Genomic DNA, 144,179 nt, shown 5'->3' with positions numbered 1-144,179 from the left:
CATGGGTGTCTCCAGCTGAGCAGAGATTTTGACAGACCACGTTTATCTGCTTGCAGTCGGTAGCAATGGGTACTAAACACCAAAACGCCTTAACCCTCCCATGCAAGAGTTTTATATATCATGATGGATCATTCACGAAAAGGGATGGTACTGCTACAATCGAACCGTACACACAATGCTTTAGCGTTTTTGTTTCATGAACCGAAAGATAAAGATAGAATACACCGCCATTCAGACCTTTTTACCCTAGGATGGATGGTGCCGAAAACACACATGAATGCATATGCAGGGACTCCAAGGCCCTGCTGTAATTTAAAATTTTCCTCTTTTCATATAATCATTCTTTGGAGTTAAATTTATTTCTGTCAAATTTATTGTCATATTGGAAGATTCCTAAGATTTAGTAACAGGATCTGGTGGGCCTGATTAACATTTTATTAATTTTTTTAAAAAACTATAAGAGTGAATTTTTATTAGTTACACCCATTTACTTACGACATATACAAATAATTTCATTAACTCACTTATAAGTTGCAGTTTACATTTTATAACATTTATTACAACCAATTTCTTCAATTAAAACATACTCATTATTCACAATATTATGTATATAGGCAATATTTTGACAAAAAGTTATGATTCATTGTTCACAAAAAATTGCATTTTTCTTAGTTTTCAACATGTGACAAACAAGAAGCACGAAGAACACTACTATGTTCCTTACAAATGTTGGATACACACTTAATGCATGTCATAGCACTTTTCCTGTGTTTATTATATGGACAATAATTGCATCTTCTTCTTTTTCCAGAAATTGGTAGTTGGTTTGGCAATATGACATCTTTTTGAACACCACATCTTTGCATGGCATCAACGATTTTCTTTGGGAGATTAGGGATCTGAATACGAAGTTCCATTAGTAGTCTTACCATTTCCTCTGCTAAATCTCTTAGGAACAAACGCCTTTTATAACTTCTTCCACTATAGTGTGTCAGATGTTGGGCGGAAAAAAAAAATTTCACGGTTCATTGCTGCGACATCCATCATATTCATCCATAATGAATATGGCCATCTTCTTGTTTGTCTCTTGCAAGTGTAATAACGAATTTTCTGGTCCATTTGATCTACTCCAACCTTCGTAGAGTTATAGAACTTTATTACATCTGGTTTCTTTTTTGCATGAGTTTCATCAATATTTCTGTCATGATGCATTGCGCTAATGAGAACTACAGACTTTTTCTTATTGGGAACATAACTCAACATTGTAATGTCACCTCTAAATGCAAACAAAGAGGAATGAATCGCTCTTGAGGCAGATGGTTTCATCTGATTAGGAATTTCTGGTTTATTTTGCTTGATTGTTCCCACCACTTTAATTTGCTTCTGAAGCATCTCTTCTGCCAGCTGCACACTAGTAAAGAAGTTGTCAACAGTAATATTTTTTGATGATCCGTCAATGCTTTTAGCAAGATCTTTCACCACATTTAATCCAAAATTTTTCTGAATAGTTTCATGGGGCTTCCTTCCCGTGTAAACAATTCCATTTAAAGCATGTGCAGATGTAGCATCACATAACCAAAATATTTTTATGCCACACATGGCTGGTTTAGAGGGCATATACTAGGTGAAGCTGCATCTTCCACGGAATGGGACTAGCTGTTCATCAACTGTGAGCAAATCATTGGGAATCAGTCTATTTCTACACTTGTCAAGAAATAGTTCACATATATAGCGAACAGCTGCAAGTTTGTCATCTGCAGATCGAGCTACTCGGGTATGCCTGTCATCAAATCTAATCATTCTCCTTATATTCTCGAATCTATTTACTGACATGATGGCCTTATGTGTAGGATTTGCCTTTTCATCCAAGAATAATTCTCTAAAAGGGACATCCCAGCTCTTCTCAAGACCAGAAAGTAGTAAAAGACCAAGAAAATCCACCATTTCAGGAAGCGAAACGTTTTGCCACGTTTTACCACGTAAAGCAGCCACTCTTCTGCCTTCAATTTTTGTGCAGTTGATGATTTCCTCTAGTATTTCCTTGGAGATGAAATAGTTCCAGGCATCCTTAGGTTTACAGATTTTCAAACTACGGGCTGGACCAGGTGCCTTCTTTACGATATTATGGACAGGTGCACGAAACGTTGCAGGAGGATCTAATTTCCAAAACGTTCCATTCCGACTAATGTATGTTTGGTCTTCTATACCTTTTTGTGGTGGTTCATTTCAGACTCTGATGAAGTAATATTATTGGAAGGAGTGTCATCTGCCTCAGTATTCACATCTGCAGGTTAACTGGCTGATTCTTTACTACTTGCATCTTCAAAAATATCTCCTTCCTCGCAAGAATCATCTTCTTCAAACCACTGAGCCACAACACTTACAAAATTAGCTGCATTTGCACGTGCTGACTCTCTTGCTTTGCGTGTCGAAGCCAAAGCAAAAGGCGTGTCTCTCGAACAGCAGCTTGTGCAACACTAAACGAGTCATACTCGTAACAATATGGGCCTTGCAGCAACAAACAAACTACAGTAACAATGAGGCTGACAAGAGCAGCACAGGATAACAATACTATGCAATAATAAAACATTTGATAGCAAAAAGATCAATAATACAGCGACATCGCCAATATGTGAAAGTAGTGTGTATTATTTTTTAGTTATACTATTACTACTACTGCTGATGGCACTCCTGTTGCCGGAAATACCACTACAGTTATTGTTGAATTAATAACTGCTCCCAAACATATGTTGAAGACAATATAGGCTAAAGAACATTTATAAATGTGTGAGGGCTTCTGAAGCCCTGCTTATGCATTCACAGTGTATTGGTAAACGTATTGAATTACACAAAAAAAACTTAAAAAGGTATCTCGTTCAGACTTAATAGGAGGAATGTCACAGTGTTAATGAAAGAGTACTGGAAAGCAGTTGGAAATCAAACAAAAAATTACAGAATTTTTTTAAAAAAAGGAAGACATACAAGGGCCTCGGAGGCCCTGTATATGCATCCTAGGGTTAAAGGCTTCAAATGCTGATAATCTGATACAGTGATGTGTGGAACTTTCCATATTATTTTATTGACAGTGAACTCGTTCTCCTCTTGAACTCCTTGAATGTATGAGTTTTTATCTGTTGAACTCTGTTCCAGAATAAGTTCCTGCTTAGCATTCATAACAATTCTCTGCATGTCCTCAAAGTATCCCAAAGGTGTAAACGCAGTAACTCTTTTGTATTCTTCCACTGTTCTATCCACTGGCTCGTCTATGAATCATCCAGAATTTTCTAAATCGTGACTCAAGAGGAGACATACGCTTTAAAAATCGATGGTACGCCTAAATTGCATTTGTGACCATTCTCGATCCCACTAAGTTCATATTATATCTCACGAAACAAAAACGCTAAATGTATGGCTCGATGCCACTGTAGCAGTAGCATCCCTGTTGTGAATGGTCCATCATGATATTTAAAACTCTTGCAAGGGAGGGTTAAAGTGTTTTGGTGTTGAATGACAATCCTAATTTCATCGTTCTTGCTAAATGTGGTTGATGTGCAAGGTTTATGTGAGAAGTATTCCTGGTGTATAATTGACCTGTTGAAATCCGCTGGGCTAGTTATATTGAACGACGTCATTGCGTGGCTTCAGACTCACTCATTTAAGAAACTCATAGTTTGTATTTTGCATGTGCTATTATCTTGCTGTTCTGTTGTGAAATGCTGCACTGCACGTTGTGCACTATGGGTTTACACCTTACGCCCATCCTGCCTCTGTTGACAATATCGGGCTGCTGCGATTCCTGACAGGTTGAAACTCTCTGCTGACGCTTCCGCTCCAGCAAGTAAAAGGTCGTCAATCCTGCCTCCAACAGGTTCTGGTTGGTTAAAGGTTGCCACCGATTCTGGGTCTCTGCATCTTCGTGGTCACTACTCATTCCGTTTTAGTCGAAACTGTACAATGATTTCCTCATTGCGGAAATCGACAAATTGACAATCCTGGTCCATAATACACAGCTCCAGATACTCCAAAGCCTGAACTGTTATTGGGATGTAAATAGTGCTGGTAGGGGTCTCAACGATTTTATACGCTGTTCCTGCTGATGGGAACAATCCATAAATTGTTGAGATAAGAGTTTGTTGCAATGTCACACTCTACACGGATTGTACTGAGAGGGAGTATATCCTCCAATGGGTAGCATCTGTAGAATTTATTAGGATCCTTCACCGAAACCAATCTTTTTGTGAAACCTAATAGCCATCGTATTCATCCTTTCTGGTTGAAGTCAATCATTTCACTCGTCTTTATTTCAGATTTAAGTATATTGATGTTTGCACACAGTGTGTAACGGTACTTTGACTACCGCGCCTCCGCGAATACGAAGATATGATTTACGATCGCCCATGCAGAAGAGCGCTGCGCCAGCGACCGATTTTTATAAATAATTTTGATCTTTTTTTTTTTACTTTTGCGTATGTGTTTGTTTTTAATAACCAATTCATTACTCTCTTGTCTTCATATGAAAGACGTGTATTTTTCGGTGCTGTGTTAAAAATGCTTTTAAGTGGAAATTAAAACTATATTACGAAACGAAGTTATTTCAGTAGTGATTCGAAATGGTTATCGCCAAATTTATAAATTAATCCTGACAGTGACAACTTAAAGAAATTTTCAACAGATGGAGAACAATGAAAACAGGTCATCCTACAAGAAAATTAAGAAGACAGCCACGAAGACTATATTATAATTAATACTACGTTTCTAACAGACTTATAAGGTAAATTTCAACTTATTTCTGACGCTATTTCCTTACAGTCGCTTTTTGTAGTGTTGCCAACCTGGTCTGCCATGCACGCTCAAATTACAGCACTATATCAATCAATAATACGAAGTCCGCCTTATCCGTAACTTATTCCATCAAAGTTAAAAACCCAATCAGATTTTCTATTTTATATTTTCATGGCAGAACCCCGAGGAAAGGAAACACTACAATTGGCGTCCTGGTGACAGGACTTACTATCTCTGGATTTGATACAAGTGCAATTATTATTAATTTTGGACATTTTATCTAATTTTAATCACTTACTAGCATCAGAAAATGAATTTGGACTAATTCTCATTCATTTCAATTGTAATGTTATGTGCATGAAATTTACAACAATATTGTTTGCCCTGTTATTAATTCATGTTAATTTTAATTTTCATGCTGACGAAATTAAGTTGTTAAAAAAAGGAGAACGATAACATTCCATAAAATAATTTGCACGGACGTGGAAGAAAAATTTTGGATTGAAAACTGTATATCTGACGCTATATTTGCAACATAAGACTGAAGAAAAAAAAATTGTGAGTACAGAAATTTACATTTTTTAAAGTTTCAAGCAGCCATCTGTACTTCCTTTATTCCGATCCATTTATTTAGAAATTATTTTTCCAAATTTTAGTTAAAATTGATTTACTATTATTGCAAATTTTAAGTGAAGAGCATATTCACAGTCATTTATTTGTGAGAGGGAAATTTCAGTACCAGTTTAATAATTCAATTTCCAATTAAAAATCATATAGAAATATCCATTTCCACAAGAGAAATTTCAGATTTCAACATATCATATTATAAAATATTTTTTTTGCCATTGGAATATTTTATTTGCAATTAATTACGAAAATCGCAAGATGGACGCTGGACGCGTAGAAATTGTTTCCGTGGACGAGCTTAGTGGAAGTGACACATTGCAAAACATGTCCGACAGTCAAATGAATATTTAACTTAATAGTGAGGATGTTAAAGACATAATATTACAGGATCGATTAAGACAACAACCCCTATATTTAAACAGATATACAGGCGAATGGAGAGTGAGTACTACGTGACAAAACGCGACACTGACAACGTCAACTTCAGAACCAGACATCAATCAGACACGAAAAAATGACGAAACTAAGACACAGGACTCTGACATGCTCAACCAGATTCTGAAGTTAGTTGGTGACTAAAACAAAAAACTTGACACTTTAGACAAAAGATTTGACGCTTTAGACGAGAAAAATGACAATTTAAAACGTGACATTGGGAAATTTGACACTGAATTCGATGAACTGACATGGGACATAAAACACAATTTTGAAAAACAATCGAGACAAATTGCCGACTTAACAGAAACCACCAGTAGTCTTGGAAGGAAATTTACTGACTTATCAGACAAGGTTACGAGACAAGAAAAGGTATTTGTGGAATTCAGTGGCGAGACAAAAACTGACTTACGACGATGTAATGAGAAATTGTTAACAGTAGTTTTTGAACAACAGAAAACCAGTACCCAAGTTGATGAATTACGACAGTCACACAATTCCGTAAAAGCAAACCAAGAACACTTAGACCTGACGATTACAGACCTTTCAGACAGATTAAACGATGTAACATTGGAGCAGAAATCCTTACAGGAAAAGTTAGAAAAACTTGAAGAAAGAGCAGATGTAGCATCTTTAAAGAATGACACAACTCGAGCAGAAACACTTTTACATGAATGCAAATTATGTGATGATTATTTAGATGAGAAGTTTGAGACAAAGACACAGATCATTTCAGATAAGACAAAGGAACAAGTAAAGGGAGAAACAGATAATACTCAGAAAGAGGTACGTAAACTTATAGAAAATGTAATACCAAGTTTGTCAGTGATACCAAAACCCATAACAGGCAACCAAAACACAAATGAGAATCCGAATAACGCTATGCCCAGCACACAGCCGAAAATAGAATTACCAATGCGAGATACAAATCCTAATGAACCATTTTCAATGCTACCAAAAGATCAAAATTACTATCAGACATCACCACATACTATGCACAGTTTGACACAAAATGCAGGACCCATAATACCATCGGGAGTAGCTGATGAAACATTAGTACGACATGGATACTTTCAGACATTTTCATGTGATGAGAAAGACAAAGTCCATCCGATTGTTTTCATCCGCTCTTTTGACGGTATTTTCCCAGGACATTGGTTAGAAGCTGATAAAATTCGATATGTTACAAATTTGTTACGTGGAAGAGCAGCTATGTGGGGAGCAGCAATGAAAAGACGATGTTTAACATTTGAACAGTTTGAACAAGCATTTCTTGAGGAATTCTGGTCGATCACAGAACAGCAAAGTTTAAAACGAGATGTATACAATCCAGAAATTCACAACCCGAAGAAAGAGGCTTTACGTCAATACTTTGAATGCTATCTAGACAAAACATTATATTGGACAAAACCAGCAGATTTACCAGACCTAATTAGAACATTTAAAAGCCACTTACCATTTCTTTACCGTGATAAATTAATAGGAGTGTCCGAGGACAACATAAAGAATTTTTTCAGTTATGTTGATGAGATAGATGTTGTTTACAGAGATGAGATCAGGAATTTCAATCAATTGTATCCGATCCATCCAAGCAATTCACGTACGCAACACAGAAATGACAAAGGCTATTGGAATCCGCCTCCGACACCACAACAAAACACTCAAAGAAACAATTCGCACTACACTGGGACAAATCCATTCAATATTAGGAAAAACAACTCGCAGCATTGGCAAGGAAACAGTAATTATTACTATAATGGTCATCCGAACAGTAATTACAATCAGAAAAATAACAGTTTTATTCAAAATAACAACAACAGAAGAAGGAACCGAAATCATAGAGATCAAAGAAGAGAGGATAACAGGTACCATCCAGGATATTTTCAGAGAAACAACATACAACAAGATCCAAACATTTATTGCAGGAATAACAGTAATGACAATACCAGTTACAGTCATGGGCGAAATAATGCATGGGGAAATCACAATGGACCACCGCCACGACACATGCAATACCGCAACCCACAATTCCTACCTAACGGAACTCCCAATGCGACGCGAGGTAATGTCAACAACCAAACAGCTGATACTTGGGTGACGCGCGACAGAAATGTTAATATTATTGAGTTGGGCAATGAACCCAACCCGCAGCAACAGCCGAATTTGCCGGAAAACGAAAGACGACCGAGCTAAGCGCTCGAGTTACGGTCGATAGGGAGCAGAGCGCAACGGAACCGACGATTTGTTTTCTCCAATATGATGACAGTAAGAAAATAAAAAAAGAATTATATCAGGATGTAGATTTTAATAGTACCAGTAAAACAAAGAAGATTATTCAGGCTATAACACGAGTTATGATTGGTAGTTATGAAGTGGAAGTAATGTTAGATACAGGAGCAGAAGCAAGTGTCAGTTCAATGTCTTTATATAATGAACTCAAACAAATAATGAACATACAAACATTGGCAGTACACAATTGTCACATTATAAGTGCCACCGGTAACAAATCAAAGAACGTGAAATTTCAAGCTGTCATTAACTTCACATTTTCAAATATACCACTGAATTACAGTTTTCTGGTAGTAGACAAATTGGTTATGCATTGCATATTAGGAATTGACTTTTTGAATGAATATCAAGCAATCATAGATTTAGGAAAAGGGAAATGTCATTTAACCATAAACCAACAACAACTGACAATAGAGTTAACACAGGTGTATCCACCAGCAACAAACATATGTGATTTAACTTTTAATGAAGCTGTATCTCAGGGAATTAAATCTAATGATTTATCTGAGAAATGCACAGATTCTGAATATCTGACGAAGGAACAACAACTTGAATTACTTGAAGATTTGCAACAGTTTGCTGAGGTATTTGTGGAGTGACCTGGAATTATTAGAGGCTGTACTTATGAGATGGATGTTAAACCACACAAAACATACTGTAGAACATATTATAATATTCCTTGGTCAAAGAAACCCGTAGTTTTAAAAGAGATTGAAAGAATGCAAGGATGGTGGTGTAAGGTTAGTGCTGGATGCACGAGAAATTAACAAAGTCATAATCCCAATCAACACACGACCTATAAACTTGGAAGAACAACTTTTAAAATTTCATAATGTACAGTATTTAACCAATATCGACCTCCACTCATCGATTTGGCAGGTGAACCTTCATAAAAAACAGCCGTAAATACATTGCATATCTATGTGAGGGATGTAGCTATCAATTGTGTGTTCTACCCTTTGGTCTACGAGTGAGTGCTGGAGTATTTATTGAAGCCTTACATGCTGTTCTTGGACCACAATTGTTATCACAAATCACAGTTTATGTTGATGACATTGTCATTGCCACCACTACTTGGGAAGAACATGTTAATCTTTTGAAGCAACTTCTGACTAAATTTTCTGACACAGGTGTCACTATCAATTTATCAAAAACGAAATTAGGGAGGAGAGAAATCAAATTCCTTGATCATATCATATCAACTGAAGGCTTTTATCCAGACTCAAGAAAAATTGATGCAATTAAGAATTTTCCATCCCCACAGAATAGTAAACAACTCAAAGGCTTTCTTGGTCTATCTTCGTTCTTCAGGAAATTTGTACCCTACCACCTTCTTAACAGTCCACATCTTCTATCTTTACTCAAAAGAAATAATATTTGTAAATGGACAGAGTTCTGTCAGACAGATTTTGAAACGATTAAGAATGATTTAGTAAATGCACTGTTGTTATGTCATCCTGACATGACGTCAAACTTTTCCCCAGTAACAGATGCAAGTTCCTATGGGCTCGGAGCATTTTTATTCCAAATTCATGTAGAAAATGAACAAACAGTCATCAAACCTATCAGTTTTGCTAGCGGCTTGCTCACTGAAGTTATGATCACGGATAATGCAACATATTGTACCAGTTTAAAATGGAAGAGTTTTATTGATAACATAATGTTAAACATATTTTAATTTCAAGATTTCACACGGCTGGAAACCCATTAGAAAGAACATTTGGAGAATTTGGACAGTTTAGGAGAACACACACCAGAGAAGCACACAAAATGGGTAGAATACTTAGCACCATTTGAACAAATAGTGAACAATTTAACTCACATTTCTACTGGATACACACCAACCGAATTAATTATTGATAAAACAGAAAGAAATGTATGGATAGACCCTCTACCTAAATTCACAGCAACAACAAATCCTGGTACTTTAGAAGAAAAGGTAAGGCAAGCTTACACAACATTATGTGACAAAGCTAAGGAAAGAGAGCAGAAATATGACAGAGGTGTCAGGAAAGCACAAACATTTCAAGTTGATGAGTTAGTTTTACTAAGAACACATCCCAAACCCACAAACCTGAAACATTTAAACAGGAAATGGCAGGTCTTATAGTCTGGACCATACCGAATTGCAAATATTCCACACCCTATCTGTTATTCATTAGAATATCCATTAACACATAAACCCAGAGGTCTACATCCACACAGACATTTGAAAAAGTACTTACAGCAAAATGTTAGCTAATGAGAAGAAGATATGATATAAAGTTATGATGAGCCTACATTGAAGTTATACAGATACTTACAATCTAATAAATGCAGGTAAGTCTAGAAAGCCATGTGACCCATCCAATAGCTAATTAGATATTTGGTTATAAGAGGAGTTCCTATTGAGGCATATACACAGTAGAGGAGGCAGAGAACTGAACAGAATTATTTTATTTAGGAGGCATGTGATAATAGTAATGTTAATATGAGTGATGTGGGTGACTGAATGTAATGCATGAATGTAATTTTAGTTTAATAAGAGGATAAATAGTAATATGGAGAGAGGTAAATGGAATATAAGATGAGAAAAGGGTATTATTATTATCGTTGAAGTAAAAATCTAAGTGATGATGAATAAGAGGAAAATAATGCTGAGGAATAAGTATATGTGAAGAATGAATAATGGATAGGTGAGAATGTTATGAGTAATTGAGAATATGTTGAGAGGAGAGAAACCAGATTTGAACGCTATATCACATGTACTCATGGAATACAGAATGAAAGTAGTGGAAAGGGCATTATTTATTGAAAGATTGGTATGCCTGAGATAATAACTTACGTGATGTCTTATATATTCTTATAACTAAAGGTGAAAGTATAGATTTATGTGGAAAGAATTATTTACAGCAGTTACTGTTGAAACTATACCAGAAGATTTAAATCTATAACACTTTAACACTAATCTAATGGGAACTTGTAATGAAATTTTTGGAGTTATGTAGGCTTGGCTCTTCAGATTGCAAGAATTATTTAAGAGAACATATTTAGCAGTCATCTAATGGCATAATTAAAGCTCATCTACTGTACTGCACCATTAAATAGAAAGGAGAATAGGGAGAAAACAAAACCTCAGTCCTCTGTTGCGGCTCACACTCTCATCCCTCCCTTTAAAAAAAATTATACATGTTGATGAAATATTTAACATTATATAATTTGTGATTATCTGATGGTATGGAGAGACACACACACATATTTATTTATGAATAGAATTTTACAGGTACCACAAGGTAAATACAAAATGGATATACAGCATGGAACGCAGTGGCAATTATCTGACAAGAACTAAGAAGATTTATTTATTTACTATTTACTATATATATATATATATATATATATATATATATATATATATATATATATATACTTACCACACTGATGTACATACTTGTAGGATCCTAAGATATTTAGAGGGGCACCACTCTTAGAAACGGTAATAGAGGGGTACCACTCTTAGAATCAGCAATAGTGGGGATACCACGCTCAGAAACGGTATTAGGTATAGGAAATTTTACATTATATTAAGTTAACATGTATTTTGTCTATCATATTTTATTTTGTGTAGTCCACTGTAGGAGATGACTTTACTAGTATTTATGAAGTAGTTAGCAACCATCCCATGAACCTATCCTCCTACAGAGGGCTGTCTTGAGGCTTGAAATATGTGTAAATTTTATTCCAGGACGCAAGATGAATTTTAAGTTGAATATTCTAGCGAGTTGCCACAGTTATTTTAAAATGTTGCAAGTGTAACAAAAGTGAAAGGAACAAAAAAAGGAAATAAAGGAACAAGAATGAGCTAACTAATAAAATAAATAAAATGTATATTTCAATCTGATTGTAATGTAATTCACATGTCAGCACAATGATATTGAATGTAACATAAAAATTTACTATATTTTTCATTTAATTCTGTATATGTACTATATGACAACAAAGTAAATATCTCATGTAATGATTAATTGTAAATATTTGTATATTCATGTACTTATTACATCAAGAAATGTATTTTAAGGACATGTTAATGAACTGCAAAGGACTTGTGCATGTAGCACATGATTCATATAAATGGAACTGAAAATGCAAAGAAGAAACCAACGTGATAGAAGACTGGTCAAGAAATATTTACGTAGTGTCAATATGCCTTGAAGTGTATGGTGTAGTGGAAGCCGGCAGGTCTTCAGGTTGGTGTAAAGGACAAGCTCATCACCTGTCGTAGGCAGTGAGGTGCTTCCTGTGCCCTCACTGACCATATATACCCCGGTGGACGCCACCAAAATTCGACTGCTGGAGATCACAATTTCGTGTTGACACAATGAACAAGCTTTGGATTTTCTTCAAGTCACACGCAAGAGATCCAGGCAGTATACACACACTGAGAAGCTGATACTAAGTTTAAAGACATTAGAGCAATATAATAGAAACATTTATTGTTCGAATTATTTCCACCGTAAACACGAATCATGTGAACTGAATTCAAACGCTGTGCTAAAGCCCGGTCCACACGCAACAATCTGTCTGCGCAGACATCGGCGCAGATGTCTGTACATGCAAAAGATGGCTTCAAATGTGGTGTGTTCACACGACACAAACCCCAATCTACTACTCGCCCGCCATCTGTCGGTGTAGAAATGAAATATCAGTGGCAAGCGACTACGCTCCCCGTAAACGTCAAAATTTAATTCAGTTATTTTGAAACATAGAAATGGAGGAAGTTCTGTTGTGGTCTGTGTTCGCAACTTGTGTTGCAAAAAACATTCAGACCAACCGCAGGAAACAGAGAAAGCGGTCAAAATGGTGCAGACAGTGGCTGCTAAAGCGAAAGCAGTTTTCTCACGTAAATTTACTGCGAGAGTTGCAGGGCGAACCAGTTTTGTTTTACACACCTCGTGTTCTATTTCCTCGCACATTGACACTCCAATTTCATCTTCAATTGTACTCCTGCTTGGTCTTGACGTTTCTTGATCACTAAGAAAGTCAAGCAGATTAAAATACCATAACGTTGGCTGGTATACTAGATCTACTCCTACACCAGATCTTCTAGATTTCTGAACTTTGGATAACTCTTTTCAATAAACAATTCGCCGACAGACTTAATTTACTTGACTTGGCTTCATGAACTCATCCTTCAGGAAAGCGTAAATAGCTTCACATGTGTTGGGTATTATTTCACTCAATGCTTGTTTCGACATTGCAGATGAAAATTCCAAATCCATGTAGCTCCTTCCTGTTGCTAGGAATCTTAATGTCACCGCCAGCCGTTCATGAGGAGAAATTGCCCTTCTCATACAAGTATTTTTTCTCATAATATGAGGGGTTACAAGCTTTAAGAGATAATTATAAGTTTCGACATCCATTCGCAAATAATTACGCCAGTTCGAAACGAAATTATTTTTTATTACCGTTTGTCTGCTTGCCGAGGCGTCAATTGCCCGCAATTTTTCGATTAGAGCATCGTATGCTGCTGTCTTTTTGTCTCGGTCACTATATTCTTTACTTTTAATCTTCCACAAACATGGGTGGTTTCTGTATATTTCAATGAATTCACTTACAAACTCTCGAGAACATTGACGAGTATCAGCCATTTTAATGCTCTGTGCGCACAAATACAAACACTAGACTGAGCAAACAGCTGTTTCGCGCCAGATTTGCGGCGATGTCCTGTCCACACGCTCCAACTTGTCTGCGAAGATGAGATTTGAACCCACCGATTTGGGAGGTTTCGCTCAAACCTCCAACTCCAACTTCCAGTTTTGCACACACCTCAGGTTGGTGCAAATCTTCTGTCAAGACGCAACGATCTATCTGCACAGATGTGTTGTTCGCAGACATTTGCACAGACAGATCGTTGCGTGTGGACCAGCCTTAAGGCAACGATAATACGCCGCAGTTCAAAGACATTAATGTTACGACTCCTAAAGAAGATACACACCAAAAAGACTGAATACAAAGAATGATATGCAAAGAGCATTGTGCTCAGAAATATTTTTTGTAATATGTAAAATTCTTGTTTTCTCATAAATATATATATATATATATATATATATATATATATATATATATATATGTATGTAAATTTTCTATACTGCCATGCTCGCTTGAGAAGTGTGTCAGTAGAGGAGGCATTGTAACGGTACTTTGACTACCGCGCCTCTGCGAATACAAAGATATGATATTTACGGTCGCGCATGCAGAAGAGCGCCGCGCCAGCGACCGATTTTTATAAATAATTTTGATCTTTTCTTTTTTACATTTGCGTAGGTGTTTGTTTTTAACAACTAATTGATTACTCTCTTGTCTTCATATGAAAGACGTGTATTTTTCGGTGCTGTGTTAAAAATGCTTTTAAGTGGAAATTAAAACTATATTACGAAACGAAGTTATTTCGACAGTGATTCGATATGGTTATCGCCAAATTTATAAATTAATCCTGACAGTGACAACTTAAAGAAATTTTCAACAGATGGAGAACAATGAAAACAGGTCATCCTACAAGAAAATTAAGAAGACAGCCACGAAGACTATATTATAATTAATACTACGTTTCTAACAGACTTATAAGGTAAATTTCAACTTATTTCTAACGCTATTTCCCTACAATCGCTTTTTGTAGTGTTGCCAACCCGGTCTGCCATGCACGCTCAAATTACAGCACTATATCAATCAATAATACGAAGTCCGCCTTATCCGTAACTTATTCCATCAAAATTCAAAACCCAATCAGATTTTCTATTTTATATTTTCATGGCAGAACCCCGAGGAAAGGGAACACTAAAAGTGGAATCCCTTTTCCAGACCGATTTAATACTTCGTTTAAATAGTCAGTATCAGACGTACCAGGTCCTATTCCTACAATTTCTTTTCCACCATTAATTTCCAGATGATGTTTATTGTTAGTCTCTATGACATTCGGAATGGTGTTGGAAGTCTCCAGTTCAATCAGCGCAACATTCCACTCCCCATTGCGTTAATCAGTCGGTGGGAAGTAACTCTAGCCTAATACCGACGATCGTTGTTTTAAAGTCAGAATATACGACATTGCATCTCAGCCTCAACTGACAGGTAGATGCTTAATGTATCTTCTTATATACATGCTTCTTTGTAAACGTTAGGAGGTACATGATGCATAGATGTCCGAATAAGTAGGTATTAAAGTTTTGGTAGCGATAAAAATTGTGCAAGACACGTTTTCTGTCGGTAAAGTATCATTGTAACTCTTCTGGCGACTGCAGGAGTCCAAATGAATCGAAATCGTGAGCGTTATTTGTACTTTTCTTAACATACGCCAGCAACATCTACATACACAATTCCACATTCTTCGGATTTCTACGTAGTATTCAGTAATGTATCACGCATAAACACGCCATGGAATCTTGGAATACTGATTTTTTTCCTGGCAAATTTGAGCAGATCTGAATTTTGTATGCGATCTATCTGGCGAACAGCTAATAGGCCTTTTTTAATTTATGAAGACACCTAGTCCGTTCTTGTATGGCTTTAGGTATAACCGTTTTCCAACAGCTGTTGCTTGCACCATGTGTTTACGTCCTCTTGCTTCCTCTAGCTGCTGCCAGAAGTTCTGTGCATTCTTCACTTTTCTTGTAATTTTCACAGCGCGTGAACTCATCGCTGAGAGACCTTCGAGGACAGGAATGAGGAATGGGATAATTCCACATGATGTCTTGGGTACCAGTAAAACCTAGGTGCTTTAACTGGTCCTTTATGCTTCAGAGCACTTTTAGCTGCATTCATCGCTGTCAGGACACAGTTTTTTTTAAAAACACCCCTGCCCTGGCTCCTTTCTCTTCAATGTTATCTTCTTCTTCTTTTTCTTCACTGAACGATGTACAGCTTTCATAACTTGCTTGAAATACACACTCAAGCCCAACTTAATTTTACCATGTATGGTTTTATCGAGTACAAATGTTGCAATGCGCTGTCCTATCCCACTATCCTTTCTCACACACATTGCCTTGCTTTATCAGCCAAAATTAGAATTGCACCGTGACGTCCTCGGAGATCTTTATGTTTTGCATATGCAATGTCGTGTTCCAAACTCGACTCGTCAAGCAGGTCAATCTCCTTATCACCACGAGCCAAACTTTTTTGAGATTTGTACCAGATCCACAGTAATTATACCCCAGAATGTGCAATTCGACGGGAAGTTTGCCGAGAATACACTGCCTCCTATAATGCGTCTCCTATCATGCATGTTATGCTTTGCTGGTTGCAGCCTGTGCACACCATTACGTAAGAAGGTTATCTGAAAACTAAGGGTACGAGGCATGTAGCTTGAGCATGCAATCTCCGTTAGGGAAGTTGATACCACTGCCGTGTGTCGAGAAGCCAGCGGGAGGAACGAGCATTCCCAACAATCAGTAACTCGTCGATTAGTGTTAGAAATGAGCGTTCTCATTCCGGCTCACGCCAAGTGCGAAGTTCGCGCTGTAATTCTGAGCTCTTATGCACCTTCTGGGTGTAAAAGCATCCTGAAATTTCAGTGCCGTTGCTATCCATGACGATATAAGTTCTAGGATTTGTTCTCCGCACTTTGTAAACTGTGAATATCGCATCCGACCAGTTTTGGAGGTATGGCTTCTCAAATGCTGTCTTGTGTTTCGAGATATACCAAATCACCTAAATTAAATTTCTGTTCAGGTGGTTCCAGCAGTTTTATACGATAGTACATCGTATCCACGAGTCCATTATCACAAACATCGATTGGTCTCATTTCATTGTACCATGTGTGGTTCGATTACAGTGTGCAATTATTTTTGAGATAATATCTGTCCATTTGTATACGCCACGAAGACTAAAATGCATCCACATTTGACGTTTTATTGTTCTGTTCAGGTTTTCCGCAATATTCGCCTTCAGGTTAATGAATGTTGAGCCGTGATGTATTTCATACTGGTGCATCACGGTCTTGAAATACCTATTGTAAAACTCCCCACCATAATCAGTTAGGATGTTTCCAGGCATTGATTCATCCTTGTCTGCAACAAATGCTCAAACACATCTGTAACATTTCTCCCTGTTTTTGTTTTAACAGTAATGCCCAGCGAATTTGGAGTAGGTGTCAATAACACCAGTCTGCATGGTATCAGATGACAGGAAACTAATAGGCTATGTGATACTACATCAACTATTTATGCTCAATCCAAGTATGTTTTCAGTATTTTCCTATCATGTACATTTTTATTGCAATTCGACTTCGAATATATACTGCTGTGCCAGTAAGTTATGCATATTGTTGGAGGGAAATTTCTCAATATGGCCCTGTCTACCTTTAGGTTGTTGATGCTAGTTGTTATTGTGTGACCTTAAATGTGTTGTTTATCTCACAGGTTTGTGTTACTAGTGCTATATCGTGATTATTCCGTAGATTTAACACAGAATTAATAAAACAGTTCGCCCATTGCTTATAGTTACACCAGTGCTAATGCACAAGTGTGTGAATAACCCAAATGCTTCCTGTCATATTTGTGGAAATTAAACAGTGCCTAAGCAGAGAATGGTTGTAACAGATTTTGTGAAAAAAGCTTATCAGATACTTGTTTTAAAATGAAACTTTGGTGGCACGGACAGTGGATGGGCGCCAAAGAGAGTTCGCAGCTACTGTGTTGAGAGTTTAACATTGCAAAGAATAGGAAAGAAAACATGTATGACATTTGTGATTACAGTTGTTTGGAGGGAGCATAAAATCATCTTAAAGACTGTTACTTCTGTTTAGTTAATATTCAGGGATGCAATTAAAAGAAAGAGAGCAAGGCAGTAAATTCTGTATCTAAATACTGATTCGGCCATTAGGCCTCTTGCAGATGAACATGATCTGATCACACCTTTTCCTCTAGCTGTTTTACAGAACGTGGCATACATAATATGATGATGATGGTGGTGGTGAAAAAGAAATTGATGCAATTACCAAAGACGATAGTAATGTCTACAAGTCGAAATCTGACTCTACTCCACGACTGTTCTCTTAGAGTGAACTTAATGATCTCACACGAGATTGGAATTTGTCTAAGAAATTTGTAGAACTGCTTGGCTCCCAGTCAAAAAGTAAGAATCTTCTGTAGACAGGAACACATTACTTATGGTACAGACACAGAGAGAAAGAACTAGGTCCTTTATTCTCACAGAACAGTCCTTGGTTTACTACAATAATAAAAAGAGTTAATGCACTTCTGTGGCATTTAACATGATCCTATTCAGTGGAGACACATTCTAGGCTCATCGATGAAGAGCCTGAAAGGTGTGTTAATGCCAGAATGAGGAACACAAATGGCTTATCTGCGGTGACTTGAAAGCTACTGGAATACTATTAGGGCAACAAGCTGGCTTCATAAAAATTTCTTGCTGTCTATGCAAATAGGATAGTCGGGCAAGGCAGAGACATTGGAGTTGAGCCCGAGCGGAAAAACTTTGTGCATGGAACTAAAAATATCCTACACAACCTGCTCCTGTGTCCGAAAAAAATCTTGATTCCACCACTACGCACAGAACTGAGTTTGATTAAGCAATTTTTAAGGGCTCTACCACAGGATGGACCCTGCTTCAAGTACCTTTCCAGGCAGTTTCCCTTCATCACACAAAACAGATAGAAAGCTGGAGTATTTGTTGAACTCCAGATAAAGAAACTCTTGAAGGTTGAAGATTTTGATAAGAGAGTGAAGAAGAGAGAAAAAGATGTATGGACTCCCTTCCGGTCAGTTACTGAGAACATTCTAGGGAATAACAAAGGTCGTAATTACAGGACCTTTGTTGGCGAAATGTTGCAAAATTTCAAGAAGATGGTTTGTAAGACGAAAGTGACAGTCCGCTTTCTACACTCGATCGACTATTTTTCAGAAAATTTGGGACGTTATAGTGAATATTAGGGTAAACGTTTTCACCAAGATATTGAAGAGGTGGAGGAGTGGTATCAGGGGAACTACTTTTGGATGTTGAAGAGGGACTGCAAGAAAATCAAAGAAGAGAAACTTCAAAAATTAATGGAACACTTCCGGCTTCTTGTTTTTACACATGGTAGTTGCGAAATAAATTAGTGGAGTTCTGGAGAATAGTTTTTAAATCTGTTTTGATTGTGTGAAATGGTGTTTGAATATATTTGTGGACTCAGGAGTTAAAATAGTCAAAATATTACTTCTTATTTTGTGTAAAAACGACATTGTGATAGACAAAAACGGATATTAGTTCTAGAAACAGAATAAAAACTGATACAAGAACACCTGCTTTCAACAAATCAGCAGGCAAAAAGTTTTAAAATGCTGACTAGTGTAACCATTAAAATATATTTGAATCCCTTATTCTCATATGAATATTCTCTCATGTCCATAAGGTCAGCCTTCCATATGTCATCGAAACCTTTCATCATAACATTCCTGCAAGGGTATGTTTTGCGTACTGGTTTGTGCAATTCTCGAACTACTGTCTCCATAGGCAGTCGATAATATCTCTTTCTCTAAGCTCTGAAATTACTGAGATGACCTCACTCGAGTGAGTGGCATCGCCTGCAGCAGCTAACGGCATGATCAGCTGTAGTCAATCTCATTGGGGCCATTGTACTACACATACTGAGGAGGGGGTTGGGTTGGGTTGTTTAGGGGAAGAGACCGAACAGTGAGGTCATCGGTCTCATTGGATTAGGGAAGGATGGGAAGGAAGTCGGCCGTGCCCTTTCAAAGGAACCATCGCGGCATTTGCCTAGGGCGATATAGGGAAATCACGAAAAACCTAAATCAGGATGGCCGGACGCGGGATTGAACCGTCTTCCTCCCGAATGCGAGTCCAGTGTGCTAACCACTGCACCACCTCGCTCGGTACTGAGGAGGCTGATTACTGACTCTTTTATGCTGAAAGTCAATGCCATAATCACTGCTATACCGACTGTCTAATGATAATGGTTTTATAATGTCTCTGTATCTCGCACTGCATTCGTTTCCTGCTTTCCTGTGTACGCTGCTCAATTGCAGTATTTCATATCTCCAGATCTTTGGGTGGAAATAGTAGTTTTTGAAGGTTTTAGGAAAATGTTCAGTAGACCTGGTGGTCTTTGAAAGTCCCTATCCCCTCCCTATGCGTACTGTTTTTCATTTAAAGTTACAGGCTCCATGCAGGCTGGTTTTTCATCACTGACACAGAATTACTTGTCTATCGTAGCGTCGCTGTGATGGGCAATGAAACCGATAGTAGCATCATTTTAGTCATTGTGTAATTCTGCTGAGAGTTCATTGAGATTCAGTACCTGGGACACATGTTTCTCGCAGTGTCCACTCTCAGTCTAAACATCATAACCTCGGCAACCGTAACTTCTCTCAAACAGCCTCCTGTGCAGCAATGATCTTATGCTTAGTTGAGATCTTGCTATATACTAAGTGGGCTGCTTCACAGGCTGCACATTATATATATTTCACTTAACCTTTACAGTTAAGTCATGTACTTTCTTATTAATTCCATCAACTTTTACAGCTAAGTCGTCTACTCTGTTTCTCAGGATGATGTGGGTGTATGTCTCTAATTCGTCAATCAGTCTCAGAAGGGTCTGGGCCTACATCTCTCGCTCATTAACTTTATAGTTGAGGGACTGAAACTTTCCAGCTATGTACAACTCATCTAAAGTTGTTAGATTTCTGTTCTGTCGAAAATGAAACATCAACAGTCTTATCACCATGTGTACAACATGTTCTGCATGCCCATAATTTGGAGTCAAAATATGTGTGTATGAACAGTATGTTTGGTGGGGTCAGGAGACGAGGTAAAGGAAACTATTTGAGTAAAAGAACTAAGTCTGAAAACGTCTCTTGTAGGGATGGTTGCAAGGCACATATAATTCACAACAGCCTAGAAATGGCAGTAGGCAAGCTATCAATCGATCTGGAAAACATTGTGTATAAAATTGTATTTTCATATATACAGTGTTAGAGTGAAACAATTAAAGCAAATCTGTGAATTTGTGAATGTTGAATATCAGAAAGTACTGCGTTTGAGCAGCATGAAGTGGTTACCATTAATGCTTGCACTTGAAAGGATAGTGAAATTATATCTCGCTTTAAAATCATTTTTCCCGTCAGAATAAGGGTGCCCTGCTGCTTTGCATTTATTTTGCAATAACGATGAAACTAAATCATGGTTATCCTCTGTGCACATTCCTCTAAATATCTTTCAAAGAAGAATTCTGGAAATTGAAAGGCAGAATTTTTGTGTTGCAGAAGCGTTAGGTTGCTATGAGTTAACAAAAACAAAGCTAAAAAATAGGAGCGATAGTAATTTTTTGAGTGTCCAAGTTAAATTGATGTTGCTGAAATTGTATGAGCGTGACTGACCAGCTCAAAATAGCTTTTATTCATTTGTATATATGTTCTACAGTGTAGCATATGGCTATCTAGTTTCAAGAAGTCAGAAACTGCCACATGACACCGACTTTGGTTGATTTGCATTGAAATCAAAACAAAAATGGTCAGATGTGGAGGCCAGCACTTCAATAAACTCAAGGCAAAGGCAATGTAATTCTGGACTAATTGCTTTTGTTGGATGAATTTTGTATGGCTAAAACAATTATATTAAAAAAATTATGTGAATGAAATACTAACAATGTAGTATTACAGGATAGGTGGGCGGAAATTTTCAAAGCAACAACAATCCTCCATAAGGTTATAGAATTTATCTTTTGCCTTCCTGGCTCAAATGCACCTATAGAACGAGTTTCTATCAAAAATTTTTAAGTGTTGGTCATTTGAAAAGACCAAATTTTGGAATATATAGTTGCAAATTCTTTAATGCTACAATATAATTTCACTTTCCCATGCATGAAAATGTATGACAGATTGTTGAGTTTCAGAAATATTTGTGAAAATATTCGATTCAGCGCAAAATATGTAAATAAGCAAACATGGATGACTGGATGAGGTTTGTTGTATGCATGAAAGATTTGTGAGAAATGATAAACTGTTTTTAATTTGATGTTCTTCCTTTGAATTACTTTGTGCCAGTTTTATATAAATAATAATGGCTTTTTATTATCTTTGAAATGCAATTTTCTTACATGAATATCGATGGCAAAAGTCATTGTCATCATCATCATAACATTCCAGTCATGAAAAATCATTACTGATCCTTTTCTGTTCCAGTTAAACAGGATTCATAAGTCGTTTTAGTGGATGTCCAGGTCGTCTGTGTGCCCGAGGGTGATACTGGAGAATGTCTGTAGGTGTCCCTTAGTGTCCCTTACATTAAAAAAATATGTGGTAGCCTTATTGCACACGTAAACAAAATTAATTTAAAAGCTCATGTGATAAGTTTGTAACTGAAGATAAATCACACCTTGTTTCACTAGCGTTTCCTTTCGTAAAAGATTTTATTTTGTCGGTTAGATTAGTTCTTGTTAAAAGAAAATAAAAAATACCTTGACATCTATATTTATGTGCTGCTCCATGACTCTGCTGTCAATATCTTTATTCTTGGCTTGTATGTAATTTCTGTGTTTTTTTCAGTAAATGTGTTTTTTTCGTATACAGGGTGTAATTACAAAGCTAATAAAATGTTTTCTTGCCTTTAAAATAATATTTTTCATCAGGTTATGGGCCCAGTACACGTGTAAAGGCAAACAACATAGTTTAATTAAAACAATATTTAAAATGAGCGTATGTCTGTAAAGAAACATGACTGCTAGCGGCGATTATAAGGTCAGCATTGATAAGCTTGAAGGACCTGACGACTGGGCCAAATGGAAATGGCATATTTCTATGGTGCTGCGTTCATATGGACTAAAAGATATTATTAACGGTACACGTGAACGTGTAGAGTTGCCGCAAGATGCGACAAGTGCACAAAAAGAAGCGTATGTGGAATGGCACAAGGACGACGAAAAGGCAGCGAGTCTTCTAGCAAGTGCGCTAAGTAAACCTGTTGCAGAACTCGTCTTAACGTGCAAGAATGTTAAAGAAATCTGGGACAAATTACGCGCCCGATTTGAACGTAGCAGTACTCGGCGTTTGAATATGTTGATTGAAACATTTTTCCGTGTTAAACGTGATGAAACGGAAGATATTAGTGCACATGTGGCCAAACTGGAAAAGTTATTTGTGGACCTGAACGATGAATTAGCAAAACATGAAGAAAATACGCTATCTGAAAGAATCTTAAATGGTCGAATTTTGTCTACACTGGGAAAAGACTACGACAATTTTAAGGATCTCTGGGATACGATACCGACAGAAAAGCAAAGCTTGAATTTATTGATTGAAAAACTCTGTACTATTGAACTGCGTGAACAAGACATTAATGGAAGTGTAGCTTTTGTCGTTTCTAAAACAAGAAAACGGCAAACAAGTAATCAGCAAGTAAAGATGACGAAGTCACAATTAAAACAGAAGTTTCCGTGTAATATATGCAAACAATTAGGTCATTGGGCAGCAGAGTGTCCACAGAACACTCGTGGCAGCAATTAAAGAAAAGAGAAGAAGCGAGAAAGTGAACACGCTGCATTTACTTCATATGCTATGGGTGTGTGTACCAGTAATCACAGTGAACCAAATAAATGGTATTGCGACAGTGGCACTACAAATCATATCACTCCCAACAAACAGTATTTTGTTTTGTATAGTGAATTTGATGTTCCTCAAGTCATTTCATTGGGAAAACAAGATGTCAAAATGTGCGCGTACGGTCAAGGAATAGTTTGCATCCAAATTCGACGAAACAATAAATGGTACAATGCTAGAATGGACAATGTTTTGTACGTCCCTGATGCAAGTGTTAATCTGTTCTCTGTGAGAGCCATTGCCTACAGTACTAATTTTAGTTATAACAATGTCTGTGTTCGAAAACAAGTCAGTGGCAATATTGCTATGGCAGTTTATGTGAAAAATTGACTTTATGTGTTGAACATGCGTGTTGTTAGAAATGCAAAAATGAATCGTATGAGCTTGATGACTTATCCGAAACATTGCAAGTGTACCATCAAAGGTTTGATCATCAAAATAAACAACATGTGAAGAATATTTTAAAAGGAATGAACATTAATGTGGAAGACGCCAAGAGTGAATTTTGTGACGGCTGTGCGGTTGGAAAGATGCATAGGCTCCCATTCAAAACACAAACAATACGCTCTACCAGTACTGGTGAATTAATCCACGCAGATGTCAATGGACCAATGAGCACGAAATCTTTTGGAGGCAAAAATTATTATATATGTTTCAAAGACGATTTTAGTAAATTTCGTCGAATTTTCTTTTTAAGACACAAAAGTGAAGTGTGTATTGTGCTTAAGCAGTTTTTAAATGAAGCACAAACTAATGGACATGTTGTCAAACAATTTAGATGTGATGGTGGCAAAGAATTTAACAATAAGAATGTCAGTGAACTGCTTGCAGACAGGGGAATAGAGCTACTGATTCCTCCGCCTTACACTCCTGAACAAAATGGTGTGGCTGAACGGGAAAATAGGACCATTGTTGAAGCTGCCCGGTCAATGCTAAATCCGAGTAAATTACCTAAAGGGTTGTGGGCAGAGGCATGTAACACAGCAGTCTACCTAATAAATCGTACTGAAAAATCTTCAGTTGAAAATAGAACCCCTTATGAGCTATGGTTTAATCGACCAGTAGGATGACTTGATCATCTCAGAATTTTGGCACAGGCTGCTATGTTCACATTAACAAACAATTGCGTTCCAAGTTTGATGATAAGGCAGTTTTCGGACAACTTGTTGGATATGTTAATGATAAAGATGGGTTTAGAGTTTGGATTCCATATAAAAGGAAAGTGGTGTTGAGTCACGATGTGAAATTTAAGTCAGAAATTGTTTGTGATTTACATAGTGATCATGTTGAATATAGTGATCATGTTGAAACTGAAGTCCCTCAGAAAGAATTTAATGATCCGAATTCATCTAAAGATGACCAATACAAATCTCCTAGGCTGATCACTTCTGGAGGAAGCCAAACTCAAGAAAAAATTGGCACTCTCGATTCTAGAGAAAGTCAAGAGTCGAGTGAATCTGATAAAAATAAAGAATTAACAGATTTCTAAAAGCAGAAGCTGCTGAATCTTCTAATGAAGAGAAACAGAAGAATAAAAGACAACGAAGGAAACCAACCTGGATGGAAAGTGGTGAATTTTGTATGGCAACAAAAGTTGATGCACTTGAATACAAAGATCCAAACTCGTGAAATCTTCTCGGGTGATCAGCCGAGTAAAGGCGTCGTCTTCTCGCAACGTTTCGAAGGGTTTCGTACCCATCATCTTCAAGCGAAGTCAGGTGATGCTGAGGGAATTAGATTAGGAAATGAGACACTTAAAGTAGTAAAGGAGTTTCGCTCTTTGGGGAGCAAAATAACTGATGATGGTCGAAGTAGAGAAGATATAAAATGTAGACTGGTAATGGCGAGGAAAGCGTTTCTGAAGAAGAGAAATTTGTTAACATCGAGTACAGATTTAAGTGTCAGGAAGTCGTTTCTGAAAGTATTTGTATGGAGTATAGCCATGTATGGAAGTGAAACATGGACGATAAATATTTTGGACAAGAAGAGAATAGAAGCTTTCGAAATGTGGTGCTACAGAAGAATGCGGAAGATTAGAAGGGTAGATCGCATTACTAATGAGGAGGTATTGAATAGAACTGGGGAGGAGTTTGTGGCACACTTCACTTCGCTTGAAGATGATGGGTACGAAACCCTTCGAAACGTTGCGAGAAGACGACGCCTTTACTCGGCTGATCACCCGAGAAGATTTCACGAATGGAATACGCCGAGAAAGTCTCAAATCACATTTAAGATCCAAACTGTTTTTCAGAAATATTGCAGTCCAACGAGAAGGAAGAATGGATGCAAGCTATTAGTGAAGTACTTCAATCACTAAAGGAAAACAATACCTGGGTGCTGGTTGACCATCCGAAGAATGCCGAAGTATTGCAAAACCGCTGGGTTCTACAGCGAAAGGTCGCAGTCAATGGAGGTACTCGCTTTAAAGCCAGATTGTTTGCAAAAGGCTGTATTCAGAAAGCAGGAATTGATTATGACGACGCCTTTAGCCCTGTGGCACGTTATGACACCATACGAACTCTGTTGGCTGTAGCTGCTTCAAACAAAATGCTGCTAGAACAATTCGATGTAAAGACAGCTTTTTTGAATGGAATACTTGTAGATGAAGTATATACGGAACAAGCAGAAGGTTTCGAAGATGTACAGGCCGAGTTGTTGTTGTTGTGGTCTTCAGTCCTGAGACTGGTTTGATGCAGCTCTCCATGCTACCCTATTCTGTGCAAGTTTCTTCATCTCCCAGTACCTACTGCAACCTACATCCTTCTGAGTCTGCTTAGAGTATTCATCTCTTGGTCTCCCTCTACGATTTTTACCCTCCACGCTGCCCTCCAATGCTAAATTTGTGATCCCTTGATGCCTCAGAACACATCCTACCAACCGGTCCCTTTTTCTCGTCAAATTGTGCCACAAACTCCTCCCCAGTTCTATTCAATACCTCCTCATTAGTAATGCGAACTACCCTTCTAATCTTCAGCATTCTTCTGTAGCACCACATTTCGAAAGCTTCTATTCTCTTCTTGTCCAAACTATTTATCGTCCATGTTTCACTTCCATACATGGCTATACTCCATACAAATACTTTCAGAAACGACTTCCTGACACTTAAATCTGTACTCGATGTTAACAAATTTCTCTTCTTCAGAAACGCTTTCCTCGCCATTACCAGTCTACATTTTACATCTTCTCTACTTCGACCATCATCAGTTATTTTGCTCCCCAAAGAGCGAAACTCCTTTACTACTTTAAGTGTCTCATTTCCTAATCTAATTCCCTCAGCATCACCTGACTTAATTCGACCACATTCCATTATCCTCGTTTTGCTTTTGTTGATGTTCATCTTATATCCTCCTTTCAAGACACTGTCCATTCCGTTCAACTGCTCTTCCAAGTCCTTTGCTGTCTTTGACAGAATTACAATGTCATCGGCGAACCTCAAAGTTTGTATTTCTTCTTCATGGATTTTAATACCTACTCCGAATTTTTCTTTTGTTTCCTTTACTGCTTGCTCAATATACAGATTGAATAACATTGGGGAGAGGCTACAACCCTGTCTCACTCCCTTCCCAACCACTGCTTCCCTTTCATGCCATTCGACTCTTATAACTGCCATCTGGTTTCTGTAGAAATTGCAAATAGCCTTTTGCTCTCTGTATTTTACCCTTACCACCTTTAGAATTTGAAAGAGAGTATTCCAGTCAACATTGTCAATGCTTTCTCTAAGTCTACAAATGCTAGAAACGTAGGTTTGCCTCTCCTTAATCTTTCTTCTAAGATAAGTCGTAAGGTCAGTATTGCCTCACATGTTCCAATATTTCTACGGAATCGAAACTGATCTTCCCCGAGGTTGGCTTCTACCAGTTTTTCCATTCGTCTATGTTTCTTAAAAAAAAGTCTTTATGGGTTGAAGCAAGCGCCACGTCGCTGGAACTAACGTTTTGTTGACTTCATGAAGAAAGCTGGTTTCTCAAACAGTGATGCAGACCCATGCCTATTTTATCGTAGACAAAATGGAAATAGCCTTTATGTGGCAATCTACGTAGATGATGGCCTGATTGTCGGCAGTAACAAGAAAGAAATTGCTGTTTTCATGGATGTTTTACGACATGAATTCGAAATAACAACTGGCAGTCTTCACAATTTTCTTGGCATAAAAATAATGCAATATGAAGATGGAGCAATAATGATGAGTCAAGAGAAATACACAGAAGAAATTCTGCAAAGATTTCGAATGGCAGAATGCATTAAAATCTCAACTCCTATTGGACGTGAGGACAATAATCACAACGAAGAAGTTTCGTCATCTGCACCCTACCGTGAAGCAATTGGTTGTCTCATGTACCTTTCAACTGTAACTCGTCCAGACATCACTTTTGCAGTCAATAAAGCTGCTTGAGCAGTGGAGGAACCAACCACTGAAGACTGGAATAGAGTAAAGCGCATTTTCCGGTATTTGAAAGGGACCTTAAATTTTGGAATTGTATATAACAAAAAAGAAGAGAGAAAGATTTACGCTGATGCAGATTTCGCAGGTGATAACCGGACAAGGCGCTCAACAACTGGAATTCTTGCAAAGTACTCAGGTGGTGCAGTGTCATGGACAAGTCAGCTGCAGAAAGTAGTGGCCACATCCACAACCGAGGCGGAAATAATTGCAGCTAGTGAATAAGCGAAAGAATTAGTTTGGTTATGTCGTCTGCTATCAGAATTAGTGGAAATGTCGGGGCAGCCTCCAGTTCTTTACATTGACAATGCTAGTGCATTGAAGTGAGCAAAAAATCCAGAATATTATCGACGTTCTAAACATATAGAGGTCTGACATTTCTATGTTCGTGAAAGATATCTGAACGGTGAGATTTTCTTGGAACACATTGATGGACACAACCAGTTGGCAGATATTTTGACGAAACCCCTTGAAAGAGTTCGATTTAATTTTCTATGTTCAGAAATTGGCATGCAAGAGACAAAGCAATAATTTCATGATTTTTTTCTTTTGGAGGAAGTGTTAAAAGAAAAGAAAAAATTCCTTGACGTCTATATTTATGTGCTGCTCCATGACTCTGCTGTCAATATCTTTATTCTTGGCTTGTATGTAACTTCTGTGTTTTTTTTCAGTAAATGTGATTCTTTTCGTATCCAGGGTGTAATTACAAAGCTAATAAAATGTTTACTTGCCTTTAAAATAATATTTTTCATCAGTTCTATTTCATAAGAATGTCCATTTCGATCCAGAGTAGTAAGCAGCTATCATTTTGCGCATACTCGGTTTCAATATGGAGTCGAGCACACTGCTTGTCTTCATACAAACCAAGGAGCAGCCATCAGCTTTCCTTTCTATATACTCTCTGTTCTGTGGATATATTGCGCTGTCACAGACAAGGCTGCTTTAACACACAATATTTCTTTTTTTCTTTTTTTTTTTTACGGTGTCACGTGTTGGTTCCATTAGCCTCAGTGAACAAGATCTCAAATTCCGATATCTGTCACAGTTGTCAAAGAGAACAAACCTCCTCGAAATATAAATTCTATCCATCCTTGTTGTGAGAGGGATTTTGCAGGAGGTCAAAGTAATTCATTCGTCAATACCTAGTGAGGTATCACATTTTGCAGCACGACATACAGTATAACCTGTCAGATATCTGAATCCTTCCACTGAACATTCGACGGCTTCTGTCACAGGAGCCTCACAGCCAAAACTTATGTCCTATATCTCCTATATCTCTGATTCCCCATCTAGCATGCTCATTGCCTCAGACACATGAAACAGAATTCCACAAAGCAAACTGGATTATAGGAATTGTTGTTGATCGTCGTCCAGCACCAAAGATGAAGTGTTCAAAGCTGATTGTCATGGGCATTCTTTGTCAGAAGCAGCAAAAGCATGTGATGATTCACTTCCTGGCAGGAGGATGTTGATAAAAACAACCTGTACATATACTCTGTTAAAAATATTCGATTCATCCCTGGTTCAGCCAGCCTTTCAAAACATATTTAACTCCGGGTGACAGAAAGTCAGAATGAACGCCAAATAACATACTATCCAATATTAATAGTAGTTTTTGGAATGGCAGTAGTTGCTTTCTGTTGCCAAACAGCATTTTTTCACAGCAAGAATATATTTTGTCGAGGACCGCTTCCTGGAACTTGTAGTATAGTAAGGAAGTAGTCAATAAGGAAAGAAAACTCTTTTTTCTTGTGCAAGAATTCTATTAATCATTTTTTTCATAGTAAACAGGATACCTTATTTTGTCTCATCTTTGATCATTCTGCTGTTATTTGAGATTAATGAGAGAGAAAGAGTAGTGCTGCTTTCATGGCTGTATGTTGTAAGCCGTATTTTAAAATATAGTGTACTGAGAATCAAAAAGAATTCTCGATTACTTATTTCATTATTAGCTTGGATACAAGTCCGCAAATGGCGAGGATGAAAAAGGAGTTGCAAAACATCATAGGTAAAGATGAATGTGCGCAAAATACTATGATTATGGAAAATGAGATCTCCAAATTAGGTGGCTTGCTGAATCAGACTGTATCTATTGAAAATTATATAATTTTCTGTATGCCTTCTCTAATTACATCGTGCATATTAGATATGTTCATGACCATCAATTGTGGTGTGGTTCCATTTGTGGCCTCATAACAATTATGGACCAGACAGTTATTTTCACAAAAGGTATCAATAAATTAATGAAACACTTTTCGATTCTAAATTACACCACGTACCACACTACAATTGGCGACACTGACAGCGACTTACTTTCAAGAATAGGAATCCAAAGTATTACTGGTAGATATTGTGACTTAACGACGTAATAGTTTCCTTTCCATGTGTGGAATACATAAATTAATGGGACACCAAATTAATACAATGCAGTAATGAATAAAAGCTCCTAAGACCACGAGAAACACAAGAGGAATAAATGATAAGAATAAAAATAAAACCTGGAAAGTTTGAAAATCATCAGCCTGAGTAAAGATAAGCAAGATAAACCATTACTACAATTTCTCAAATCAAATGACTGAGCTGCTAATTAATTTTGCAGCGGCTTTAAATATCATTAATTTTTCCCTTGCACACAATTTGTTTTTCAGTAGTTGGCGAACGTCCATTGCCAGAACATTCTATAATAAAAGGGTTATCACTGTTGGTCAGGCTGCTTTGCTCCTAGCATTAGTGGGGAGCAAAGCCAGTATCACCCCACACTGCAGGTTGCATGTGCTGTGGGGAAAGCATACATTCAGGTTGATTTATTTATGACCTTAACCTATTGTTCTGCTAAGTTTTTTATAATCCTCTGAAGGTTGATTTATGACCCCTGGGAATAATTTGTCCACCTGAGAGCCCCCCCCCCACCCCTTGCCGTCCTACTCCCCCACCTTTCTGGGAAACCCCCTTGCCGATACAACCACACGTTTGAATCAACTTATTGACTAATTAATTAAACTGATAAATTAATTAACCCCTCCTTTCTCACCTCTCCACTCTGGAAATTGGTGGGAAAATGTCTCAGTCTGTGATGGAGGGGAAGGACCTCATGACAGGAAATTCAAATCAGTGTCAGTTACATATCAAAGGATTTACTGTTTATTTATAAAATTCAATTTGCAGGGGTGGGATCTACTTTTATTTGGCGGGAAAAGTTCATCATTCTCTGCTGTGTCAGAAGATGCAGGTCTTTTAAAATACATCGAAAAGTATCGCTTTTATCCGATCATGCAAAGAATACTGTCATGAAACATTCACCACATGTAATTACACTGTTAAAAATCTTTCAACTGGGTCTTTGCACCGACCACATGGTAGACATGCGGCAGCTTTGTATATTCCTATGTGCACAGATTGGGAGGGACGCCACACTACACTTGCTTGGGCCCGCGATTGCTGTCTGCTGTCGAAACCCAGCCGCCTCACGTGTTACCATGCAGGCCGGTCAGGGAAGAGGCACGCACACTGGAAGTTGAGTTAATCCCTGAACACAGCATCTGGTCGTGGCGACTCTTTAATATTGATACCTGCGATTCAAGCTGAAACACATGCTCTCTCTCTCTCTCTCTCTCTCCCAAGTGCCCACTTCCTGTCGTGTGCCACTGCTTGGCCCGCATGTGCTGTTGGTCACAGTCAGAACAAACCGCAACAAAGCTGTGTTTACCTGGGAAACCCCTCAAGCCTTTCTCTGCAGGGTACCAGCGCATAAGAGAAGTCCTTCCAAGGCAACCACCTGACTGGGAATCGATCCAGAAATACTGCTGAAGTCAATTAATTGATTGACTAATTAATTTCTGGTCCTGTGATTGTGATGTAGGGGGCGTAAGGTAGGTGCGGTAGCTCACTGGTCACAGTCGCATTTATATAATTGTTATTATTACACTTTCCTTTCTCAGACGTTATGTCTGGTTAAAAATGGAAATTGACGCGGAACTTGATCAATCGAGACTTCCTTTTAACTACATGGTCTATGTTACATTGCATTTAGGAACTTTCGGGTAATTGAACATGTATCAATAATTACAGATTTCTGTAGTTGTATATATACGTTTAGATGTAGCTGTATTGAGTTGATGTACTGGTGCATATTGTGTGGTGTGACTCCTGTAGTTGATAGTAGTTTATGACATTTTTTGAAAATTACGGATCCCCAACATTTTCAAACAATTATATGTAACTTAAACATAAATTAGCATTATTAATTTATGGAATAAAAAGTATCTGCAGAATTTTAGTACGGGGAACATTTGTACCTCCTGACAAACATTACGGGGACGCCATATACCTGGGCCAGAAAAGGGGTCTGTCCCGTTTTTTACAGGATGTATGGTGGGCTTAATGTACAAGCTATGAACTACCATTGCGTTTCACTACAGATGGAAATGAAGCTACTTTACTTACTAAATATCGGCCTTTCCTTGCAGAAACTTTATTTTACTTCTTAATTTTTCCTTTCTTGTACTGTGAACTAATATATCAACCTCACTGCCAATATAATACTCTACAGGAATTTCTCGGTATGCATCAGTACAAGAACTTTTCTTCATGTTTCCAACTGGGAAGTTGTTTTTGTTTTTGTTGTTGTTGCGATTTACAGTCCAGAGACTGGTTTGATGCAGCATTCCATACTATTCTATCCTGTGTAAGCTTCTTCATATCTGAGTAATTACTGCAACCTATATCCTTCTGAATCTGCTTTGTGTAATCATTTCTTGGTCTCCCTCTCTCCGATTTTTAACCTCCACGCTACCCTCCAATACTAAATTGGTGATCCCTTGATGCCTCAGAATATGTCCTACCAACCGATCCTTTCATCTAGTCAAGCTGTGCCACAAACTCCTATTCTCCCCTATCCTATTCAATACCTCCTCATTAGTTATGTGATCTACCCATCTAATATTCAGCATTCTTCTGTAGCACCACATTTCGAAAGCTTCTATTCTCTTCTTGTCCAAACTATTTACTGTCCATGTTTTACTTCCATACATGGCTACACTCCACACATATACTTTCAGAAACGAATTCCTGACACTTAAATCTATACACGATGTTAACAAATTTCTCTTCTTGAGAAACGCTTTCCTTGACATTGCCAGTCTACATTTTACATCCTCTCTACTTCGACCATCATCAGTTATTTTACTCCCTAAATAGCAAAACTCCTTTACTACTTTAAGTGTCTCATTTCCTAATCTAATTCCCTCAGCATCACCCGACTTAATTCGACTACATTCCATTATTCTCGCTTTTCTTTTGTTGATGTTCATCTTATACCCTCCTTCCAAGACACTGTCCATTCTATTCAACTGCGTTTCCAAGTCCTTTGCTGTCTCTGACAGAATAACAATGTCATCGGCGAACCTCAAAGTTTTTATTTCTTCTCCATGGATTTTAATTCCTACTCCGAATTTTTCTTTTGTTTCCTTTACTGCTTGCTCAATATACACACTGAATAACATCGGGGATAGGCTACAACCCTGTCTCACTCCCTTCCCAACCACTGCTTCCCTTTCATGCCCCTCGACTCTTATAACTGCCATATGGTTTCTGTACAAATTGTTAATAGCCTTTCGCTCCTTGTATTTTACCCCTGCCACCTTCAAAATTTGAAAGAGAGTATTCCAGTCAACATTGTCCTAAGCTTCCTCTAAGTCTAAAAATGCTAGAAACGTGGGTTTCGCTTTCCTTAATCTATTTTCTAAGATAAGCCATAGTGTCAGTATTGCCTCATGTGTTCCAACATTTCTACAGAATCCAAACAGATCTTCCCTGATGTCATCTTCTACCAGTTTTTCCGTTCGTCTGTAAAGAATTCATGTTAGTATTATGCAGCTGTGACTTATTAAACTAATAGTTCAGCAGTTTTCACACCTGTCGGTACCTTATTTCTTTGGGATTGGGATTATTACTTTCTTCTTTACGTCTGAGGGTGTTTTTCCTGTCTAATACATCAAGCTCATCTCATGCTAGAGTTTTGTCATGGCTGGCTCTCCCAAGGCTATCGGTAGTTCTAACAGAATGTTGTCCTCCAGGGGCCTTTTTTTGATTTAGGTCTTTCAGTGCTCTGTCAAATTCTTCACACTATATCATATGTCCCATATCATCTTCATCTATGTCCTCTTCCATTTCCATAATAATGCCCTCAAGTACATCGCCCTTGTATAGATGCTCCACATACTCCTTTCATTTTTTTTTGGTTTCCTTGTTTTGCTTAGGTTTGGTTGTCTCTCCGAGCTCTTGATATTCATGCAGGTGGTTCTCTTTTCTCCAAAGGTCTCTTTAATTTTCCTGTAGGCAGTAGCTATCTTGCCCCTAGTGATATATGCCTCTACATCCTTACGTTTGTCCTCTGGCCATCCCTGCTTAGCCATTTTGCACCTTCTGTTGATGTCATTTTTGAGATATTGTATTCCTTTTCTCCTGCTTCATATACTGCTTTGTTATTTTTCTCCTTTCACCAATTAAGTTCAATATCTGTTCAGTTACCCATGAATGTCTACTAGCCCTCGTCTTTCTACCTACTTGATCCTCTGCTTCTACATCTACATCTACATTTATACTCCACAAGCCACCCAACGGTGTGTGGCGGAGGGCACTTTACGTGCCACTGTCATTACCTCCCTTTCCTGTTCCAGTCGCGTATGGTTCGCGGGAAGAACGACTGTCTGAAAGCCTCCGTGCGCGCTCTAATCTCTCTAATTTTACATTCGTGATCTCCTCGGGAGGTATAAGTAGGGGGAAGCAATATATTCGATACCTCATCCAGAAACGCACCCTCTCGAAACCTGGCGAGCAAGCTACACCGCGATGCAGAGCGCCTCTCTTGCAGAGTCTGCCACATGAGTTTATTAAACATCTCCGTAACACTATCACGGTTACCAAATAACCCTGTGACGAAACGCGCCGCTCTTCTTTGGATCTTCTCTATCTCCTCCGTCAGACCGATCTGGTACGGATCCCACACTGATGAGCAATACTCAAGTATAGGTCGAACGAGTGTTTTGTAAGCCACCTCCTTTGTTGATGGACTACATTTTCTAAGCACTCTCCCAATGAATCTCAACCTGGCACCTGCCTTACCAACAATTAATTTTATATGATCATTCCACTTCAAATCGTTCCGCACGCATACTCCCAGATATTTTACAGAAGTAACTGCTACCAGTGTTTGTTCCGCTAACATATAATCATACAATAAAGGATCCTTCTTTCTATGTATTCGCAGTACATTACATTTGTCTATGTTAAGGGTCAGTTGCCACTCCCTGCACCAAGTGCCTATCCGCTGCAGATCTTCCTGCATTTCGCAACAATTTTCTAATGCTGCAACTTCTCTGTATACTACAGCATCATCCGCGAAAAGCCGCATGGAACTTCCGACACTATCTACTAGGTCATTTATATATATTGTGAAAAGCAATGGTCCCATAACACTCCCCTGTGGCACGCCAGAGGTTACTTTAACGTCTGTAGACGTCTCTCCATTGATAACAACATGCTGTGTTCTGTTTGCTAAAAACTCTTCAATCCAGACACACAGCTGGTCTGATATTTCGTAGGCTCTTACTTTGTTTATCAGGCGACAGTGCGGAACTGTATCGAACGCCTTCCGGAAGTCAAGAATAATAGCATCTACCTGGGAGCCTGTATCTAATATTTTCTGGGTCTCATGAACAAATAAAGCGAGTTGGGTCTCACACGATCGCTGTTTCCGGAATCTACATAGTAGAATCTACATAGTAGATTCTGGGTTTCCAAAAACGACATGATACTCGAGCAAAAAACATGTTCTAAAATTCTACAACAGATCGACGTCAGAGATATAGGTCTATAGTTTTGCGCATCTGCTCGACGACCCTTCTTGATGACTGGGACTATCCGTGCTCTTTTCCAATCATTTGGAACCCTCCGTTCCTCTAGAGACTTGCGGTACACGGCTGTTAGATGGGGGGCAAGTTCTTTCGCGTACTCTGTGTAGAATCGAATTGGTATCCCATCAGGTCCAGTGGACTTTCCTCTATTGAGTGATTCCAGTTGCTTTTCTATTCCTTGGACACTTATTTCGATGTCAGCCATTTTTTCGTTTGTGCGAGGATTTAGAGAAGGAACTGCAGTGCGGTCTTCCTCTGTGAAACAGCTTTGGAAAAAGGTGTTTAGTATTTCAGCTTTACGCGTGTCATCCTCTGTTTCAATGCCATCATCATCCCGTAGTGTCTGGATATGCTGTTTCGAGCCACTTACTGATTTAACGTAAGACCAGAACTTCCTAGGATTTTCTGTCAAGTCGGTACATAGAGATTTTACTTTCGAATTCACTGAACGCTTCACGCATAGCCCTCCTTACGCTAACTTTGACATCGTTTAACTTCTGTTTGTCTGAGAGGTTTTGGCTGCGTTTAAACTTGGAGTGGAGCTCTCTTTGCTTTCGCAGTAGTTTCCTAACTTTGTTGTTGTACCACGGTGGGTTTTTCCCATCCCTCACAGTTTTACTCGGCACGTACCTGTCTAAAACGCATTTTACGATTGCCTTGAACTTTTTCCATAAACACTCAACATTGTCAGTGTCGGAACAGAAATTTTCGTTTTGATCTGTTAGGTAGTCTGAAATCTGCCTTCTATTACTCTTGCTAAACACATAAACCTTCCTCCCTTTTTTTATATTCCTATTAACTTCCATATTCAGGGATGCTGCAACGGCCTTATGATCACTGATTCCCTGTTCTGTACATACAGAGTCGAAAAGTTCGGGTCTGTTTGTTATCAGTAGGTCCAAGGTGCTATCTCCACGAGTCGGTTCTCTGTTTAATTGCTCGAGGTAATTTTCGGATAGTGCACCCAGTATAATGTCACTCGATGCTCTGTCCCTACCACCCATCCTAAACATCTGAATGTCCCAGTCTATATCTGGTAAATTGAAATCTCCACCTAAGACTATAACATGCTGAGAAAATTTATGTGAAATGTATTCCAAATTTTCTCTCAGTTGTTCTGCCACTAATGCTGCTGAGTCGGGAGGTCGGTAAAAGGAGCCAATTATTAACCTAGTTCGGTTGTTGAGTGTAACCTCCACCCATAATAATTCACAGGAACTATCCACTTCTACTTCACTACAGGATAAACTACTACTAACAGCGACGAACACTCCACCACCGGTTGCATGCAATCTATCCTTTCTAAACACCGTCTGTACCTTTGTAAAAATTTCGGCAGAATTTATCTCTGGCTTAAGCCAGCTTTCTGTGCCTATAACGATTTCAGCTTCGGTGCTTTCTATCAGCGCTTGAAGTTCTGGTACTTTACCAATGCCGCTTCGACAGTTGACAATTACAATACCGATTGCTGCTTGGTCCCCGCATGTCCTGACTTTGCCCTGCACCCGTTGAGGCTGTTGCCCTTTCTGTACTTGACCAAGGCCATCTAACCTAAAAACCGCCCAGCCCACGCCACACAACCCCTGCTACCCGTGTAGCCGCTTGTTGCGTGTAGTGGACTCCTGACCTATCCAGCGGAACCCGAAACCCCACCACCCTATGGCGCAAGTCGAGTAATCTGCAGCCCACACGGTCGCAGAATCGTCTCAGCCTCTGATTCAGACCCTCCACTCGGCTCTGTACCAAAGATCCGCAGTCAGTCCTGTCGATGATGCTGCAGATGGTGAGCTCTGCTTTCATCCCGCTAGCGAGACTGGCAGTCTTCACCAAATCAGATAGCCGCCGGAAGCCAGAGAGGATTTCCTCCGATCCATAGCGACACACATCATTGGTGCCGACATGAGCGACCACCTGCAGATGGGTGCATGCTGTACCCTTCATTGCATCCAGAAGGACCCTTTCCACATCTGGAATGACTCCCCCCGGTATGCGCACGGAGTGCACATTGGTTTTCTTCCCCTCTCTTGCTGCCATTTCCCGAAGGGGCCCCATTACGCGCCTGACGTTGGAGCTCCCAACTACCAGTAAGCCCACCCTCTGCGACTGCCCGGATCTTGCAGACTGAGGGGCAACCTCTGGAACAGGACAAGCAGCCATGTCAGGCCGAAAATCAGTATCAGCCTGAGACAGAGCCTGAAACCGGTTCGTCAGACAAACTGGAGAGGCTTTCCGTTCAGCCCTCCGGAATGTCTTTCGCCCCCTGCCACACCTTGAGACGACCTCCCACTCTACCACAGGTGAGGGATCAGCCTCAATGCGGGCAGTATTCCGGGCAACCACAGTCGTAGTCCGATCAGGGGATGCGTGGGACGAGCTGGCCGTCCCCGACCAACCCCCATCCGGACCCCCACAGTGATGCCCATTGGCAACAGCCTCAAGCTGTGTGACCGCAGCCAACACTGCCTGAAGCTGGGAGCGAAGGGATGCCAACTCAGCCTGCATCCGAACACAGCAGTTGCAGTCCCTATCCATGCTAAAAACTGTTTTGCAAAGAACGTCTGAACTAATCTACAGAGAGCGCAAACAAATCAACAAAATTCCTTCACTATTTCGTCTCTCAAAGCTACCTGTTCCTCTTCTACTGTATTTCTTTCCCCTGTTCTTGTCAATTGTTCCCTAGTGCTCTGCCTGAAACTCTGTACAACCTCTGGTTTAGTCAGTTTATCCAGGTTCCATCTCCTTAAATTCTCACCTTTTTGCAGTTTCTTCAGGTTTAATCTACAGTTCATAACTAATAAATTGTGGTCAGATTTCACATCTGCCCCTGGAAATGTCTTACCATTTAAAACCTGTTTGCTAAAAATCTGTCGTACCATTATATAATCTACCTAACACCTTCCAGTGTCTCCACACCTGTTCCCTGTATACAACCTTCTTTCATGATTCTTGAACCAGTAGTTAGCTATGATTAAGTTATGCTCTGTGCAAAATTCTACCAGCCAGCTTCCTCTTTCGTTCCTTACCCCCATTCCATATTTACCTACTACTGTTTCTTCTCTTCCTTTTCCTACCATCGAATTCCAGTCCCACATGACTGCTAACTTTTCGTCTCTCTTCACTGTCAGAATAATTTCTTTTATCTCATCATACATTTCTTCAACCTCTTCGCCATCTGCAGAAATAGTTGGCATATAAACTTGAATTGCTGTTGTAGGTATGGAATTAATGTTTATCTTGGCTACAATAATGCATTTACTGTGCTGTTCATAGTAGCTTGTCCACGTTTAAGGTCTGCTTTGGGTTGGGTTGTTTGGGGGGAAGAGACCAGACAGTGAGGTCATCGGGGGAGGAAGTGTTATGGTGAAGTGAAAAGTGCTTTTACTATATTATCTGTGGAAAATACGTGTTATATTTATGTGTGCATCACAGCACCTCACCATGATACGGAGAATAAAAGGGCTTGCCACACGAAAACGTGACAAGATATCTGTAGTAGATAATACACAAGTGGTCCGCTAAAATCATGCACACCAAGTGTAAAGAATAAATAAAGCGGAAACCCACTGATGATGCACATTTGTGCTGAAACATATTTGGGTACTGAGAAAAAATGGTGTTTTGCATAACTGGCGGACATCATACAATACAAAACAATTTAACCTCTATTTTCCCATACCGAGTGAAACTGGCTTTCCTACCAGCTTTGAAAATAGTTACGTTATGTTAGTTATATTTAGCATACAGCAACGTACAACTAAAATGATCCGAAAGTAATATAGTTAGCGACCGCATTTTTCACAGCAAAGCCTTCAAATTTTGTGGTATAGAGCACTCCTATTCTATTGTGTTCCACTTGGAAATTAAGTACCAGACTATGACCCATAATGAAAAAAATAGACATTTCATCATAAATCTCTGATATGAAACTATAAGGCACGAACGAAATGAATTTTATACACCAATTATTTTCCTCAGGATCGAATGAGACGCAGAAATGTGAAACAAGTCGCCTCTAATAGTTTAAAGGGAAAGGAGAACGTCTACCGAAAAACTAACCAAAGGAGCTCATGTAGCTTCATTTACATACAGTAATGTTTTACAGTTTAACGAACTTTTACTGTTTACAGCAAGAAAATCGTAAAACTGTTTTCTGTAATAAATCAGCGTCCTCGTAGGAATCGTTCGTTACTTTCCCGTGTAGCCTTTTTGCTTACTATAGCTCATTACATGTTTCCAATTGTTACAGTACAGTAAACAATCGTTTATTTGTAGGTTAAGTCCAGAATCTAAAAAATTCACATTTAATGAAAGAAATAAAACGCGTATGTTCGCCTGTGGCTTCAACCACAGGTCTTTACTCGGTTACAACATGGTAGACTCGCGCATGCGCATTAAATTCTGGAACTTGGATTGCAGCTGAGATTCCATTCTTCTGTATATCTTCTATTCTGTGGTACAGTTCACGCCCCGCGCTCCCAGTTCTGCTTCGACGCTGACATCATTACAAGGGGCAATAAATAGCAGGTCATTTCAATTAGGGCCCAACCTTTGTATCGGTTGGTCGATAAATAGGAGGGGGTATACTGTGCAGGGGCCAATACTCCAACAGGTTCACATGTAGCGTGACTGACATCTCGCGGCGGAAATGATGAACTAGCGGAGGCAGCATACCCTAAGTGTCTACAGTTTCTCTTCCACCCAGCACCCCCATAGTGTCAGTTGGCCGTTGGGCATTCTAGTGTACAGTGTATCACGTTGCGCGGCTAAAACGGTTGGGCGTGAAAGTACTTTTTTTTTTAGCAAAACACATTTTCTTGCCGTGTTTCCTATCAAGATGAGCTGGCATCTCACGGAGGGAGCAGTTGCTGTAAGACTTTTAATTTATGTTGATATCAGGTAGTTTACGTAAACAAAGTGACTGTTAGCTTAGGTTTCTCATGAGCTAATCTTCTGTGTCCTCCCTCAGACTTTTTGCAGCTATTGTACTGTTTCACGCAATAACAGCATTGTCGTCAGTGTTCTTTGAAAAGAAACTTCAGATGATTATTTTCGTGTCATGTTTTCCATTTCAATACAAATTTCATTTTGTCTTCCTAACAATCACTGAAGCCACGTTCGCTGTAGTATAAATTGTCTGTTGGTGCTTACAGAGACGAAATAACGTTTGTTCACCAGTTTTGTATATATACACTCGTATACACCTAAGACAGGGCATTTGAATCATTACATTATAGATTAACAAGATGGCGTCGACGATGATTTCAGTTACCTCTAGCATGGCGTATGTCGTGAAATGTGTGCTTCGTGTTACATTATTATAAAAGTTGTCGAAAAACGCAAAAGTTATGTATTGGCACTCATCAGCACCCCCTCCCCCACATCCCCTCTTATGGCACGGCCGCACTCATCGGACCTTGGCACCGGTCCCTCAATTTAACACAATCAGAATTTCTGCTTTGAGAATTGTTGGGTTCGCCAACCCACTCCCAAATTGTTATCTTCTAACCTAACTTAGACCTCGGGCTTCGCTACAGATTAGTCTGTCCACAACAGAGATTCATGGAATGGTGTGTGGAGGGGTTGTTGAGTTGACGGTGTCCAATCAGTAACTTAAGCCCAGAAAAACACAACAGCGAAATACTGTATTTATTTGGCCCTTGAATAATTTTTGTACTAGATATGCACATGTTGATGCACATACATACATTTGATATTAAACAGTTCATAACACGATGTGGCTTATTTCATGAGGCGATGTGATGGGAATGTACAAACATGACTTTGCATAGTTACTAGTTTAGTTCAATTTCTTTCTCGTATATATACAAAACACATACCTGGCTGGCATTATTAGAGCACGCAGTTTGCCTATTTTTAGATGATATTAACCCAAAACTACTTTACATCAATGTTCAGATACTGTGTGAAGCAGTTATGAAGCACGAAGGTTTTCAGAGTCTCATTAAACAAAGGTAGACACTTCCTGTTCCTTGTTTCTGGTGGTAGACTTGTATAGTTGGATGCCTTGGTTATATGTGAGTTTTTGAGGGTGGAGATACAATTGGAACATGGAGCTTTGTTTTTTGTATTGTGATCATGAACATCCATATTTTTGTTGCATTTATTGATATTACTTTTTACACTCTCACATGTTTCTAATATCTAGACTACCAAGAGGAAAAATGAGTGAATTTTTGAAGGGAGGTATGCAGCTGTCAGTTGACTTTGCCCTGTTCATTATTCTCATAGCTCTCTTCTGGGTGAGAAGAATGTCTTTGCTGTATGTGGACTTTTCCCCAGAGTAGCTACCATACTGCATTAAACTATGAAATTGAACATTTATTTACTTAGCATCTTTGTATCTCATTGTAAAAATGATATAGGATTTGTCATACATTGCCTTACATAGAAAATAGGACATGAAATGGTTTACAATTATATGTCCATAAATAAAATATTATTACATACAACATGAAACCATTTGCATAACAACACTGATAATATGCTAAATTAGAATAATAGATGAATACCATTTAGTTTTCAATGAGCATTTTGGGTTATGTGATGAAGTAAGCTACTGTATATTGAATGCCGGTGGTTTAAGTATTCCTTGACACTATAAAAACTCTTGCTAATTAACATTTTTTTAAGTTCATTTTTGAATATGTGGAATTTTGGTGTACTTATAATTTCCTTTGGTAGTGCACTAAATAAGATTTTTGGCTGATAAAGAACACTTTTTTGATACATAGCTTTTGTGTGACTTTCTCTATGACTGTTTAACAAAGAATGTTCCTGGTGTGACTTCATAAAACATATACTTTCAGAAATATAGATACATGGTTGTCATGATTTGTAGTTCCTTGAAAACATTTTTACATGATTCTCTGTGTGTCATACCTCTGATTATCCTTATTGTCTTCCTTTAAAGCGCAAATGAGTGTTTGGCCAAACTGGTATTCCTTCAAAATATGATACAATATCTTAGTGTGCTATGTATGAGTGAGTGCAAAGTATGAACATAGCACTGCATCAACACTATAGGAATTTTTTAGTATTCTCAGAACATAATACTGACTTATAATGTTTTAACATTTGTGTGTTTCTCCCACATTATTCATCTAGCCATAATTCTAAAAAGTTAGTATGGGGGTTTGCTTTATCTTACACTGCCTAATTTCTACAGTTCGGTCAGATTTTACTTTGGATGAACTTCAGAAATAACAAACTTTTTTGTCATTAACAATTAATTTGTTGTCATTAACAATTAATTTGTTGTCATTAACAATTAATTTGTTGTCATTAACAATTAATTTGTTGTTTGTTAACCACATTTGCTTCTTCTGTCGCTACTGTGACTCTCTCTAGTAAGTCAGTTTAATTCGTAGCTGTGACAAACAGACTGGTGTCTTTGGCAAATAATACTGCATCTGCTGTTGATATAAGGCTTGGCAAGATTAAGCACAGCAGTGGCCCCAGTAAAGAGCTGTGCGGCATGTCATACCTGACTCTTTGGTATGCCGATGAGTAGACTTGATCCGCATGCTGTACCTCTACGCTCTGATACTTATTAGAATGACAGGATTTGAACCAATCATGTGCTGCTCCACGAACCCCATAGCAATATAGTTTCCTGATCATCTATTTTTCCTAAAACCGTTTTGTCCATTAACTAGAATTTTATATTTATTCAGAAAATGACAGTCTTTCGTGCATTACCCTTCCAATTACTTTTGAAATTCCAGATAACAATGATATAGGCCAGTAATTGATAACATCAGACTGGTTACCCTTATTGTAAATAGGCTTGACAATCGATTTCTTTAGTTTTTCTGGGAAGACTGCTGTGCTAAATGACAGGTTAATCATGTCAACAGGTGGAGAATCTATGTATCTTGCACTGTTCTTTATTACTTTGTCTGGAATCCCATCACACCCATAGGTCATTTTATTTTGTAACTGATTTAAGGCATTTTGTACCTCTAATGCAGTAACAGTGTATAGAAACATGGTTTTATCATTCATTGGTAGTTGTGGTCTGGAGCTGAAATCACATCTTCCTTGAATTAGTTTTGTTGCGATATTTGTGTAATGTGTGTTGAATATGTTGGCTATCTGTAGTGGGTCCTCAATTGTTTTCCCTTCACTTTTAAGAAAGCTGTTTTTACTTTTTTTTACATGTGCTCCTATTTATTGGGTCATTCCATGTCCGTTCAACCAATTTGAGAAAATGTTCCATCCGATAGTCTCAGATTTGGCTGAAATTTAGTACACCAATGCTACCAATTTTTTTTTTTTTTCCCCTCTCCAAATCATGCACAATTTTGTCCAAATCAGAGCATTTCTGGCATGATTTCTGTTCCTTTGGAGCAGATAGTTCTTCCTCTTCCACCATTAGTGTGTCAGCTATTGTGTGTTTTAATTCCATTTGAGCTTCTTGTTTTCTTCTATAGTTTTCACTATAGTTAATTCTTTTATCTTGGCGGTTTGCGCGTGCCCCGCCCAGACGCGGGTTATTGCTGCGTTGCCAGTTGCACGCGCCAAGAGAAGCAGCGCCATAGTATAGTTCGTAAACTTGCGTTTAGGGGGGAGCGCACAGTTTATGAAGTAAAGCCACCACGGCCACATTAACCCTTTCATTGCTACAGACACGTGCTCCCCGCATTCCGCGCTGTGTGCAATTTTGTCATCACTGCACTGCTCGCCTGTGCAAACACATGGTGTTTAGACTGCTTTGACACACTTTCATCATTTGATTTCACAAAAACTATTTGGCCCAAAAATTTGATTTTTGCACATCTTCTTGACTGATACCTTCCCCCCATAAATGACTTAATTTTGTTTCGATGTACAGTGCAATTATTGTGCAGCATTAGATGTAGTAAACCATTGCACGAAATTTTGAAGAGTTTGCAGAGGTAAAATTCCATAGTGTATACTTTCCTTATGGTCGATTTTACTTGCCACTAGAAATTTCAAAAAATTACATTCAAACGAATAAAATTCATGAAGTAAGACACTTCAATATTGTTTTTAAATAAAGAAAATATTAAGCACCGAACAAGGTTTAACCTCAGAACCTTTCGCTTAGCATTCAGACGCTTTAACCATTACACTAACGCAGCTCCTTATTCAATAGTTCTCCCGGAGGACTTTAAACAATTACGCAAAATACCTACAAACACTGTTGGTATTACTATGAATTACTCACATTTCGTCGAAGTACAATAGGAAATAAACAATTACCGCTGTTCTTTATTGCGAAAAAGCGGTTAGTGAGAATGATACAAACACCTTTCCTTGCTATCGCCTGAATTATTAGGCTTATTACTTGTTTGGTTTAATTAATTAATATAATATGAAGCAATTGGTATAAAGAATGCTTTTTCCAAACTTTCTATAAAAGTAAGTCTGCTATAAAGATATTGCTTTTGTTCAATTACTTTATTTATGACTGAATGTTTCTAAAACTGAAGACACTCGTCCATGCTCTGCACTGCAGTCGAGCTCTGGCAACGTCATTCTGTTCATTGGCTGACTGTGTTTTGTAATGTCAGGTTTATTGTCAATAAAGAATTACATCATTGCTGGGTGTGGCATTGTTGCAGTCGGTCTGTTCTGAAACATCTGTTAGAGTGGATGTACATACTTCATTGAGAGTGTACAATGTGTTATGTGCCTTGTTCTGTGTGTAATTTGTAATTAATTTTGAGAGGTTAACTGGAATGCAATAACATGGATGAACAGTGCTCTGTTGGAAAGATAGCAAGTGAAGCGTCACAAAACAGTTTACGGTTGAGTTTCAAAAAACTTGAAAATAGTCAGTGACTTTGAAGTTCGACAAACTTCGTTTAAATTTCAAGTAAGTTCTTCTGTAATGTGATTCCTGGAAATTCCCTGTCCCCAAATTGTTACTCAAAAATATTTGTTGTGAAATCAGAACCAGAATCGTGTGACCTTGTTAATGACATTTATATTTTCTAATAAGGAAGCTGTTAGCCTATTGGATTTTGCTTGTTCTAAGTTAGATGTATCTCCTTCTTTAAAAATAATAAAATTAAGTAGCAGAAAAAGAAAAGCAGCAATTAAAAATTAGGTACAACAAATTTCAGACAAAATTAGAGAAGACTTGGAATCGAGCTTTAATAATAAGATACCAACATTATTTCTAAAGAAGAAGAAAACCTACCACCAACCTCTGACACTGAATATTTGAGCTTAATAGAATTTATTCAGGTAGTGAAGGGAGGCGAAAACTTTAGTCATGGGTGACTGGAATTAGATAGTAGGAAAAAGGAGAGAAGGAAACATAGTAAGTGAATATGGATTGGGGGTAAGAAATGAAAGAGGAAGCCACCTGGTAGAATTTTACACGGAGCATAACTTAATCATAGCTAACACTTGGTTCAAGAATCATGAAAGAAGGTTGTATACAGGGAACAGGTGTGGAAACACTGGAAGGTGTTAGGTAGATTATATAATGGTAAGACAGATATTTAGGAAACAGGTTTTAAATGGTTAAACATTTCCAGGGGCAGATGTGGACTCCGACCACTATTTATTAGTTATGAACTGTAGATGAAAACTGAAGAAACTGCAAAAAGGTGAGAATTTAAGGAGATGGAACCTGGATGAACCGACTAACCAGAGGTTGTAGAGTGTTTCAGGGTGAGCATAAGGGAACAATTGACAGGAATGGGGGAAGGAAATACAGTAGAAGAATGGGTAGCTTTGAGGGATGAAATAGTGAAGGCAGCAGAGGATCAAATAGGTAAAAAGATGAGGGCTAGTATAAACCCTTGGGTAACAGAAGAAATATTGAATTTAATTGATGAAAGGAGAAAATATAAAAATGCAGTAAATGAAGCAGGCGAAAAGGAATGCAAACGTCTAAAAAAGGAGATTTACAGGAAGTGCAAAATGGCTTAGCAGGAATGGCTAGAGGACAAATGTAAGGATGTAGAGGCTTATCTCACCAGGAGTCAGATACTGCCTATAGGAAAATTAGACACCTTTGTAGAAAAGAGAAGCACTTGTATGGATATCAAGAGCTCGGATGGAATCCCAGTTCTAAGCAAAGAAGGGAAAGCAGAAAGGTGGAAGGAGTATCAATATTATGGAAATAGAAGAGGATGTAGATGAAGATGAAATGGGAGATATGATACTGCGTGAAGAGTTTGACAGAGCACTGAAAGACCTGAGTCGAAACAAGACCCGAGGAGTAGACAACATTCCCTTAGAACTACTGATAGCCTTGGGAGAGCCAGCCATGACGAAACTCTAGCATCAGATGAGCAAGATGTACGAGACAGGCGAAATACCCTCAGACGTCAAGAAGAAGGTAATAATTCCGATGCCAAAGAAAGCAGGTGTTGACATGTGAAAATTACCGAACTATCAGTTTAATAAGTCACAGCTGCAAAATACTGATGCGAATTCTTTACAGACAAATGGAAAAACTGGTAGAAGCCGACCTCAGGGAAGATAATTTTGGATTTCATAGAAATATTGGAACACGTGAGGCAATACTGACCCTACGACTTATCTTAGAAAATAGATTAAGGAGAGGTAAACCTTTGACGATGTTGACTGGAATACTCTCTTTCAAATTCTGAAGGTGGCAGGGGTAAACTAACAGGTAGCGAAAGGCTATTTCAATTTGTACAGAAACTGGATGGCAGTTGGGAGTCGAGGGACATGAAAGGGAAGTAGTGGTTGGGAAGGGAGTGACATAGGGTTGTAGCCTCTCCCAGATGTTATTCAATGTGTATTTTTTAGCAAGCAGGAAAGTAAACAAAAGAAAAATTTGGAATAGGTATTGAAATCCATGGAGAAGAAGTAAAAACTTTGAGGTTTGTCAGTGACATTGTAACTCTGTCAGAGACAGTAAAGGACTTGGTAGAGCAGTTGAACGGAATGGACAGTGTCTTGAAAGGAGAATATAAGATGAACATCAACAAAAGCAAAATGAGGATAATGGAATGTAGTCGAATTAAGTCGGGTGATGTTGAGGGAATTAGATTAGGAAATGACACTTAAAAAAGTAGAAAGGAGTTTTGCTATTTGGGGAGCAAAATAACTGATGATGATCAAAGTAGAGAGGATATAAAATGTAGACTGGCAATGGCAAGGAAAGCGTTTCTGAAGAAGAGAAATTTGATAATATCGAGTATTGATTTAAGAGTCAGGAAGTTGTTTCTGAAAGTAGTTGTATGGTGTGTAGCCATGTATGGAAGTGAAACATGGACGATAAATAGTTTGGACAAGCAGAGAATAGAAGCTTTCGAAATGTGGTGCTACAGAAGAATGCTGAAGATTAGATGGGTAGATCACATAACTAATGAGGAGGTATTGAATAGAATTGGGGAGAAAAGGAGTTTGTGGCACAACTTGACCAGAAGAAGGGATCGGTTGGTAGGATGTGTTCCGAGGCATCAAGGGATCACCAATTTATTATTGGAGGGCAGGGTGGAGGGTAAAAATTGTAGTGGGAGACCAAGAGATGAATACACTAAACAGATTCAGAAGGATGTAGGTTGCAGTAGGTACTGAGAGATTGAAGCAGCTTGCACATGATAGAGTAGCATGGAGAGCTGTGTCAAACCAGTCTCAGGACTGAAGACGACAACGACAACAATAGCGAAATTAAAAATTAAATGTTCAGTGACATCTAAAGAGGAAATAGTTAATATTTTAAGTTTGCTCCCTCACTCATGGTTAAGAGGAAAAAATAGCTCATGAATTCAGCATTTCTCATCGTTTGGTTAAATCAACCTGAAAATTAGTGAAATACCAAGGCATTCTTCCAGTTACAGGAAAGGAGGATTAGGTATAAGTGAAGAAACAAAAAGATCCGGCAGCTTTTTGAAGATGATGAAAATGGTAGAATGTGCTCAGGTTGCAAAGATAGCAAGAGAGTTGTTATAAATGGAGTTAAAGTAACAAAGCAGAAATGACTAGTGCTGTCAAATTTAAATGAACGTTGCGTACGCTTTCAAAAATTGTCATCCTGAATGAAAAATTGCATGGTCAAAATTGTGACCTCTGCCCTAAGTGGTGTATTTTGGCTGGATCCTCGGGGACACACTCTGTATGTGTTTGTTAATGTCAAACTGATGATTGCTTGTGCAACACTCAGTGATCTTAACTACACAGTCACTAGATTTAATGGTCTGTGACACTAACAGTTAAGACTACATGATGAGTTTGTGTAATAAATGCCCTGGTAAGAAAACTGTTATTGAGTTGTTTCACGAATATGATGAGGAAATGATACACAGTATTACGTTCAAGCAGTGGGTTACAACTGTCAAGATAGAAATGATAACAGTGGTTAAATGTCAGGAAGAGTAGTTGGAATCTTTAATTGATAACTTATAAAAACTCAAGTCACCACTATTTTTCTAAAATCCAAAGTAAGTTTTTGAAGGACAAAAAAAAGCATAACTTCATGAAACTGAATGCATAGTGCTAGATGATTTTGCAGAAAATTTTAAATTTGTGATTCGGTTTGGAATACAAGGGTACCACTGGTTCAATGACCAGTCAACAGTGCATCCATTTATCCTCTACTTTAAAAATGAGAAAGATGAAGTTTGTAGTTCAATTTGTATTCTAAGTGACTACTTGGAGCACAACACTTTGGCTGTAAATGTGTTTCAAAAGTATGTAATAAATTACATAAAAAATTTTTTCCCAAGGTTGAGAAGCTGATACACTTTTCAGATGGAAGTGGTAGTCAGCATAAGAACAAAATGAATTTTTCAAATAGACTTTGGGTTGGCAGCTGAATGGCACGTTTTTGCATCTTGCCATGGTAAAAATGCATGTGGTGGAGTAGGAGGTACAACAAAACGTGAAGTAAGTAATGCCAGCCTACAAAGACCAACCACAGACCAAATTCTCACTGTGCAGAACATGTATGTCTTTTCCAAGGATAACTTCAAACCAGATTTGAAAACTGTATAGCAATAAAAGTAACAAGGCATTTCTACAAATTCCTTGGCATTGCAGAAAACTTTGTTTGATGTTATGTAACATCAGAAACTTAAATTTATGAGGATCATTGTCAGTAAAATTACATCTGTCTTTAATGTTGAATGACATAGTGGCATGTGTGTATGATGGACAGTGGTGGCTTGCAGAGTTAGAAAGAATAAGTTAGGAAAACAATGATGTTTTTGTGCATTTTTACCACCCTGCTGGCCCAAGAACGTCATTAAAGAAATCTACTAGTGACAAAGTTTGGATAGCTATGAAAAATGTTTTAAGGAAACTGACAGTGCTTGAAATTACCGCAGCAATTGGGAGGTCTTATTCTATATCACAGAAGCTGTCTGAAGAAAAAGTGTTCTTAACATTCACCACCAGGTTTAGGAACTGCTGCATCTCGAAGGATGGTAATTGAAAATATTTATTCTGAGTATATCAAAATAATATAAATGTTAATCTCAGTGATGTTTCCACTTTTTGTATATAATTAAGTACCTTACTTCAATAAAAATTTATTATATCCCACCAATATTACACATGAATAGGCAGCAGCCATAAAATCAGTTGTAGAGTAATGTGAATTATCTCCGCATTTTCAAAAATTCATATCTTTGTTCACAGTCAGATATCAGTGTTGAAATTTTTACAGTACGTTGCTATCATACAGTTGTACAAACAGTGCAAAAATCAAAATTTTATATTCAGTCCCACCTGAAATAACTTACCCAAAACTTTACAAAAAAATTCATAAAAATTAAACATTCTATATCACTATATGGTTCATGGTGTGGGCTCCTGTAGTCATGTCCTAGTTCATGAACCACGGGCAACGTATGAGTGGCCAAGTAAGTGGTCCCGACAGTCAGGGTACCAGTTACTTTGGAATAAGGCTGGGCATCTCGGACATATTCTGAGTCGTGATCACCTTTGTGCTCATACGGCAAAGACTACCAAATCCACCAGTTAGTCCCTTAACCGTTAGGGGTAAAACCCAATGGGACTCGGGGCAAGTAAGGCGAGCAACCTGCTTCCCTGGTACTATAAATATGATGCTGGCAACAATCAGAGCAAAATGCCTCGGACCTTTAGAGGTGATGGAGTCCCACCTCTAACTGACAAACCAGGGACTCCTACGATACGACTTGGCAAACAAATGGTAATGAGATGGGGAGCTATTAATATCAATGGGGGCTACTCCGGGAAGAAGGTAGAGCTGGCAGAGGCTGCAAGTAAGATGGGGCTGGACGTTTTAGCTGTTAGTGACATTCGGGTAAGGGGTGAGAAAAAAGAGGAAGTGGGAGAATACAAGGTCTACCTGTCAGGAGTCAAAGCAGGAATAGCACAATGGGGTGTAGGGCTTTACATCAGGAAAGAAATGGAACCCAGCGTAGTTGCAATAAGGTATGTAAACGAACGACTGATGTGGATAGATTTGACAGTGTCTAGCAAGAAAATTAGGATTGTGTCAGTATATTCACATTGTGAAGGGACAGATCAAGATAAGATGGACAGTTTTTATAATGTACTCAGTGATGTAGTTGTTAGAGTTAAGGACAAGGACAGTGTTCTGAGCGTGGATGATTTTAATGCCAGGATTGGAAATCGAACAGAAGGGTGTGAAAAGATTATGGCTAAATTTGGAGAGGATATGGAGGCCAACAGGAACGGGAAACAACTCTTGGATTTCTGTGCCAGTATGGGCTTAGTAATCACAAACTCCTTTTTTAAACATAAGAACATTCACCGATATACTTGGGAAGGCAGGGGAACCAGATCTGTCATTGACTATATAATAACAGATCAGGAATTCAGGAAGGCTGTGAGGGACACGCGTGTATTCAGGGGATTCTTTGACGACACTGATCATTATTCAATCTGCAGTGAAATTGGGATTGTGAGGCCGAAAGTGCAAGAGGTCAGGTCCATATGTAGGAGGATAAGAGTGGAGAAACTACAGGATAAGGAAATCAGGCACAAGTACATAACAGTAATCTCAGAAAGGTACCAGTTAGTTGAAGGTAGTCAATTAGCCATTGGAAAAGGAATGGACAAGGTACAGGGACGCAGTGCTAGAAGTGGCTACAGAATGTCTTGGAACAGTAGTGTGTAAAGGTAGGATGAAGCAAACAGCTTGGTGGAATGACACAGTCAAGGCAGCCTGTAAAAAGAAAAAGAAGGCGTATCAAAAATGGCTACATACTAGAACTCAGATAGACAGAGAAAGTTATGTTGAAGAAAGAAACAAAGCCAAACAGATAATTGCAGCATCCAAGAAGAAATCTTGGGAAGACTTTGGAAACGGGTTGGAGTCTATGGGTCAAGCTGCTGGAAAACCATTCTGGAGTGTAATTAGCAGTCTTCGAAACGGAGGTAAGAAGGAAGTGACAAGTATTTTGGACAGGTCTGCCTTGGGCAGATGGAGGGAATATTTTGAAGAGTTGCTCAATGTACGATCAGTAATGTTTCAGATTTCGATGTACAATGGGATAGGAATGATGATGGAAATAGCATCACATTTGAGGAAGTGGAGAAAATGGTCAATAGATTGCAGTGCATTAAAGCAGCTGGGGTGGATGAAATTAAGTCGGAACTCACCAAATACAGTGGAATTCAGGTCTTAAATGGCTACACTGAATAATTGAAATGGCCTGGGAGTCGGGACAGGTTCCATCAGACTGGACAAAAGCAGTAATCACACCAATCTTTAAACATGGAAACAGAAAAGATTGTAACAACTACAGAGGTATCTCTTTAATCAGCGTTGTGGGTAAAATCTTCTCAGGTATTGTTGAAAGGCAAGTGCGAGTGTTAGTTGAGGAGCAATTGGATGAAAATCAGTGTGGGTTTAGGCCTCTTAGAGGTTGTCAGGACCAGATCTTTAGCTTACGGCAAATAATGGAGAAGTGTTATGAGTGGAACAGGGAATTGTATCTATGCTTTATAGATCTAGAAAAGGCATATGACCGGGTTCCTAGGAGGAAGTTATTGTCTGTTCTACGAGATTATGGAATAGGAGGCAATCTTTTGCAAGCAATTAAAGGTCTTTACATAGATAGTAAGGCAGCAGTTCGAGTTGACGGTAAATTGAGTTCATGGTTCAGAGTAGTTTCAGGGGTAAGACAAGGCTGCAACCTGTCTCCACTGTTGTTCATATTATTTATGGATCATATGTTGAAAACAATAGACTGGCGGGGTGAGATTAAGATATGTGAACCCAAAATAAGCAGTCTTGCATATGCGGATGACTTAGTTGTGATGGCAGATTCGATTGAAAGTTTGCAAAGTAATATTTCAGAGCTAGATCAGAAATGTAAGGACTATGGTATGAAGATTAGCATCTGCAAAACGAAAGTAATGTCAGTGGGAAAGAAATATAAACGGATTGAGTGCCAAATAGGAGGAACAAAGTTAGAACAGGTGGACGGTTTCAAGTACTTAAGATGCATATTCTCACAGGATGGCAACATAGTGAAAGAACTGGAAGCGAGGTGTAGCATAGCTAATGCAGCGAGTGCTCAGCTACGATCTACTCTCTTCTGCAAGAAGGAAGTCAGTACCAAGACTAAGTTATCTGTGCACCATTCAATCTTTCGACCACCTTTGCTGTATGGGAGCGAAATCTGGGTGGATTCAGGTTACCTTATCAACAAGGTTGAGGTTACGGATATGAAAGTAGCTAGGATGATTGCAGGTACTAGTAGATGGGAACAATGGCAGGAGGGTGTCCACAATGAGGAAATCAAAGAAAAACTGGGAATGAACTCTATAGATGTAGCAGTCAGGGCGAACAGGCTTAGATGGTGGGGTCATGTTACACGCATGGGAGAAGCAAGATTACCCAAGAGACTCATGGGTTCAGCAGTAGAGGGTAGGAGGAGTCGGGGCAGACCAAGGAGAAGGTACTTGGATTCGGTTAAGAATGATTTTGAACTAATAGGCTTAACATCAGAAGAGGCACCAATGTTAGCACTGAATAGGGGACCTTGGAGGAATTTTATAAGGGGGCTATGCTCCAGACTGAATGCTGAAAGGCATAATCATAGATGATGATGATGATGATGATGATGATGATTAAACATTTGTAAGTGTTCTTGCTCTATATGAGGCTAGTAGTGTATGATATGTTGGAAAAAATACTCTCACCAATCACTCGTTGTTTGTTATTTTTGGGCCTAAAATGTGGATTTTTGAAAATTGATACCAAACTTTGGAGGTCATTTTGAATTTAGGGTGCAATAGACAGTGTTGTAGAGGACAATTTTCTAAAAACAATCATGTCAATTGCAATGTTGTAATTTAACCCAGTGCAGAGATATTCATAATTTTGCTAACCCCTCTAAACTGAAACATTATCGCGCACTTACAAATGAAAATGGCTGCCATTCAGAAAAGGTGAAAGGTAACATTAAAAAAAACCTGTTTTGAGCTTCTTAATTATAGGATAAACACACATAAAAAATTAAAACATTTAAAAATTGTCAAGCAACCAACTTAATTTTTATTGGAGCACTTCATTTGGATTGACCCTTGTAGAGCTTCAAATTAACATGGATTACTTCTTTGTTTACACATGGCCAGTTTGGAAGGTCATGTCTCGAAAAGATATTCACTACGAATACTTTTATCAATACAGTGCATGGTAGTTTGGTTTTTATTAGGTGTTAGCTGTTTTGCAGGCAACATCATTTGTTCCTGTTGCAATTATGAAAATCTCAGACATGCGTATTTTGGTTGATGTTTTTTATTTACTATTAAAAACAATCTTGATCACAATCTATTTATCAAGGTGACCGGTTTCGACCACTACTGTGGTCATCCCCAGACCATTGAGTAGGAACCTCTTTCTGTTGGAGATCCACTACCTCCAACAGAAAGATGTTCCTACTCAATGGTCTGAAGATGACCACAGTAGAGGTTGAAACTGGTCACATTGATAAATAAATCGTGATCAAGACTGTTTTTAATAGTAAATATTTGTAAGACATTGATCCCGGCCTTTCCCGTAATGTATTCGAAAGTAATGTTTTTTAATGTGAAATTTGTGTTGGTGTGATGGTAAACATAGCCTTAACATTCAATCTGTGTGTCTTCATCCAAAAATGTAGGATAAATTGCAGCCTTGAGCTTTTGGCCACACGGTTTTTGTTTTCATGTTTACTTTTGCTTTGTTTTTGGGAAGTAGTGATAGGTAACTTTGGGTTTGTGAGTAGTGCCAGCATTGTTTTTGGAAGAATATTAGGTTTAAATCACAATAGACATGGTTGCATTTTAATGTTTGAGCTGCTGGTGAAACACACATTTTTCTTGGAGTTCTTGTTTGAAGCACTAGAATTCGGGTCCTGGTTCACAGTAACAAGCTTGTTATTATTGGTATTCTCAGCCATATATGGATTACATGAACACAGTACTGCCTATATGCTGATCACTTTCATTTTAAGGCAGCTTTTTCTCTAATTCTTCACTTTTCTTCATGTGGTCTTCGTATTCCAAATGTGTTGCAGCCAAATCTTCTCTTACTATGTTAATTTCCCTTTCCTGTGAAGCCAAAAGAACCTTGAGATTGCTTACAAATAAGCACTCGGCAGATACTTTTCCCGTCATTGTTTTGTGATGTTGCAGGTGTTCTTCATGCTTAGAACACGTTGCAGTTGGTTCTTCTTTCATTATGAATAACGAAGTAGTGAGTTGGCTTTGATAGTTGTAACTGTAGAAAGCATATCGGGAGAGGTATGATGTGCATAAAGTGTAAAAATGTATATCATTATACATGAACGAAAGTGAATCTGAGGCAAAAACTGAATTATGCTCACATTGTGATAGACAGCCTCAGTAAGAAACTTACCCACAGCAACTGTAGTAGTGAGAGCTTTGTGTTTCTAATGGAAGAAGTACATGGACTAATTCACAAATGGGTTGAAAGTCGAAGTAGAACAGGCAATAAACATGACTGCTCAAAAGCTTAATGTTTGCAGAAAGTTAAGAAAAGTTGAGAAATGGTAGTCTGTGCACTGAATGTGATAACGTATACAACTTCTGTGGTAAGATTGATACCTTGTTAAAAGAAGGGAAATGTACTAAAGAATGGTGGTAGGATTCTTGCAGGTGTAAAACAGAAATAATGGACAGGTGTGAACCAGCTGAGCCTGATGAGTCAATTAAGCCTGATAACAGTGATAGGGAAGAAACTCAATCAACACACAGTTCTAAGCTAATGTACAAGTAGACAACACCAGTCAGGCTGGAGAACTGTTTTAAAAAGTGGCAATAAAAAATTGTTTCCTTGAAAACCTAATGCAATGCGGCCACTAAATAATTCTTTGGATCTTTGTCATTGCTTGAGTGATGAGAAAAAACATCTCCAACTTGTTAAAAGCAGAATTAAACCAAATGCTTGTTTCCAGGATGTGACAACAAGAAACTCTTGAGTTGGACACTGTGGGTCTTGATTCTGTTAGTGTTTTTGGTTGGCACTAATGAAGTGGCTATAAATGAAATGAGAACTTCACAACTCTCTTAGTGAAATGTTGTATTGTCTAAGAAACACTAATGTCCCACTTTTGTTTATTTATTCATCCATAGACCATTTGGTACAATGTATCACAGATGTCAGAAATATACATTACACTTAAAACATTTACAAAATAAGATAGGATAAGATGAGATAGAGCACAGAATCAACCATGGCCTAATCAAAGGAAGCATCCCAGCATTCACCAGGAGAAACCGTGGAAATGTGTCAGGATGGCTGGATGGGGAGTAAACCCCAGTCCTCCAGAAAGTGAGTACAGTACATTAAGACTGCTATAGCTACTTCGCTCAGTATATTATAGGAAGAATAATCACAAAATAAAATTTCTGCTTTGAGTGCAACAAGCACAATAAGTAAGTAAATGAAAGAAATTTGAAAATAAAACACTACTTAAACAGTGAAAACTTAAACTAATTACATGAATCTGCGTAGACGAACAAAATGCGCAATAAGTCAGTGATGTGGGTAAAATATGAAACTTTCATTTAAAACACTCCTCAAAAATAAAATACAAAAATACATTACATAGCACTGATAAAATCATGTGCACATGAAAACCTGCTGATACTGTAACCATCTTCGTTAGGTTAACACCTGATCCATCTCAGCGGAGGTATGTTGCTCTGTATCTGAAACAGAGGACACTGAAGACCAACAGAAGAAACATTCTCTTGCAAAGACAAACATGGCACCAGTGGTACGCCAGTTAACAGAATCAAAAGAACAACAGCGAATAAGGGCCTAATAATCATAATCACATAAGCTAACATATTCATTACATTTTAGAAACACTTCTGATCAAGAAATGATTTTAACCCTCCACTATCCAAATTGTTATTTACTGTGGGAAAAAAGATTTATATACACAGAATGTTAAAGAATAATGTATTTAACACATATAAGGTGAATGTTTGTCTTTAAAATTATTTATGTTTTCAAAATAGCTCTGTGACTCTGAGGTCACAGTGGGCAGCTGAACTTTTTGTTCAGTCTTGTGTGAGTATTGTAGTATTTCTGTTAAGACAAGAATACAGCTGCATGTTACAATAAAATTGAAAGTAAGGAAAGAATAATGGGAAACAATTACAGGCAAAAATACACACAATACAATAATTTAAAAAAAAGAAGTTAAAAATTTTAGTGTCATCATTTTAAAGGTTATTTTTCGCTTCTGATATTATTTAGTATGAAAAAAAAAAAATTAGAATTTGATGTAAAGCAAAGATGCATGGTACATTTTGTACAAGACACTTTTGGTGCACCATCACATCCTAGCTTTTTGCAGCATCCTCTTTTTTTTCTGAAAACTGAGGCCAGTGGACCATTCCGCTGTTCCTCACTTCTTTTTTCAGGCAGTGGTGCTGCTGACCCAATTTTCTTCTTCAACTGAACTGTATTTTCAATTTACGAACTACTATGTCTTCCCTTTTCCTCTGTCCATCCTTATTCTGTTGGCAATGACAAGCAGCAACAGTAGCTTTGAAGTCCAATAGGCTGGGCTTTTTTAGTTTTCCCACCTTACACCCTGTACAATCTCTTCTGTATGAAACTTCCTGGCAGATTAAAACTGTGTGCCAGGCCGAGACTCGAACTCGGGACTTTTGCCTTTCTCGGGCAAGTGCTCTACCAACTGAGCTACCCAAGCAAGACTCTTGCCTCATCCTCACGGCTTTATTTTTGCCAGTACCTAGTTTCCTACCTTCCAAACTTCACAGAAGCTCTCGTGCGATCCTTGCAGAACTAGCACTCCTAGAAGAAAGGATGTGGCAGAGACATGGCTTAGCCATAGCCTGGGGATGTTTCCAGAAGGAGATTTTTCACTCTGATGTGAAACTTCTGTATAGTAGCCAAGCATCGACTACTGTCAGATCAAGCAAGTGAGAGGTCTGAAATACCAATTCTTCGACCAGATCTTGATGGGATACAATGCTACCAGTGAGTCCAACAGATCAACACCACTGGTGCAGCGATTATAATAGTGAACAATACTGGGGATTTCAACATTTATTTTTTCTTTCTTTGTACGGTCTCATCTTTCCACTATTGATGTTGGATGAGCATCAGCAAAAGTACTGAGCAAATGAACAGGCTTGTTGTCATACCATTTTACTGCACACAACATAATACCATCAATTCTCGATAAATGTTCCTCATATTGCCCTCAACTGCTCTTTTTCATCTCTTTGTCAGATATGAATGTACAACCTTTGAGCCAATTAGGTCTCTCAGTTCCTAAAGACTGAATACCCATTTTTTCTAGTTCAACTACTAACCAAATTCCTGTGAATTGAATTATCAAAATACAGTTTGTGAAACATGTATCTAGGTATCACAGAAGCCAAGTGAAGAATGTTTCCACTTACACCAACAGCAGGCAAGGAAGGGTCATGCTTCATATTCCCTGTATATATCTCTAAATTATGTGCAATTCCATTTGAATCACGCAAGACAAATGCTTTATAACCCCATATTTAGGTTTAATTTTCACGTTATTTGTTCTTTTAACTCATGAACCCATGAACCATGTACCTTGCCATTGGTGGGGAGGCTTGATGCCTCAGCGATACAGATGGCCGTACCGTAGGTGCAACAACAATGAAGGGGTATCTGTTGAGAGGCCAGACAAATGTGTGGTTCCTAAAGAGGGGCAGCAGCCTATTCAGTAGTTGCAGGGGCAACAGTCTGGATGATTGACTGATCTGACCTTGCAACACTAACCAAAACGGCCTTGCTGTGCTGGTACTGCGAACGGCTGAAAGCAAGGGGAAACTACAGCTGTAATTTTTCCCGAGGGCATGCAGCTTTACTGTATGGTTAAATGATGATGGTGTCCTCTTGGGTAAAATATTCCGGAGGTAAAATAGTCCCTTATTCATATCTCCGGGCAGGGACTACTCAAGAGGACGTCGTTATCAGGAGAAAGAAAACTGGCGTTCTACGGATCGGAGTGTGGAATGTCAGATCCCTTAATCGGACAGGTAGGTTAGAAAATTTAAAAACGGAAATGGAAAGGTTGAAGTTAGATATAGTGGGAATTAGTGAAGTTCAGTGGCAGGAGGAACAAGACTTTTGGTCAGGTTAATATAGGGTTATAAATACAAAATGAAATAGGGGTAATGCAGGAGTAGGTTTAATAATGAATAAAAAAATACGAGTGCGGGTAAGCTACTACCAACAGCATAGTGAATGCATTATTGTGGCCAAGATAGACACGGAGCCCATGCCTACTACAGTAGTAAAAGTTTGTATGCCAACTAGCTCTGCAGATGATGAAGAAATTGATGAAATGTATGACGAGATGAAAGAAATTATTCAGGTAGTGAAGGGGAATGAAAATTTAATAGTCCTGGGTGACTGGAATTCGAGTGTAGGAAAAGAGAGAGAAGGAAACATAGTGGGTGAATATGGATTGGGGGAGAGAAATGAAAGAGGAAGCCGCCTTGTAGAATTTTGCACAGAGCACAACTTAATCATAGCTAACACTTGGTTCAAGAATCATAAAAGAAGGTTGTATACATAGAAGAATCCTGGAGATACTAGAAGGTATCAGATAGATTATATAATGGTAAGACAGAGATTTAGGAACCAGGTTCTAAATTGTAAGACATTTCCAGGGGCAGATGTGGACTCTGACCACAATCTATTGGTTATGAACTGTAGATTAAAACTGAAAAAACTGCAAAAAGGTGGGACCTGGATAAACTAAAAGAACCAGAGGTTGTACAGAGTTTCAGGGAGGGCATAAGGGAACAATTGACAAGAATGGGGGAAAGAAACACAGTATAAGAAGAATGGGTAGCTTTGAGGGATGAAGTAGTGAAGGCAGCAGAGGATCAAGTAGGTAAAAAGACGAGGTCTAGTATAAATCCTTGGGTAACAGAAGAAATATTGAATTTAATTGATGAAAGGAGAAAATATAAAAATGCAGTAAATGAAGCAGGCAAAAGGGAATACAAACGTCTCAAAAATTAAATCGACGGGAAGTGCAAAATGGCTAAGCAGGGATGGCTAGAGGACAAATTTAAGGATGTAGAGGCTTATCTTACTAGGGGTAAGATAGATACTGCCTACAGGAAAAATAGACACCTTTGGAGAAAAGAGAACCACTTGTATGAATATCAAGAGCTCAGATGGAAACCCAGTTCTAAGCAAACAAGGGAAAGCAGAAAGGTGAAAGGAGTATATAGAGGGTTTATACAAGGGCGATGTACTTTAGGACAATATTATGGAAATGCAAGAGGATGTAGATGAAGATGAAATGGGAGATAAGATACTGCGTGAAGAGTTGGACAGAGCACTGAAAGACCTGAGTCGTAACAAGGCCCCGGGAGTAGACAACATTCCATTGGAACTACTGACGGCCTAGGGAGAGCCAGTCCTGACAAAACTCTACCATTTGGTGGGCAAGATGTATGAGACAGGCGAAATAACCTCAGACTTCAAGAAGAATATAATTATTCCAATCCCAAAGAAAGCAGGTGTTGACAGATGTGAAAATTACCGAACTATCAGTTTAATAAGTCACAGCTGCAAAATACTAACGCGAATTCTTTACAGACGAATGGAAAAACTGGTAGAAGCCGACCTCGGCGAAGATCAGTTTGGGTTCCGTAGAAATATTGGAGCACGTGAGACAATACTGACGCTACAACTTTTCTTAGAAGCTAGATTAAGGAAAGGCAAGTCCTACGTTTCTAGCATTTGTAGACTTAGAGAAAGATTTTGACAATGTTGACTGGAATACTCTTTCAAATTCTAAAGGTGGCAGCGGTAAAATACAGGGAGCGAAAGGCTATTTACAATGTGTACAGAAACCAGATGGCAGTTATAAGAGTCGAGGGGCATGAAAGGGAAGCAGCGGTTGGGAAGGGAGTTAGACAGGGCTGTAGCCTCTCCCCGATGTTATTCAATATGTATATTGAGCAAGCAGCAAAGGAAACAAAAGAAAAAGTCGGAGTGGGTATTAAAGTCCATGGAGAAGAAATGAAAACTTTGAGGTTCGCTGATGACATTGTAATTCTGTCAGAGACAGCAAAGGACTTGGAAGAGCAGTTGAACGGAATGGACAGTGTCTTGAGAGGAGGATATAAGATGAACATCAACAAAAGCAAAACAAGGATAATGGAATGTAGTCGAATTAAGTCGGGTGATGCTGAGGGAATCAGATTAGGAAATGAGACACTTAAAGTAGTAAAGGAGTTTTGCTATTTGGGGAGCAAAATAACTGATGATGGTCTAAGTAGAGAGGATATAAAATGTAGACTGGCAATGGCAAGGAAAGCGTTTCTGAAGAAGAGAAATTTGTTAACATCGAGTATTGATTTAAGTGTCAGGAAGTCGTTTCTGAAAGTATTTGTATGGAGTGTAGCCATGTATGGAAGTGAAACATGGACGATAACCAGTTTGGACAAGAAGAGAATAGAAGCTTTCGAAATGTGATGCTACAGAAGAATGCTGAAGATTAGATGGGTAGATCACATAACTAATGAGGAGGTATTGAATAGAATTGGGGAGAAGAGGAGTTTGTGGCACAACTTGACAAGAAGGGACTGTTTGGTCGGACATGTTCTGAGACATCAAGGGCTCACAAATTTAGCATTGGAGGGCAGCGTGGAGAGTAAAAATCATAGAGGAAGACCAAGAGATGAATACACTAAACAGATTCAGAAGGATATAGGTTGCAGTAAGTACTGGGAGATGAAGAAGCATGCACAGGATAGAGTAGCATGGGGAGCTGCATCAAACCAGTCTCAGTACTGAAGACAACAACAACAACAACATACAACAACCAAAAAAACAGTTTAATTTCATTTTTATCAATGTTTATTGGTTTAGAAATGTCTTTCTGTACTGCATATAAGTTGATTTGGGAAGCAACATTTTCCCACCATTTTTTCATCTAACAACTGCTTGAAATAATTCACAGGTTGACGAGGCTCTTCTGGTGCACAAGGGAGAGAACTCTTCCATGATTGAACACGGTGAATAATAAAATGGGTAGTACGTCTCCAGTCATTTTTGCTTTGAACTTCGTTACTAATGTTCTCGTTATCACTTTCATTATGCACGAATTCCCCATCATCACTGTCCTCTGCACTATCATCACTCACAGCTATAATTATATTACTTTGATGATTTTCAACTATCTCAATATCATCTTCACTATCTGAAGCTAAGACAGAATCTTCTGATTCATACGTAGTAATAGGCCTAACTTCATATTCTTCACTTTTTTCTGTTTTCCATAAAAATTTCTGGGAACCATGACTCTGTAACAAAGTGGGGTAATGATTGGATTATTGCCTAACATTACTTCAGAGAAATGGAACTAAATTTCATCATAAACAGGCAACATTTGTACTTACATGAATTGCAGTTTTTTAATAATGAAGAATGATGCTTACATTTATTAATAAAGTATTTTTTGTTTCTTGAAAAATGAAAATAGAATCACTGTAAATCATAACTAAACTAGCACCAGCACAGGAAGCCGACAAATGAATGCAGCCCAAGATTCATAGCTATCTACCAAAGATAATATTATATTGGTGTCTTTGCAAAGAACCTAAATATAAAGCAGCCATATAGTAGCGATCAAGTCACACTGGTCAAGAAAGGAATAATGCCCATAATGGGAAATACAGTGATGAAATTTGACATGACTTCAGTCATGGTGGGCAGTCGAGGATTAACTCTGATGTGAAAACTGTTCCCTATTCCAAGAGTTTTTAGCACCGAAGTGGCTCACGTGTCTTTGAATGGGAGTTGTTCTGACTTGTTCTACATGGAGGGACCCACAGTTGTAATATAATTGTGGTAGTTGGAGTTGGTTAGCAGGTCACAAAGTGTAGCTTTTGTCATCAATAAACATTTGTATATGTACAAGGAGGGAACAATAATGAAAAAGCTTTTTAAAAAGGGACTTGCAGTGAGCTCTGGCCGAGCTGTGTGACAAGATTAGAATAGCCCTTTTCTCCAATGTAAAAATTGCATTTAATAAACTATTAATTTTAACCGAGAAAGCTATTCCATAAGGTACAAGGGACTGGAAGTAACCAAAATATGCCTTTATAGCTACCTCTGGGAGCAAACTTTAGAAATAATTCTCAGAGCAAAACATGCAGAACTGAATTTCCAGGAGCAATTAGGTGTGTAGTCTTTGCAATTTAAGTATTGGCGACATTGCATCCATAAGTTTTGTTCATTGTACCCTTTCTAACTCATTTCCACCTAGGACCAGATTGAGATCTAGGGTTCTATCCATCTCCCCAAATTGTGTATAGTTTTCTTCTTCTCATTTAGGGTCAGCCTTTTGGCACTGAACCATGAATCAAATGACTTCCGGAATTTATCAGTTGTAGTGGACAGAGATTCCTTAATGTTACTGATTTAACTAGTGTCATCTGCAAATGTGTCCTCAGATCTTGGCAGCAGTGTCAGAGGTGTGTACATCATTATATAAATGAGAAACAGAATGGGGCTTACCACACTACCCTGGGTTACACCCATTTTTGGCTGGTATAATCATATATCCATGTTCCTGTAGTTCTATCAATTTGGAAGCCACACTATTATTCAGTAGGCTGTGGTCGTCTTTCATACTTTGCAATTCATTGTTTCATTAATCTGTTACTTCAAACAAGCCAACAAGAGTGAAATGGGTCAGTAATTTTAAACTTAATGCCTATTTCCACACTTGAATAGTGGTATCACTTTTGTTATTTTTAATTTTTCTGGCAACATAGTATCAGTGAATGATTAACAATGTGAGCCAAGGCTTAGCGATTTGTGAAGCAGTACAGATTACAAGTGACACTGGTACATCATTTACACCAGCTGATGTTTTGTATGTGAGGCTTTTGATCAGCTTTAGTACTTCATGCTCAGTAGTTGATGCTGGCTTTATGCTGGTGTCCAAAATCTAAGTTTAGAGATTTAAGCTAAGTTTTTGGGAAGCATTTATAAGGTAACAATTTATGTAATTTGGCGGGTCTTATTTGATGAAGCTCTTTCTTACATAGCTGATATGTTTCCTACTGATATAATAGCTTTGTTTCGACATTGTCTATCCTCGACTTATTTTCAATATAACAACGAGTTTTATGAACAAATTGATGGGGTGGCCATGGGTAGCCCTCTGAGCCCAGCTATTGCTAATCTATTTATGGAATTTTTCGAACAACAAGTGCTGCAGTCGGTCAATAAAAGCTCTTTGAAATGGTATCGATACATGGATGACGCCTTTGTGATATGGAATCATGCTGGAGAGGAACGAAGTGATTTTTTTGGTGCACATAAACAGTTTCAATCCAAAGATACAGTTCACCATGGAGAAAGAGAGTAATGGACAACAAATTTTTTTTTTGATGTATTGGTTATTAAACGAGCAGATGGAACTTTAGGGCACAAGGTATATAGGAAAGCACACACACCGATCATTACCTACATAAAGATTTGAATCATCATCCTAGAGAGGAGTCATAAAAACTTTAGTGGACAGAGCTAATAACATCTGTGAGCCAATTTATTTGCAAGATGATTTAAGCCATCTGCGAACGGCTTCCAAGAGAAATGGGTACGCTGACAACGAGATAGATCGAGCATTCCACCCTAGAAGAAAAGTGTCCAAAAATACACAACAACAACCGTCGGCGGGAAAAGTTTTTCTTCCATTTATTCATAACATCACGGACCGTATTGGGAAAATTTTGGCCAAGTTTCAAGTGGAAACAATCTTTCGACCCACCAAGAAAATTAGTGAAAGTTTAAGATCGGTGAAAGACGAACAACACCCCTTAGCCACCCCAGGTGTGTATAAAATTCCGTGCAGCTGCGGCATGGTTTATATTGGAACGACTAAAAGGAGTGTTAATACCCACCTAACGGAACACAAAAGGAACTGTAGATTGGGACAAATTGACAAATCAGCTGTAGCGGAACATGTTTTCAAAGACGGTGATCACGAAATAAAATTTAGTGAGACAAACGTGATAGCTAGGACCTCACATTATTATACCTGCATGTATAGAGAAGTTATAGAGATCTAAAAGCCCAAAAATAATTTTAATAAAAAGGAAGGATTAATACTAGTAAAGATACGGCGGTCGACTCTGCACCAAAGAAGTGACAATCATTTACCTGTAATTGGGAGAGATGGCACTAGCCAGAGATAGTTTTGAAGTCGAAATCACGTGGCGAGTGGTGGCGTCATCTAAGCGCTCTATATAAGCGGGACCTCCAGCGCCTAGCAGCCAGTCGCCGACTCACCTCGGAAGATGTCGCCCGCAGTAGGCAACGAAATGTCAGGAAGGAGAAGGGGTTTTATATGTGGACCACGGCAGTTGAGCCCGGAAGTTTTAATTAATGAAGACGTCGCCCGTGAAAGCTTACATGTTATGATAACACAGGGATAGCACTGCTGACACCTGAGCTGTAAACTCCTCACATATGCCAAGGAGTAGATGCCTGTCTTCCTGGGGCATCAGGACTCCCGGCAACAGCCATCGTGCCAGTTGGTCTTTGCTGTGGCTGGGTTCCTCCCTTGGTGAGAGCCCCTGATCAGAGTGGTTGGCGTCAGGTGGATGGCCCGTAATGAAGCGGACTGTCATCTCTTGCTGGCGACCGTACGGCACCAGCAGTCTCTAAGAAGGGCAAGATAGAATACAATGCCAACAGGTATGACTAAATTGTTTCCCTCCCTTGCTACTCCATGGGAGGGACATAGAACTACAAAAGCCGTATTTGCCTCGCTTTTTAGTCTGTAGCAGAACCAATGGGGACTCTTTTTCTACGTACGAAGCCTCAATTTTTTGTTGAACAACTTGAGGATAAGTTTGGAGAAGTGACAGTGCTATCCAAGATGCTAAACGGTGCAGTCTTGATTCAGGCAGCATCCCCAGCCAAATCCTGAGTGTTACTTGCTGGGTGATATTCCCGTTTCCATTACTCCCCACAAAAGCCTCAACATGGAGCAGGGGATTATTTTCCATAGTGAACACCTCTTGCAGTATGATGAGTTCCACGCCATTTTAAAACGGCGGGGTGTTCATTTCATCTGGAGCATTTACAGGGTTGCTACTGGTGCCTTCATCTTGGCCCTTGAGGGTGATTCATTGCCCGAAAAGGTCAAGGTGATGGTTTACAGCTGTGACGTTAAACCGTACGTCCCTCCCCCTATGCAGTGATTTAAGTGCTGGAAGTTCGGGCATATGTCTTCCCACCACACTGCCAGCGCCACATGTTGAGACTGCAGATGTCCACTGCACCCAGATACTCCATGTGTGCCACCTCCAACTTGCATCAGCCGCGGAAAGCACCACTCCCTGTGCTCGTCAGACTGCACAGTACTCCAAAAGGAGTGGAAAATCATGGAGTACAAGACGCTGGAACAGTTGACTTACACAGAGGGTAAACGTAAATTCGAAAGATTACACCCCATTTAGTTGACGTCGACATACGCTGCATCTACATCTACGTCACCATCACTGTCCCAAGTCCCAGTGGTTCCTCCCTATGTGCCACAACAGTGGGCCCTCTGGGCCACCGGAATACATCCACCCCCTTATTGGTAGTGGGCAAATCTTCCTCTGTTGCTCCCAAAGCACCTACTTCGGGAGCAAGACCCTTCCCCACTGATGGAGAATCAGCAGCCTCCTCCAGCTCCTCTTGTGTAGAAGGGATCCCTTGAAGCCCTCTCCCCCAAGGTCTCCCCTAATGCCACGGCACTCACTCGCCAATGGCTCGAGGAGCCAAAAGCTGCCTCGGAGAAACCTTTCCAGCAAGCCGCTAAAGAGAAGCAAGAGAGCAAGAAAGCTAAGGAGTCTGCTAAGAAACAGGACCCTTTGCTGGCCCCCACACCACCACTCCCTATCAATTCTGCATCTGAGGATGAAGTGGAGATCTTAGCATCCCCTGTGGACCTGGATCTCACAAGGGAACCTCCCCATCGCACCCCCTTCGGATTTAGTCATTAGTTGGCACAGTGGATAGGCCTTGAAAAACTGAACACAGATCAATGGAGAAAACAGAAGTTGTGTGGAACTATGAGAAAAAATAAGCAAAATATACAAACTGAGTAGTCCATGCAAAAGATAAGCAACATCAAGGATAAAGTAAGGCAAGGAGCGCTGTGGTCCCGTGGTTAGCGTGAGCAGCTGCGGAATGAGAGGTCCTTGGTTCAAGTCTATCGTCGGGTGAGAATTTTACTTTCTTTATTTTCGCAAAGTTATGATCCGTCAGTTTGTTCATTGACATCTCTGTTCACTGTAATAAGTTTATTGTCTGTGTTTTGCGACCGCACCGCAAAGGACGTGTCTCTTCAATGGGAAACGAAAACATTTGATCGCAAGGTCACAGGTCAACCGATTCCCCCACAGGAAAACACGTCTGATGTGTTCTATACGACACTGGTAACGGCATGTGCGTCACATGACAGGAATATGTTGTCAACCCACCTAACTTGTACGCTTGGTGAATGGATAAAAAGATTCTTCTACCTTGCCCGATATAGGTTTTCTTGTGGATGTGATAATCAATCCTAAAAAAAGTGATGAAAACATAAGAGTTTGTCACATAAACTGCAACAAATGAATCAACAGTTTCACAGTTGCACAGTTTTCGCTTTGCTCTGTCAAAACGTATGTTTTCAACGTTTTCAAATTTTTCCGTTTGTAGACCATCAAATCCTGCATATGTCCAAGCAAATCTGAACATGTCCTGGAATTTTGGAGAGCGAAGTTGATTACATGTGAGTACCTGAACTTTGGTAATTGACACACGATCACATAAACAATACTGCTCTGTGTACTTGTGCAGCTTCGCAAAATAATTGTCTGAAAATTAAAATTTTCACTCGAGGGATGATTTGAACCAAGGACTTCTCGTCCCGCTGCTGCTCGCGCTAACTACGGGACCACGGCGCTCTTGAGGTCACAGTATCCTTGATGTTGCATATCTTACTAATGGACTACTCAGATTGTATATTTTGCTTATTTTTTTCATAGTTCCACACAACTTCTTCCTGTTTTCTCGAGTGATCTGTGTTTAGTTTTTCAAGGCCTATCCGCTGTGCCAACTTACAACTAAATCTGAGGGGGGTGCAATGGGGAGGTTTCCTTGGCAGTGATGCCTCGTCCCCCATAGAAATGGCTATAAATACTCAGGTGGAGGCAACAGGTGACCCTGAGGCATAACCTGCCACCTTGTGCGCTTCGTGCCTTCCCAGCCTCAAGATAACGACATTCTCCAGTGGAATTGCAGCGGTTTTTTCCACCACCTGGCTGAGCTACAGGACCTGTTAAGCTTTTCACCTGCTTTCTGCATTGCCCTAAAAGAAATCTGGTTCCTGGCAATGAGGACCCCTGCCCTCTGTGGCTATAAGGGATATTACAGAAACTGTAGCAACTATAATAGTGTGTCAGGTGGAGTTTGCTTCTGTTTCCTGAACTCGGTATGCAGTGAACCTGTGCCCCTTCAAACTCCTCTTGAAGCTGTGGACGTCAGGATAAGGACGACGCAGGAAATAACTGTCTGCAACTATATCTTCCTCCAGACAGTGCAGTACCCGTGAATGCATTGGCTGCACCGATTGATCAACTTTCTAAACCTTCCCTACTTTTGGGAGATTTTAACACTCATAACCCCTTGTGGGGTGGCACAGTTCTTACTGGCCAAGGCAGAGATGTCAAAAATTTACTGTCACTACTTGACCTCTCCCTCTTAAATACTGGGGCCGCCGCACATTTCAGTGTGGCACACGGCTCGTATTCGGCCATTGATCTCTCAGTTTGCAGTCCCGGTCTTCTCCCATCTATCCACTGGAAAGCACTTGCCGACTGCCCCCGCCTCAGGCCCGTGGATGCCTGCCCAGATGGGCTTTAAACAAGGCAGGCTGGGAAGCCTTCACCTCTGCTGTCACCATTGAATCTCTCCCACATGGTAACATTGATGTGGTAGTTGAGCAGATAACTACAACAATTTGCTTTTGTGGCGGAAAATGCGTTCGCACGTTTAGGGTGCACCCGGCGAAAGACAGTCCCTCGGTGGTCGCTGGAAGTCACTGAGGCAGTTGAGGAGCGTCGGCGTGATGTACAGCGGCGTAAGTGGCACTCTTCCCTGGAGCACCTTATAGCCTTCAAACGGCTCTGTGCCCGCGTTCGCCAGCTTATCAAAAGCTGGAAACAGGAGTGTCGGGAGACGTGTGTGTGTCGACCATTGGGGGCCGTACGTCACGATCCTACATCTGGGCAAAGATCGAAAGAGTTTTTGGGAACCAGACCCAACAGGTGTTTCTGGTGTTGGCATAAATGGCAGGTTACCTACCATCGCAAACACTATTGTTGAGCACTTTTGAGCGCTATGCTCGCACATCTGCACTCTCAAATGACGGATGGAAGGGAAAGTCCTCTCGTTCACTACATGCCACAGTGAACCCTATAACGCCCCATTTACAGAGTGGGAACTCCTCAGTGCCCTTGCACACTGCCCCGACACAGTTCCTGGGCCTGATCAGATCCAATCAGATGATAAAACATTTCTTGTCTGACTACAAGCTACATCTCCTCATGATCTTTAGCCGGATCTGGTGCAATGGCATCTTTCCATCACACTGGCAGGAGAGCACTGCCGTACCAGTGCTCAAACCTGGCAAAAACCCACTTGTTGTGGATAGTTATTGGCTCATCATCCTCACCGACATTCTTTGTAAGCTGCTGGAATATACGGTGTCGGCATTTCTGTTGAGTCCTGGAGTCATGTGGCCTACTGGCTCCGTGCCAGTGCAGCTTCCACCTGGGTCGCTCTACCACTGATGATCTTGTGTCCCTCGAGTCTGCCATCCGAACAGCCTTTTCCAGATGTCAACACTTCATTACCATCTTTTATTGATTTACAAATAGCATATCACACCACCTGGCGACATCGTATCCTTGGCACCTTATACAAGTGGGGTATCAGAGGCCTGCTTCAGATTTTTATCCAGAATTTCCTGTCACTTCGTACATTCCGTGTCAAAGTTGGTGCCTCCCATGTCCCCCCCTCCCACTCCACATCCAGGAGAAATGGGGTCCCGCAGAGCTCTATATTGAGTGTATCTCTATTTGTAGTGGCCATTAACGGTCTAGCAGCAGCTGTAGGGCTGTCAGTCTCACCATCTCTGTATGTAAACTACTACTGAATTTCATACTGCTCCATCAGTACTGGTGTTGCTGAGCAGCACCTACAGGGAGCCATCCACGAGGTGCAGTCGTGGGCTCTAGCCCACGGCTTTGAGTTTTCGGCCGCAAAGTTGTGTGTTATTCACTTCTGTCGGCGTTGTACTGTTCATCTGGAACCAGATCTTTACCTTACTGACAATCCCCTCAGTGTAGTGGAGACGTATCGATTTTTAGGACTGGTTTTTAACGCCCGATTGTCTGGTCCGGTGACAAGTGTCCTCGCGGAGGCTGTAGTCCCTTCATTGCAGGTCAGGTGTGCACAACAGCTCGCCAGTTATGTTGCACATGTTCGTAGTTCTCCTGCGCATCCAATATATCGTCGCCTTTTCCCACCCACGGCGGTTCATCTCCCGCATCGGCGGCCCAGGTCAGCTCTTAAAATTGCAGTTTGCGTCCAGTCCCTTCTATCTGAACTAGAGGCCTTGCCTTTACCCCCTATACTCAGTCCAACTGCGTACATCTGCATGGTGTACACCTAGGCCGTGGCTTCACCTGGACCTTTCACATGGCCCAAAGGACTCAGTTCACCCCATGGCTCTCCGCTGTCACTTCATCTCAATTATTGACATGTACCGAGGCCATGAAGTGGTTTACGCGAACGGCTCATTGGCTGATGGTCACGTCGCCTGTGCGTCCATGGAGGACATATATTGAACAGAGTTCCTTGCCCGATGGCTGCAGTGTTTTCACTGCAGAGCTGGTGGCTATATCTCGTGCTCTTGAGCACATCCGTTCATGCCCTGGGAAGTCAGTTTCTTCTGTGTACTGACTCCTTGAGCAGCCTACGAGTTACCGACCAGTGCTACCCTCGTCATCCTTTGGTAGCGACCGTCCAGGAGTCCATCTATGCTCTGGAATGGTCTGGTCGTTCAGTGGTGTTTGTGTGGACCCCCAGGCTACACGCAATCCACTTATGGAGATCGGCATTCCAATAACTGACCTGTTTTCATTTTTACGTTTCCAGGTTTTTTGGATTTGGGAGATGGAATGGCATAGTCTCAGTACACACAACAAACTGCGTGCCATTAAGGAGAATACAAATGTGTGGCAGTCCTCCATGCGGGCCTCTCGCAGGAAATCGGTGGTTCTTTGCTGGCTCCGCATTGGCCACCCTTGGGCGACCCACGGCTACCTCCTGCCCCGGTAACACCTGCCTCAGTGTCGAAGCGGTGCCCCATTGATAGTGACCCATATTCTGATGCACTGTCCCACTTTGACTGCCCTGCGACAAAATAGTCGCTTACCGGACTTGTTGCCCTAATTTTATCTGACAATGCCTCATCGGCTGATTTAGTTTTACATTTTATTCACGAGGGTGGGTTTTATCATTTGACCTAAATTTTAGTGCATGTCTCCGTCTCCTCCACCCTAGTGCTTATAGGGTGGAGGTTTTAATGTGTTGCAGAGTGGCTGGCCTCTCCTTTTTATTCTTATGGTCAGCCAGCCATTGTAACCTGTTTTGTCATTTTAATCTCTTCAACCCATTTCTTGCGTTTCTGTGGTTTTCTTCTCCCCTTTTGTCCCATTTGAGTGTTCGTTGCTCTTCCGTCGTTCTTGTGGTTTTTCCTTTCTCTCCATTTTGTGTTGTCAGTCTTGCTTCTTTTATTCTCACCCTTATGGCATTGTTTCATTCGGAACAAGGGACCGATGACCTAGCAGTTTGGTCTCTTCCCCCTCTTTAAACCAACCAACCAACCCTGTCCTTCGCAGCTACAGGGGATATTACAAGAACCATAGCGAATATAATAGCGTCAGGTGGAGTTTGCGTTAATGTCCTGAACTCGATATGTAGTGAACCTGTGCCCCTTCAAACTCCTCTTGAAGCTGTGGCTGTCAGGATACGGACGACACAGGAAATAACTGTCTGCAACATATGTCTCCCTCCAGATGGTGTGGTACCCCTGAACGTATTGGCTGCACTGATTGATCAATTCCCTAAACATTCCCACTTTCGGCAGATTTTAATGCTCCTTGTGGGGTAGCACCATGCTTACTGGCCGTGGCAGTGATGTCGAAAATTTGCTGTCCCAACTCGACCTCTGCCTCTCAAATACTGGAGCTGCCGCCACATTTCAGTGTGGTTCATGGTAGTTACTTGGCCATTGATTTGTCAATTTGCAGCCCAGGGCTCCTCCCACTATCCGCTGGAGAGCGCATAACGACCTGTGTAGTAATGACCACTTCCCCATCTTCGTGTCACTTCCCCGGCATCATCCCCACGGATGTCTACTGAGATGGGCTTTAAACAAGCCTTCACCTCTGCTGTCACCGTTGAATCTCCCCCACATGGTGCCATCGCTTTTGTGATTGAGCAGGTCACTACTACGATCGTTTATGCGGTGGAAAGTGCAATCTGTCGTTCTCTAGGGTGCCCCCGTGAAAGACAGTCCCTTGGTGGTCGCTGGGAGTCGGTCAGGCAATTGAAGAGCATCGGCGAGCTCTACAGAGACATTAGCGGCACCCTTCCCCAGAGCACCTAATATCTTTTAAGTGGCTCCGTGCCCACGGTCAGCTGCTTATAAAACACCAGAAACAGGAGTGTAGGGAGAGGTATGTGTTGACCATTGGGTGCCATACGTCACCTTCACAAGTATGGATGAAGATCAGATGTCTTCTTGGGTACCAGACCCCGACAGGTGTCCCTGGCGTTAACATCAATGGCGTGCTCTCTACCGACGCAAAGATGACTGCCGAGCACTATGCTCTAGCATCTGCGTCGGAGAACTAACCACCAGCCTTTCGCACCCTCAAACAGCGGATGGAAAGGAAAGTCCTCTCGTTCACTACACACCACAGTGAACCCTATAACGCCCCATTTACAGAGTGGGAGCTCCTCTCAATCTTGCACATTGCCCTGACACAGCTTCTGGGCCAGGTTGGATCCACAGTCAGATGATTAAACATCTCTTGTCTAACTACAAGCGACACCTCTTCATGATCTTCAACCAGATCTGGTGTGAAGGTATCTTTCCATCGCACTGGCAGGAAAGCACCATCATTCCTGTACTAAATTCTGGTAAAAATCTGCTTGATGTGGATAGTTTTCGTGCAATCAGCCTCACCAACTTTCTTTGTAAGCTGCTGGAACGTATGGTGTGTCGGCGGTTGGGTTGGGTCCTGGTGTCACGTGGCCTACAGGCTTCATGTCAGGGTGGCTTCTGCCAGGGTCGCTCTTCCACTGATAATCTAGTGTCCCTTGAGTCTGCCATCCGAACAGCCTTTCCCAGACGCCAACCCTTGGTTGTCGTATTTTTTGACTTACGTAAAGCATATGACACGACTTGGTGACATATCCTTGCCACACTGTATGAGTGGGGTCTCTGGGGCCCCGCTTCAGATTTTTATCCAAAACTTCCTGTTGCTCCGTACTTTCTGTGTCCAAGTTGTTGCCTCTCTTAGTTCGCCCCGTATTCAGGAGAATGGGGTTCTGCAGGTCCCCGTATTTAGTGTATCTCTATTTTTACTGGCCATCAACGGCCTAGCAGCAGCCGTAGGGCTGTTGGTCTCCCCCTCGCTGTATGTGGATGACTTGTGCAATTCGTATTGCTCCTCCAGTACTGATGTTGCTGAGCGGCACCTACAGGGAGCTATTAACAAGGCGCAGTCGTGGTCTCAAGCCCACTGCTTCCTGTTTTCAGCCATGAAGTCGTGTGTCATGCACTTCTCTTGGCATTGTACTGTTCATCTGGATCCTGATCTTTATCTTAGTGTCGACCCACTCACTGTAGTGGAGACGTATTGATTCTTACGACTGGTTTTCGACGCCTGATTGACTTGGCTACCTCACCATCGTCAGCTTAAGTGGGAGTGCTGGTAGTCTCTGCAGCTCTACAGAGCCCTTGTTAAATCTGACCTTGTCTATGGGAGTCTGGTTTATGGTTCGGTGGCACCCTCAGCATAGAGTTTCCTCGACCCAGTGCAGTACTGTGGCATTCGCCTAGTGTTGGGAGCTTTTAGAAAGAGTCCGGTGATCAGTGTCCTGGGGAAGCTGGAGTTCCTCCATTGCTGATGTGACGTGCGCAACTGCTTGCCAGTTATGTTGCACACATTCGTAGTTGTCCTTAGCATCCGAATTATTGTCTTCTTTTACCATCTTCTGCAGTTCATCTCCCACATCGGGCCAGGTCAGGGCTCAAGATTGCAGTTCGCATGTGATCCCTTCTCTCTGAACTGGAGTCCTTCTGTTCACCACCTGTACTTGAGGTCCATTCACGTACACCTCCATGGTGTACACCTCGGCTCAAACTTCATCTGGACCTTTTGCATGGCCTGAAGGACTCGGTTCACCCCGCCACTCTGCGCTGTCACTTCCTCTTGGTTTTTAACGTATTACGGGGCTCTGAAGTTGTTTACACTGATGGCTCATGGTAATGTTGGCTTTGCCTATGTCCACAGAGGCCATCTTGAACAGCATTCCTTGCCCTCTGGCTGTAATGTGCCATTGCTACCCTCGCCATCCTTTGGTAGCGAACATCGAAGAGTCCATCTCTGCCCTGGAATGGTCCAGTCGTTCAGTGGTCTTTGTGTGGTTCCCAGGACATGTCGGAATCCCAGGCAATGAACTTGCTGACAGGCTGGCCAAACAGGCTGCATGGAAACTGCTCCTGGAGATGGGCATCTATGAAACTGGCCTGCGTTCTCTTATGCTGCAGAGTTTTTCGGCTTTGGGAAACGGGGTAGCATAACAGTTTGCTCAATAAACTCCGTGTCATTAAAAAGACTGTGAATGTGTGGAAGTCTTCCCTGCAGGCTTTTTGCAGGAAATCAGATGTCCTTTGTCAGTTTCGCATTGGCCATACGTGGCTCACACATGGCTACCTCCTCCTTTGCGAGGACCCACCTCAGTGTCGCTGTGGCTCCCAAATGACAGTCGTCCACCTCTTGCTGGATTGCCCACTTTTAGCCACTCTGCAGCTGACTTTTAACCTTCCCAACACTCTACTTTTGGTGTTGGGCGACAATGCCTCAACAGCAGCATTAGTTTTACGTCTTATTTGTGAGCGTGCGTTTTATCATCTTATCTGAGTTGTAACACGTGTCCTTTGTTCCTCTGTGTCCTTTTAATGTGTTGCAGAGTGGCTGGTGTCTCCTTTTTTATTCTCATGGTCAGCCAGCCATGGTAATCAGCTTTCTTGTTTCTAATCTCCTCTTCCTGTTTCTTGCATCTCTCTGTGGTTTTCTTATCCTGTTTTGTCTATTGTAGTGTTTATTATCCTTCTGTTGTTCTCCTGGTTCTTCCTGTCTCCTGTTATTGTGCCATATGTCTTCTTTGTTTTATTCTTTCCCTTGTGTAATTGTTCTAGTGGGAACAAGGGACCAATGACCTCGCAGTTTGGTCCCCCCGCCCCTCCTTTTAAACAAATAAACAAACAAACCAACCAATCAACCATGGCAATCAGACAATTTGGTGATGTTGTGCATTTGGTGCACTCCCCCCCTTCCCCCTACCCTCTGTGCCTTACCAGCGTGATCTATCTTCAGTGGGCATGTCAGTAGAAAAGCAAATGAAGCTATGTTTAATATCTGTAAGAAGTATGCAGATGTGCTATTTGTGGACGTAAGTAAATTAGGAAATATATTCCATGCAACACATGGAATTCACCTTGACAATCTCGGGGAAAAATATGTAAGTTAAAGATCCTGGATATTTTCTAAAAAAAGTAGTATTAGACTTTGGCACTAATCTTTGTATGAGTAGTGATAAACCACTTCCATACAGTGAAGTGAAGTGGAAACGGTTAAAGAATCAGAGAAACTTGAGTCACTGACAAAGTATAGTCCATGTAAGGCTTGGTCACTACCAAATGATCGGGACCAGAACCATACTGAAATGAAGACTTTTTTAAGGCTAAATGTTAGGACTGACTGTATCCAGGAAAATAAGACCCTCATCCATCTGAACCTATGGTCACTAAGAAACAAATTCCCTGAGTTGAAGATTTTTTTTAGAAAAAATGCATTGTGAAATATTGTCTGAATAAAGACTAGCTTAAGGAAGAGGAATGTAACTTACACACTCCAGCTGGCTAAACAAGTCTAACAGGTTACTATAATCGTAGAAAATGGAGGATGGTGCTGTAGCAGTATTAGTCAAAGAACAGTTGTCCCTGAAGGCCAAAGTAATAGATATTAATCATTAACAGCAGAAGGAAAAATGGAAGCTACTGCTATCTACTTGCCCAAATGTCTGGTGTACTGTCTATCCTCTACAGACTTCATGGAATGCTTGGAAAGTATATTACTTTCGGCACTGTAATATTCTGTATTGGTGATATTATTTGAGATGTGCTAGCAAAAAATTTTAAGACTGGACTCTTTCTAGATAACTCTAGTCTTACGGCTTTTACTGCATTGAATGTAAATCTCCAACACAAAATGCTTGCCTAGACAATGTGATATTTCAATTATAGGTATTCAGGAGAGACACTGTAACATAAAGTCCTTGCTACCTAACAATGATGGTTCACACCTAAAACTGTCCAGCATTGGAAATATTCACAAGCATGAGGCTGAATCCCGGACATTGAGACTACTGCATGATGATGTACCAGGTGTATGAAATGCAGATCTGTTTGTCTAAAAAAAAAATGTTAAATTGAGAAGAATGATAAATAGTGCTTTATTCAAGGTATGCTCCATAATATGTTATACATTTTTTTCCCATCTTTCAGGCAATTTGTGAGTACCACACCAGTAAGAATGTTCCCTTTTGCTGAGAACCACTCATCGAGCCACTTTTTCACGTCTTCATGTGAATCAAAGTGTTGGCCAGCAAGTACGTGACCCACTGATGGAAACAAGTGGTAATCGGAAGAATCGAAGTCCGGTGAACAAGCCGCATGGGGTAGAACTTCCCAGCCAAGTGCTTCCAACATTTATCAAACCGGTTTTGCTATATGTGAAGGAGCATAGTCATGAAGAAAAATGACTGTGTTGCCTCTTTCGGTAATGTTGCCTGTTTTCAAGCAGCGAACAGGTCACATCGGGCAATTGTTGTTAGTTGTTGTTGTTGCGGTCCTCAGTCCCGAGACTGGCTTGATGCAGCTCTCCATGCTACTCTATCCTGTGCAAGCTTCTTCATCTCCTAGTACCTACTGCAACCTACATCCTTCTGAATCTGCTTAGTGTATTCATCTCTTGGTCTACCTCTACGATTTTTACCCTCCACGCTGCCCTCCAATACTAAATTGGTGATCCCTTGATGCCTCAGAACATGTCCTACCAACCGATCCCTTCTTCTGGTCAAGTTGTGCCACAAACTTCTCTTCTCCCCAATCCTATTCAGTACTTCCTCATTACTTATGTGATCTACCCATCTAATCTTCAGCATTCTTCTGTAGCACCACATTTCGAAAGCTTCTATTCTCTTCTTGTCCAAACCATTTATCGTCCATGTTTCACTTCCATACATGGCTACACTCCATACGAATACTTTCAGAAATGACTTCCTGACACTTAAATCAATACTCGATGTTAACAAATTTCTCTTCTTCAGAAACGCTTTCCTTGCCATTGCCAGCCTACATTTTATATCCTCTCTACTTCGACCATCATCAGTTATTTTACTCCCCAAATAGCAAAACTCCTTTACTACTTTAAGTGTCCCATTTCCTAATCTAATTCCCTCAGCATCACCCGACTTAATTCGACTACATTCCATTATCCTTGTTTTGCTTTTGTTGATGTTCATCTTATATCCTCCTTTCAGGACACTGTCCATTCCATTCAACTGCTCTTCCAAGTCCTTTGCTGTCTCTGACAGAATTACAATGTCATCGGCGAACCTCAAAGTTTTTATTTCTTCTCCATGGATTTTAATACCTACACCTAATTTTTCTTTTGTTTCCTTTACTGCGTGCTCAATATACAGATTGAACAACATCGGGGAGAGGCTACAACCCTGTCTTACTCCCTTCCCAACCACTGCTTCCCTTTCATGTCCCTCGACTCTTATAACTGCCATCTGGTTTCTGTACAAATTGTAAATAGCCTTTCGCTCCCTGTATTTTACCCCTGCCACCTACAGAATTTGAAAGAGAGTATTCCAGTCAACATTGTCAATAGCTTTCTCTAAGTCTACAAATGCTAGAAACGTAGGTTTGCCTTTCCTTAATCTTTCTTCTAAGATAAGTCGTAAGGTCAGTATTGCCTCACGTGTTCCAACATTTCTACGGAATCCAAACTGATCTTCCCCGAGGTCCACTTCTACTAGTTTTTCCATTCGTCTGTAAAGAATTCGTGTTAGTATTTTGCAGCTGTGACTTATTAAGCTGATAGTTCGGTAATTTTCACATCTGTCAACACCTGCTTTCTTTGGGATTGGAATTATTATATTCTTCTTGAAGTCTGAGGGTATTTCGCCTGTTTCATACATCTTGCTCACAAGATGGTAGAGTTTTGTCAGGCCTGGCTCTCCCACGGCCGTCAGTAGTTCCAATGGAATATTGTCTACTCCGGAGGCCTTGTTTCGACTCAGGTCTTTCAGTGCTCTGTGAAACTCTTCACGCAGTATCATATCTCCCATTTCATCTTCATCTACATCCTCTTCCATTTCCGTAATATTGTCCTCAAGTACATCGCCCTTGTATAGACCCTCTATATACTCCTTCCATCTTTCTGCTTTCCCTTCTTTCCCTAGAACTGGGTTTCCATCTGAGCTCTTGACATTCATACAAGTGGTTCTCTTCTCTCCAAAGGTCTCTTTAATTTTCCTGTAGGCGGTATCTATCTTACCCCTAGTGAGATAGGCCTCTACATCTTTACATTTGTCCTCTAGCCATCCCTGCTTAGCCATTTTGCACTTCCTGTCGATCTCATTTTTGAGACGTTTGTATTCCTTTTTGCCTGTTTCACTTACTGCATTTTTATATTTTCTCCTTTCATCAATTAAATTCAGTATTTCTTCTGTTACCCAAGGATTTCTACTAGCCCTCGTCTTTTTACCTACTTGATCCTCTGCTGCCTTCACTACTTCATCCCTCAAAGCTACCCATTCTTCTTCTACTGTATTTATTTCCCCCATTCCTGTCAATTGCTCCCTTATGCTCTCCCTGAATCTCTGTACAACCTCTGGTTCTTTTAGTTTATCCAGGTCCCATCTCCTTAAATTCCCACCTTTTTGCAGTTTCTTCAGTTTTAATCTACAAGTCATAACCAATAGATTGTGGTCAGAGTCCACATCTGCCCCTGGAAATGTCTTACAATTTAAAACCTGGTTCCTAAATCTCTGTCTTACCATTATATAATCTATCTGATACCTTTTAGTATCTCCAGGGTTCTTCCATGTATACAACCTTCTTTCATGATTCTTAAACCAAGTGTTAGTTACGATTATGTTGTGCTCTGTGCAAAATTCTACAAGGCGGCTTCCTCTTTCATTTCTGTCCCCCAATCCATATTCACCTACTATGTTTCCTTCTCTCCCTTTTCCTACACTCGAATTCCAGTCACCCATGACTATTAAATTTTCGTCTCCCTTCACAATCTGAATAATTTCTTTTATTTCATCATACATTTCTTCAATTTCTTCGTCATCTGCAGAGCTAGTTGGCATATAAACTTGTACTACTGTAGTAGGTGTGGGCTTCGTATCTATCTTGGCCACAATAATGCGTTCACTATGCTGTTTGTAGTAGCTTACCCGCATTCCTATTTTCCTATTCATTATTAAACCTACTCCTGCATTACCCCTATTTGATTTTGTGTTTATAACCCTGTAGTCACCTGACCAGAAGTCTTGTTCCTCCTGCCACTGAACTTCACTAATTCCCACTATATCTAACTTCAACCTATCCATTTCCCTTTTTAAATTTTCTAACCTACCTGTCCGATTAAGGGCAGTTGTTGTTAGTAGTGTTTAGTATTAACCTCTCCCCATGTTCTATCAGCTCATAGTGGACCATGCCCCTCATGCCCCACCAGAACAAAGAGCATAATCTCTCTGTGAAAGCGATTTGGTCTTTTGGTCTATGTGGGTGGTGTGCCTCGGTCATTCCATGATTTTTTTTTGTGCTTGGGATTCTTTTCATCCCCTGTAACTTAAGATGTGAAAATGACTTCCTTGTGTACCGAGAGAGAAGAATCACGTGCTTTTGCACTTTTCCACTTGCCTGTCGTACTACTTGTGTGGTACCCATCTACTGGTCTTCCGATTCATTCCCATATCTTGTAGCTGATCGGAAACAGCTTGCTGGCTACCAGCCAATAGGTAGACGAGTTGTTTTTGTGTTCGCAATTCATCTTCGTGCAACAGTACTTCCATCTCCACAGCTTTGTAATTGTGTTTTCTTTTTTTTCCAAGTTCCTTGTCTGCAACATCGAAGTCACCATTTTTGATACACCGAAACCATCGTCTCAAGTATCTTGTGATGGAGTGTGTTCACCATAAACTTTTCCAAGTAGTCGGTTTGATTCAGTAGCAGTTTCCTTCAAAAGGAACCAAAAAAGTTAATGCTGTCCAAGATTTCTCTTTGTTCGGTATAAATTTAGACATTGAACACAAAACCGTGCCTGACATTTGTTGACGACACAATGGCGCAGCATCACATCTTTATAGCGTGAACTGCAGTAGTGCGACATCTGTTGTCTGAAATCTGCATTTTGTATTTCTACACATAACAAATCTCAGATATACTCAGCACAGTACCAGCAGGCTCTCAATGGATATCTGTCCTCTGGTGAAGCATATAAAAATTTCTTACACACTATTGCAGCTACCTTTAATAAATGCTTTCCTACTTCACATACCAAGAGGGCTTTTTTTAAAGAAAAACAGGAAAGGACACAACTAATTGGTACACTCCTTATCTGTGTAAACTAAAAATACTGATACTCGTACAATGAAATGAAATGTCATATGGCAATAGTATGTACAAACTAGTATATGGAAAACTGAAGTGATGTTACAGAAAGTGAATACCCCCCCCCCCCCCCCTCCCCCCAGGAGGTCCACAACTCTTTTGTGAATACGTGCGTAGCGAGCACAGGACCCCGAGCGAGTGTGGCCCTCTTTCCTCTCCGGGCTGCATACCTTCCTTTTCCACAGCCTTCCCCATCCCCCATCTTCCCCCTCCCCTCACCTCTGCCACTTCCCTTCTCTCTCTCTCTCTCTCTCTCTCTCTCTCTCTCTCTCTCTCTCTGGGAGTATGTTTAGTGCCTATGTCCGGAGACGGATGCTTGAAACTGTAAAACAGTCTCCCTTCTTCGCTTTCTCTGCTGGCAAGTTCCTGCCCTTCCTTTGTCCTTCTCTTGTCCTCCTCTTGTCCTTACCTCTTCTCTTTACCCTCTTCTCCACTGCGGCGTTTGAGACCCCTATTCTTTTCATTTCATTTCTTTTCTTTTCCTTGTTCCTCCCTCCTTCCTTTCTCTTTTTTCCTCCCTGTGCATGTCTGAAGGCATTCCCACGTGTAGCTGGTGACCGGGTAACGCGTAATTCCCCGCCCCGGGTAGACAGGTAGGACACGTACGTACCCCCTGGTAATGGCCAGGCCCAGGGAGGGGTGATTACCCGAGCTGGTACCTTCCAAAAGTGCCGATTGGTCCCTCCGTCCGTTTCTTGGGAGGTGCGACTTGAGGTATGAACAATCACCTAAGGCGGGAGTGCCCTCAGAGAGGACCCCCACAAGGGAGGAGCGCGCCATCGGAGACGTTGGTAATCATGGGGGATTCTTCCGCAATGGTATCCTCATCTTCCACTACTATGTCTGCTCACAAGCGTAAGTTCAATGAGTCTCACCCACAGACAGTCCTTCCATCATTGCCACAGTTCCTTGCTGTTTCTCGGTCTGACGAAGGTCACGACTTCTCCACGGTCAACCCTTTCATTATTCAGAAAGGTGTCGACGCAATTGCAGGTCCTGTAAAGTCTTGTTCCAGATTATGAAATGGCACCTTGTTGTTAGAAACAGTCAGTGCCCTACAGGCACAAAAATTGCTGCGTACGTCACTGCTACACACCTTCCCTGTCCGGGTGGAAGTGCACCGCACTTTAAATTCATCATGTGGGGTGGTTTATACACACTCCCTCGATGGATTGTCCGATGAGGAAATTCAAAACTACCTGTCTGACCAGGGCGTAACGGCTGTTAGTCATAAAAAGGATAGACAAAGACTTGGTTCCAACCCGTGCTGTCTTCTTGACATTTGACAGAGTTCAACTTCCATCGAACATAAAAGCGATACAGATGGCCGTACCGTAGGTGCAACCACAACGGAGGGGTATCTGTTGAGAGGCCAGACAAACATGTGGTTCCTGAAGAGGGGCAGCAGCCTTTTCAGTAGTTGCAGGAGCAACAGTCTGGATGATTGACTGATCTGGCCTTGTAACATTAACCAAAACTGCCTTGCTGTGCTGGTACTGCGAACGGCTGAAAGCAAGGGGAAACTACAGCTGTAATTTTTCCCGAGGGCATGCAGCTTTACTGTATGGTTAAATGATGATGGCGTCCTCTTGGGTAAAATATTCCGGAGGTAAAATAGTCCCCCATTCGGATCTCCGGGCGGGGACTACTCAAGAGGATGTCGTTATCAGGAGAAAGAAAACTGGCGTTCTACGGATCGGAGCGTGGAATGTCAGATCCCTTAATCAGGCAGGTAGGTTAGAAAATTTAAAAAGGGAAATGGATAGGTTAAAGTTAGATATAGTGGGAATTAGTGAAGTTCGGTGGCAGGAGGAACAAGACTTTTGGTCAGGTGATTACAGGGTTATAAATACAAAATCAAATAGGGGTAATGCAGGAGTAGGTTTAATAATGAATAAAAAATAGGAGTGAGGTTAGCTACTACAAACAGCATAGTGAACGCACTATTGTGGCCAAGATAGACACAAAGCCCATGCCTACTACAGTAGTACAAGTTTATATGCCAACTAGCTCTGCAGATGATGAAGACATTGATGAAATGTATGACGAGATAAAAGAAATTATTCAGGTAGTGAAGGGAGACGAAAATTTAATAGTCATGGGTGACTGGAATTCGTCAGTAGGAAAAGGGAGAGAAGGAAACATAGTAGGTGAATATGGATTGGGAGGAAGAAATGAAACAGGAAGCCGCCTTGTAGAATTTTGCACAGAGCACAACTTAATCATAGCTAACACTTGGTTCAAGAATCATAAAAGAAGGTTGTATACCTGGAAGAATCCTGGAGATACTAAAAGGTATCAGATAGATTATATAATGGTAAGACAGAGATTTAGGAACCAGGTTCTAAATTGTAAGACATTTCCAGGGGCAGATGTGGACTGTGACCACAATCTATTGGTTATGAACTGTAGATTAAAACTGAAGAAACTGCAAAAAGGTGGGAATTTAAGGAGATGGGACCTGGATAAACTGAAAGAACCAGAGGTTGTACAGAGTTTCAGGGAGAGCATAAGGGAACAATTGACAGGAATGGGGGAAAGAAATACAGTAGAAGCAGCATGGGTAGCTCTGAGGGATGAAGTAGTGAAGGCAGCAGAGGATCAAGTAGGTAAAAAGACGAGGGCTAATAGAAATCCTTTGGTAACAGAAGAAATATTGAATTTAATTGATGAAAGGAGAAAATACAAAAATGCAGTAAATGAAGCAGGCAAAAAGGAATACAAACTACTCAAAAATGAGATCGACAGGAAGTGGAAAATGGCTAAGCAGGGATGGCTAGAGGACAAATGTAAGGATGTAGAGGCTTGTCTCACTAGGGGTAAGATAGATACTGCCTACAGGAAAATTAAAGAGACCTTTGGAGAGAAGAGAACCACTTGTATGAATATCAAGAGCTCAGATGGAAACCCAGTTCAAAGCAAAGAAGGGAAGGCAGAAAGGTGGAAGGAGTATATAGAGGGTTTATACAAGGGCGATGTACTTTAGGACAATATTATGGAAATGCAAGAGGATGTTGATGAAGATGAAATGGGAGATAAGATACTGTGTGAAGAGTTTGACAGAGCACTGAAAGACCTGAGTCGAAACAAGGCCCCGGGAGTAGACAACATTCCATTATAACTACTGATGGCCTTGGGAGAGCCAGTCATGACAAAACTCTGCCATCTTGTGAGCAAGATGTATGAGACAGGCGAAATACCCACAGACTTCAAGAAGAATATAATAATTCCAATCCCACAGAAAGCCGTTGTTGCCAGATGTGAAAATTACCGAACTATCAGTTTAATAATTCACAGCTGCAAAATACTAACGCGAATTCTTTACAGACGAATGGAAAAACTAGTAGAAGTGGACCTCGGGGAAGATCAGTTTGGATTCCGTAGAAATGTTGGAACACGTGAGGCAATACTGACCTTACGACTTATCTTAGAAGAAAGATAAAGAAAAGGTAAACCTACGTTTCTAGCATTTGTAGACTTAGAGAAAGCTTTTGACAACGTTAACTGGAATACTCTCTTTCAAATTCTGAAGGTGGCAGGGGTAAAATACAGGGAGCGAAAGGCTATTTACAATTTGTACAGAAACCAGATGGCAGTTGTAAGAGTCGAGGGACATGAAAGGGAAGCAGTGGTTGGGAAGGGAGTGAGACAGAGTTGTAGCCTCTCCCCGACGTTATTCAATCTGTATATTGAGCAAGCAGTAAAGGAAGCAAAAGAAAATTCGGAGTAGGTATTAAAATTCATGGAGAAGAAGTAAAAACTTTGAAGTTCGCCGATGACATTGTAATTCTGTCAGAGACAGCAAAGGACTTGGAAGAGCAGTTGAACGGAATGGACAGTGTCTTGAAAGGAGGATATAAGATGAACATCAACAAAAGCAAAACGAGGATAATGGAATGTAGTCGAATTAAATCGGGTGATACTGAGGGGATTAGATTAGGAAATGAGACACTTAAAGTAGTAAAGGAGTTTTGCTATTTAGGGAGTAAAATAACTGATGATGGTCGAAGTAGAGAGGATATAAAATGTAGACTGGCAATGGCAAGGAAATCGTTTCTGAAGAAGAGAAATTTGTTAACATCGAGTATAGGTTTAAGTGTCAGGAAGTCATTTCTGAAAGTATTCGTATGGAGTGTAGCCATGTATGGAAGTGAAACATGGACGATAACCAGTTCGGACAAGAAGAGAATAGAAGCTTTCGAAATGTGGTGCTACAGAAGAATGCTGAAGATAAGATGGGTAGATCACGTAACTAATGAGGAGGTATTGAATAGGATTGGGGAGAAGAGAAGTTTGTGGCACAACTTGACTAGAAGAAGGGTTCGGTTGGTAGGACATGTTTTGAGGCATCAAGGGATCACAAATTTAGCATTGGAGGGCAGCGTGGAGGGTAAAAATCGTAGAGGGAGACCAAGAGATGAATACACTAAGCAGATTCTGAAGGATGTAGGTTGCAGTAGGTACTGGGAGATGAAGAAGCTTGCACAGGATAGAGTAGCATGGAGAGCTGCATCAAACCAGTCTCAGGACTGAAGACCACAACAACAACAACAACAACAACAACAACAACAACATGAGATAATTTCGGTTAGCCCTTTTATTCCCAACTCTACGCGTTGCTATCGGTGTCAGCGGTTCAGTCATATCAGCCAGTCATGTTCCAATCCGGCCAAATGCGTTATGTGTGGCAAGGATGCACATGAGGTTGCTTGTCCTCCTCCATCCCCTCATTGCATCAACTGTATGGGTGACCACTCTGCTGCCTCTAGAGATTGCCCCATTTTCAAAGACGAACGGCTCATTCAGGAAATGAGAGTGAAGAAAAAGGTGTCGACCTTTGCTGCTCGAAAGTTATTCGCCAGTCAAGCCCACTGTGCCTCACGCAGATAAATACAGCACTGTCCTTGCCTCTCTTCGGCCTGCAAAGGAGGCAGCCATGCAGACTTGTGATCTCGCCTTTAGTGCCACGGTCGTCAGATCGGCCAGCACAAAGATCGCCCGTTCAACCTCCCCACTATTACCTGCTCACGCTATGGCTAACCCTTCATCGGGTTCTGCTAACTCAAGAGCCCCAAAATCAGACACCCGGACTTCCAAAAAAGTGCCTACTCGTGAAGATTTTTTACGTACCCCGACTTCACAACCATAGATTCCTCCCTCATCTCAACGTCCTGTTTCCAAGAAGGCTAATTTGAAACCCAGTTACTCTCCTTCTCTGCCACGGCGTGTCTCATCTACAGCACCACCTGGCAGTAACTGCCCTTGGCCGTCTTTTGTGGCACTGCTGGCGGCCGCTAAACCGACTGATCGCTGGTGGCAGGAGCTGCTCCTAAACAACCTATGGATCAGGATCTTCTGCCTTCGGCTGAATGCCGTTCCATGATGTTGGCTGCCGGCTCTGAGCAGTCGTTGAGTTGAGGGCAACCTTGGTCACATTCTTCCCTTTTCTGTCCACCCTATGTTTATTATCCATTGGAATATCCGTGGCATTCGCGCCAATCGGGATGAATTGTCAATCCTCTTATGATCCTACTCGCCGGTCATCTTCTGTCTTCAGGAAACAAAGCTGCGTCCCCACGATCGCTTTGTTTTCCCTTGTTTTCAGTCAGTCCGATTTGATCTCCCCTCTGTTGATAGCACTCCGGCACATAGAGGGCTCGTGATTCTTCTCCATGATACTGTCCATTATCACCCAATTCTCTTAAACAGTTCCTTCCAAGCTGTTGCCGTTCGTCTTTCCCTTTCTGGATACACCTTCTCTCTTTGTACTGTATACATTCCGTTGTCCGCACCAATAGCAAGAGCTGATCTCCTTCATTAGCTTCCGTCCCCCTATTTGCTGGTTGGGGACTTCAGTGCCCACCACTCGCTTTGGGGATCTCCGCGTCCTTCTCCGCGTGGCTCACTATTGATAATGTCTTCCACCAAGCGGATCTTGTTTGCCTCAACACTGGGGACCCTACATTTTTGTTTGCATCCACGACAAATTTCTCTCATTTGGACCTTTCGGTCGGTACTGTACTGCTAGCTCAGCGCTTTGAATGGTTCGCTCTTGTTGATACACACTTGAGTGACCACTTTCCATGTGTCCTTAGAAATGCAGCCACAACTGCCGTATATGCACCCGAGACACTGGAAGTTTGCCAAGCCGATTGGACACTCTTTTCATCTCTAGCGACATTCGATGACTGTCACTTTCCTAGCGTCGACGATGAGGTCACTCACATTACGGAAGTTATCCTTACAGTTGCAGAACGTTCAATACCTCATATCTCTGATTTGCCCCGGCGCCCCCCAGTTACTTGGTGGAACGAGGCATGCCGTGACGCAATACGTAAGCGGCTCTTCGCGTTTACCGCCACCATCCTACTTTCGCCAACTGTATCCGCTATAAACAGTTCCATGCACAATGCCGTCGCGTCATCCACGATAGCAAGAAGGCCAACTGGGACTTCTTTACTAGCTCTTTTAACACCTTCACTCCCTCCTCGGAAGTTTGGAGTCGGATTCGACGGTTATCAGGCACGCCTAGTTTCTCCCCGGTCTCTGGCCTCACTGTCGTGCATGATACGTTAGTGGACCCCGTCACAATTTCTAACTCTTTGGGTCAACACTTTGCTGAGATTTTGAGCTCTTCAGATTACCTGCCAGCTTTCCTCCCGAAGAAACGTGCAGCGGAAGTGCGACCTCTTGCTTTCTCCTCTCAAAATCACGAAAGCTATAATACTGTTTTCTCCATGTGGGAACTCCAACACGAACTCTGCTTCTCGCTCTTCTGCCCCAGGACCGGATGGTATCCACATCCAAATGTTGCTGCATTTATCATACCATAGTCTGTGCTACCTCCTTCGCCTTAATAATCAAATTTGGACCAACAGTACTTTTCCCAGAAGATGGCGTGAAGCTATCGCCATTCCTGTTCCGAAACCTGGAAAGGACAAACATCTCCCCTCTAGCTATCACCCCATTTCTCTCGAGTAGTGCATGCAAGGTTTTGGAGTGTGTGGTGAATTGCCATTTAGCATGGTGGCTGCAGTCCCGAAGTCTTTTAACACCTGCCCAGTGCAGTTTCCAAAACCATCGTTCTGCTGTTGACCATCTTGTTTCTCTCTCCACTTATATCATGAACAATTTTCTCAGGAAATTTTCTCCGGAAACGCCAAACAGTAGCAATATTTTTTGATCTGGAGAGAGCATACGACAGCTGTTGGAGGACAGGCATCCTCCGCACACTGTTCTCTTGGGGCTTTTAAGGTCGGCTGCTCCTTTTTCTTCATGAATTTATGGCAGAGCGCACATTTAAAGTGCGGGTGAACACTACTTTCTCCCAAGAAAGCGGGGTACCCCAGGGCTCCGTGCTAAGTGTAGTACTGTTTGCCATTGCCAAAAATCCAATTATGGATTGTCTCCTTCCCGATGTCTCGGGCTCCCTCTTTGTGGACGATTTCGTGATCTACTACAGCTCTCAGCGTACCAGCCTTCTTGAACGCCGTCTTCAAGGCTGTCTCGATCGCCTCCACTCTTGGAGCATCGAAACCGGCTTCCGTTTTTCTCCCAGTAAGACCGTTTGTGTCACTTTTAGGCATCGTACGGAGTTTCTTCCGCCTTCCTTATACCCCCGCCGGCGAAACATTGCACTTGACGGTTCGATTTTTGTCTAGTTAGGTTGGCTATACTGTAATAGCAATGTTGCAACAGCAGCCTCTATACACACAGCAGACGATACAGTTTTCCGTCCCGTCTCGTAAATGCAAGCGATTGAGCAATTACAGTGTATATAAAAACTCGTTTTTAGTTGTACTTCAATGACAGGAGGTAAGCAACCGTATAATAATGCATATAAAAGCATAACAATGCGCACCCTTTCGATAACGGAGCAAAGAAATACAAAAAAAACAAGCATCTGACGACTGGTACTTTAAAATCAATAATGTACGTAGCTTACAAAATAAATAATAACCGAGATTGCAATAATAACCAATATTAGTAATTTTTCACTCACCAATTTACAGCGATAATGGCGCAATTCCATCCAGCTCGCGATCGTCACTGTTGTCCGATTCATCGCCAAAACCGTCTTCATCGTCGTCATCAGCAAGACAAATCATTAATTGTTCATGGGCACTGATAATGCCTTCTATTGTCTGGGCTGCTCGTATAAGCTTCTCGACGTGCTCTACTTTTTTTCTCCATGAGGCTGCATCCACAGTCACAAGAGCTTCACGCAACAGCTTTTCCACCTCTGTTATTGTAAAGGACTTGTTGTTGTTCCTTACATACATTTTTACATCACTCCATATTAACTCAATAGGGTTGAAATGGCAGTGATATGGTGGCAGCCTTATTACAGTATGACCCTGCTCCTTGGCAATTTCGTCTACTACATATGTAGGTGTCGTAGGCTTATTTTCTTTAACAAGAGAATATAACAGAACCTTTGTCATACTCATATCCGCTGCAATATTTCGAGCCTGTAACCACTGCACCATAACTTCTTTTCGATCATTTGTGGTTGGGGCTTTGTTCTGTATCACCGAATGATATGGCGCATTGTCCATTACAATTGTTGTAGGGACAGGAAATTGTTTTAAAAGGTTCCTGAACCACTCAACAAATCGTGTGTGATCCATATCTTCATGGTAATCACCAGTCTTTTTTGATCTAAAAACTAAAAGTGCGTCAGGGACAAAACCACTGGAGGAGCCTGCATGGACCACAATTAATCTAGCTCCTCTTCCCGTCGGCTGATGGCCGCTACTGCTGGGTGTGTTATCCGTCCAACATTTATTCACAGCTTCCCCGGCATTAACCCACGTTTCGTCTAGCCAAATTATGGAATGAATGTCTCTGCCCACAATTTTGTGCAAGAAAATGCTACGAGCGGTAACAATATGTGCCCTCTCTAACAGTACTTTGCGTCCGTCTAGCGTTTTGTAACGGAAACCCATGTTTTTTAGCACAATTTTTAGTGATGTTTTACCACCCCTGAAGAGTTCACTTTCTTTTAAAGAGATTAATAACTTAGCTACAGTCGGATACTCTTTTCTGCTGTAGTAAGCATAAACATGCCTTCGAATTGCATCTGTCTGGAAAGAATCTGAATCTGTGATAGGACTAGGCCGCTTTTTCTTCTTTCCCGGGGTTGATAAAAATGTATTATTTGATTCAGACAGCTCGGAATCATTACGGCTCACTTCAGTATCTTCCAAGTTTTGTAGTAATACTCCCTTACTTACTACGGTTCTTGCACTAACACCAAGAGTTTTCGACTTACGTTCCACCACTTTGTCGGCAGGAATTGATGGCTGTCCATGAGTGCTTACGTAGTTTTTCTCCTGCTCGTAAAACTCAAGAGTTCTGCGTAGTAACTCCAGTGCCTGGCTGTTTAGCGGCACCCCTCGACGCAAAGGATTGTCACTAGGTGAACGAAGTCTTTTCGGTGGCATTTTCCAAGTATGTACACTCACAACGTAACAAAAGTCACAACGATATAGCACACAGTACAACGAAAGCACACGGTAAACAACATACAATTCACGTTGTATACACATCCACTAAACAAAGCCGGCAACGCGGGAACTTTGACGTCACAGCACGTGAGTAACAGCAGTGCTCACTGCGCTGTGATTGGCTGGCGCCCCACGCTGAACGCCTAGCGCCTATCGTTCTTCACTTGTTACTCTGTTACGCTGCCAACTTCATACGCAAACGTCAAGTGCAATGTTTCAGCGGCCCGGGTATACATCTAGGCCCTGTCAACCTTCCGTTCGCGGACGTCGCTAAAATTCTTGGGTCTTATGTTTGACAGAAAACTGTGCTGGTCCTCCCACATTTCCTATCTTTTGGCTCGCTGTCTGCGATCCCTCAACAACCTCCGTGTCCTGAATGGTACCTCCTGGGGAGCGGACCGAATGGTCCTTCTCCACCTCTATCACATCTTAGTGCGTTCGAAATTGGACTATGGAACCATAGTTTACTCCTCTGCTCAGCCGTCTATTCTTCGGTGTCTCGACTCTGTCCGCCAACGTGGATTACGATTAGCATCTAGAGCTTTTTACACCATCCCTGGGAAAGGCTTTATGCGGCCACTGCTGAACCTCCACTGTCCAATCAGCGAGCTGTCCTGAGTCGTTACGCTATCTGTCTTCCATGCCTGCTAATCCGGCCTATGACATTTTTTTCGACACCTCCTTAAATTTAGGGTATGCAGGCCGCCCTTCCTCCCTACTACCACCGGGAGTCTGCTTCCGTCAACTGCTACGTTCTCTTTCCTTCCATTTTCCTAAAACTTTCTGTCCACCCTCTGGTCCACCAGATTCAGGATTGCCTCAACTTGCTCCACTTGGGGGGGCATCTCTGTGGCGTTCCTCTGGATCCCAGGACATGTTGGTATCTGTGGAAACGAGGCGGCCGATATAGCGGCCAATGCTGCGGTCTTTCTTCTTCGGCCTGCTGTTCGCATGGTTCCCTTAGCCGATCTACGGAGTGTTTTATGTCGTCGTGTCGCTCTTTTATGGCACGCACAATATTTGACACTTCCCAATAATAAATTGCGGGACGTGAAAGCTCTTCCCTGTGCTTGGACCTCTTCCTCCTGAACTCGCCGTCAAGAGGTGGTAATTTTAACTAGACTCTGGATAAGGCACTGTCTTTTTAGCCATCAACATCTTTTAAGTGGCGATCCTCCCCCGCTTTGTCCCCACTGCTCTCAGCTGTGGACGGTGGGACACCTTTTACTTGAGTGCCCCTATTTTACTTCGTTATGCGCCTGTCTACAGCTGTTGCGATATATCTTCCATTTTAGCAGATGACATGCGCTCAGACGATTGTGTTCTCAAGTGAGATGTCAATCATTTGAAGCTCTTTTTGGGGAAAACCCCCTTCTATAGTGGTTTTTAAAGCTTTCCTTCTGGTTTGTTTCCCCACCTTTTTTTAGTTTCGCTCCCATTGCTGCTGGTTTCCAGTTGGGTTTCCAGTTTGGTTTTTTACCTTTCCCTAAGTCACAGACAAGGCACTAATGACTGTAGCAGTTTTGCGCCCTAAAACCATAAAAAAAAAAGAAAGTGAATAAGTAAAGCTAAAAAGGGGCCAGTGATAACTATGTAGATCATTAAAATAACAAATGTAATGCAGCATGGAAGATAATAAACTCAGAATCTGGGATCTCTACAGAAAAAACTACCTATTAGCCCCGATCAGCTTAAGCTCAGCTTTGTCAATTCAGGGAAGTACACTGATAATGAGACAGTAACCAGTGATGACACTGAGCTGACTGTAGTTGCCTTACTTGGTGCATACTTAGACACCAACCACCCAGGAATGGTATCAATGGAAATGTCTCCCCTAAGGATACAGTGGGTGTAGTAGCAAAACTCATTACCTCAAAAACAGAGTACTGTTATGACTTCTCCAACTTCACTGTAAAATAAATAATAGGGATAATAAGCCAACCCCTATGCTACCTTATAAACTGTTTGTTTGAGGAAAGTGCCTTTCCTGACTCTGTAATGTTCAGTGTAGTTTTACCTGTGCATAAAAAGGAAGATAGGGAATTGCCAGAAAATTATAAACCCATTGCAATAGTTCCAATCCCATCTAAAATCATTGAGAAGGTGATAATGAAAAAGCAATTAAATAAATATTTTTAGAACAATCACATCTTAAATCAGGTACAGTATGGATTTCCTGAAGGTCAGTCCACAGTTACAGTAGTGGAGGATATAGTTTTATCTGTTTTAAAGGGATCTGAACGTAAGCAATATACATATGCCGCATTGGTTGGCATTACTACACTCATACTTAGCCAGTAGCAAACAAATGATCATAACCAATCGAAATAAAGTCCGGCTTCCTGAACATCATAAGAAGAGTGCATCAGGGATTGGTGCTTTGACCATTTTTGTACATTATTTATGTTAATGATCTGCCTAGCCTGCTACCTTTCAAAGCAGTAATGTAAGTGGAAATACCACATTTATTATTTCCCATAATGAGAAAAATACTATGGAGGCAATGAATAAACTTATAATAGACAAGGCATCTTGCTGGTTTAAGGCAAATGAATTAAAATTGCACAGTAGCAAAACCAAGAATATAGTATGCCTCCTAAAGATAATTACTGCCATAGCAAAGACTGTCAAATTTCTTGGTATCCACCTCAACACACAATTTAACTTGAAAACACACACACACGAGATTTATGCAGTGAACTACCCCATGTGTTGTACCTAATCAGGGAATTAAAAACATACATTTGTTACAGCAAAACCGCTGTTCCTTGCCTACTGCCCCCCCCCCCACTCTCTCTCTCTCTCTCTCTCTCTCTCTCTCTCTCTCTCTCTCTCTCTCTCTCTCTCTCTGGAGTGATGATATGGGGTAATTGTGCTGGAGCCAGAAGAGTCTTCATTTGGCAAAAGAAGTTATTAGATGCATATATGGGTCAAGAGCCAACACTCCACGCAAAATGTATTTCATTGACAACAAGATGATGACCGTTTCACATGTGTACGCATTTCATACCCTTACTCACACCAAGAGCAATTGGTATAAACATGACACAGTATCAAAAGTTCACTCTTACAGAACGACAGGAACTCTGAACCATACTAATAAATTTCAAAAAACTTTCTGCGTGCAGAAATGTGTCTCTTCTTAACAAATTACCATGTGGGATGAGTAAGTTGAATACTAGTAAGTTCAGAGAGATTGTAGAATCCTGACTAAAAGAAGAAAACTTTTTATACTGTTGATGGATTTGTAAATAGTGATGTGATATAGCAATCAATTATTTAAAAAAATCTGGTATCCTTATTATCCGTTAATTTAATTGCAGACAGACAGCCTCCATCTGTACTAATCTTAAAGCGTGTACAGAACAACTATGTATAGTTGGTGTAACCAAATTTAACTTAGGGTAATTATAAAATTGTCCAATTGCATACTGTGCGGTACAATGTGTATTTCGAAAATAAAATGTAGATGTAGGTAAGTGTGATATTGCATTATGCAGTGTAATGTCTTAAGGACTAATGAATAAATGAAGATATATTGCAGGGTGATGTGTACTTCATAAGACATTATTTTTTCTTATTTGCAGACTTTAATGCAAGGTGGCGCCATTGAACGTCCAGTAATGCAGATTGTGGTAAGTATTGTAGTCAGTCCTGAAGGTGTAAACTTTTAAGTGTAGAACCACAACTGAGTGCTTGAGATACCTTAACAGTGCAGTCTTTGACTAAACACTTTACTACCTTCATGTAGTTTATAAAAATGGCAAGAGCTGCATATACAGGGTGGTCCATTGGTAGTGACCGGGCCAAATATCTCACGAAGTAAGCATCAAATGAAAAACACTACAAAGAACGAAACTAGTCTAGCTTGAAGGGGAAACCAGATGGCGCTATGGTTGGCCCGCTAGATGGCGCTGCCATAAGTCAAACGGATATCACCTACATTTTTTTAGATAGGAACCCCTATTTTTTATTACATATTAGTGTAGTACGTAAAGAAAGACGAATGTTTTAGTTGGACCTCTTTTTTCGCTTTGTGATAGATGATGCTGTAATAGTCACAAACGTGTAAGTACGTGGTATCAAGTAACGTTCCGCCAGTGCGGACGGTATTTTCATCGTGTCACATTGCCTTTACAAGTGTGTGTGTGTGTGTGTGTGTGTGTGTGTGTGTGTGTGTGTGTGTGTGTGTGTGTGTGTGGGCGCGCGCGCCTGTCCTTTTTTCCCCCCTAAGGTAAGTCTTTCCGCTCCTGGGATTGGAATGACTCCTTACCCTCTCCCTTAAAACCCACATCCTTTCGTCTTTCCCTCTCCTTCCCTCTTTCCTGATGATGAAGCAACCATTGGTTGCGAAAGCTTGAATTGTATGTGTGTGTGTGTGAGTGTGTGTGTTTTTGTTTGTGTTTGTGTGTCTATCAACATGCCAATGCTTTCGTTTGGTAAGTTACATCGTTCTTGTATATCTTTTGTCACACGAGAAATGGGGGCAACTTGAGCACTCTGTAGTTCATTGATTTTCTTTTAGCAGGGAACTTTGTGGGGAATTATTAAGACTGGGTGCCACATTGGGGGGAGAGGGGGGGCACTGGTTTGTTGTTGAAATCAAGGACTCTGCTTTTAGGAAATTTAAATCTAGACTGAGGCATAATGCTGTTGATATTTGGATTGTGGCAGGTGTTCACTCAATTTTCAGGATTTTAGAGAATTACGATAAGTGGTTTTCAGTTGGGCATGTAGAGGAGTAGGCCTATATTTGTAACAATTGTACAATTATGAAACTTCCTGGCAGATTAAAACTGTGTGCCGGACCGAGACTCGAACTCGGGACCTTTGCCTGTCGCGGGCAAGTGCTCTACCAACTGAGCTACCCAAGCACGGCTCACGCCCCGTCCTCACAGCTTTACTTCTGCAAGTACCTCGTCTCCTACCTTCCAAACTTTACAGAAGCTCTCCTGCGAACCCTGTAGAACTAGCACTCCTGAAAGAAAGGAAATCTAGAGATTGCTGGTTTTACACTAATATTTATCAAACTGGGATATTCGGAGATCAAAATGTGTCCTCATGTCTGCAAACTAAAAATTGGTTGCTGAATTCCCATTGCAGAATAATGAATATTGTTTAGCAGTGTGTACTATGAAGAGGCAAGTTTGTTTGTTTTTTTAATATATATATAGAACAAATCAGCCCATATGATGAATAGGCATATAGCAAATTTGCAGCTGATGCAAATGATCCAATAAAAGAAAGCAGTAAGGCAACAAAAGCCGTTGTAGTTTATTTGCTAATTTATGTAATTTGATTAACTCCTTTGCTCTTCAATTTGCAGGACAGCTTGAGAGTAATAGACAGAGACCATGAGACATATCAGCTTATGGTTTCTGATGGCAGCCACATGAGCAGCATGGCCATGCTTTCAACACAGTGGAATGTTAGGATGAGATCTGGACAGCTGTCACTCTACTCTGTGGTCAGAGTGAACCGTTTCAGAATGATTAACTATGCAGAGGACGGAGATGAAAAGTGAGTTCTCATTTATGGTGTTCTACCTTATTAGAAAGATGTGTTAGTTTTTGTAGGTTTTCAGATCTATTTGAGGAATCTGTTTTTTATTTAGAAAGTAAGAATGGGAATACAAGCTTTCACTAAGTATGGTATTGGTTTCTCCATTTGTTTTCGTTCTGCCTTTATGTGAATTTAGGAACATGCTGACTAGTGAGATTTATTGAGAGGACAAGTGTGTCCAATTACTGTTACTGAGCTCTAGGCAAAAAATTCACTGGTGTAAGCACCAGTTCATGCTAGAAGCTTGAAAATATCCCCAGTGTGTTTATACACTTTTGTGTCAGATAAATGTTTAAAATGCAGTGGACAGCTATTGTGAATTAGTCATGTCCCAAAGATGCTATTGAAGTGAAGAGTTCTTAACATCGTAACAGTGGTTTTGAAGAAATGAATCCATTTTTTTTTCCTCCATTGTGTTCCTCTCCATCCTTATTTACACTGAAACAAATTGGTGTGAATTCAAATGAACAATCCCTTCTGGTCACTGCCATTCACTTATACCTTTGAACAAATCACATTTATAATCGGTAAAGTCAAATACCCGATTGTAACACTACGTAGGGATATGGCTTTGGTTTATTGATTGAACACGGGAAATAAGTCAGTCTACAAAGGAGACTGCCTTCAAATCATTCATGCAACCCATTCTGGAATGTTGCTTGTGTGTGTGAGACCTGTACCAGATTAGATTAACAGGGGATATTGAATGGTTATAGATAAGGGCAGCATGAATGGTCACAGGTTTGTTTGACCTGTGAGAGAGTCATAAAGATGCTGAAGAAACTGAACTGGCAGACAATTGAAGATAGACGTAAACTATCCTGAAAAAGCCTGCTTAAAAGTTTCAAGAACCGGCTTTAACTGGTGACGAGAAATATTCTAAAACTCCCACGTGTTGCTCAAATAGCAATCGTGAGGACAAAATTAAATTAATTACAGCATACACAGAGGCATTTAAACAATCATTCTTCCCGCACTCTGTGAATGGGATTGGGAGAAACCCTAATAAATGGTACAATGGGACGTAGCCTCTGCCGTGCACCCAAAGGTTGTTTGCACAGTATAGATGTAAATACAGGTGTGGACAAGCTTTAACAGTGGTGAAAGTGTGAGAAAATGAGCATCAAAGAATTCAAACACTATGAATGCTATGTTAAACAAATCATTGGCATGTACTGTAGATTTCAATCAGTCCAGAGCTAGTTATAGGTACAAAGTAAAACAGGGAATACAGATATGATTATTTTTATGACCAGCAGTTGATTATGGAAAAGCACTGTGGGAGAGAGAAAATGTACACGTATAAATTTTTACGGAAGTATGAGGTGCATGTTGGTGGTGGTAGATTTATCGCTGAGTCTCAGTTCCAGCATTCTGCAATCTATTTAAAAAGTTACACACTTGCGTTGGCAGACAATATTCATTGGCTGCTCATGGCAGTTTAGGTGAAAATTTTGAAGGCCTCTTTAACTTCCAACAAGCAATTCATAGAAACTGGACACAGTTATGTTAGTCGTAAGTACTTATTTTACATTTGTTCATTTTATACCTTGTGCCCACTTACTCTGTTCCAGAAGGAAGCAAGCAATGAATTTTTCTTCAATCTCACTTCCCCACTTATATCAAGTTTGTTGGTATTCTCCTGCCAAACAAAATTCCTTTTTTCATTTTATACAATGGTAGGCTTGGATCTCTCAGTAACTATGAAATGTATATTCTTCCACTAGTGACAGTGCGGTCTCCTCCCTTTATCACTCACATAACTGATGACCAATACTAAAGGTAGTTCATGCATGAAAAGCAACGAACTTCAAAAGCAAATGCTGTTAATATCGATGTGTATGTTGAAGGAGAAATAATGTGAAATTCTTTCGACGATTCGCTGAGACATGCAACCAGTACTGTTTGCCTGTGTGTGCCTACTGTTTATACCCTAGAGCAGGGGTGGGCAAATGTTGCATGCGGCTCGTGAGCGCACAGCGCTGCCCGTGTGCTGCTCGCATGCAGTCGTCGAATGGGGCAGTGGCGACAGCCGGCAGGTTGCCGCAGTGTAGTGCAAGGCTAAGCCGCGGACTTCGATGCGAAGTGACCACTACGTAGTGAATGTTGCATTTCAAGAACCGGAAAATACAGAGTGAATCAAGGAAACGTAGATGTCGAGAATTGCTATCTTTTAAAAAGTCATGGGAGAATCATTTTTTCTTTGTGCAAAAACGTGAAAATTCGAAATGTTTAATATGTGGCAGTATTCTCGCTGGTCAGTGGAAGTTTAGTATTGAAGGCCATTATAATAAATTTCACAAGGACGAGTACAATTTATTGTCAGATTCTGAGCGGATGGGAAAAATGACTGAGCTTAAGAAGAGCGACCTGACGATATTAGATGCATCTGTCCTAGTTGCCGTTGTCAAGAGAGATCTGGGACTTTCTCTCGTCATCTCTCTTCTAACTGATTTAACATTTTATGGAGCACTGTTTTCAATTTTTCAGGACGACAACAATAATAGCCCAGTGGTACGTGCAAGCTATAAAATTGCGCTTAATATAGTGATAGCTGGAAAACCATTTGATGAATTTATAAGCCTCAGTTAAGAGCAAACATAAGTGATGAAAATGTATGTAACTGTTTGCATTTGTCTGTATGCAGAAATTTTGTTCCAGATATTAAACGTATTGTAAACTCCACCTATGATAATTAAATAAAACGTATCGTAGTTAATAGGTACTCTTTCAAACCATGATTTATTTCAAGCACTCCTGCTAACCTTATTCCATTATTCAATAAAGCAAGCTAGAAAAACAAAACGCATTACAGAGGAAGGAGTGGACAGAAGGTATGGTGGGGAGGGGAGGTAAGCGGGTGGCCAGCTTTTGCCTGTGTGCACGCAGAACACCTGTTAACTGCACGCGTGCAAGTGCACCGCACACGTGCAGGATTCCTGCCCGCCCCTGCCCTAGAGCATTCTTATCCTGTGGGGCACGCACTTCTAGTGCAGGATGTATACTCCCTGGGACAACTGGGAAAAACCCGGGACTTTTTTCATTTGGGAGGAAATCTGGAAAACACTGGGAATTTTTCATTGTTTTAGATTTAAGTTAAATTTTGTAGTTTTGACTAGTAAGAACTGATACTCTAACAAAGAATTTTACTGTACTCTGTTGCTGTGGAATGATACTGTGGCAGTAAAACATAAATGAGGAAATGTGCCATTTACAACAACAAAACACAGTGCACACATAAGAAGTGTGCCAACAGCAAGATGTGTCAAAGGCTTGATGAATGCTATGCAATGCTTCACAACAACAAACTGCTTCCGATGAGTGTGATGTCACATCAGGTTCATTCGAGCAGTTGCCAGCAGACTTATGCGGATGCTTGCTCGAGTCGTGTATAAGTTGTATGTTCTCCTGCTTCTGGCTACTTGAAGTGTGGCTGTTAGCTGTATCAGCAGTACCAACCAGCAGCCAGGAGCTACGCAGGAAAATTATGTTGGAGCGTCAAAGCTGCCAGATTCATGTATGCACAGAGCAGTTTGAGTTGTAGTGGAGGTTCCCATGTGACCATTGTTTGTTTGGTGATTTGGCTGTTTCCTGTTCATTTACAGCTCTCACAGGAAATGGAGGGGGGGTTACAGAGAAGAAACGGAATTCTGTGGCCTGGAGTTATCAAGTAAATTAAATAAATTCACATAATTACAGAAGGCTAAAATATGTTATCAGTTTGTTTCCTGATTTTATTTTATTTCCACATTTGTCGCACTAGAGCATTAATCACCTTGCAAAAGAATGAAGCTATTTTTGTCGATTTGCTAAAGAAATTTGGCTTTTATTAATCTTTTCTGTACAGGCAGTCAGTTTATTTGAAATGAAGTGTTTCATTCCACACTATTGGTTAATTTCAACTGTTTCCTGAATTTCAAATGCACACTTCATTCCGGAACGTATGGAATTGTGCTGTAATAAAGAACAAAACACGAGATAATACAGTACTGGTACTGCTAGAAAATTTGCATCCCAAAAAGCATACTGAAAAGCTTATCAGGTTGGGGGGCCTACATCTTTGTGAATGTGGGGATACAAATGTGCACTTCAAGCCAAATTATGCATTTTAGTATAGTTACGAAATTCAGATGTTCTTGGAGTATCATATGATGCCCTGTTTTGTTTATGACATAATGTAAGATCTCTTTAACGCTATATACGTACGAGCATACAGGCTTTCCACATCATCATCGTTGTTGTGCGTGCCCAGTAATGCCTGTTTTCTAGTGCTCCCTGCAATTGCTAAAAATAATTCGAACAGATTGTGGGAAAATATTGTGAATGGTGGTTTGCAAAGTATTACTTCCAAAGTAAATTTCATTTTACACAAGATGAATTAAGTTACGTGCGAGAAAGCACTTTGAATTTCTTACATCACAGAGCATTTTACTCTGATTTAAAGCTTAACACTTGGAGGGACAGTCACTTAGAAAAAATTTTGAGCCCAGAAGACCAAACATTTATGTCAATATTCAACATTTTACTGGCACATTTGTGTGGTGTATATTAAACTGTAACACACACAAAAAGGACCACTGTTTTATGCGAAAGCTTAGCCTTTCTTGTAACTGCACTATGTGTATTAATTTAAACAATTCACTTTTTGTGCTATTGGCTGACATCATGAGTCCTTTGATCTGAGTATCTGGTATCAGTGGCACGTGAGATGTCGTGACATGGGCTATGATTGACTTGCAAGAGTGCGTTCTAAGCTCAGTGTCAATGCTTTGAAAGCTAACATGCTGTTTTTGGTGTAATTTGAATATATACTTTCATAATACAAATATATGCAGCATACATGCTGCTGCATATTGCAGATCTTTACAAAACACGTGGTTTTTCCCTTTTTTACTATGGGGCTCGTTTTCTAAAGTGCTAGGAAGTTCTATGCTGGTGACCAAAACCTTAACCATTTAAAGGATCCATAAGTTTTACAATTCAGAGGGTAAGTTTACTGTCAATTAATCACGGAAAAAGTGTTTTTTCATATGGTGAAAATGTGACTTTTTAGCCGGGAAAGATCCGGGAATTTTTTCCTTGTCTATATTTACAAGCTATAGTGGGGCCCAGCAACATCAAATGGCGGTTGCGAACTTATTGAAAATAAAAAATGTGAATTCAAGAATACATTCTGATAAAATAAAAAATTAAAATTCACATTTACACTGATATAATGCACTTACAAAGAGTGCTGTATCAGCACTGAACAATTCTTTTAATAATTCACTTTTCAATACGAAACTAAAAAAAAAAAGTTTAGTTAACAGGGGCTCCCATGGGACTGGCTTGCAGAAAAGGAGGGTTTAGTATTAGAAACGCACAGTTTCAGTGCTTTTTCTGTGTTTGGCTGAGATTTATATTCTGCCTTCAAAGCAGCCAGTGCAGAAAATAAACATAGGATATTGAAAATGATGATAGTATACAAAATGCTGTTGTTTTCAGTGCAGAACTCATCCATGCAAAGAGCAGTTTATTAATAATTGTCCTTAGATTTCACATCTTGCTGTGAAGTCTATTCTGATTCCTTCTTCAACATTTGAGACCTTTGACAGTATTTTCTTGTGCTATCTGTAAGACAGCAAACTGTAGATAACCGTTTATTTTGATTTTATCAATGTAGGAGATTGGCATTGTGAAATAGCAATAAATTTATTTATTCGTGGTAATTTGTAAGGCTAGTATTTTTAGCATCAAAATGTATCATAGTGTATAGTGTTGTATATGTTGTTGTTTGAGGAAGAGGGTTGGGGAAGGGAACACGCAATGAAAATTAAGATTGAAAATTGGGTAGTGAGTATTGAGAGGTTGAGAAGCACTGCACTAGAGAATGCTCATTCGGGTTTGTTCACTTTTACTGTAAAATTTACGTAAGGCAGAGATCATGGAAATAGTGAAAGAAAGAAAAACATGGTTTAAACAGTACATTGTGGACGATGTAGCTAGTGTGTGGGCACAGGATTCTTAGGCTTCCACCATGTCACTGCCATTTCAGAACTATCTAAATGATATGGACACAGATTAATCATGTAGTCACAACAAGTAACAACAGCTTCACTGTGGCAGATGGTCAAAGATTGTTAGAGAAACCAGTCTCTCAAATGATACCAGAGAAGTAGAGTAATGTTGTATCCACACACAGTTGGTAAAGAACCACCGAAAAGTGAAGTGAGTATAGAAAGTAGTATTGAAAAAATAACTGTATCCTGCGGCAATTCCAGTGACTCGGGCCATTTACCAGAGCTCAGATAAGTGTCGAGGAAGAAAGTGATTCTGATCATGTAGTGTTCATAATTCATCTTTGTTTTTGTGTTACTTATTTTTTGCTGAATGGTATGTACAGTGTTTGCACAATTTATATCCTATCATTATTAAGGATTACTCTTCTACAAAAGTATAACATGCACACTATAGTATTGGTAAGTACTCATCAGTTTTTAAAGTAGTTTGTTGTTATTTTTTTATGAATGATTCAGATCCATTTTGAAAATCCATTTGTATTGAATATGACAATGTAATTCATTCTGATGATCGTAAAATACAATGTGCTTCCTGTTGCTTTTGTTGAGATATACAAATAGTAGGAACTCAACTCTGCATCATTTTACACACAGGGGTGTGTTTAAGGCACAAAGATATTGCATCCTGTAAAGCGAACTCACTAGCGCACGTTTAAAAGGCAGTGTGAGAAGGTAGTCAGTCAGTACGGGAACCCCCCCTGCGGGTCCGGGCTAAGAATAGGCCCGAGGTATTCCTGCCTGTCGTAAGAGGCGACTAAAAGGAGTTTCAACCGTTTCGGCCTTCCATGTGATGGTCCCCCTTGGGGTTTGACCTCCATTTTTCAAAATTCTACAGAAGTACGAGCCTTTTGGGGAAGGACGCCTTACGTGGTGTACCACTGGTCCTCAGTGCACTAAGACCATGGCACTCAGCGTTGTACCGGCGTTGTAACCATACCCATTATTCCTCAAATTGGGCCTAAACGCCTGATGGGTTGTACAAGTTACGCCCATAGTGCATCCCCATCTGCACCTACGATCATGATGGACTTTGCATGGCACCAGAAATCCAACACGGTAGCCAGCCCATTGTGGTGGGGTCGTCATGTACCCTCTAGGTTGTAGCCCCCTGACAACACAGGGATCGTACTGCCGATACCTGAGCTGCACCCTCCCCACGTCGGCCAAGGAGTAGATGCCCGTCTCCTTGGGGCATCAGGACTCCCGGCAACGGTCATCCTGCCAGGTGGCCCTTGCTGAGGCTGGGTGGCGCCCGTGGGGAGAGCCCCTGGTCGGAGTGGGTGGTATCGGGGCGGACGTTTCACAGATGAAACGTCAACACGTATCAGGTCGCTCTGCGGCCGAGTCTTTCAAAAGGAAGGGTACCGTTTCTAGTTCTGGTTCTCCTGCCCTTTCCCCCTTGGCCACTCCATGGGAGGAGGGACAGGCCCGCCGGCTTGGGGCGAAGTACTTCCCCCGCTATTTGGTCTGTTCTCGAACCGATGGGGGGACGTTCGCCACCTCCAAGCCCATGTTCTTTGTTCAGCACATTGAGGACATCTTCGGGGAAATCGAGGCTCTTAGTAAAATGCGTTCGGGGTCCGTTCTTATCAAGACCACCTCCGTCACACAGTCGGCGGCGCTCCAGGCGTGCGACCGCCTAGGGGACATCCCAGTGTCCATTGTCCCACATCTGGCACTAAATAGGACGCAGGGGGTTATTTTTCATCGGGACCTCCTGCTGCAATCTGATGAGGAGCTCAGGGCCAACCTGGAGCGCCGAGGCGTGCATTTCGTCCGGCGAGTCCAGCGCGGCCCCAAAGACCGTCGCATCGATACCGGGGCCTTTATCCTCGCCTTCGAGGGGGACGTTCTCCCGGAGAAGGTAAAGGTGATGTGCTACTGGTGCGACGTGCGACCTTACGTCCCGCCTCCTATGCGCTGCTTTCGGTGTTTGCGCTTTGGGCACATGTCGCCACAGTGTGAGGCTGAGCCCCTTTGTGGTGATTGTGGACGTCCCCTTCGTGAGGAACATACATGCACCCCACCACCTCGGTGCATCAATTGTCCTGGCATCCACTCGCCTAGATCCTCAGACTGCCCCGCATATCAGAAGGAGAAGAACTCAAAACTTTGGATCAGCTCTCTTATTCTGAGGCCAGGAAGAAGTATGACCGCCTCCATCCCGTGCCGTTGACCACTTCGTTTGCCTCAGTTGTGTCCACTTCTTCCGCGGTATCCTCACCCCTATCCTATCCTGTCCCCCCTCCGCCTCCTCCCCCCATCCGGGGTCTCTGCCTCCGCCTCCCAAATCCATCGGGGAAACGTTCCGGACCCCAGCTTCCGAGGTCCGGCGTTCCAAAACGGACCCCGCGCGTGAGGACCTTCTCCAGGTCCAGCCCACCATCCCTGTGCCTCCTCAGACTTCCAAGAAGACCTCCAAGAAGAAGTCTCTATCCCCCTCTCCACCCCGGCGCGTTTCATCTGACGCTCCATCCGTGAGTCGCTGCTCCCGGCCGTCCTCAGTTTCGCCGGGACACTCTGCTGCCAGGCGCTCAGCTGGCCTCTCGTCGGCAAATGATACTGCCCCTCCTACACAACCGGGGACAGCGGCCACAGCTGGCGACGACTCGAACAGGATCCGCCTCCCGCCGGTTGTAGCGTTGTTGCGTCGAAACCTGGCCCTCCGCGGCCGTCGAGGTGACCAGCTCTTCCCCCGTCTCGTTCCCCCTCTTTTTTGACTAGCGATGGCCTTGTTACATTGGAACATAAGAGGTATTCGATCTAATCGGGAGGAATTACAACTGCTCCTCCGCCTGCACTGTCTGCTCGTCCTTGGTCTCCAGGAAACCAAGTTGCGCCCGACTGACCGTATTGCCTTTACCCACTATACCTCGGAGCGGTATGACCTCACCCCTGTGGACGGTATCCCAGCTCATGGTGGGGTCATGTTGCTCGTTCGGGACGATGTCTATTACCATCCCATCCCATCCCATCCCATTGACCACCCCACTCCAAGCAATAGCTGTCCGTATTACTCTTTCTGCTTTTACTTTTTCAGTTTGTACAATCTAAACTCCATCGTCATCTGCTGTTAGTCCGGCTGACATGATGCACCTGATCGTTCAGCTTCCCCCGCCGTTTTTATTGTTTGGAGACTTCAATGCCCATCATCCCCTTTGGAGCTCTCCTGCATCCTGTCAAAGAGGCTCACTCTTGGCGGGTGTCTTCAACCATCTCAATCTTGTCTGCCTCAATACTGGCACCCCGACTTTCCTCTCTGACTCTACTCATACCTACTCCCACTTGGACCTCTCGATCTGTTCTACCACTCTTGCCCGTCGGTTCGAGTGGTATGTCCTTTCTGACACCTATTTGAGCTACCACTTCCCCTGTGTCGTTCGTCTCCTACACCACACCCCATCCCCACGTCCTTCGAGCTGGAACGTACCGAAAGCTGACTGGGGACTTTACTCCTCCCTGGCGACCTTTCCGGACCACGATTTTCTCAGTTGTGACAGTCAGGTCGAATACCTCACGGCTGTTATCATCAATGCTGCCAAACGTTCCATTCCTCGTACTACCTCTTCTTCACGTCGCGTTTCCGTCCCCTGGTGGAACAAGGCTTGTAGAGACGCTATCCGTGCTCGACGATGTGCTTTACGCACCTTTCGCCGCCATCCTACGTTGGCGAATTGTATTGGATACAAACGACTCCGAGCGCAATGCCGTAGAGTCATCAAAGACAGCAAAAAGCTTGTTGGGCCTCTTTCACCAGCTCCTTTAACAGTTTTACTCCCTCTTCTGTCGTATGGGGCTGTCGGGCATTAAGGCCCACTCCTCGGTACCTGGCCTGACCTCAGGTAAAGAGGTCCTCGTTGATCCTGTGGCTGTCTCCAACGCCTTCGGCCGGTTTTTCGCGGAGGTTTCAAGCTGCGCCCATTACCACCCTGCCTTCCTTCCCAGGAAAGAGGCAGAAGAGGCTCGGCGACCTTCCTTCCACTCGCTGAATCTGGAAACTTATAATGCCCCCTTTATTATGCGGGAACTCGAACGTGCGCTTTCAGTGTCCCGGTCCTCTGCTTCGGGGCCAGATGCCATCCACGTTCAGATGCTGGCACACCTTTCTCCGGTGGGCAAAAGCTTCCTTCTTCGTACCTACAATCGCGTCTGGACCGAAGGTCAGGTCCCCATGCGTTGGCGTGACGCCGTCGTTGTTCCTATACCCAAACCCGGGAAGGATAGACGCCTTCCTTCTAGTTACCGCCCCATTTCTCTTACAAGCTGTCTCTGTAAGGTGATGGAGCACATGGTTCATGCTAGGTTAGTTTGGATTCTTGAATCTCGACGGCTACTTACCAATTTCCAATGCGGCTTTCGTTGCCGCCGCTCCGCTGTTGACCACCGTGTGACCTTGTCGATATTCATCATGAACAACTTTTTGCGAAGGCGCCAAACGGTAGCAGTGTTCTTCGATTTGGAGAAGGCTTATGATACCTGTTGGAGAGGAGGTATCCTCCGCACTATGCACAGGTGGGGCCTACGCGGTCGCCTGCCCCTTTTTATTGATTCCTTTTTAACGGATCGAAAGTTTATGGTACGTGTGGGTTCCGTATTGTCCGACGTCTTCCCCCAGGAGAACGGAGTGCCTCAGGGCTCCGTCTTGAGCGTAGCCCTTTTTGCCATCGCGATCAATCCAATTATGGATTGCATTCCACCTAATGTCTCAGGCTCTCTCTTTGTCGATGACTTCGATCTACTGCAGTGCCCAGAGAACATGCCTCCTGGAGCGCTGCCTTCAGCGTTGTCTAGACAGCCTATACTCATGGAGCGTGGCAAATTGCTTCCGGTTCTCTGAAGAGAAGACGGTTTGTATCAACTTTTGGCGATATAAAGCGTTCCTTCCGCCATCCTTACATCTCGGTCCCGTTGTTCTCCCATTCGTGGAAACAACTAAGTTTCTAGGGCTCACGTTGGACAGGAAAGTGTGTTGGTCTCCGCATGTCTCTTATTTGGCGGCCCGTTGTACACATTCCCTTAATGTCCTCAGAGTTCTTAGTGGTACATCGTGGGGAGCGGATCGCACTGTCCTGCTTCGCTTGTATCGGTCCATAGTCCGATCGAAGCTGGATTATGGGAGCTTCGTCTACTTGTCTGCTCGGCCATCCCTCTTACGCCGTCTCAACTCCATCCACCATCGGGGGTTACGTCTTGCGACCGGAGCCTTCTACACTAGTCCTGTCGAGAGTCTTTATGCTGAAGCTGCCGAATTACCATTGACCTACCGGCGCGACGTACTGATGTGTCGGTATGCCTGCCGGCTGTTGTCAATGCCCGACCACCCCTCTTACCGGTCCTTCTTCGCCGATTCTCTCGACCGTCAGTACGGGTTGTATGTGTCTGCCCTGCTGCCCCCTGGAGTCCGCTTCCGTCGACTGCTTCGACAATTGGATTTTGCCCTCCCTACCACCTTCAGAGAGGGTGAGAGCCCGACACCACCTTGGCTCCGGTTCATATTTATCTCGACCTCAGCTCACTCCCGAAGGAGGGTACTCCGGCTGCAGTGTATTGCTCACGGTTTGTCGAACTTGGTGCTCGACTTGCCGGTCACACCTTTATTTACACCGATGGCTCCAAAACTGACGATGGTGTCGGCTGTGCGTTTGTCGTTGGGGCCGCCACCTTTAAATACCGGCTCCTCGACCAATGTTCGAGCTTTACGGCCGAGCTTTTTGCTCTCCATCAGGCCGTTCAGTATGCCCGCCGCCACCGCCATTCATCGTATGTACTCTGCTCTGACTCACTCAGTGCTCTTCAGAGCCTTGGAGCTCCCTATCCGGTCCATCCCTTGATTCAACGGATACAGCAGTCCCTCCATTCTTTCGCTGATAATGGTTCTCCTGTCAGCTTTCTGTGGGTTCCCGGACATGTAGGAGTGCCTGGGAATGAGGCTGCGAATGCTGCAGCCAAGGCTGCAGTCCTCCTGCCTCGGCCAGCCTCCCATTGTGTCCCATCATCTGACGTTCGTGGGGATGTTTGTAAGAGGCTTGTGTCGTCGTGGTGGGATGCTTGGTCATCCCTCCAAGGAAACAAGCTCCGGGCAATAAAACCGCTCCCAACTGCTTGGACAACCTCCTCCCGACCATCTCGGCGAGAGGAGGTCCTTCTGACCAGGTTGCGGATTGGGCATTGCCGGTTTAGCCACCGCTACCTGCTCTCGGGTGACCCAGCCCCGCAGTGCCCTTGTGGTCAGGCATTAACAGTGCGCCATGTTTTATTGTCGTGTCCCCGCTTTAGTCAGTCACGTGTTGTCCTGTCACTGCCATCTACTTTACCGGATATTTTAGCTGATGACGCTCGAGCAGCTACTTGTGTTCTGCGTTTTATAACTTTGACTGGCTTTTCCGAAGACATCTAACAATTTTACATATTTTATCTGCATCTTTGTCAAGCCTTTCTGGTGTCCCCCCCCCCCCCCCCCCCCCTCCCCTTGAGTTTTACTAGATTCCATGTGCTCTAATAAATGTGACTGGGCGCTAATGACCTCAGTAGTTGAGCGCCCTTAAACCCAAAAAAAAAAGTACGGGAACACACAGCTGTTCCTGCTTCAGCCATACTACACGCACACGCATTGGCAAACAGACATCGCCCCCTTCCCTGCTTGACTTTGCTTTGCTGTAAGTCATTTTGTTGTTCTGATCTGGGTAGGAACATAATTATGCACATAGCTTTCCACAGGTTACACAAAACTGCACCTAAAAACCAATTTGTGAATTATACAGATGAGTTCTTCCATATTCTAGTCTTTGTGCTGCATTATTTAGGATTTCTTTCACATTGATACGTAAATTAAATTTTACGAATGTGTTAAATTCTGTCCAGTTGGTTTCCTCCTGAGCTCCTGAATTGTACAGCCCTGTAACTTCGGAATGAAAACAGTGTGAAAAATTTATTTACAAAACTTCTAAATTTAACACTTTTCTTCAGTGAAATATTTTACTGTATCAAAACAGGCAATAGGTTGCTCATTTATACTGTCATCCGAACTGTTAATTATTTATATATAACTGGTAATTTGAGGGTTGTTCAAGAGAAAAGTTCCCTCTGTCTAATGAACCAAAGGATTCCCCAATCTTGGAATTTTTTGGCTGTGGCAGGAGGCAGTCCTCCACTGTGTTCTTCACTTTGTCATCAGCGTTGAAGTGCTTGCTTTCGAGAATTATTGAGCTGACCACATGTGCGAAACTCACAGGTAAACATGTCCGGGCTGTAGGGATCTCGGGTCACCACTCAAATGCCCCCAGCCTTCCCATAAATGGGCTCTCCACTTTCTCACTAACGTGACAACCACACAGTCTCCCTTGTACAGTTGTCATCAGCGCTGAATGCATCTACATCTACATCCATACTCTGCAAGCCACCTGATGGTGTGTGGCGGAGGGTACCTTGAGTACCTATATAGGTTCTCCCTTCTATTCCAGTCTCGTATTGTTCGTGGAAAGGAGGATTGTCGGTATGCCTCAGAGTGGGCTCTAATCTCTCTGATTTTATCCTCATGGTATCTTCACGAGATATACGTAGGAGGGAGCAATATACTGCTTGACTCCTCGGTGAAGGTATGTTCTCGAAACTTCAACAAAAGCCGGTATCGAGCTACTGAGCGTCTCTCCTGCAGAGTCTTCCACTGGTGTTTATCTATCATCTCCGTAATGCTTTCGCGATTACTAAATGATCCTGTAATGAAGTGCACTGCTCTCCGTTGGATCTTCTCTATCTCTTCTATCAAACCTATCTGGTACGGATCCAACACTGCTGAGCAGTATTCAAGCATTGGGCGAACAAGCGTACTGTAACCTACTTCCCTTGTTTTCGGATAGCATTTGCTTAGGATTCTTCCAATGAATCTGTCTGGCATCTGCTTTACCGACAATCAACTTTATATGATCATTCCATTTTAAATCACTCCTAATGCGTACTCCCAGATAATTTTTGGAATTAACTGCTTCCAGTTGCTGACCTGCTATATTGTAGCTAAATGATAAGAGATCTTTCTTTCTATGTATTCACAGCACATTACACTTGTCTTCATTGAGATTCAATTGCCATTCCCTGCACCATGCATCAATTCGCTGCAGATCCTCCTGCATTTCAGTACAATTTACCATTGTTACAACCTCTCAATATACCACAGCATCATCCGCAAAAAGCCTCAGTGAACTTCTGATGTCATCCACAAGGTCATTTATGTAAATTGTGAATAGCAACGGTCCTACGACACTCCCCTGCAGCACACCTGAAATCACTTTACTCCGGAAGACATCTCTCCATTGAGAATGACATGCTGCGTTCTGTTATCTAGGAACTCTTCAATCCAGTCACACAATTGGTCTGATAGTCCATATGCTCTTACTTTGTTCATTAAACGACTGTGGGGAACTGTATCGAACGCCTTTCGAAAGTCGAGAAACACGGCATCTACCTGAAAACCCGTGTCTATGGCCCTCTGAGTCTCGTGGACGAATAGTGCGAGCTGGGTTTCACACGATCGTCTTTTTCGAAACCCGTGCTGATTCCTATAGAGTAGATTTCTAATATCCAGAAAAGTCATTATACTCCAACATAATACGACGTTAGGGATATAGGTCTATAGTTCTGCACATCTGTTAGACACCCCTTCTTGAAAAAGGGGATGACCTGTGCCCTTTTCCAATCCTTTGGAACCCTACACTCTTCTAGAGACCTACGGTACACTGCTGCAAGAAGGGGGGGCAAGTTCCTTCACGTACTCTGTGTAAAATCGAACTGGTATCCCATCAGGTCCAGCGGCCTTTCCTGTTTTGAGCGATCTTAATTGTTTCTCTATCCCTCTGTCGTCTATTTCGATATCTGCCATTTTGTCATCTGTGCGACAATTTAGAGAAGTAACTACAGTGCAGTCTCTCTGTGAAACAGCTTTGGAAAAAGACATTTAGTATTTCGGCCTTTAGTCTGTCATCCTCTGTTTCAGTACCATTTTGGTCACAGTGTCTGGACATTTTGTTTTGATCCACCTACCACTTCGACATAAGACCAAAATTTCTTAGGATTTTCTGCCAAGTCAGTACATAGAACTTTACTTTCGAATTCATTGAACGCCTCTCGCATAGCCCTCACACTACATTTCCCTTCACATAATTTTTGTTTGTCTGCAAGGCTTTGGCTATGTTTATGTTTGCTGTGAAGTTCCCTTTGCTTCCCCAGCAGTTTCTAACTCGGTTGTTGTACCACGGTGGCTCTTTTCCATCTCTTACGATCTTGCTTGGCACATACTCATCTAACGCATGTTGTATGATGGTTTTGAACTCTGTCCACTGATCCTCCATACTATCTGTACTTGAGACAAAACTTTTGTGTTGAGCCGTCAAGTACTCTGAAATCTGCTTTTTGTCACTTTTGCTAAACTGAAAAATCTTCCTACCTCTTTTAATATTTCTATTTACGGCTGAAATCGTCGATGCAGTAACCGCTTTACGATCACTAATTCCCTTTTCTGCGTTAACTGTGTTAAATAGTTCGGGTCTGTTTGTCACCAGAAGGTCTAATATGTTATCGCCACGAGTCGGTTCTCTGCTTAACTGCTGAAGGTAGTTTTCGGATAAAGCACTTAAAAAAATTTCACTGGATTCCTTGTCCTTGCCACCCGTTATGAACGTTTGAGTCTCCCAGTCTATATCCGGCAAATTAAAATCTCCACCCATTTGTCCCATTTAACTCCTTTTGCAGTCAGAATGCCTCCACGCACTTCACTCACCCAATTTTTCAATGTGAATGGCACAATGTCCTCACGCCCACTGCCCTGTCAAATGAACGGAACAGAACTGTGCGCTCCCCTCCTGTCACGTGTCCACCAGTGTGCATGACCACACTGGACACTAGATTCGTGTCCATAGATCTCTCACTGCGATATCTCAAAACAGCATATCGTAATTTCGAACTGTTTGGCTGTTAAGACATTTCAGAACTTTTCATTTGAACACTCCTTATATGTTTTGTCGGCGCCAATTGTGTTCTATTCATAACTTCGTATTAGCCTCCCCCCCCCCTCCCCCCCCCCCTCTTGTATGATGATAATGATACCTGAAACTTAGTAGCTGTTAAAAATATATGTTACAGACGTATCATGCTCATCCACAACCTGGCAATACTGGCAAAGGGGACTGAAGTGGGCAAGGAGATTGGCAACCCTGTGTTGTACACAGAGCACGAGGTGGAACCACGTGCGGCAGCACCACAGTACACGGAGCGGCAATCGAAGACTGCACGTGCGCTGTCGAGACTGCGAGCGAGGGTACTGTTCAGAGAGACACTGTACACATTGGAACCACATACGGCAGTACTGCAAGTTTTGTTAAGGCGGAGAGTGAAACAGCCCCCGTTGCCGATGCGTCGCACATTGCTGCGTGCAGCGTCGCTGCCCTGGCCACCACTGCGTGCAGAGTTGCAGCATGTAGCGGAAATGCCCCCAGATGAGAGGCGTGTAGCCGTACTCAGTGTATCGATTCTGCGCGTGACAGCACGGATCGCACGAAGACAGCTCCCACCGGCATTGCGTGGGGCGGGACAGCTCCCACCGGCATTGCGTGGGGCGGGACAGCGAGTATCGGCACCGGGTGCGTAGCCCTTGATACCCGTGTGTTCTGGGTGACAGGTGAAGTGGTAAGTAAATACCTGGAAACTCATTACTGGAAAGTAAGAGGGCTCACATCTACTGAAATAGGAGCAAATTTCGTATATTGTAAGGTTGTTTACCATATTTGAAGCAGTAAATACTTGATAAATCAACTGTGAATAATTAAATGCCAAATAAAAATGTAGGCACTCTTCCTCTTGATGTAGCATTCAAATGCTACCTGAATTACATTACAGTCAAAAGCTCTAATACAAAGCTGTTTCTATTTTGGAGTCATGACACTTTTCATAGGTAACGTTTGTTCTAAAAGGTTGCTAATCATGAATTTTGTGAAGCAGTGTAGGCAAAAATTGTGATGGGAACAAGAGGATATGTTTCTTAGCAATGAAGTTAAGTAATTGTGTCAGTCCCATACATAACTATAACAGGGAATTTTGGAGTGTGTTCAGAAAAATTATCATAATCCAGAAAATTCACAAAATGCCCTCCCTCCCAAAAAAAGTGGCACTCTATATAGCTGAAATAATTAAGTATCTGCTTGAACTGTAGCTCTGCTATTTGTCAACACTATCACAGTCCTCTTCCAACATAATTATGAAAAGGATAGATTGCTACTCACCGTGTGGAGGAAATGTTGTGGACAGGCACAACAGAGACTGCTATACATTTGAGTTTTCAGCCTAAAGGTCTTCTTTTAAAGTAGAAAAACAAACACACACACACACACACACACACACAGCACAACTCTCACACGTACTACTGTCTGGCCACTGAGGCCGCATTGTATACAGAAACAGTGCCTGTTGGGAGAAGCAATCTGTGGATGGTGGGGGTAAGGAGAGGACATGCAATTTGGGAGCTGTTTTTGTTCTGTTTTTGGTGACTTCTTGGGTCAAAATTTTTCTTTCAGTATCTAATCTTGAGTAAATTTTTATATTATGGCATATGTTGTATCTACAAGTGTTAAATGTGGAACAAACAAAGACTCAGAGAAAAACAGCTGGAACTGGCAAACTTCAAGACACACACTCATATCATAGCTCCCAAAATCTACCATGGCAGGTGAGCCAGGAACAGGAATGTTTCCAATTGTATGTAACATGCATTATCATTCCGAAATCAAGAGCTTACTCATGGAAGCATCAAAATTAAAAGCAATATTTTTATTTTTTAAATTTTACGCATGTGTATGTACTATCTCACTTTGAGCTTCACGGCATCCGTTAGTTATAACGCTGTATCTTGCTGTTTGTGCTTCCTTATCTAAATCTGTATATGCACTCAACAAACCACTGTATTGTGTATGGGGAGGGTACCCTGTACCTCTAATAGTCATTTCCTTTCTTATTCTACTCACAAATGGGATGAGGGGAAAAGCCAGTGTCTATAAGCTTCCATACGAGCCTTAATTTCTCTTAGCTTTGTGGCCCTTAGGTGAAATGTGTGTTGGTGGAATTAGAATCATTATGCAGTCAGGTTAAATGTTGTCTCTAAGTTAGTGTTCCATGAAAAGAATGCTAATCCTCCCTCCATGGATTCTCATTTAAGTTGACAAGTGTCTCCATAATTCTAGCAAATCTAGCAACCTGTCTCTGAATTGCTTCAATGTCTTCCTTTAATCAGGCCTAGTGGGGCTCCCAAACACTCAAACACCACTCAAACAATACTCAAGAATGGGTTGCATTAGTGTTCTACGTATAGTCTATCTTATAAAAGGTGCATTTTCTTAGAAGTCTACCAATAAACCAAAGTTGACCATTTGCCGTCCCTCCTATTGTCCTTGCGTGAGCATTCCGTTTCGTATTACTTTGCAGTGTTATACTGAGATATTTGAGGTAACTATGTCAAGCAGCTCACTGGTAATGCTGTTAAAGTACTGTTTTCCCTACTCACCCACATTAACTTGCAGATATTAAGAGCCACGAAGAATATACCAGCACACTCTGTGTTCTGATGCCTGTAGTACTTGAGAATGGCCTGTAAGGCCAAAAATCGCCAATTGTGTACAAAGTGTTAAATAAAAATACAAACGAGTACAGCAGCCATGTTTCTACCCTTAAGCAAATTCATGGCTTTGGTAACCTATTTTAAGATAATGATCACTTAACAGAGGAGGCTTGAGTTGCAGGCTGCTAAACGTTCAAGCTCTAGGACAAAAAGGTGGTCCTTCTCAAACAGAGCGCGCGCACGAGCGTGTGTGTGCGCCCCCCCCCCCCCTCCCTCCCCACACACACACACACACACACACACACACACACACACACACGCACGCACGCACACGCACACACACACACACACACACACACACACACAGTCACTGTTCCTAGGCAATGGAGTAGCAGCTATCCTTTTCATATTATTATTTCATTCTCGATTTTTCATTGTTTGTCATTTAAGGGTCACCTGGCAGGTGCAGCTAATGTGTCTGTACAATAGTGATAGTGTGGAAACTTCAGTTGTTAGCATAGTGACTGAAGCACAAATACAGTCAATAAATTTCACGTAGATGGTAGCACAGTTCATAGTAGTATGAAATGGTTATAAACAATCAAGATGTTATGCAATTAAGTGAACATGAACAGAAACATCATCTGGTAGTATTTCATAAAAACTTTTCCCTTGGTCACACAGGTTTCAGCATGTGGCAAATGGTGCTGGAGTCACTGTAGCAGCAGAAGTACCATCTGGCACACAGTCCCTGTCACCCCACTGTGATGGTGTTAAGATTTTGTGCCACCGCTGGAATCAGTATGGCATAAGAGTGACATTAGCAAGTGATGGCTAAACTGAGTGACTTTTTAGGGGAAAACACTGACTGATTTGCTATTAAGTATGGATTTCACAAAAGGTTCAGTACTTGGTATGTTCCTGTTATTAACCTTCATAAGTTCTGTATCATGAGCATTATAGAGCTTTCCAAAACCTACTATGCAGTGCATACTACTCCTGGCACAAACTCAACTACACCAGACAAATCAAAGTTAATAGCTCTCTGTGAAAATACAATATACAATAAGCTGGTGTCCTTCTGTTGGTGACAAAAGCAGTACCAGTTTGGTGAGAGACTACAACTGGTAAAGGTTGATTAGTTCTTTCACTCCTTGGGCTACAGTGGTGAGGTGTATAATGGATGCAGCCTCTGAAGGTGACCTCTCACTGCAGTGATGTAACTCACCATAGAAGTTCACCACCTCCACTGAGACTCTGTGAGCATACATTCTGAGAGACACATAGATGATGGATGACAGAGGTTTGAGGTTTGGATCTAGTTTATAATAATTATGTGCCTATTGCTATTCTGCTGTAAGGTTAATACCAGAAATGACCTCCACCTGTATAAAAAGACATGTAATTTTCTGCTTTTTATTATGCATTCATCTTCAGTATCATTTGTGAAGTTTAAATGTGTTATTGACAATGAGTTTTTAAGGCAAATAAGTAATTGTAAGTTCAGTGTAAAACAAAAATTATGTAGCATTTGGAAAATAATATAATTTGTGTGCTAAAATGATTTCATAAATTTACTTCTGACCCACAGACTACCTCATAAGAGATGGTGTACTGAGGCTTTAGCGACCTTCATTTACACGTGGGAACCTACACAGCTATATATACAGGATAGTCACAAATAATTAAGAAAAAAAACTTCATTACATTGTGCAAGCCCCAAGTTATCTAACATTGAAATTTAGTAAGTCAATCAGGCCAATGTGTGAGAAAATTCAAGTGGCGTGACACATAAAATTTTGTCAGTTGTTTTGATAGAGTAGGTGATAGTGCACAAGATTGCTCAGCCTTTGGCTCAGGTTCGATCCTTACTACTCAATGTACAGTTATTCTATGCTCTCTTGTTTTGTTCTTAGGATCAAATAAAGAGCATGTATGGTGACACTGCCTATGGCAGGTGACTTGAATATGTGTGCACAATGGTGTGATTGCCTTACTTCAATGCTAATTGACTCCGAAATGCCGTGACACGCCAGATTTTTGTTTTGAATGTTTCTCAGCACAACATACTCATTTCTGACCAATCTAATGTCATAAGTAGGAACAGGAAAATCTCATGGCAGAAAACACAAAACCAGCAATTTTTACGAAATATATCAAATTTTGTGATTTTACACTATTAAAAAAATGTGTAATTCTGATGACAGTTTACTAATTTTGGCAACTGATGGTTATTGAATGTTGAAATTGCATTTTCACGTATTTTTTCCTCATAGCTGAGGTTTATGTATACGCTGAGGTGACAAGTCATGGGATACTTCTTAATATTGCCAGACCTGCTTTTGACCAGCATAGTGAATCATCTCGATGTGGAATGAATTCAGCAAGTCATTGAAAGTCCCCTGCAGAAATATTGAGCCATGCTCCTGTATAGCTGTCTGTAACTGCAGAAGTGTAGCTGGTGCAGGATTTTGTGCCTAAACTTACCTCTCAGTTTAAGTCCCATAAATGTTTGATGGGATTCATGTCAATCTGGGTGGCCAAATCATTCCCTTGAACTGTCCAGAATGTACTTCAAACCAATTGCGTAGAATTGTGGCCCGGTGACATGGCGCATTGTCATCCATAAAAATTTCATCGTTGTTTGAAAACATGAAGTCCATAAATGGCTCAAATGGTCACAAAGTAACTGAACATTACCATATCCAGTCAATCTTCGGTTCAGAGGACTCAGTATATTCCATACAAACGCAGTCCACAACATTATGGAGCCACCTGCAGTCTTAGTGAAAACATGAGTTCATGGCTTTCTGGGGTCTGCACCAAACTCGAACCCTACCATCAGTTCTTACCCATGTAGATTTCTGCAGCTCTTTCACACAGTGTTGCTTGATTATCACTGACAACTATATGCAAACACTGCTGCCCCTTGATGCTGTGGATTTCAGAATCTTGAATTCCCTAACAAGTTCCAAAATGGAATGTCCCCGAGTCTAGCTGCAACTACCATTGTGTGTTCCAAGTCTGTCAGTTCCCATCGTGACACCATACTCAAGTTGGAAACCTCTTCACGTGAACCACATGAGTACAAATGGCACTGCCCTTTTATACCTCGTGTACTTAACTACCACCATTTGTATATGTGCATATTGCTATCTCCTGCCTTTTGTCAACTCTCTGTAATCTTAAAATAACAGTTCATTTCCCTGGTAACAAACTGCTATTTGATCTCCTGCCTTTTGTCAACTCACTGTAATCTTAAAATAACAGTTCATTTCCCTGGTAACAAACTGCTATTTGATGTGAATAATATCTTCATTGGCAAAGGCTACCATGAATTCTGCAAAAAATACACTGAGTTTGGCTATAAAATAATACAATTTTTTCCTGTCTCTAGCCATAAACCAATGTACCTTGGGTGGCAGAGGGAACTTTGTTTCGGTATTAGCAGTATTCTGTCATATTGCATTTGTGTATTAAGTAGAAAATGGCTGTCTGTATGCCTGTTTAAGCACCCTAATGTCTAAACTCATTCCCATGATTTGGTACATATAACAGATTGTTGCACAGTCTTCCTGAAATAATTGATCTTTCAGATTACTCTCAGGATTTTGCAAGAACTAGGTTTCACTTGGGCTGTACTAACCTCTTACAGTCCTAGCAGTACATCTGTGAATTCTTTAGATGTCTGCTGGCATATCTAATTGATAAGGGCTCAAAACTCCAGAACAGAACTCTTGAGCTGATGTCAGGATTGTATTTATGAAAATTTGTTTCCAGGTCCTCTGCAGTTTTCCAGAAGCCTTCGAACAAATCTCTTCCATTACCCTATCTAAGACAGATTTTCTTTGGTGTTTGTCCAGTTTTATACTGCTTTTTCCATATGAACCCTAAATATTTAGACACACTACATGCTACAGACATTAGTTGCTAATCCTGCGGTATGATATTGTCCAAAAAGAATTGCACAAATGAGGGTCGAAGGGAGGGAAGGGAACTATGACATGTTCCTCAAGAAGCCAAAAAAATAAATAAAAACGTACATGCTTTCCGAACAAAATTTTTTCAAACAAAGCAAAGAATTGAAATGTGAGTACCAGTAAGGAAACAAATGAAATGGTGCTTAAAGAGTCTCAATATGAAACAAAATAAATATCACTCAAAAAGCAACTTTCTCAGGGCAGAAAGCAGACAAGACTTCTGAAACAGGGAGAACCAGGCATGTAAACTACTGTATATTTTGTTTGTATGACTTAGATTGTGTTCTTGTAATTTTAATGTCATTCAGTATTGTGAGGCATAAATGAAAAGTAAGTATTGTCTTGGGAAAGGCTCATCAAAATACTTGTTAATCAGAATTTATTTTTACAAGAAAGAGCATTTCTTAAAATACTTCTTTACAGAGTTGTCACCACTGTGCAGAAAATTGTCGTAGTGGGAAGCCAACTTTCATGTCCTCTTTGTAGCAAGATGCCACCAATGAAGATATCCTCTGCTGAACACCGTTTCTTTGTGTCGTCATTGTAAAAGCAGCGTCCTCCAAAATTGTGCTTTAAGGATAAAGAACAAGTGGTGGTCACAAGATAAAAGAATGGGATTGTATAGCAGGTGATCGAACTGCTCCCAAGTGACTTCTTGAATAAGATTTCGAGTGACACCGGCAGAATGGGGATTTGTATTCCCATGAATCTACACAATGCCCTTGTAACGTAGCAGATTATTAAGAGTTTTTCGTCTTGTATTGAAAGTGTAGCTTGCTGTGGAGTCGGGAGGAGAGCAGGTGTTTGGTTCTCACACTTGCACAGGTGACACTGGCTATTGGGCCGAGCGAGCAGTATACTTGCTTAATGCTGCATGCAATATGTTACGCAAACTCTATAAATCTGAAGTACAGTGCTATTACAAATGATTGAAGCGATTTCATAAATTCACTGTAGCTCTATTCATTGACATCTGGTAACAACACACTACAGATACGTAGAAAAACTCATAAAGTTTTGTTCGGCTGAAGCCGCACTTCAGGTTTCTGCTTCGAGAGCGCAGTGAGACAAAATGGCGACAGGAGCCGAGAAAGCGTATGTCATGCTTGAAATGCACTCACATCAGTCAGTCATAACAGTGCAACGACACTTCAGGACGAAGTTCAACAAAGATCCACCAACTGCCAACTCCATTCGGTGATGGTATGCGCAGTTTAAAGCTTCTGGATGCCTCTGTAAGGGGAAATCAACGGGTCGGCCTGCAGTGAGCGAAGAAACGGTTGAACGCGTGCGGGCAAGTTTCACGCGTAGCCCGCGGAAGTCGACGAATAAAGCAAGCAGGGAGCTAAACGTACCACAGCCGACGGTTTGGAAAATCTTACGGAAAAGGCTAAAGCAGAAGCCTTACCGTTTACAATTGCTACAAGCTCTGACACCCGATGACAAAGTCAAACGCTTTGAATTTTCGGCGCGGTTGCAACAGCTCATGGAAGAGGATGCGTTCAGTGTGAAACTTGTTTTCAGTGATGAAGCAACATTTTTTCTTAATGGTGAAGTGAACAGACACAGTGTGCGAATCTGGGCGGTAGAGAATCCTCACACATTCGTGCAGCAAATTCGCAATTCACCAAAAGTTAACGTGTTTTGTGCAATCTCACGGTTTAAAGTTTACGGCCCCTTTTTCTTCTGCGAAAAAAACGTTACAGGACACGTGTATCTGGACATGATGGATAATTTGCTCATGCCACAACTGGAGACCGACAGCGCCGACTTCATCTTTCAACAGGATGGTGCTCCACTGCACTTCCATCATGATGGAGATTGGAAAACTGATGGATCTGTCATGGTGGAGATCACGATCAGCAATTCATGTCATGGCCTCCATGCTCTCCCGACTGATTTCTTTCTGTGGGGTTATGTGAAAGATTCAGTGTTTAAACCTCCTCTATCAAGAAACGTGCCAGAACTGCGAGCTCGCATCAACGATGCTTTCGAACTCATTGATGGGGACATGCTGCGCCGAGTGTGGGAGTAACTTGATTATCGGCTTGATGTCTGCCGAATCACTAAAGGGGCACATTTGTGAATGCCTAAAAAAACTTTTTGAGTTTTTGTATATGTGTGCAAAGCATTGTGAAAATATCTCAAATAATAAAGTTATTGTAGAGCTGTGAAATCGCTTCAGTAATTTGTAATAACCCTGTAGTACTATTATGTGGTAATCTATCTTTTTCATACTTAGTATACCAAATTCTATGGATAACTCAAACATACTGTTAAAATTAGAAATCAATAACTTCAATTTTTTTGGAGATAAAATTTTTTAAACGCATAATAACGGTGCTGCCATTGTGAAACTGGGTTAGGGACTGAAACTTCAACCAAGAGGATAGGTTCCCATAATCTAATTGTCTGGAATTTTCTTTAGTTTCATTACCACAGATTTCCCAAGTAATTAAAAATAGTTTGGAAAAGTATTATTTCACAGTGTTTTGATCGTGTGAGACAGTGTGAAAGGAGGACATATGTAAAGTGAGAATGTGATACTGTATTAAAACTACGTAAATGTAGGCACGAGAGACTTGTTGTGTAATAGATAATTTGTAACTTACGTCAGAGTGATCTTGTTTTTGTAGAAGGCACCCGGAAGGGGCATGGAGTACAAAATTTAATAGTAACTTATTTTGTGGAAAGGAATTGTATTTTGATTTCATTAAATTTTATTTAGTTTTGAAATTAGGAGATTTCTAGTCTAAGTTACTTACGATAATTCGATTGGCTGGCATTAGAAATACCGCGAGTATAGAAGTGCTCTATATGGTGTAACTGGCTGCTTAACATAATAGCCAATGGGGATTCAGCATTTCCCAACATTTAAGTAGGGCTTAGTGCCTCAGAGCTACGACTCGAGACACTCGGAGCTGTCCTCTGGTAAACATCAGTATTAAATCGTGCTGATCAAATTTGTACCAAAAAGTGAAGAAACGTATGCATTTTGATCAGTTTTTGTGTAGTTGATGAAAAGCGACTACAATGTTAAGAGTATTGTGTGAATGTTGGAGGTTTATGAGTGATTTACTATAAGAGATTTCATTTGCGAACATTTCAAGTCGTACGTTAACTCCCTGTGGCATGTTTTGTGCAAATTGAGACATTATGGTGAGCGCTGGTGTACAAGCCGACTGCTGATCGGCTGACTGTTGACTCTCAAGTAGTCGTGGTTCAGTGACTGTTTGGGATGTTTAAAATAAGGGTCGGGCTAGATGTCTCTTGGGTGTGAAGTCGTTACTGAGACTGTCAGTAGCATTGCATAATTAATGACGTGATATTAAATATGGACTTGCTAACCATTTTCCTTGTTTCAAAGACGATAAACCAACGTACAGGAAATTTTAGACATTTCTTCAAACAAGTCATGCAAGATCCTCGAACACTCAATAGTTTTAACTATCCTTCAGCTACTGCCCACGGACTGGAGTTACGTGGCCTTTGCCTGGTAGGTACGTAGTCAAATTTTTTCAATGCTGCTTTTGTTGGTTAAAGCAGTATTGCATAGTGAAGAGGCAGACAATCTGAAGCCTATCCAGGTAGGTAGATTGAATGTTTAAAGGAGAGAGAGAGAGAGAGAGAAACTTTTTGTGAGTGCCTCCACCTTGTCATTTTGATTCTGGAGTGACATGACATACATACAAAGGGCAAATACTCAATTTTCTTTATATAGCACAAGTATAGTTTTTACTCGCAGCACAATAGCAAATTTACATTTGAAAATGATAAAAAATATGTTAATTAAGACTGTGGAACTGCGAGTTGTGAGAAAGTGGGAAATAAAAGGACACATTGGTTCCAGCAAACAAATGGTGTGAAATAGGGCAGTGAATTGTCCCTGGTGAGATCCATGTTACAATTAGCAAGAAAGACAGACCAGCTGGCAGAATGATTGGAGGTGAACAACTGAAGGAGGTGGAAAAGGTCAAGTACTTTGGAAGGAAAATAGATGAAACAAGAAAGAGATAAATTAATGAGGCAGACAGGCAGAAGCATTCCTGTGAAGTGTTTGGAATGAAGAGGTCCCACGTAATAGCAAAGAAATAATATATACTACACCACTATACGGTCCTATGTGTCTGAAGCACAGATAATGAAGAAAAGAGATGTAAGCAGATTACAGGTATGTGAAATGAAGTCCTGAGAAGTAGGATAGGAGTAACAGCGAGAGACAAGATCAAGAATGAAAGGGTAGGGGAAATAGCAAAAGGGAAACCCTTGCAGAGCTGGATTCAGATTCAGATTGGTTAGTAGACATTGACCAGATCTAGCAGATTGGGCATTACAATGATGGCACGATACAGTAGCAATTACTATATTAATTACTGTTCACATCACATGTAGAAATAATTTATCTTATATTAACCAGTTGTACAGAATTCTAATCATAATTGTAAAACTCAGTTTCTACAGTACTTGAGGCCAAAAATTCCTTTAAACTGTAGAATGGATTGTTTATTAACCAGTTGTACAACTTACTTCTAAAATTGTTGGAAGGTGTACTGATTGCAGAAAGCAGCTATTCATTTAAAAATTACAAACAGTTCACTTTTTGGGAGCTCCCTGTTTTTGTCAGCCTGTGTCTAGGAATTTCAATGCTCTTTTTGTTCCTGGTGTCATATGATCTCCCTGGTGTGTTGCTGCTATTTTGTCCATAAGCTATGTGAGATTGAAAAACTCCAGTGTAAGCTGTTCTAAGATATTTGCTTCTCACTACATCAGATCATTTCTGTTTGAGATGAGACACCCTTGATATCTTTCCAGAGACATGATTATTTTGGGGTTGCCAGTTTAGTTTGGAATCAGTAAGTAATCTGATCAGATTTTGCTTCCATGTCATTAGGTAGTCCCAGATGCAAGTGTTGTGTTTTCTCTAAATTGCACAGTAATTTATATGATCAGAACCAGTTTAGTGCTAAGGAGTGTGTGTCCTGTGATTTCTGGTGCAACGTTAATGTTTCTCATCCTGTGATGATAACCGTCCACATAGAAGATAACCGTCTGAAGCCCACATAATGAGGCAAAATGTTAATTGCAACAATGAAGAAGAATGGTCTAAAGACAGAGCCCTGAGGCACACTAATTGTGACTCTTTATGGAATAATGTCCATCTTGAGTTGGCACACATTGCCTCCTGTTATTTAGATAAAAATTAATTATTTCTAATGCTCTATTATTTTCTCTATAATACTGCAGTTTGGCTAGTAAGATGTTGAGGAGATACAGTCAAATGCTTTACAAAAATCGCATTGCTCAAGGCATAGTGTGTTCTTATTTTCAGATGCAGGTAATGTTTGATTAACAATTTGAAGGACTGCAGAGGTGGTACTGTTGCCTTGTTGAAAACAATGCTAGGCACTGCAAAGAAAATTACGTTTATCAAAGTAGTTACTAAGCTGTATGTGAAAAGTTACTTCAAATATTTTCGAAAAGATTGTAACAATAGATACAATTTGTTTCATTTTAACTTATCTGACCAATGATGATCATTGTCTCATTTTAGGATATAGATAATGTTTATGTTTCAAATTCAGACTGAAAGATGTTTTAAGCAAAGTATAATATTTACACATTCTGGCACCAGCCCAACTGATGTACACCAGCATACAGTTTTCTCAAGATCCCACAAGTATAAGTTTGAACATATTCATTTTTTTTCTTTTTTTATGCAGAAGAGTACATAATACATGTTGTTGTTGTTGTTGTGGTCTTCAGTCCTGAGACTGGTTTGATGCAGCTCTCCATGCTACTCTATCCTGTGCAAGCTTTTTCATCTCCCAGTACCTACTGCAACCTACATCCTTCTGAATCTGCTTAGTGTATTCATCTCTTGGTCTCCCTCTACGATTTTTACCCTCCACGCTGCCCTCCAATACTAAATTGGTGATCCCTTGATGCCTCAGAACATGTCCTACCAACCGATCCCTTCTTCTGGTCAAGTTGTGCCACAAACTTCTCTTCTCCCCAATCCTATTCAATACTTCCTCATTAGTTATGTGATCTACCCATCTAATCTTCAGCATTCTTCTGTAGCACCACATTTCGAAAGCTTCTATTCTCTTCTTGTCCAAACTATTTATCGTCCATGTTTCACTTCCATACATGGCTACACTCTATACGAATACTTTCAGAAATGACTTCCTGACACTTAAATCAATACTGGATGTTAACAAATTTCTCTTCTTCAGAAACGCTTTCCTTGCCATTGCCAGCCTACATTTTATATCCTCTCTACTTCGACCATCGTCAGTTATTTTGCTCCCCAAATAGCAAAACTCCTTTACTACTTTAAGTGTCCCATTTCCTAATCTAATTCCCTCAGCATCACCCGACTTAATTAGACTACATTCCATTATCCTTGTTTTGCTTTTGTTGATACATAGAAGTAATAAAATGAATTCAACAAAATTGATAATTACTAAATGTGTATTGCAGCAATGGAGTTTCCATTGTTTAAACATATATTGTCATAAACCAGATGGGGATTGAAACTTCCTGGCAGATTAAAACTGTGTGCTGAACCGAGACTCGAACTCGGGACCTTTGCCTTTGGCGGGCAAGTGCTCTACCAACTGAGCTACCCAAGCACGACTCATGCCCCATCCTCACAGCTTTACTTCTGCCAGTATCTCGTCTCCAACCTTCCAAACTTTACAGAAGCTCTCCTGCGAACCTTGCAGAACTAGCACTCCTGAAAGAAAGAAAGGATACTGTGGAGACACGGCTTAGCCACAGCCTGGGGGATATTTCCAGAATGAGATTTCCACTCTGCAGCGGAGTGTGCGCTGATGAAAAAATTTTAACTTTCACAGTGACAGAATATTCACATAAATCTCGTATTCAAAGTAACTAACTTCATCTCTAAGCTATACAAAATGGACATACTGCAAATATTCTTAAATTGCTCTCGAATCTTAAATAATCTCATACTATTACATAACATGCAAGCACTTGTTTCATAGTACTCACTTTAATTATTTATTTGCAGTTACACAAATAATAATTAAGACAGTTACCAAAGTTTATCCTTTGGTATAAATTACTTATTGTCAGCTATATCATTAGATTCAGAATTTCATATGAATCACCCTGGTAATTTCTGTCTTCCCAAAACTATGACATCAGAGTAAGATTACCAACCAAAATTTACATATGACATATGTCAGAGCCACAGCAATAATTTCAATAAATGAGCAACATTATCACAGACCAAAACTTTACTCCAACCATTAGCATAAACTCACACTAGTCACTCCCCAAAACCATACACAGCATACTATCACAAATAAGAATAATACAAATTACAAAACAGAGCACCAGTAAGTCCCTGAAGCATCCTCAGGCTAACATCACCATAATTATTATTATCATTGCAGCACACTTCACAAACTTCATCTCAACATCTCCCGTAATATTCCTTATTCTCTTCACACTGCCATAAACCTCACAAAATACTTCTCCACCATGCCCTAAACACCATCATATTACCCGTAGTAGAATAATGTTGTGCATGTAGTTCACATATTTCACTCATGAAACCACAGCATACACGTTGAACCAAGAAACACATTGTACTGGAACTGATTTTTTATTCATGTTCTTTTGATCTGACAGTCGACCTCCTCTAGTAAACTTTTTCTCTCTTAATGACAAGTATAGACACACAGTTGATATAGTTTGCAATAATAGATGTAATATGTTTCTTTCACGTGATCATTTTTTCAGCTACCCAGATCTTCAGAGGTTTTTTGTATATTTAATAATATCTGACTATAACTTCAATATGGCAGTTAAAATTACTTTCAGTCCAGTCAGTCCGTTTTTTAAAAAATGCACATAGGTACTCGACACAATTTCCCACAGTGGCATTCTGCCACTCATGAAACCTACACAATACGCTTGTCCGTCCCTAATTCATCCCTTCTCCCAGCCCCTAGCCTCTTGGTTCTTATCCCCGTAATATATGTTGAAGCAAGACCTTTCCCATTCATGCTCCCACCAGCACCTACTCCAGTTCGGTCACAAGCATCACCTATCCCTTCAGAGGCAGAGCAGTCATGTGATCTACAAGCTGAGCTGCAACTACTGTGCAGCTTTCTATATGGGCATGATAACCAACAAGGTGTCTGCATGAATGGCCACTGGCAAACTGTGGCCAAGAAACAGCTGGACCACCCAGATGTTGAGCACACTGCCTAACCAACACAACATTCTTCATTTTGATGACTGCTTCACAGCCTGCACCATCTGAACCCTTCATACCAACAGCAGCTTTTCTGAACTGCACAGGAGGGAACTCTCCATGCAATATATCCTTTGTTCCCGTAACGCCCCTCCTCGACCTTTGTTAGTCACTGTCCTTCACACACCTATCCCATTCTGTGTTCCCACTCCAGAACTACACAGCCTTGTATTCCACTAATGCACCCACAGTCTTTTCACTTCTCTCCTTTTTGGTTCCCTTGCCCCCACCCTCCATCTAACCTCCTGACTGCACCTAACTGCCCTATCCTCTCCTCACCTCATCCTTGTATGCTCCCATAAGCAGCACTTGGCAGTCCCCCACCGCTACCCTACTGTCCTTCCACCTCCCTACCACAGCCTCCTTTTTCTAACTACCCAGGTATACTTCATCACATTTGATCCCGTGCCGATGACTGTGCCCACAACTGTGATGTAATGCAGGGCAGATTGAATAATGACATTGGTTGTAATATCTGTCTTTTTCATTGCAGATCTAGATTTCAGCCAGCAGTGCAGCTATTCATCAATGCTATAAATACAGATAGTACAAGAATCAGACACCGAGGCAGCACATTGATCAAAAGCTATGTCATAGTTGTGCTCAATTCCAATTCGACAAATACAGATCATTAGAGATAGTCATGTAGGCACTTTTATAACAACACATATTCCAATATATTGTAGCATTAGTCCAACTGAAGCTGCTGTTTACAGACACATACAGCTAAAATCAGTTTGTGTCATACTGGATAGACAGCATCTTCTATTTTATTGATCATGATTAAAATACTGGGTTAAGATAAATTATTTTTTGATACATGACAGTACAGTGAATTTAAATAACAATTATAATAGACGCAATCTGCCTGTAGGCATATAAATTCAAACATCCTTACAGCAAGTATTACATTACACGAAACACTTTTTGTAAAGCACATCAGGATGTTAAAAACCTTTTCTCTGAAACAGGGAACAGAGATTATCAAATTGGTGTGAAAATTATAATTTACCATTCTTTACTTAATTAAATTGTCCAAATACAAACCATTTTTGCCAATATACTTGTAAGGAGACAGAATGTGGTGAAATTTTGAACCTAGTTTCTTAGCTGCACTTTAAAGATGACATTCAGTACCGTACGTTGTTTATAAAATTTTTATATAGCAATTTCAAGAAAAAAGATAGGAGGGCAACAGATATACAGGAGAAAAGATTGAAGACATGGATGCTGAAAGAGGATGAACGGAGGACCCAGTACCAGTCACTGATCAGGAAGAAGCTGCCAAAGGAAGATCAGAGAACAGTGGAAGAAGAATGGGGAGATTTTAAGAGGGCCCTAGTTGAGGCAGCTGAGATTGTGTGCGGAAGAACTAGCACAAAGAGGAGAAGTAAGGAAACCCCATGGTGGAACAACATATGTAAAGAGGCAGTACTTCGAAAGAACAAAGCCTTCAGAGAATGGTTCCAGACCCGAACAGAGGAAGCTAGGGTAAAATATAAGGAAAGCAAGAAGCGGCACAGACCATAGTAAGGGCGGAGAAGAAGAAGTGGATGGAAAAATGGACAAGAATGTTAGAAGAGGACAGTGAAGGGAACAAAAAAGTACTTTACACCATGGTAAGAAATAAGAGGAACGACAGAAGTGAGTGCCTGAGGATCATGGATAATAATGGAAGAGTTGTGGAGGAAATGCATGAGCTCAAAAAGATTTGGAAGGAGTACTTTGAAGATCTGTTGAATCCCGCCAAGCGGGTAACTAACAGCGATGGAGAGCCTAAGGCAGCAGACGATGATAATAGTGGGGAAATTGATGATCTAACTTGGAATGAAGTGGAAGAAGCCATAAAGAGGATGAAAGGGGGCAAGGCACCAGGTTGGGACGAAGTAACAGTGGACATGATACGAGCAGCAGGAGAAGTAGGAACCCAGTGGCTATACAGAGTGCTGAGGGTGGTGTGGAAGGAGAACAGAATTCCTGAGGATTGGAAGAAAGGAATTATAGTCCCGATCTTCAAGAAAGGGGATAAAAGGAGATGTGAGAACTACAGAGGAATCACCCTGCTATGCCACTGTGGAAAAATCTATGAAAAGATCCTGGAGAAGAGAATAAGAAGCAGTATTGAAAGTAGACTGCAAGAGGAGCAGTACGGTTTCAGACCGGGAAGATCAACAATGGACCTCATATTTGCGGTAAGGCAACTGCAGGAAAGGCACTATGAGTACGGGAAGGACTTAATCATGGCCTTTTTAGATATTGAGAAGGCGTATGACAGTATCTGTAGGGACAAGCTCTGGGATGTGCTGAACGCAAAAGGGATAGATGAAGAGATAACACGAAAAGTCTGAAAAATGTATGAGGGAAGTGAGAGTTGTGTGAAAGTCGGGAGGGAACGTACTGCATGGTTCAAGCTGGAAAATGGGCTGCGACAGGGAAGTGCACTTTCGCCTTTATTGTTTATTATTGTTATGGATGAAATCCTACAGCAAGTGTCAGATGCAATTGGAGATCATAAAATGAAAGCAGTGCTTTTTGCCGATGACCTGATGTTATGGGGAAATTGCGAGAAGGAGGTGCAAGAGCAGTTAGATGCATGGGAGGCAACGGCAGCACAATATGGAATGCATTTCTCTGCAAAGAAAAGTGAAATAATTGTCACAACAAGGAAGACGAATAGGCCAAATGTGGATATAACTTGTGGAGGGGAAAAACTACAAGTGGTAGAGAACTTCAAGTACCTGGGAAGCGTGATTGAAAGTAAGGGGGGAAACGCATTGGAAATAAATGAAAGGTGCAGAAAAGCAGGGCAGTTCTACAAATGCATTAGGGGGCTTATTTGGAGCAAGGAGGTGCCACAGAAATCCAAGGGAATTATATACCGAACCTACTTTGTCCCCATATTGGCATACGGAAGTGAGACATGGGTAATGCACAAAAGCGACAAAAGTAGAATACAGGCTAGTGAAATGAAGTTCCAGAGGAGCAGGTTGGGTGTAACAAGACGAGACAGATTGCCAAATGTGTATGTGAGGGAAAGACTAAAGGAGGAACCAGTACAGGACGGGATAGAAAAATCAAGACTGCAGTGGTATGGACACATGAAGAGAATGGATGAGGGAAGAATTCCAAAGAGGATGTTTGATCTGCAACTGGAGGGGAAGAGGCCCAGAGGAAGACCAAGAGATAGATGGGTGAAGGGAGTGAAGGAATGTGTGACGAGAAGAGGAGAGAACTGGACGAAGGTGGAAGAGGGGGAATGGTGGAAAGACAGAACACGATGGAGAGGCTTGTGTTCCCGACAGACCCAGCCAGTGGCTGGAAACTGTCCATGATGATGATGATGATGATGAATTTCAAGAAATGTAAGTGGCATACACTGATGTTAAAACAGCATTACAAAATGTACAATTGATAGGTGCTGGAAAGCTGTCTTAGATTTTTGGTTGTACCATTTGTACCATTTGTACTTGGTCCGTGTACTGCCAAACCATTAGAAATGCATCTACTAGGTTGAATGCGTCCCTCCTGGTTCACCACCACGCCTTCTATGATGAACGCAGTTTTCAAAAAGCTCCCACACTGGGTGCTTCTAATTGCCCCTTGCTCAGTGAGCAAGATAGAGCAGGGAGATTTCTGATGTCTAAAAATCTCCGTCTCCTCCATCAAATGTAAAAATCTGCCCTTCTCAAATCTATGAAGCAATTTTAAATGCGAATTCAGATCTGGAACACTGTGTCTGCTCTCAGTCAAGTGAGTGACAAAATTAGATTTGTCAGTCACATCCCTTCTTTACAGTACCACATGCTCACCAGATCTGGCCTCAAGCTATCTCCCAGGTTGACCCACATAATGGTCTGAACACTACAATTTGTATACACTTTTTTTTTTTAATATTGCATAATAATAACTGACCACAATTGTTCACAGTGAGAACAATTTCATCATTAATGCACAAAGAAACAACTTGCATACAATTCAGCATCTTACCTCAAAAACAAGAAATCTCCAGCATACTCCCAAACAACCAAGAGCTATCTAATGTTAATACTGTTAAGCTTCTTAGTATACGATTTGAAGAAAATTTGAAATGGAATAAGCTGTTAACTGTGTGTTATGTTCTATGGGTAATCTGCAAATCAGTCACCAGTTTGGTTCTACTACAAGTACATTATTCTTACTTTCAGTCAATATTACAGTATTTAATCATCTCTCCTTGCAAAAGAGATATCTTCAGAATGCAAAAGAAGGCAGGCAGGTTGTGGATTTGGCGAATGCCCCGTGAATGTCATCTGCCAGCATGTGTAGTGCCAACAGTAAAATTCCGAGGCGGTGGTGTTATGGTGTGGTCGTGTTTTTCACGGATGGGGCTTTATTGTAATTATTGTGTGTAACAAACTTGTGTGAAAACAGTGTTCAAGAGTGAGAAAAAGTTTAAGCAATCAAAGGCTATAAGCAAATGCTACAGGCAGAAGCGTGCCATAGTGGTCCCGGTATATCAAGTCAAAACGGACGTGTCATTAAAAAAATTGTTAGAGTATCCACAACAAAGGATTGCAGCACATTCTAAGGGGCTTCCTGAACACAAATGCTACTAATTAGGAAAGAAGAGGATGATCTGGACACTTGCCAGACAGTATTCTGCAGCTGGTAAGCTGTGCATTGGGTGCTCCTTGGCTCTGTAATTCCACACCAGCTATTGTACTTCTTAGGATGGAGTATTCCTACCCAGTGCTGACAGGCACCAAACATATAAACTGTTCAGTTACTAACCATTTGCACTGCAGAAGCAACCAACACAGATCGGAAAAACCACACTCGACAATGGGATTTGGGAAGATAGTGTGAACAACAACCCAAAAAAGCTATCGTGAATTTAAATAAGATTTGTACGAGATAAACATTATATTAAACAACTTTATAAACTGTATGGGTTGAATATTTAAACTTCGAAATGAGAATGGACATTAATATGTTTGGACTTGCCAGCCTTACTAATTTGTATTTTACTTCTATTTTAACTTTTGATTCTAGTGTATAAGATATTCATAAGAGGTTTTGAACAAACATGTACTTGCAAAGAAATGGTCTCTTAATAAAGGATTTCTCTATCCCTGGACTGAATGAAAAGAAAATTTTAGATCTAAATGTATTTTCAAATTGTGTAAAATGCCAGGGTCCATTTTCTAAAGTCTCTGTAAAGATGTATATTCATAACAGACATTCTGCTGACTGCTGTAATCCATAAAAATGCTACTGCTTCTTATAGCAGTCACGGAGGCGAATGCAATGAATCATTCAAATATATAATGCCTGCTGAAGGTTAATGTCTAAAATGACGAGATTCCTTTTGACGAACTCTAAAAGGTCAATCATTAATAGGCATGCGAGAAAAACAACAATAATAATAATTTAAACTTGTATGAAATCGAAAAAATGTTGTAAATGCTTTGAGCATAATTGATCGTGTCATTGAGTAATAATTATTACCATTACATTACACTGTAGCTTACTGCACATTAAAGATGTGGTATTATATGACGTATCATAAACTTTATATTATACAACTTGAGTGTCTTCTTTTGAATGTAGTGAAAGTTGCAATACAAAAATTATTTTCCAAATAAAAAACAAGTTAATTTATCACATATGTGAACAAATGTGCGAGTTGTACCACTACTGCATGTCTTAACCTTCCAAGGTAAGTAACACCTTTGTATTATTACCAATACTGATTCCACAAAAGAATACAGTAAACCACAAACTTCTGACTCAATAAAAACACAAAATACAGTATATATATTGTATCATCAAGAGATTTCTCAACTTCAATGTCCCAGGCAATATTGAATATAAGCATTTGCACTTCAAATTACTTTTCATTGGTACTGTGAGCTTGTCATTGTAACATACATTAATATACACTAAAGAGCCTAAGAAACTGGTACACCTGCCTAATATCATGTAGTGCCCCCGCCAGCATGCAGAAGTGCCACAAACCAACGTGGCATGGACTCTACTAATGTCTAAGTAGTGCTGGAGGGAACTGACACCATGAATCGTGCAGGACTGTTTATTACAGGGTGTATACGACCCAGGAAAGGAGTTTTGCTATTTAGGGAGTAAAATAACTGATTGGTCGAAGTAGAGAGTTTTGTGGCGGTGTTCGTAGCGACAAGCAATTTGCTGTAGAAACGGCTTACGAAGTCACCGCCACACTTTTAATAGCGGGCCGACCGGTCTGCTGGAACAGTGAACAGAAAGATGAAAACCGAAACACTCTGATTAAATAAAAGTCGGTACTTATCTTTATTAACGAAGATACAGAACACAGTAGTGAATGCCGTGTCTACAGAGATCTGTCTGGTTCGAGTCGGAGCGGCTAGGTCAGCGTCGGCTGACGACAAACAACTACTCTGCTGCGATGAACACACAACTGACTAGCAAGTACACAATTCGGTGGCGAGTATACAACTGAGCGGCGAATACAGAACTCCTAGTGCTTGCGACTCCAGCGCTTAAGGAGCCAGAATCCAGCGGTGGCGCGCGCAGACTTGCGGCGATTTCCTGTCTCGCTGGCGCTGCTTATGCGGACGGCGTCCGGACTTTGATGCTGCCAACCTTTTGGCAGCGGGCTCGGGTGGCATTACTGGTTAGGATATAACACTCCTCCCCCACAAATCGCCGCACCATCGTTGAATAATGACGTGGCGAGCGTCGACGGCGGGGCAGGGGTCTGGCCGCAGGCGTAGTGGACGAGACCGGGGCGGAGACTGTTGTCGGTGGCAGTCCCCGGTCCGCACCCCAGCATTGGCTGCGCGGTGTTGTAACCGCAGGAACAAGCCAAGTCTAATTGCAGTACCTTAAGAATAGTACGTGGAACGAAGTTAAAACTGTAGCGTGGGACGCCAGGTGTGGCAGAAGGGCCAGCCGAGGCGGCACTCGAGCTGCAGGGCAGCTGGGTGCTTTGATAAGAAAGTAAACAGCCGGTAGATACAAACGAGGGTCTGTGCAGGGACTCATGATAAGCATTCAATTAAGAATATCAACAGTAAGCATTCCTGGCTAGAGAGAGAGGTCTGGGAGTGGAGAGAGAAAGAAAGAGGGCCCTTGGTGGGGACCGCACTACGTCATGAGGAGCCAATGAAGGGCTCAGGACGCAGTGCGTGACCATATAGGGAGAGGCGCCTCTGCCCCTCCACTCAGCCTCTGAAGAACAATAGCAACAACAATGTTTTAACGATACCAAATAAGGACACGTTGCCTTCGACGCTACGTCAGGCCAAGCGCTGGCGGGGTCGGAGGGGAAACGTTAACAAAACCCGAGAGCACGCCGCTCTGGGGAGCTAAGTCTTGTCGTGTCGGGTGAGGGCGAAGAGTTAGATAGCAGCAGCCGACTTGGGCTGGGGAACGGGCTGTAGGCAGGCAGCCGGAGATGGTTGCTGGAGAGCGTTAAGGCGTAGCCGCGGGACTCTAACGTAGGGTGTTAAGAAACGTTGCAGACCTTCTAGTAGGCAGTCGGAACGGTGGAGTCAGTCACCGTCTCTGTGTTAGACTTGGCCTTCCTGTGAGTACAATCACCGTCAGATAGGGCGATTTGTATTCACTTAGAATAAACTGCAATTTGTTAAAGTTATCACGACTTTAATTTCTATCACCTTCCTAGCCTTGTGAAAACCAGGGATTATACATCTTAGCCAGATCAAAAGTCTCCCTCTCATTACGGTCAACCGGCTAAAATCCCATCCACGAACCGTGTCGCCCAATCCCTCACAATACCCACGCTTGGGACGCGACATAAATAAAAACTTTTTGGTGCCAGGTGTGGGGTTATCACAAAGGCGCATAGGCAAATATGAGGCAGAGACATTAGATTTTGCTACAGCGACTGTGGCAATTGGCAGGAAGTTGTGGCGACTCGCAACTTTCAGCATTAGTAGCACCAGTACGTTAGAGTCCAGAAAAGGTAGTCCTCGCGGGTGCAGGGCAACGCAGGACAGCGGCAGCGCGACGCGGAGCGACGAGGCACAGAGGTGCCTAAGCAGCCAGCGTTCGAGTCCGGGGGTCCGGGCCGAACAGCAGCAGAAGCGGCAGCAGCCGTAGCAGCGGCAGCCGAGGAGAGCGACGGGGTCGGCACAGCCCAGCAGAGCGGCGGCCGGCGCATCGCAGCAGCGCGGGCGCAGAGACAGCGCGGAGCAGTGCGGAACAGCGCGGGCACAAAGAGAGGGCGGAGCAGCGCGGGCACAAGGAGAGCGCGAAGCAGCGCAGGACGACGAGGATCAACAGAGCAGACGGCGCACCACACGAGAAGCGGTATGGCATTCAAGTGGCAAGTGATGCAACTCATCATAGTGGTAGCAACATACAGCTTCGTTGCATCAGGATACGAAACGAACGAATTTAAAGTAACCTCAATACCAAGTTCATCAGGACTGTATTACGATCACGTAGGACAAGTAGAGATATACAGTACCACATGGAGAATAGTCACATATGTTAACTTAGATGTAATAACAGAAAGATTTCAAAAAGCAGAGAGGTACGGTAAGGCAGCGGTACAGAGGTGCCGTGACACATTGAAACAACTAAACGTTGGATTAATAGAATGTAGAGTATTAGATCAGCAGGTTACACATCACGTAGAAGAGATTACAGGGTTACAGCAACTCACAAAACACGAAACCAGAAGAAAGAGAGGAGTATTCAACTTCGTCGGACAGGTAAGTAAGATACTGTTCGGGACATTGGACGAAGCAGACGCAGCATACTATAAGGAAAGAATAGATGCTATGGAAAAGAACTCGGAAGGGTTGCTGAGGTTAACTAAGGAACAAGTGGCAGTGGTAAGGGCCACGTTAGCAGGAGCAAACAGAACAGTATATACACTAGAATCAAACGAACACATTCTAAGAACAGGCATGCAGAGACTAGAGAGGTTCATGAAGGAATACGTAAAGGAGACATGTAGGTTTCAAACGAGTAGCAACTTTTGCCACTGTAACGGAACAAGTCTTGCAATTAGCGGCAGTGTTTGGCCAAATCGAAGAAGAGTACGAGCAAATGATAAATGCAATTGTAAATGCTCAAAAAGGAATACTTCAGCCTCACATCATTAATCCAGTACAAATTGTGAAGTATCTAAGTTTAATCCGAGACGAATTAAAGGACGTGAAGTTTCCTGTTCCTCTAGCGGAGTCATCAGGCTACCTCTTGTTAAGAATAATCGATCTAGATGTTTTTATTTCCGGTAGCATACTAGGGTACGTAATTAATATCCCCTTAATAGACAATAATAATTTCAATTTGTACAGAGTTCTTCCATTACCAAAGGAGATCCCAAATATGAAGGGGAGGTACATATACATACAGCCAGAGAAAGAATTTCTACTGATAGATGAATCCAAAAGGCAGTACGCGAAACTTTCTGCGGATGATTTAAAATGTAAAGAATTGAGTAAGAACAAAAGACTGTGCAGACAGTCATTCGCATTGCTATCGACATTCGACCATGAGGAATGCGAAGCCAAGTTATTACAACCGGTAAGAGAAATTCCGGAAGATTGTGTGCGAAAAATAGTCGCACTGAATCAGAGCCTTTGGACCCATCTAAACAGTAACGAATGGCTATATGTAGCTCCTAAGGAAGAAGGACTGACAGTATTATGTGGAAAAGAACCCCCGAAGGATTTATTAATGAAAGGGGTAGGAAAGATAAGTTTTTATAGCAAATGTAAAGGGTATGGAACGAGAGTGTTCATACAAACAGATAGAGTAATTCATAGTAACGTAACAAAGAAGGATATAATACCTCAAATTAATTTAGAATTTGACTGTTGTGTAGTAAACGAAGAAAAGAAGAATGTATCAATGTTAACGTTAGATTTACCACTAGAGCAGGTAGTAACACAATTAGACGACTTGAAAGTCGCTGGGAAAAGGTTGGACGATGTCCAGCGGATGGCCGAAAGGCAGGAGGAGGAACTAAAATACTCCAGATACTTTACCCATTACTCAGTAACTACATACATAGCTATAGCAATAGTCATTGTTATTGTAATAACATGTTGTTGTAAAAATTGTAAATGCTGTAAGGAATGCTTCAAAAGTCTATGGAAGTACTTTGACGATAGTAACTGCTGTGGAAAAGTATGTATAAGAAACACTATAGTAAATCAATATCCAGAGACTAGCTTAAGCAGAAGGCAAGCTAATAAAGACACTGAAGAGGTAGTAATATACGAAAGATGTGGGAAAAACCACGAAGATTCAGTTCTGTTCAGAAACAGGCGTTAAGTCAAATCAAAAGGTAAAATATATTACAGGTGTCTTATGAAAAGGTGTAATCAATTTTAGTTTTTTGTCCATTTTGGAAACTCTATGTATTTGTTGAATGAAAATGGTATTTTGTATCAATGTTTAAAAATGTGTACCTTGATAAATGTATGTTTGATAAATAATTGTTGTAGCAATGAATTGAAGAAGAAAAAAAAGAAAGAGAAGAAAAGTGTATCTTGATAAATGTATGTATAAAATGATTGTCTCACAAAGAACTTAATGGTATTAGGTGTATATGAAAGAAAAAGAAACATATGAAATGTTGATGTAACAAAGAAAATGTAATCAAATAAAATGAGAGAATCACAATTGACGGTACTCTGAGGAGTAACGCCAATTTCCCTGGCGGGGGAGGTGTTGTAACCGCAGGAACAAGCCAAGTCTAATTGCAGTACCTTAAGAATAGTACGTGGAACGAAGTTAAAACTGTAGCGTGGGACGCCAGGCGTGGCAGAAGGGCCAGCCGAGGCGGCACTCGAGCTGCAGGGCAGCTGGGTGCTTTGATAAGAAAGTAAACAGCCGGTAGATACAAATGAGGGTCTGTGCAGGGACTCATGATAAGCATTCAATTAAGAATATCAACAGTAAGCATTCCTGGCTAGAGAGAGAGGTCTGGGAGTGGAGAGAGAAAGAAAGAGGGCCCTTGGTGGGGACCGCACTACGTCATGAGGAACCAATGAAGGGCTCAGGACGCAGTGCGTGACCATATAGGGAGAGGCGCCTCTGCCCCTCCACTCAGCCTCTGAAGAACAATAGCAACAACAATGTTTTAACGATACCAAATAAGGACACGTTGCCTTCGACGCTACGTCAGGCCAAGCGCTGACGGGGTCGGAGGGGAAACGTTAACAAAACCCAAGAGCACGCCGCTCTGGGGAGCTAAGTCTTGTCGTGTCGGGTGAGGGCGAAGAGTTAGATAGCAGCAGCCGACTTGGGCTGGGGAACGGGCTGTAGGCAGGCAGCCGGAGATGGTTGCTGGAGAGCGTTAAGGCGTAGCCGCGGGACTCTAACGTAGGGTGTTAAGAAACGTTGCAGACCTTCTAGTAGGCAGTCGGAACGGTGGAGTCAGTCACCGTCTCTGTGTTAGACTTGGCCTTCCTGTGAGTACAATCACCGTCAGATAGGGCGATTTGTATTCACTTAGAATAAACTGCAATTTGTTAAAGTTATCACGACTTTAATTTCTATCACCTTCCTAGCCTTGTGAAAACCAGGGATTATACATCTTAGCCAGATCAAAAGTCTCCCTCTCATTACGGTCAACCGGCTAAAATCCCATCCACGAACCGTGTCACCCAATCCCTCGCAATACCCACGCTTGGGACGCGACAGCGGGGCCTCGGGAAACACCGACTGAAAACCGAGGTCAGGGTGCACGCCTGTGACCATGGGCACAGCTTCTGGTACTGGACGCGACGGGGCGTCGGGACCCACGAAGAGAGGCAGCGTCTCCTGACACTGCGTCGACGGCTGCTGAGTGGGCGCCGGACAAGGCGCTGCGGTGTCAGACTCCTTGGGAAGGCGGCCCGGCTGAGGGGTCGACATCGATCAGCTCCGAAGGCGGTGGCGAGTTAAGAGGGACCACAGGCGCCGGAGCGACCACCTGGGGTGCTCCCGGATGAAGCTGCGCGGGAGGCATCAACAGGACGGGCTGTCGGCATGGTAGCGGCGACGGCTGCTGCTGCTGCCCTGGGGGAGGCAGCGAAGTCGGAAGGCGTGGCTGGAACCTGCCGCAGACCAAATCTGTGGACAAAGAACGAGCGGCAGAATCCGGGCGGCCAGCACGGCGCAACTGGTTCTGATGCCTCCAGTGCACCCCAATAGCACCTTGAACAGTATAAAAACCGCGACCCTGGACACTTATCACGGTACCACGTTCCCAACGACGGCGACCATGATAAACTCTGAAAAAAACGGCGTCGTTGCGCTGAAAACGCGTGCGATGCTCAGAAGCGGCGGGTCGATCCGGGGGGTGCAACAACCGTAGTAGGGTGCGATGACGACGGCCGTGGAGAAGCTCCGCAGGCGAAGGGCCGTCGCGTGGCGTGGTCCGGTACGACGACAGGAACGTGATGAGGGCCTGCTGACGAGAGTGCGTAGCACGAAGGCGGTCCATATGATCCTTGAATGTGCGTACAAAACGTTCCGCTGCACCATTCGATTGAGGGTGGAACGGCGGAGTAAGAACATGGCGAATGACATTGGCAGAACAAAAACTTTCAAATTCAGCAGAGGTAAATTGTGGACCATTGTCAGACACTAAAACTTCTGGAAGACCCTCAATACAAAAAATTGAAGTCAACGCCTGTATAGTTTGTGCAGACGTTGTAGACTGCATGAGCACAACAAACGGAAAATTACTAAATGCATCTATCACGATGAGCCAACGAGAATTCCAATATGGACCAGCGAAATCAATATGTATTCGCTGCCAGGGACCGGCAGGGCGTGCCCACTCAAAATAGCGTTGAGGCGGAGCAGCTTGGTGTTCGGCACACGTCGAACAATCTGTAGACATCTGCGTAATCTGCTTATCAATGCCGATCCATGTACAATGACGGCGGGCAAGCTGCTTGGTGCGGACCACTCCCCAATGACCTTGATGCAACAAGTCGAGGACCTTGGATTGGAGCACTTGGGGAACCACTACACACAGCTGGTCATTCTCGGTGCGTAACAGCAAAACTCCGTGCGAAACAGACAACAGATGACGTTGCGGATAATAGCGACGAACCACAGGATCCGATATGTCCTTTGCCTTGGACGGCCAACCACGTTGAACAAAACGTAATAGTAAACTCAGATGAGGATCCGTAGCTGTCTCACGTGCCACCTGACGATAATCAATCGGAAAATCCCAGAGGGATTGATGCTCATCGGCGTCAATCTGATGGCAAGAGTCGTCAGAGGAATCGAAGACATCATCCGCAGCAATCAGCAATCTAGAAAGCGCGTCAGCGTTTGCATGCTGAGCTGTAGGGCGATACAGTATCTCATACTGGTATTGTGATAACAAAAGAGCCCAACGTTGTAGTCTCTGAGCTGTCCGCTGAGGAACTGGTTTAGACGGATGAAACAGTGACGTCAGGGGCTTGTGATCTGTTACTAAATAGAATGGTCTACCATAGAGGTAGTGATGGAATTTTGTGACACCGAACACAATAGCCAACGCTTCCTTGTCCAATTGGCTATAATTACACTGAGCTTTGTTTAGCAATTTAGATGCGAACGCAATAGGACGTTCGGTGTTACCGACTCGGTGAGACAACACAGCACCGAGGCCGAAAGAAGAGGCATCACAAGCTAACACCAGAGGCTTGTTAGGGTCGTAATGGACCAGACAACGATCATTCAATAAAGTCTCTTTAAGCTGCTGAAAGGCTGATTGGCAATCAGCTGACCACACAAACGGAACATTCTTACGGCGGAGACGATGCAACGGTGCAGCAATCTGTGATGCATTAGGTATAAACCTAATATAATATGTCAATTGGCCAAGAACTGCTTGCAATTCATGCAGATTGCGAGGGGCGGGCAAATCACGAATAGCTGCTAAATGTGACTGGGAGGGATGAATGCCTTGAGCATTAATAACATGTCCCAGATACTCCATCTCTGTAAGGAAAAATGAACATTTATCGATGTTGCAACGTAGGCCTGCCTGAGACAACACTTTAAACAAACACTCCAAATTACGGAAATGTTCAGCAGGCGTCCGACCGGACACAACAATATCGTCTAAATAGTTGCAACACGATGGCACATTAGCCAGAAATTGTGACAAAAAACGCTGAAAAACAGCTGGAGCTGACGCACAACCAAAAGGCAAACGCAGAAAATGGAACAACCCCAACGACGTGTTTATGACAAAATATTGTTGTGATTGCTCGTCGAGGGGCAATTGCAAATGTGCTTCATGGAGATCAATTTTGGAAAAGAAACGAGCTTCCCCTAACTTATCCATCAGCTCGTCCGGTCTAGGCAAAGGAAAAGAATCAATGACAGTCTGAGGATTAACTGTCGACTTAAAATCAGCACACAAACGTAACTTGCCAGACGGTTTCCTTACAATAACTAAGGGAGAAGCCCACTGGCTCGCTGAAACGGGTTGAATAACACCGTTGTTTTGCCAATGACGAAGTTCATCTTCTACAGGTGCCCGGAGGGCGTGAGGCACTGGACGAGCACGACAAAATCGAGGCTGAGCATTATCTTTTAACGTAATATGAGCGGCAAAGTTCGCAGCACAACCTAGTTCGTCTTTAAATATGTCACTGTATCGTTTACACAAATCGGTTATGCTGTCTTGAGGAACAACAACAGAATTAATTTGCAACACATAGTCTTGGATAGACAGGCCAAACAAGTCAAAACAGTCTAATCCGAAAATGTTTACACTGTCTGTAGTGCGGAGCACTGTGAATGAAACTGTTTTTGTATTGCCACGGAATGTGGCTGGCACGCTACATACACCTAACACAGGAATTTGATCTCCACTATAAGTAGCCAAAGAATGTTTTGCCGCTGAAAGTTTAGGGCGGCCGATAGCCGCATACGTAGCACTATTTATGAGAGTCACAGACGCACCAGTGTCTAATTGAAAATTGAAGGTCTTATCCTGGAAGCGTAGCTTCACAAATAGTTTATTACACTGTCTCTGGATCGGTGCAGTGGAGGCGGAAGACACAAAATCAGCGCGTTTAGCGCGTGTTCGCTGCTTACGACAACTCGTGGGTTGGGCGGGTGGAACAACAACTCCCGCTTCACTTGCAGTCTGTACATTACTTGTTACAGCGTTTGAATTACGCTTGGGTCGCATAGCAGAGGGCTGGGTGGGTGGCTTATTGCGAACAAGTTTATTACCCACACGAACCGTGGAAGAGTCTTTAAACGCGACTTTCTGGGCGGGCTGGCTTCGAAGAACATGAATATCCATGGGCTGGGCAGCACTAGAATTGTTCTTGCGTTTACGCAAACAAACAGTCTGGATGTGTCCTTTCCTCTGACAAAAGTGACAAACCGCGTTTCTCAACAGGCAACGTTCACGAGGATGAGCAAGAACACACTTAGGGCAAGACTTAACTCTATCATTTTGCACACGCGGCTGACGAATGTGTTTAACATGACGCGGCCGGCTAGTGTTTACAGTCTGACTCTGCCGGTGGGGCCGCGGGCGTGACATGACTTGCTTAGCACAGGCAATTTGAGAAATACATGGCTGATCTAACTCACACACAGCATAGTCAAAAGTATCTTGGGCTTCAATGATGTTCATCACAGTCTCTAATGACGGGTCAGGCAACTTTAAGATAGCAGCACGAATACGAGAATCTGCAATGTTTTGAGTAATAGCGTCTCGTAACATGACATCACTGTAGGAAGCTCCACACACACAATTAAATCGGCACTGACGGGTGAGGCCCCGTAAATCTGTTAACCACTGTTTATTAGATTGATGTGGCAGTTTCTTTAATCTGAAGAACTTGAATCTGGCTGCTGCCACATGAACTCGCGACTCGAAATACTCATCAAGCTTGTTAACAACAACGTCATAGTCTAAAGCTTCTGTCTGGGATTCCGGGAACAACTTACAAAGTAGTCGATAGACTTCCACGCCTGCAGTGGAAACTAAATAAAGCTGCCGCTCAGTACCTGTGATTTTGTAGACTGTCATGTGCGCCTGCAACTGCGCGAAATATTCTCGCCATTCTTCTCTTGATGCATCAAAAGCACGGAAAGGTGGTGCTGCCTGTGCTTGTTCCTTTTGTGTTGGAGGATTAGCCGCTTGTTTGGCGATTGCTTCCACCAGACTTTGTATTTGCTGACTCTGTAACAAGATCAACTGTTGTAAGTCGGCAGACATAGTGAACACAAATTAAACCAGCCCCCAAAATTTTATCGCTAGAATTAATATAACCAGAAACAAGTTGAACCAGCCCTGCACACGAGTTCGGAAGCCTTCGTCGCCAGTTTTGTGGCGGTGTTCGTAGCGACAAGCAATTCGCTGTAGAAACGGCTTACGAAGTCACCGCCACACTTTTAATAGCGGGCCGACTGGTCCGCTGGAACAGTGAACAGAAAGATGAAAACCCAAACACTCTGATTAAATGAAAGTCGGTACTTATCTTTATTAACGAAGATACAGAACACAGTAGTGAACGCCGTGTCTACAGAGATCTGTCTACTTT

At 41.4% G+C, this 144,179-nt stretch overlaps 1 protein-coding gene across 2 annotated transcripts; it reads left to right on the top strand.

The window, feature by feature from the left end:
• Positions 1 to 40,756: 40,756 nt before the first annotated feature.
• On the top strand, positions 40,757 to 116,950 carry LOC124551172 (replication protein A 70 kDa DNA-binding subunit-like). Of its 2 annotated transcripts, XM_047126161.1 has the most exons (5): positions 40,762 to 40,938; positions 94,761 to 94,808; positions 96,500 to 96,693; positions 112,926 to 113,468; positions 116,074 to 116,950. In XM_047126161.1, exons 1-4 carry the CDS (start codon positions 40,906 to 40,908, stop codon positions 113,428 to 113,430), a joined length of 780 nt encoding a protein of 259 aa, XP_046982117.1. In that variant the 5' UTR covers positions 40,762 to 40,905; the 3' UTR covers positions 113,431 to 113,468; positions 116,074 to 116,950. The 2 variants fall into 2 exon arrangements, with proteins under 2 accessions (XP_046982118.1, XP_046982117.1); XM_047126162.1 differs by lacking the exon at positions 112,926 to 113,468 and having other exon boundaries at positions 40,757 to 40,938.
• The last annotated feature ends 27,229 nt before the right edge of the window (positions 116,951 to 144,179 follow it).

This window comes from Schistocerca americana, chromosome 9, assembly GCF_021461395.2.
Source record: "Schistocerca americana isolate TAMUIC-IGC-003095 chromosome 9, iqSchAmer2.1, whole genome shotgun sequence".
NCBI lineage: Eukaryota > Metazoa > Arthropoda > Insecta > Orthoptera > Acrididae > Schistocerca > Schistocerca americana.
The sequence above is the reverse complement of the archived record's forward strand: the minus strand, read 5'-3'. Positions and strand labels throughout refer to the sequence as shown.

What these genes read in the sequence shown, in the direction of transcription:
- LOC124551172 (XM_047126161.1), top strand. Translation starts at nt 40,906, where the DNA reads ATGAGCTGGCATCTCACGGAGGGAGCAGTTGCT. An exon ending in GTCCAGTAATGCAGATTGTG is followed by an intron (nt 94,809 to 96,499) that starts GTAAGTATTGTA and finishes TTCAATTTGCAG; the next exon opens with GACAGCTTGAGAGTAATAGA. An exon ending in GCAGAGGACGGAGATGAAAA is followed by an intron (nt 96,694 to 112,925) that starts GTGAGTTCTCAT and finishes TATATGTTACAG; the next exon opens with ACGTATCATGCTCATCCACA.